At 37.0% G+C, this 144,179-nt stretch overlaps 1 protein-coding gene across 2 annotated transcripts; it reads left to right on the top strand.

Moving 5' to 3' along the window:
• Positions 1 to 26,375: 26,375 nt before the first annotated feature.
• Positions 26,376 to 93,368, top strand: LOC131070972 (SWI/SNF complex subunit SWI3A). 2 transcript variants are annotated; one of them, XM_058006680.2, is made up of 8 exons: positions 26,376 to 26,719; positions 26,819 to 27,384; positions 33,220 to 33,660; positions 75,063 to 75,554; positions 75,672 to 75,838; positions 75,931 to 75,980; positions 92,360 to 92,523; positions 92,611 to 93,368. In XM_058006680.2, the coding sequence occupies exons 1-8, from the start codon at positions 26,500 to 26,502 to the stop codon at positions 92,788 to 92,790; spliced, it is 2,280 nt and encodes a 759-aa protein (XP_057862663.1). In that variant the 5' UTR covers positions 26,376 to 26,499; the 3' UTR covers positions 92,791 to 93,368. The 2 variants fall into 2 exon arrangements, with proteins under 2 accessions (XP_057862663.1, XP_057862662.1); XM_058006679.2 differs by having other exon boundaries at positions 26,377 to 26,719; positions 92,342 to 92,523.
• The last annotated feature ends 50,811 nt before the right edge of the window (positions 93,369 to 144,179 follow it).

A 144,179-nucleotide genomic window follows, 5' to 3' on the forward strand; every position in this document is an offset into this window, starting at 1 on the left:
GATTGTTTAGGAGGTACTGAATACTTCACCAAGATAGACCTCAAGAGTTGTTACCACCAAATCAGAATCAAGGAGGGAGATGAATGAAAGATAGCATTTAAAACCACAAAAGGACTTTATGAATGGCTTGTTATGCCATTTGGACTCACAAATGTTCCTAGCACATTCATGAGACTCATGAATGAAGTACTCAAAGACTATATTGGTAAATTTGTTGTTGTTTATTTAGACGACATCTTGATTTTTAGCAAGTTTAAAGATGAACATCTTAATCATATAGAGATTGTATTGAGGAAACTATGTGATGAGCAACTAACCATCAATTTGGAGAAATGTGAGTTTATGAAACAAGAGTTGATATATCTTGGGTTTGTAATCTCAAGAGGTGATTTGAACATGGATACCTCTAAAGTGGAAGTCATGAACAGTTGGCCTACACCTAAGATAACAAGTGAAGTGAGGAGTTTTCATGGCTTAGCACAATTCTATAGGAAGTTCATGAAAGGATTTAGTGAGATATGTGCACCCAGGCTTGACACAATCAAAGGGGGTGTGAAGACCAAGTTTCAATGGACAAAAGAAGAATAAAGAGGGTTTAATCTCTTGAAGAAAAAGGTGGCTACTCAACCAGTACTAGTTCTTCCAAGCTTTGACAAGCTCTTCACCATCAAATGTGATGCAAGCAACGTAGCAGTTGGAGCAGTCTTAAGTCAAGACAATACACCGGTTGCATTTTTCAGTGAGAAGCTCAATGATGCCAAGAAAAGGTATTCCTCTTATGACTTGGAGTTGTATGCACTTGTTCAATCCCTTAGGAAGTGGAGGCATTATTTGCTACCTAAAGAATTTGTGGTTTATACTGATAATCAAGCTCTTAGCTTTCTCAATTCACAAGAAAAGTTGAATCACAGGCATATTAAATGGGTAGAGTATCTACAGTCATATACCTTTACCATTAAACACAAGAAGGGCCAATGCAATAAAGTTGATGATGCATTAAGTAGAAGGTTGCTAACAGTTCAAGAAGTGCAGCTCAAGAGCATTGGAGTGGATAGTTTCAAGGGGTTATATCAAGATGATGAAGACTTTGTTGCTGTCTACAAGGTTTGTCAAGAGTTTAGAAACCATTTTCATAGTGAGTATGCAGATTTCACCTTACAAGATGGTCTTTTGTTTAAAGGGGGACAACTTTGTGTACCTAAAGGGTCTATGAGAGAAAAATTTGATGCAAGAGAAGCACAATGGTTGCCTAAGTGGACATTTTGGCTTGAACAAGACCTTGGAACTTGTCCAAAGATTCTACTATTGGCCTAAGATGCAAAGGGATATTAGGAAATATGTGGAACAATGTGTGGTTTGCCAAAGAGCTAAGGGCACCTCTTCTAATTTTGGTCTTTATCAACCTTTACCTATTCCAAACCGGCCATGGGAGTGTGTAAGTATGGATTTTGTTTTTGGTTTGCCTAAGACCAAATCAAGTTTTGATAGTATCTATGTTGTGGTAGATAGATTTAGCAAGATGGCCCATTTTATTCCATGTAAGGTGACTCATGATGCTAGTCATATTGCTCATTTATTTTTCAAGGAAGTCATTAGAATTCATGGCTTACCTATCATCATAGTATCAGATAGAGATGCAAAGTTTCTTGGTCATTTTTGGAAGACTTTATGGTAGAGATTGGGTACTAACTTGTCTTTCAGTTCAGCCTATCATCCCAAAATGGATGGCCAAATAGAGGTGGTCAATAGAACACTTGGAAACCTTCTTAGATGTTTGACAAAGGAGTATGGACAAGCTTGGGATCAGATCATCCATCAAGCTGAGTTTTCCTATAATGATAGTGTGAATAGATCAACCGGTAAGAGCCCTTTTGAGATTGTGTATGGCCTTCATTCTAGAGGTGTTTTGGAGCTCAGAGATGTTGGAAAGATGGGACAACAGAGTGGACATGCTATGGACATGTCTCAATCAATGCAAGAGATTCATGAGCAGGTTAGGACAGCCTTACTAGACACCTCTCAAAGGATCAAAGAAAAGGTAGATGAGAAAAGAAAGGATATACAATTTATTGTTGGGGACTTGGTCATGGTTCATTTAAACAAAGTAAGGCTTCAGAAAGGTGTCCCAGTAAACTTCAGATGAGGAGGATTGGACCTTGTAAGGTCTTGGCAAAGTATGGAAATAATGCTTACAAACTAGACCTACTCGAAGATATGGATTTATCTCCCATCTTCAATGTTGCAGATTTGGTGCAGTATAAGGGTACAATTCTATAGGAATGTAGAAGAGTCTTAGAGGTCTCTCAAGCACTTTCAGACCTACCCTTACCACCTGCAACCATGCCACAAGCCGAGAAAGTGTTAGATTCTAGACTTCTGAAGAAGACAAGGCACATCGCCTATATGAAGCATTTGATCAAATGGAAGAACCTTCCAGCATTTGAGGCTACTTGGGTACCTAAGGTAGACTTTTATAAGCTTGGAATTCCCCTTTCTTTGTTGCCTAAAGGAGTCACTTGACTTCTTTCTCCTTGGGGGAGTATGGTACAAGAGCACCTAGTTTTTAGTGCATTTTCTAGATTTTGGTGTGATAGTCCTTATTTTGGATTAGGTTTGTGAATAATGGACTACTCAATGGTGCACATGTGTGTTGGATATTCATTTGAAGTATTATTGTCAACTAGGTTATTTGTTTGCTCAAATTTGACTTATGAGCCCTTGTAAGCCTAAAATGGCATAAATTTGCATTTTGATGTGAAATGTCTCAGAAAGCCTCATTAGGAATTTAGGCATGTCATTTTAATGTTATGTCATCATCATAGGATGTTTAGGATGAGTGGTAATGCATAAAATGTAAAAATGCACATTTTAGCAAAAGTTGTCATTGTTGCTCGACAACATTTTGCAACTTTTGAGCAACTTTTGCATTTTTGAGCACATCAGTGGTTAGGAAACCGATGAAGAGTTGGTTAGGATCCATATCTCATATAAAATTCTCTGATAATTATTATAAATGGGTTGACAAAATCATTAAGCAAGTTTGAATAGATTGTGAAGACATTTTCCATATTTTACCTTGCATTTTCTCAATTTTTGAGCAGCAGTCCATACATAATGGATTGATTCTACTACTGTTCTTTCATGGTTGTTTAGTGTATGACATTGTAGTGCTTAGAAGGTGTTTTATATTGTTTTTAGTGCAGGTTTGAAGTGTATTATTGAATTTGCATTGCTCTCGACCTGAGCAAGGGTTTAAGAGCCCAATTATGGTTCCAGCTTGAAATCCCTTGATTTTTGCTCAATAACCCTTGGGAATCGAGCCATAGAACCGTTGTATAGTTTAAATGTGTTTTTTATTGGCATGGAAGTTGTTGAAAAGCAATTTTCCATCATTTCCTAGGCGAGCTTAGTCATAGCCCGGTTAGGAAGATGATTGAAAGGTTGCATATGCTTGCAGGGATGACCAGTTGTGAAGATGCCAAGTGTTTGGCATGAGAAAGTAATGTGTGGCAGAGCCTATGTGAAAGGTTTGAGGTGTGATATAGTAGAGAAGACAACAAACCCATTGGAGAAGACTACAAAGTCCCAAAAACCTCTATAAATGCCATTTTGGGGTTTCGTACTAGTACAGACAAACTTGACTATCTCACGTGATGGATTCAAAAGTTCATCCAAAAGGGTACTCAGATCACAAAATAGGTTGGAAGGTTCTTTGAGTTATTTTTGAATAATTCCTCAAAAACTGGTAAGGTAGGGCTAATTGGGGCTCTAGGGCTACTAGGCCTAGAAAATAGGAGAAAGAGGGAATGATGAAGAAATGATGGAAATCCAATTGAAGAACTAGTTGAATGACATGGAAAAACCTTTATAACACCTTTCAAAACCCTTGCAAGTACATGTTAGAGTATTTCATAACTTAAAGGTTGGATTTACCCTTGTGAATCTCAACCATGCTTGAAGCAACTATTGAGCACAACTTGATAGGGAGCACTCCTAGAGAGTTTGAGTGTTTTGGTTTGTTAAATGACTAGTGAAGAGTGAAAGGATCTCACTAAGATATCACCCAATTACCTATTGAGAAAGGTGAAACTCCCTTTGAGAACTCCTCCTGATTAGGGAGTAAAGTATGCAACTATGGTGAGGTGGTCAAGGTTAATGGTATTGAAAAATGGTGTTGGAAATCCTTGGATGCCATTGATGCTCCCCAAAATAAAAAAGACACTTTAACCAACGTTCTCAAAGATAGAACCATACATGTTTCTCAGGAAGCATACATAATCAGATGGTATGCCTCCAAAGATGGGGAATACAGGGTAAAGCTTAGATATAGGCTGAAAAAACTAGCTCTAGAGGAAAGTCATTGGCCAATTAAACTTTTTTGAGGCAAATATGTTCTTCCTAAATCTAGGGTTTTCTCCTGGCTATCCATTCAAGGTAGGATTTTGACTCAGGATAGACTTGCCAAAATTGGGATTTGTGGACCTAGCAGATGTTTGTTATGTAAGACCAATGCAGAAGATGTTGAACACCTCCTCTAGGCTTGTCCATATGCTCAATTCTACTGGAAATAAATTTTGGGAAAGCTAGGCTTTCAGCATGTGAAACCTCAGAGCATCAAGGAATGGTTTATATCTTGGCCAACAAAGATGCCTAAAGGTATATTTTGCAACATATGGTTTGTTCTCCCATCCACAGTCGTATGGGAACTTTGGAAAGAAAGGCATAGGCGGGTTTTCAAGGATCGTGTAATACCGAGGGAGGTTCTTGAATTGGTAAATGAAGTGCAGCCAAAAGGATTTTCAATAAATCCAATATTTTTACAAATCGAGACAATGAATTGAAGAAGCGATTCTCGGGTCTGATGGTTCCCAAGGGTTACGAGTTGGAGCAATCGGTTGTGGATGAGAAACGCAAGGATACAAGTTGGCAAGCTCCAGAGAAGGTTTGGATCAAAATAAACTTTGATGGAGCTTCCTTGGGTAATCCTGGACATGCAGGTGTTGCTTGTATAGCCAGAGACAACCAGGGTCATACTATTGGGATGTTAGCTGAATATATAAGGAAGACCAGGTCAACAATATAGCAGAATTTTGAGAAGCCTTGAAAGGAGTTGAGCTTCTTAGGAGGTTGGGGGTCAAAAAATTATATCTTGAAGGGGATTTTTTGCTAACAATTAATGCAATCAAGAATCAATGGATGGTGAACTAGCAACTTGAGATATGGCTTACACCAATCACAAATGCTTTGAAGAGTTTTGAAGAATAAAAAATTTGCCATATCTATCGAGAAGGCAATGGGTTGGCAGATGACTTGGCCAAACAAGTGGTGGAGCACAAAAGAAACTTTGAAACTATTAATTTTACAGGATGATTTGGAATTGACAAGCAATTAGTGTGGCAATAATAACAAGGATTGGGTGGCTGGTGGCGGTACAATTTCCAAGGAAGTTGGCAAGTGTGGATATGACATGCAAGTACTCAATAACCAAGTGACATGCTCGAGGCTATAAACAAGTGCCAAAATATCTATTACCCGAGATTAACCAAATATGTGGTTTGTACTCGAATCGGTACGAGGCTTAGGTGGCGATGACCTAAGCCTTCATGTCGTAAGAAATAATAATAAATAAAAGTTGCATTCAAGATATATTTTAAGTATGGGTCGAGATATGTTTTAATCGTGATGGGAAATCAATACAACTCACAACCTTTTTTCAGTGAAAGGGATTATATATTTGGCAAGCATGGTAGTAACTGCATCGCATATTTCATTCTCTCTGAGTAATTTGGAAGCTTTAGGTATGGACACCCCTATTCTGTTGGAATCAACCAAGAAACAAATGGCATTTCTTGGGGAGATAATGGAGAAATGACCCCTGAAGGTATTGGAATCAAAGCACTCATTAATTTTGCATGTGGTTAGGAATATTCTAGGTTTGGAGTTTCTGCGGGCTGCGCATGAATACAGAGTGAACTCGAGTATCCTAACCATGTTCTTGGCTATTTGCATTCAGATGGGTGTTTGTTCAGATAGGTGGTTGAAAACCTAGAATGAAGAAGGTCTGTCAGATGGTTTTCAGGCAATCCTTTTTGGGGGAAATTGATGCGGTCTTGGACAACATAGATGACCAAAACTGAATTTTGTTGGCCCATCAATACTACATGTCCTGTGATGCAGGGGGAGACGAGAAAATTTTGTATTTTGCAGACCATGGAGCTGGAGAAATATAATCAAGGTCATGTTGAGATAAAGAAAAATTTGATATTTATTCTATTTGTGACTGGTAGCCTAGGAAGGCTAGAAGGGTTCGACCTGAGAAATTATGTGAGGGAGGAAGGTCTATAGGGTAGGCAGGATATTGGGGTGGATGAGAATGGAGTGGTGGTGGAAGGTAATGATTGGGGTCTGGGGTGAGGGGAGTTGTGGATTCCTAATGACATGAGGCTAGTAGAGGAAATTGTGGTTGGAGAGGCTCATGTGGACTACAACAAAGATGGCCCAATTGTAGCATAGGCCCTTGTTGCTCATAGGTTCTACGAAAGCATCCCAAGCCCCTCATATAGTGAATGATGGTGCCCCTTTTTCATAAGGTTTTTTCTCTTTTCAAATACTTCTATGGTGTTTTTACTACTATTTGTTTAGCCGCCGATAGATAATACAGTGTCGATAGGGTGTAGGACTCTGAGCCCAAATTTTCTAGCCATGGCCAAAGCTGGTATATAGATAGTTGGTTTTTTGTTGTTTGTACCTGAAACTGGAAATATTTTAGTTTTTTGGAGAAACGGTATATAGACACCTCTTGGATGTTAAAACTATATTATTAATATAGGTGTTGGTCTATCCAGCTATTTACTTACTAAAAAAAAAAAAAAAATCTACATGGAATCTCATGGATTTAGACAATAAGTCTCCCAACAAGGATTACAAGCGTTTTGCTTTAGTTATAGAATTTAAAAGAAAATGTTCTTGCAAAAATCCCAAAAAGAAATCTTAGTTTTCTCTCAATTCCTATTATACTAGTGAAATGAAGTCTTTTACCCGACACTAGAGAAATCTCCAAAAGTATAAAGTCTCTCCCATTGAAAGAAATTAATTTTAAAGGAAAGCTTTTACACCTCCACCATATATGCTTGTGCATGCTAATTTGAGACCTATTTGTAAATCCTAACTAAGCCAACTACCAACCCTAGATCTACAAATGCATTCAACAAATAATTAATAAAGAAACTACAAATGCTATGCAAATAACATGAAATCAACACAAATATACCTTCACATGCATAAGAGGCTTGTTTAAATTGTTCTCCTATCTTCCATGATCTTGTATTTGAGAGTCTTACTCTCCCATTTGTGTTGCACTTACACAAGATCTCAAGTAGGAATAAATGTGGTTGTGATGATGTATGCTCTAGTTAGATTTTGGCTAAGTGTAGGTATGCTCAAGCTATGTGTGATGGGGTATGAGAGAGGAAGCCTCTTTTGTAGAGATCATCCTAAGAATCGAGGGTTTAGATTAAGAGGTTCATTTGTGAATGACCAGGATCATATAGTTAAAAGAGAATTAATAAGATTTGAGGATAGGTAAAGATAAAGTGAGGAGATTAAGAGGTGAGTTGATTTTGGCGAAAACACAAATTGAGTGAAGAGATGATTGACACTTGTTAGATGCCTACAAATTTAGATTATGATCCATGTGAACAAGTTAGAGGGCTATGATTAAAAGAGGAAAAAGGTAAGTGAATAAATAAATTAATTAAAAGCATTTATCTAATTAATAGAGGAAAGGGCTAGATAAATTACATAAATAATGATATTTATTTAATTTAGGAAAGAGGTGGGATTAAATAATTAAATATTTATTTAAATTTGGAAGAAAAGGCTCAGTGAACTAATTGAATAAATAGAAATGTTTGTTTAATTAATAGTGGAAGAGGTTAATGAATTTATTTAAATAAATATAAATATTTAATTAATTAATAGAATATATCATTATAAAATAATTAAATAAATAATAAATATTTATTTAATCAAAAGACAATTTCAGGTGCCTACATTTTGGCCCTCTTTGAGACAATGTAGTTTATTTCATTGTTTCAAAGATTAAAATTTAACTGACATGTGCCCTAGTTTGCCCCAGTAGGGGAGGTCAAATGCCCCCTCAATAGATTGGGTGACAAGTCAAATTTTTTTTTGGACAATCTTTGAACATGAAGGAAAGAACATGTTAGGTGGAATTGACAAAAATGGGTTAAATTGGCGAATAATGGGACCAAAATAGGTCACTAGGGTTACACAAGAGTGCGGCGGGTTAACACGATTGGTTAGGGTTACAACACTTATATATAGGATCTTAGAGGGTCACTTTCCTTATTTTCATCCATCACTTTTAGAGATTTTGCCCAAAGCAGAGCAAAACAAAGGAGGACATAATAGTAACATAGATGACTAGAACCTACGTGCAAGATCACCGATTTGAGAGTGTGGAGGTATAAACGGTCAGATGAATACGATGAGCCTATATCTATCTAACCTAGTAGTTGAGTTTGTACATTTATGGCATCATTAATAGGGTTAAAAAGTAGATTTGTCAAAATGCATTAGGATAGTTTTTTGTGTATTGATAGCCTAGAATGATGCATTTTTTTATGTAAAACTGTGTATATGGCAATCTGATGTTGCATTCTTTATTGTTTGTGCATATTTGTTGTATGAAACCTCATTGTTGCAAAGATGATGCATTTTTTAAATGGAGAGACATTTTTGGCAGCTTGATGCTACATTTTTTGCTTGAAGTTGCATATATGCAAGCTAATGATGCATTTGTGAAAAGAAATTATGTTTTTGCTAGGTTAAATTGAATTTTTCATTTAAAAGGCATTGTTAATAGGATGACTACTCAATTAATGAGATTGGGTAGTTGACTAGTTGATTAGGGTTTTGCTAATGCAGTGATTGATGTGATTGTAGGTTGATATAGTGTTGGTGATATCATAGGAGAAATTCTCTCCCACTTAGTAGATGCGGCCAAATCTAACCGAGAGATATCATGAGGTTATAGGTGTAGTAGGCCTATGGCATGCAATATTTATACCCAATCTTAGGGAAAATTTAGATATATTGTCCACAATAGTAGAGAGGTGGCATAGTGAGCAAAACTCATTTCATCTCCCGATTGGGGAGATGCTGGTGACCTTAGAGGATCTATGGAAGATTTTACAAATTTTGATAGTAGGAGAGCTAGTTGTGCGCGATAGAGATGGTGATGCAGATGCTATGTGTTGGGTCTTTGGAGATGAGGCTCTAGATATCAGAGGAGTGATAGTCAGTTAGAGGGAGATGGTAGCATCCTGCAATCCACTTCCATCGGTTCTAGCAGGGATCATCAAGGGATACATTTGCCTCGATAAGCAATCACATGGATTCTTAGTTGGATGGGGGCACATATTAGAGCAGATTATCATGGATGGGACTTGATTAGCCTAGGGTCCATGCATGCTAGTGCAGATCTATCATGACTAAAACAAACCTAAAGTAAAAAAAACTTGGAAAATAAATCTCTTTTTCAATTTTTTAAGATGTACTAAAGCTGTAAAAACAAGAAACATGATTGGTGCCTATCCTAGGGCTAATGGAGTTGTTAATAAAATTTAATTACTTGGAGAAACTACAATATGTTAACCAAAGACATGCATACTCAGCCTAATTAATACCTTGTATTGGTCAAACTATGAAAATGAATTACAAGCCCTACTAAATATCCAATAAAAAACCTCTGTACAAAATCTCTAAATTTTATTCGAGCATTTAATATTCTACTTTAGAAGAAGCAAAATCAAATAACGTAAGCAACATAGTGCAAAGATAAAATTAAAGGATCCTTGATCATTTGTTTCATAAGATTTTTGAATACACTTATTGGAGACGACTTGGAAATTACTGAAATTTGATTTCAAGATGCTCTAATATTGCAAGTGCTTCACAATGTTAATCTGTATTCTTGGACAAAACAAAAGGAGTGATCTATAAGTACTTTTCATTTTTCTTGCTTCATGGGCTTACAAACATATATCTTGACTAAAACTCTAAAAGTACTCAAAAGAGAAAAATCCTAAGAATCTAGAGCTCTCGAATAAGGCCTTGAATTCCTTTTTATATGATAAGGGAGCAATAAGCTTTGGGCCTTTTACAAAACATAAGTTGTAGTAGGTAACCGCCTCACACACTAGAAGACGCGTTTTTTTAATGCGTCTGACAAGATTAAGCATTCCTCTTCATTTTCTATAGGTGGTAGTTGTTGTCGATAGCTTGAAGCCTCCTTTTCTCCTCAAAAGTTTTGTTATAATTTTGAAAAGGATTTGACAACCATGTAGACACATTAAGGCCATCATGACAAAGAGAAACTTGTTGTAGATTTTAACCAAATATGAAATAAATGCTCAAATATTTACAACTATCACACAAAATCCTTCTAGCATAATTACAATCGAGCTAAAAATAAGATCTAATCTTACTTTTACACCCAAGAAATTAAAAAAAACAAAAGATGTTCAAAAATTCAAAATTTGGTGGGAAATAGGGGCTACTCCCTGTTTCAAAAATTACAAAATTTTGTCTCAATGAGAAACAATGGATCATAGGGATTGGGTTCCTTCTTATTTGAAATTTTGGATCTTCTAAAGATGTTCTTGATAATCTTAGTCATCAATTTTGCTTCTTTCTATCTCTATTTTTGTTAACCCTTATTCAAATTTAAATAGAGCATCCAAGTATGAATCTAATTTCTTTGTTATCTAATTCTCATATGTATGTACATCCACAATCATGGGATCCAAGATTGTTCTAATCTCTTCTTTAAATTCTACCTTTGACCTCAATTGTTTCCTCCCCTCACTATCCTTCTTATCCTTGTCAAATAGTGGAAGCATGTTGCATGTGATAAGGCTTCTTATCCTCCCCTCACTATCCTTCTTAAACTTGGAGAGCTTTGCTTTGATCATCTTAGTGTATAACCTATGAAAAAAAAAATCTAAATCAAAGCATCTAGCTTTGTCCTCATGTAACCAATTAACTCATGTTTATACTTAGGTACATGCTTCTCAAGACAAACCTCTAAATCATCTATAAAACTTTTTAAATGGGAGATGGAGTAGGCAATATAATTTTGCCACCCTATATGAGACTAATGGAAATTCATGAGATCCCGATGCTCATCCTATTACAACTTCAACATGGTCAAGGATAGAACTAAATCTAGACTCTTGAAGAGTCTCAACAAGTTTTGTTATAGCCTTGATCTCTGCTCTCTTGACATCCTTGTAGAGTTGGTCAGATTATTGTTTCATCCTTGAATTTTCCACTCTTGCAACTACTAGGTCATTTCTTAGACCTAATGCCTCCTCACAAGTCTAATGTCCTAGAGTAGGTAAGTATTAAGAGGGTCCTAAATATAATTGCCCTTTAAGTTTCTTAACCATATCTTTAAGGATCATGTTTTCTTCTTCAACTCTTACAGACACATTATGTGCAAATTTTGCAACATTGACTGTCATATCTGTGGCATTTGTGGCCAATGTGTTTGATACTCTCTTCAAGAGAAATTATCCATATAATTCATCTTGGTGTTAGACAATAGAGGGTTTTGAGTAGCTGGATATAAACACCAAATAACTAGTATGTCTAGCTTATCATCAAAAGAGGAGCTAAATAATAAACTTCTGGCCTGCTCAGGATCTAGATTTTCTATATCAATATCCTACCTCCTTAAGAAATCAAATGAAATGGCTAAGGAATTATCCCAACCCTCTAAGATTAATTTCCCACTCCTCTTAACAATCTACCTTCCCATTTATGGAGTCATCTTCTCCAATTGTTCATTAGCATACTTCAGGATTTCATCTTTCAATCTCAACTTTTCCCCCTCATTAAGGGCATCAAGCTATATACCCCTTTCTTTCTAAATATGATCTACAATAGACTTTAGTAAAAACTACTTGAAATCTCTGGTTTGGATGAAATTTTCATTGCTCATGAATTCCTCATAAGTAGTGAGCCTTACATCCTCTATAATATCTCCTCCAAACCTAAAATCACTAAGGGCCCTTTCAGAATAAGGGTCTTCAATTTTCACTATTGACCCTACGTCAAATCTATCAAGTGGCAATGGTTCCTCAACTTAAATATTAAATCCCTCATAGGATTCAAATGGGATGTCTTGGTTTGGAGACAAGGCGTGTAGAGGTGTAACGACCCTTAGGCTCTCAAGGACAATGAATGGTTGTGGCCTTGAAAATGAAGGAGTTGGCATGGGTCTCTTAGAGGATGAAGTAATTAATTACCTTGGAAGGGGAAGAGAAACCTCAGAGGGAGGTTGTGGAGTTGAGGGAGAAATTAAAGGAGATTCCTCAAAACCTAGTGGGAGTGGTGTTGTGCCAATAGGAGAGCTAATGGAGGAGGGTGACTCAAACCCTACATCAATGATAGGTGAGATAGGTCATGAAGATTGCAATGGCGCTCTTGGTTGCTCATCAGGTAAGGGAATCTTATCCACATACCTATAAGAATTGAAGATAGACCTCATTTTTACCTTGGGTATCAAAATTTGTTCCTAATGAGGAACATATGAACTGTCACCTCTCTTTTTTAGGTCCTCATTATATATTTTTTTATACCATCTTTCCTTTTTCTTAAGAACCTCTTGATAGTCTAAGTCATTTCTAATTAAATCCATTTCCTCATTCCATTCATGATTAAGGAATTTACCCTTTTTAAGCCCTCTTATGAACCATTCAGAATAATTAAACCTATATTTTTCTAGAGGGAGACCATACTTACCAAGCACAAAGTTCAGGATGTCAAATGCTTTTCTGTTGGTAAAGTGGAAACCTCCTACTTGAAATTGAAAGGGTAGAAAAGACCCCTTATAAGCTCCTCCAATGACAAACTTCTCAGCTTCATAAAACTGATGCATAATCTCTAAAAAGGTAACCCTATCTGGCACAGTGACTGGAAGGTGCCTAGGTGTAACAAAGATACCAAAAACCCTAAAAAATGTATGCTCCTTGAAGTAGAACCAAGACCCCCAATTATGGTCTATTCCTTTTTCCTGGTCTAGGTCCTTTGGCCTAGGGAATTTCTATGCCCTTTTCACTTAATCCCCATGACACACCCCCTTATAATAATGCCATCATGTTTCTAACAAAATGGTTTTCAAATACAATATAATTGGATTGCCTACAATGCATGTCCCATAAGTATGTCCATTCTTGGACAAGAAGGTATTCACCTTCTACCATAGGCTTATCCATAAGGTCCTTGTACTAGACCTTAAGACCATTAAACAACAAAATTTGCATCGGGATTCAATAGTTTCCAAAGTGCAGAGAGGGACCTTCCCTGAATTGACAAATTGCATTATATAATTTGTTTGCAAGCAGGATTGCATAATCAAAAGTCTTATGATGATCTTGGCTTTGAATATCCATACATAAGACCAACATCTAGTCAGGGATGAATGGCTCTACATATAAACCAAAAACTTGGCACAAGGCGTAATATATGTCCTTGAAGTAGCCAACAAAGAAGTCCACGGAGTAAGGGAAAGGTCCCTTGGAGTCAAAGCCTTCTCATCCCTTGTTAAATGCTTTGGCCTAAAGGCCAAAATTTTGCTCCTATAGATCCTGTCATGAGATTTGAATTCCCTAGCCAATCCATCAATATCCTATGGCCAATTATTTCTCTCATCTAGCATAAAAGCATATTCAATTGTCTTCTTGTTCACTATATGTAGCCTTCCACCATCATGGGCTATTATCTCTCTCATTCCTTCCTTATATCTCCCGACTATAGCTCTAATAAGCTTAATGTTGACAAAGACATTGGGAAAGAACCAATATTCCCAAATTTATCCCAAATATTCCTAATTGGGATAATTTCTTTCTTCTTGTTATAACGCCCTCTCCACAAATTGAACCCCCATGGCTCAATAATAGGGTCTCTATGCCCTACATTATGATCAATTAGGAAATCCTCCAGCCTTGTGCCAACCTTTGCTCTCTTATGAATGTCTATAGACCCAGGGAGCTGAGCAATAACCTCATCACTAAACTTCCTCTTAGATTGGGAAGCAAAAGCTTTGACCATGTTAAAACCTTGAGGTTAGGGTTTTTGCAAAGAAAAACCTACTGCGCTAGGGTTCATGAGTTCTATATCAATTCCACCATATAGATGGTATAGCAATCTTAATTGCAACATAAAGAGTTAAGAAATAATAATTAAAAGCATCAAATGTGAGAATTGAAGTCTTGCAATTACTTTTTTTGGTTGATCGCAAAACAATGTGCAAATCTCAACCTACAATTCTTTATCAAGTGTGTGCAACTTAGGGCCCATTACTTCCTTGCTTGTGACCTTGCAGAGTTAGCTCTATCGAGTTACTTCATTTAGTTGTCACAAATGTGTGATGAATTTATACTATTGATCTATTTGGATAAATCTTCCTTTATGTGCTTAGATTGACAAGGCATTCATGGGGTCCATTGGTGCACTGCCCAAGTCACTTATATGTGGCTTGATATCATTTGTCCAACTAGGATGAGGTGGTGAAGATGTGGGTCACCTAACAACGTTTGCGTTGTGAGGCTTCAGAGTTAAGGTCGTCATGCCAAGGACTGCAAGCCCGTTGACAAGTTAACCACGAAGATCAAAGTTGGTTTGAGTGTACAAGTTCATCTAATCATGCAACAACCCAATGATTTAAGTCATAGATTAGAACAAAGATGCATGATCACCAAAACAACTTTGAACATCTAATCATGCAACAACCCAATGATCTAAGTCATAGATTAGAACAAAGATGCATGATCACCAAAACAACTTTGAACTTTTGACTGCATCCTTGCGGAAATAGGCAGACACACAAGTTCACACTGTTAGCACAATCACGCTAGATTACGAGTTGTCGATACTACAAGATCTACAATAAAAATATGTTAGTCCTTAAAAAGGAAGAGGGGAATAGGCTTGGATAAATCTGAAGAGCTAACATGCAAGGCCAGTTGACATGATGACATGAAATACTTAAATGATAAATTAAACAACTGGGAACTTGCAACAAGTGGTCAACTGAAAATTATAAAAAAAGGATGACCATTCGTCGGGTTTAGGGTTTAAGGTTTTAACCATTGCTTGGGATAGTAAACCCTAAGAGACCTCATGATAGTAAACAATGGGAGACAAAAATGAAAACTCTTGATAGGAGGTGTGACTTTATCAACCGAGGTTACATTACTCCATGTATGAGCCTATAAGCATATTGTAGTTTTGAGGCTGGTATGCATGAGGTTCCAAGGGGCAATACAACCCTATGTGCATATGTATAGTATGATAATTGCCTAACCTAGGTTGGGTAATGTAGTGTCCTAAATTGTACTCACTCATAATTTTGACTGCATTTGGGTCCTCACCTTAGCGTTTGTGCTCCTAGGCCTAATGAGGACATGATTCTACTCATATCATGAAATTTAACTTCATATTGACCCCATGCATCATTTAAATCCTTTGTCCTGGCCCCAAAATTGGGTAGGACCAGGGCGTGGTGCCTTTGTCCTCCTAATTAGGATTGGAATTTGGGCCCCTTAACCATTTCAAAAATTGGGTGGGAAATCTAGCCCCATGTCAGCTCATGTCTAAAAATTAATATGTTTTTCGACTCACAAGTATAAAAGGAGGCTTCCCCTCCCATTTGATAATCTGACAATCATATTGGTCAATCAGTTCAAGCAATTGAACATTTAGAATTAAGTGAATAAGCAATCAATATTCCTTCTAGCATCAGAGCATCAATGAGGCTAAGATTCAAGCATTGGAGTTGACATTCATTTTCCATGTTATTGAAGACTTCATGAAACCCTAATTTCGTATGGAGATAAACAAAACTTCACAAAGAGGTATATCGTTTGTGTTTTCAGTCACTATTCAACATCTCCCTCAAAAGGAGAACATTTCCATTACTACAATTCAATTATATTTCATTTCTATTTTGTGGTTAATTCCAAAACTAGGGTTTGACTTAGGCAAATCCTTATTCCCAACCTATTTCCTTTGTTTTTTTGTACAAAAAATAGGTACGAAGCTACGATCTACATAATAAGCATTATTTACAGTGACGAATCGAGCCCCCATTGGAGTGAGAAAAGTTCAAAGGACTAGGGTGAGCACCACCACGGTCCTGACATTTTAAGATCTCTTTCGAGGAGCAGGTTTGAATCTGCTTACTTTGCTCAGATCCAGGTTTTGTGGCTCAATCCCACAACTGTAGCTTACTATTCCACTTTAATTTCCAACACTTTTACCCTAATTTTAGCAATTCAACTTACAAAAGAGGGTTTATCAATTCATATCATCAAAACCCCTAATCCAATCAGAATTCTCAATCCTAATCCTTGTTGGTTTATGAGTAGATCTATGGATTGGAACCCTCTTTTGAATGTGATGGTCTTTAGTCATAAATTAGTGGTTTCTTCCTTCTATGGTGGAAACCCTAATTTTTCACCATCACAGGTAAGATGGAGTATTGTTGGCACGTTATGGATGATATTGATATCATTATTTGGAGACCATACTTAGGCTATAAGGATTGGGAGGATGATGTTGTAGAGCTCCCATTTTTCTTTTAAACATGATACTTGATGGGTTGCCTTTAGTATATTATAGAGAGGCACCTGTTGGATTGTGTGTTTAGATAGTTGGAAAGCATATGGGGTTAACCATGAGGATCAACAAATTTTACTGACTTTCTGGGAGATGCCATCATGGGGATCCACATTGTCATATGACGTTACTTTAGTAGAGCTCTAAGATCTTTGCCTTGTACCATGGGACATGTGGCAAGAAATTGCAAATGCGGGTATGACACCCAATTTTAAGGCATAGTTTGTAGCTCATCCTTTTCCTCAACTTATTGGTTAGGAGAGCTACATGCATTCATAGGGGATGATGATGATGAGTCACAACCTAGGAGGTGGCGGAGGAGGAGAGACCAAGAAGAGGGAGGGGGACAAGATGCAAGAGGGGATGGATAAATAATGGCTCCTTAGGTGGGATTGCCGCATAGGCCACCACAAGGATGAGGGGGAGTGCCTCAGGCTAGAGAACAAGGGGTTTAGATTTGCAACTAGTCAGTGCATAGGTATAGGGATAAGATCAACCTATGTCATAGGCAAAGGGAGGAGGATATGGATAGGGAGATGGTAAGGTGGTGCAGTTTTAGGCCAAAGATGCTTAGATATGAGATTTGTAGGTGGTCATAGCATCGAAGGATGTAGAGTTAGCCTTGAGCGACACAAAGATAGCCTCCCCATAGATACAAATCTAGGATGTGGCGGTTGAGAGGGACACTGTCATTGAGCGGTATGGAAGAGTTTAGGCCATTATAACATAGGCCAAGGCATCACAACAAAGAGATACAACCGAGACTATGGATTTTATCTTTAGGGTAGGTCATGAGACTCTTTACTAGAGGTAGCTATATGAGGTAGTGGTCCTACCTAGTTAGAGATTAGGGAGCTACCATCAAAGCTTGCATGGGAGACCATGAAGAGCTAGGGAAGAGAGGGGAGGGATCATGGGACCACCACCATCACCATGGACAGGAGGGGCGAGACCATCAAAATCTCAATAAACTTTGAGACCATTTGGTTCAAAGGGAGGGAATACATCGTAGATCGTTCCACTCCCTATGTATTAGTTTTTGTATGATATATATATATATACTTTGGGTGATTTTAGGGCTCCCAGTAGCCACTACGAGATTATGACATCATTGTATTATGACACATTATTTTTTTATTATATATGAGATGACCTAATTCCTAGTCGACGACTATATGCATGCATCTTTTTATGCAATGTTTCTATGTATATGATCATATGTGATGGTTATGATATGCAATTATTCTTATGATTATGATCCTAGATGAAATGTACGGATGCACGTTATGGTTATGATCTATACGATGTTTCTATATGATGGTTATGATGCATAATTCCTAAATTTATGCATGTTCTATCATTGATTTTTTTATGATCTATGGATGTATGTATGCATGGATCTATGATGATTTCTTATGATGTACTATGCTATGCATTGGATATTATGCATATAATAGATTATTATGAGCTAACCTTTTGTGGATGCAAGATGGGATATTACATGATATTCTTATATGATATGCAATCCTAACATGTGGTGATGCAAGATGGATTGCTAATATGATTGATTGGCCATAAAAGAAGTGGGATGGATAGATAGAAAGTATAAGATGATGGGCTCTTGTGCAAATCTAAGTGTTATATCATCATTGTCCTTATTATAAAAAATGGACGCAACCATCTAGATATGAGTTAGACCTAGATAGTCCACATGCCATTTGTGAGGAGAGAAAAAACTTATAGACAAGGAATATCTTTTTTCACACTAGACTCATGCATCCTCGATGATCTTAGACAATCATGTCTTTGGACAAGTCATAATGTTACTAAAGAAAATTCTACAAGAAGCAATCATGTGATCATGCCCCATCCTACCTATTCTAGTCGATAGGCATCCTTCGGTAACATAGCAAACATGTCACAAAAGATCAAATCAAAAGAGAAACAAAGACCTAAACAAAACAACCACTTAATTCCTCTTGCCATATTTCTTTCTTGTCATAGTTTGATTGAATCCTTTTAAAGGGTAGATAATATTTTAGATTTGGTCACATAATAGGATTGTCATTGCAACTAAGTCCTAGTTTTGATTGAAATGATAATTTGGTTTACGCCCAATGCTGCATAGATTATCTAATCATGTCTCAATCCACAAAAATGGATGCTTTATTGTAGAGAAGGATGGAAATTTTATTGTGGAAGGGTGATACAAGTGAAATTTTATTACCAATTGTGGGTGTGTAGGAGAGTAGATAGAGAAACTCCTCATAACATGTGGAGCCAAGGACCCAATTCCAACAATAGGTTAAGGAGATACCCCCATTTAGGTATAGGACTTATTTATTGTGGGTGAATCAAGGCGACAAAAGTTTTATTATGGATGACTAGGATGGACCTCAAATGATAAACCAATAACAAGCCATGATAAACCAGATATAAAACACATACATAATACTAACCAACCACTTTTATTTGCTACAAATAATTCAATCCATTATCAATTTAAGACATATAACTTTCCCAATATCCCATAAAAAGTACCCCCACTTCTTCTATTAGTTGAAGTTTTGAAAAATTACTTCAAAAAAATCATTATTATAATGATAACAAATTTTCTCTTTGAACAATAAACCTTTTTGACTTGGAATAACAAAAATATTTAATATAATAAAAATGTGAAGTTTAGAAATTTGTTTCAAAAATTGTAAGAAATATCAATATAAAGATTTCATACATAGCACTTTTTGTCTTTTTATTGCCACCACCACTATTATTATATAAATATTGTTCCAAGATATTCCAACACTTGCATAATAAAGCTACAATGTAATACCATAGATTTAAATAATAAAATATAATTAGAATTGATAAAAAAAAATTATATTAAAATAGTTCAAAAACATATACATCATATCCATTCCAAGGATGTATTCAGTCTAGTGTCATGCAGTCACTATCTAGACTATCATTACGTGTAATTCCAAAATGGCCATAGCCCTGTGTCAGATTGCTTAGCTTTACATCATATACAATATAGAAGAAGTTTTATACAACAAAATTGCCTCCTGTTTCAGTATACATATAGCCCAAATTACTAGTTAGCAAGCACCAACAACATTCTCCCGATTCATAGGAGAAGGACCATCTGCATCTTCAATCTTGAGTCTCTGCATATACTGTACCAATGTATTAATTTCCTTTGGGTGTAACACATCCATGTGATTCTTGAAATATTGAACAGACTGGATATCCGCCTTGCAAATATGAAGAACACCCTCCTGGACTAGGATCATGAACCTATCTTTTGAGATCTCCAGAACAACAGAAACCTGAGACATAACGTAAAAGTTTGTGAGTTTAATATTAAACCCAATAAGCCTCGTCCTCTTGTTTTGAAATACTTCTCCATTTATTTCTTTCCAGAGAAACCAAAGGATTTCACAAGATAAGACAGACCAAAATCAGTTCAAACTAAGATCAAAGGATTCCACAAAGCCAGCAAGGATTTCACTCCAAGAAGAACCAAGCCGACAGTTCCAGACAATGGGAGAACCAAGGAAAATGGACCACACACCTCGAGCAAACTCACATTGAAAAAATAAGTGTTCAAAAGTCTCCTGAACATTGCACACTCCACACCTAATAGGTCCAGGACCCACAACAGATAGAAAAGAATCTACTACTGACTTTTTAAGAAGTAAAATCCATCTAAAACAAGACTTCTTAGGATCAATGGGGGAATGCCAAAAAAAAATAAAAATAAAATTACCACCTGGACTTAGGCCAGTCGAGACCCCAACACTGATTGACTCGGGTGAAGATAGAGTAATAATCTTTCAACATCATGTAGATCTGCTTAGTAGATATGTCCAAAAAAGGAGAGCCATCCAACCATTTTAGTTGTTTCAAAAAGGAAACAGTATCCAAAACCTTGCTAGGACAAAAACAACCAGTATCTTTAACAATAAGAGAATATGTTTTCTTCTCTGAAAGAGGAATCCCATATTTAGAACTAAGCTCGGCCCAAGACCCTAGCCGATTGTCAAATAGTCATTTGTAATTAGAGAAATACCTTTATCATTCCAAATTTTAGAAGAGCACCTTTGAGTCAAAGCAAGAGGTTTATTATTTAAACTCACCCCCCACCAGATAGATTTGTCCATAATAACATATGAAGGAGAATTACCTATAGCACCCTTAGAAGGAAGTAAACTCCTTACCTGTGACCATGCCTTCCATAGTGAAGCAAATACGCTAGAAACAAACACCTTCATATTAAAGTCCCCCAAAACAGTATCACATAAAGGGATAATCTTCCATTTTTTGCCTTTTTTAATAACACCTTTCAATATTATTTTTGATCAACACCTTCCATGGTTCATTACCATTCAGAGCTTTGACAATCCATTTATAAGCTAGAGCAATGCCATGGGCCTTGAGGTCTTTGATACCCAATCCACCCATGCTCCTTGGTCTACAACACCAATCCCAATTCACACAGTGTCTCTTGTTATGACCCATCCCATCAGACCATAAAAAGTCCCTCATGATCTTCTCAAGCTTGTTAGTTTGATAATTAGCAAACAACCATGCAGAGGCACAATAAATGTGATAAGAGGAAAGAACCTTTTGCACAATTTGCACTCTTCGAGCCAAGGAGAGAAGATGAGTCTGCCATTTTAAGTGCTTCCTCTCAATTTTAGAATATAACCAAAGCCACATATCTTGAATAGAAGGATTAATACCAAAAGGAATAGTAAGATATCTAACAATAGAATTCTGTCCGACCCACTACCAACCTTTGCAAGTAACCCAACTTGGAGGAACATTAGACCAACCAAGAATTGTAGATTTGTGAGGAGCTACCTTTGCACCATAAGCCAAACAAAAAAACTGCAACCTATTCATAGCATTATCAAAGTTTTCCTCATTCAAAACCAAAAATAAAGTAGTATCATCAACGAATTGGGCATTGATCAAATCCTTAGAATTAGGTAGGGTTAGACCTCTGATAGGAGGACTGAGGGCAAGAGCTCTCGGAATGTAGAAAAGTGCATCAAGAACAATGAAAAACAAGGCTGGGACAATGGGACAACCTTGCCTGATAGACCTCTTAAGGGGAATAGGTTCTGAAAGTTCACCATTAACCTCAATGACTACAGAAGAGTCCTTAAAGAGAATATCAATCCATCTGTAGAAATATGAGGGAAATCCAAAAGCTTGCAACATCCCTCTAATGAAGGGCCACTCAATTCTGTCATATGCTTTCTCACAGTCCAGAAGAATCATTGCAACATTCAACGTGTCATCTTTAGCCCAATGCATGGCCTCCCAACCAATAACCAAATTTTCCAGGATATATCTACCTTTAATGAATCCAAACTGAGTGACAGAAATGAAGTTGTTTAATAACCCAACAATCCTCCTTGCTAAGACTTTTGCAACAATCTTGTAAGAGATATTTAGTAAGGTAAAAGGCCTCCAATTTTTAACCAAAGTCTTATCCCCACCCCTAGGTAGCAGTTTAATGACGCCTCTATTGATGTTTTCTCCAAGTGATCCCTGTTTAAACACATCTTCATACAGGGCAAACAATTCCAAGCATATCCATTCTGAGTGTAGCTTATAGAATTCGACAGGTAACCCATCCATCCCTGGGGACTTACCATTGGCTAGTGAACTGATAGCAACTTTAATCTCCTCAAGTGAGATCTTTTGGCCTAGAACATTGACCTCCTCACAAGAAAATTTCTTAGGGATTAACAGTAAGCATTTCTCAAGAGCCTCTTGGTTCATAACACCATGTTCAGAAGAAAATAGGCCATTGTAGAAATTGAAGAAGGCCTCCTTAATGGACACCGAATCATTGGTGAGAGTGTTATTGACTTGAATATCTTCAATAAGTTCCCTTTTATTCTTGGCTCTAATAAGATTGAAGAAGTAATTGGTTCCCTTGTCACCACCTTTAAGCCAATTCATTTGAGCTTTGACCTTCTGCCCTTGGATCTTGAATTGTTGTAACTTCCGTAAGTACTTTTTGACCCAAGAAAGCTCCCCCTCTAAAACCAAGTCATGCCCCTTACTCTGAAGCTCCTTCTCAATACCATTGAGCCTATTCTGTAAGTAGGACTCCTCCCTAGACCTATCCATAACATACTTCTTACCAATGATCTGAAACATTTTCCTTCAAGTAACAATGAGAGCCTCCCATTTCTCCCTAGGTCTGAGATCGGGATTACAAAGCTTGGCCAAATGGGAAACCATCTTAATGGCATTCCCAAAATCCTCATCCTTAAGTAAAGAAACATTAATCTTGAAGCCATTCTCCCTCTTAGGCCGAATGGCAGAAGAGGGATCAAGATCCAGATTTATAGTGACATAGATGGGGGAATGATCTGAAATACTAGCAGGAGAAACACAATAGGGGCATGACCCCCCTGTGAGGAAAAGGAAAAAAGAGAAGCATCTGTATAGCATATATCCAATCTACAATAAAGTCTCTAGCTACCACTTTGATTATTACACCATGTGAACCAAATATCAGAAAAGGAGCCCTTTTTCCTCTCCAAAGGATCTGCCAGATTAAATCTCCTCTTGAACTTGGCCTAGAAGAAATATTCATTACCCTTCCAACAATTCTTATTGCCACCAATTTTATCTTCACCCTGCTCAATCATGTTAAAATCACCCGCAAAGATCCACTGAGCATTCGGGAGGCCGGTTGTCAACCAATCCCAAAAACTGGCTCTATCTCTATAGTCATTAGCAACATATATATTACAAATACCAAAAACATAGTCCTTCTCTTTGAAAGTGACACACAAAGCACTTTGGCAAGGGGAGACACCATTAGCAATAATCCTATCCACCCACTTAGGACCAACCGAAATGGTAGTACCACCTTTACGCCTATCATGATTAGAGTGAAACCCAATGGCTTGACCACATAAAAAATTCAACATAGTATATGCATGGAACCCTACCACTTTGATTTCTTGGAGGCAAATAATATCCTTCTCCTTGATACTGTTACACCATTTCCTAACCACATATTTTTTGTCAAGCATCTCCAAGCTCCTAACATTCCAACTATGAATGTGCATCATCATAAATCTATTTAGTGGAGGGTTTTTGGTTCTTGTACAACCTATTAAAAATTTTTGGCACTTCATTACCTTTTTTACTATTATAATTGGAGAGAGACTGTCTATCTGATGTTTTCCTTTTCTTCCTAACCTCTTTACTAACAACCTCTATAAACTGTTCAGAATTATTGTTAGCCATACCATTTGCTCCAAAAGACACAATTTGTTTATCAAAAGATGCATCCACCATGGAATCCATGATACCAGGTAAGGAGTTACTCATATTCAACTTAGAGGGGGTTTGGTAAGCATTCCTTATTAAATAAACTTTCTCCTTAATACTTACAAGAGCAAGCTATTGAGCATACAATCTGGGAAGGGGGGAGGGTAGATTATGAACCTTGTTTTGACGATAATTAGAAGGATTAGCCTGTACTGAGTGACACCTGACTAGGGTGTTGGGAGGGGCATCCATGGCAGAGGCATGAACAACATCACACTCATCCTCAAACAGAGGATTAGAGAGGCTAACAAATTTATTACCATTACTTACATTAGTCGGGCAATAAAGACCCGATTTGACCTTCTCAATGCCAATGTTAGAGGTGTCATCCACTGGTAGATTATTACCTTCTTTAGAATTATTAACAGAGTTTTGCACCTTACTAGGATCACTTCTCATATTGCCTTTCGAAGCAATGTTAAAGTTAGCACTGTGAGCATTTTTAAGAGATGGGCAATCTTTTCTCACATGCCCATTAATTTTGCAGTAAAAACAAGCCCCCAAATTGTCCAACATGGACAATTCCCATGAAAAGTTCTCATCTTCAAAGTCCAAAGAAATAATGTCAGGAAAAACAACCTCTAGAGCAAGCGCTACAAGAGCCTTGACATTTAGGTGAGGGAGAGTGGTTCACGATTCCTCAACTTGCAAAACCGAACCCAAAGGTTTCAAAATATGAGGAATGAATGGCCAAAATTTGGCTGGTAGGTTCTTAATTTCTACCCAGTTAAGGGAGGAACGGGCAATAACCTGCTCGACATTCCCTTTAGGGGACCATGGAAATGCCCTAAACAAAGACTGTCCCACATTCCAAATTTTTTTCTTCAAAACCCTATCTTGCATATTATGGGATTTCAAAAGAACCACAAATAATCCCTTTTGAATAATTCTGCAAAAGTTTACATGAATACCTAACTTCTTACCCCAGACATTAGCAATCCATTCATCAAAAAATTTCCGCGAGGGCAAAGACTCTCTATCCATACAAACAAAGAAAATTGCAATATTTCTTAAACACGACTGCTCTAATCTAATGGCTGTAATTATGTATCACTTTATTAATAATCTTGCATAATTTTAGGAACTTTAACTTTTCTGGCCGAGACGAGCGCTCTACAACTGGTACGATTCCAGGAAGGTTGTCTATTCACCTTCCTTGGTGTACGGACCTTGCTTGCTGGCGCTCGTGTGTTATCCTTGGTGTTCTGTGTCCTCTTTTTGTGTGGATTGATATTATGCCCGTGTCTTTTCTTGGTTTATGATTGATTTATGTGGTTGCTTTGCTTGTGTTTTTTCTTCCTTCTTTCTTCTTGCCTATGTGTTTATTCATGATACCCTAGTTTTTGCCAGGTTACTCTTGGGCTTAGCCGGTCGTGACCCATCTCTGAAGCCGCTCTTGTGAAGGTGAATGGGTAGTGTTAATGATGGTGAACCCAATTGCAAAAATGACAAGGTGCATATCATTGATAATGGTAGGAGTATGGAGAATGAGAATATTAATCCGCAAAAGGACAAACACGAAAAACCCTCCTACAAAACAATGGTTTCAGATCACTCGACCTCAGTTTGCCCACCTTCTGCTAGCTTTGATGGAAGATTTTGCAGGTAGAAGCACATGGATACAGAGAACGATCTGGGAGGGTCCTCAGCCGATGGAGATAGATTCGAAAATGGTGGTGGCAGTGCAGCTGATGATGCTAGAGGAGGAGGAAATGGTAAGTCTCTTCCTCTTGGGTTTAAGACCCTCTCCTTGTCTCCTAATGAAGATATGATTAAAGCCATTAGATCAGAGCAGTCACGTTTAAGAAATATTGCAAGTTTATTAAAATTGATAAATTTTGAAAATATAAAAGACAATTTATAAGATTGATTTTAGTTGAGAAGATTACCAAAAAAAGACTTCATTCCCAATTTGAAAAACTTACTACTACACCACTCCTATACCACCTATTTAATACTAAACAACTACTTTTATTTGCTACAAATAATTCAATCCATATTATTATTCCTTTATATAAAAAAAGTACACCACTTCTTCTATTAATTAAAGTTTTTGAAAAATTACTCAACAAATCATAATGATAATTTTCTCTTCAAACAATAAACCTTTTTCACAAACCTTTTTGACACGGAATATTGCCAGTAACAACAAAAATGTAAAGTTTAATGTTGTGACTAACCTCTTTAATATAAAATATAAAAGTTTCAAAAATTGGAAGAAATATGAAACGTATACTAACGGGGTCAGCGAAGGTCCCTTGACTTATTAATACAGTAGTAGTACACCCCTAAGGAAAAATATAAAGAAGATAAGAGTTGTAAGCTCTTAATGTGACCTACAGCTTATATCGGAGCCCAATTTACTCAAAAACATGGCTTCCCTCTCTCTACAGATCTAAATCTCACTTTTCAAGCAAAGCGGCAATGGCGAGCCCTTCCAACACAAATACCAGCGGTAATAATAACAACAATAATATTAATAACAATAATAGCGCCAAAAACCCAACGCCGGAAACCACTTCAAACTACGCAGGAAGTCCCTCCTCCAACAATGCTGGACTCGCTCCCAATGACGCCATTCCTCAACCAGAGTTTAATCACAGTAACTCGCCTGAAGAAATCTTCAGAATCCCGAGCTATTCGAGTAAGTATGTCGTCAAAGAGTATGTATTTTGAGAAATTGCTCACACTCCGGTTAATTCACCCCTCTTTGGTTTCTTCTGTTGGTTTTTTTGGTTTCCAGAGTGGTTTTCTTGGGATAAAATTCACAGCACAGAGAAGAGATTTCTGCCGGAGTTTTTTGACGGAAAATCGGCCGCGAAAATCCCTAGGGTTTATAAATATTACAGAGATTTTATTATTGATAAATATAGGGCAAATCCGCTGAGGAAAATTACTTATACCGAGGTGAGAAAAAATCTGGTTGGTGACGTGAATTCAGTGAGAAGGGTTTTTGAGTTCTTGGAGAATTGGGGTTTGATTAATTTCCACGTTGTTTCTTCAAAGCAACAACAACAACAGCATTTGAAAACAGAGGATAATAGTAAATTGATTGTTAGTAATAATAATGGCGGTGAAAATGCTAGTGGTGAGGGTAAAGGGGTTTTGCCCGCCAAGGGTCTGGTGCCGCCAGGTGACCGTAGGCCGAGTTTGACGGCGGCTGCAAGCACAGTAACTGACCGAAAGGGGAGTACGGCAGTTGACGGAAAGGATGTTTATCTGAAAGACAAGAAATTGGAATGGCCGAGGGCGGTGTTGTGTAATTTATGCAGAGCCGAGTGCGCCAAGCTTCGGTTTGATTGCCTCAAGGTCAGCATATATTTTATCTCTCAGTTGAGCTAGATTTTCACTTTTAACGGTTTGATTGCCTCAAGGTCAGCATTCATTTTATTTCTCGGTTGAGCTAGATTTTCACTTTTTAAAGTTCCAAACTTTTTGATATAAATTCTAGTTAGCTTTTACTTGGGTTATCGTTAAAAGCATTTAATTAAGCTATTTTTAGTGGAATAGGTAGATTGGCTTCGTTTTAATGTAGTGGAAGGAAATTGCTTTTTTAGCTTAACTCTACAAGTTATAATTTATGGGGAATGCTCTTAATCTTGTGAGAGAATAATACTAGAACTTATTCTTGTTTCATCTAAATTTAAAAATAAACAAAATAATTATATTCTAAATATTAGTTAATTAATAAATACGGCCAAAGGTGCATCCTGTATGCTGTATAGACAAAAGTCTTCTTCCTTGCTCTTTGCATGTATGGACTTTGCTATATTTGGGTCTTCTCTAGATTCGGGAATTAAGTGAGAGCACTAGAAATAGTAATAGGGGATTATGGATTTAGCATGCCATCCGAGGAAGGCGTTTTTGTGTAAGAGGCCCATCCATAAACCAAAACTACACGGGGGACACTTAATTCTTTGTCAGAGGATTTTGAACTCTGCTGTACTTTTTTTACCATACGGCAGGCTCTATGCTGTGAGTAATGGTTTTAGTTGCCAATAAATATTAATAGGTTAGTTTTGCAATCATGATTTCGAATATATGAGCAATTTGAAAAATTAATACTTGAACCTGTTTAATAAAACAAAACTTTTTCTTTGATTTTTCAGCAACTTCGAATGCAAAACAAATACAACCTTTAAGGAGATTGGAGAACAGGTTTAGAATCTAGATTAGCTCTCCATTTAAGAAAACCATTATTGCAAAAGTTTGTAAAGATTTCTGAATTTCAGAAAAAGTGGTGACTTTATGGTAAGATATTTTCTTTATCGATAGTTTTAGTTAGACTTTCAAGGAAAAAGGAATGCTTGCAGGAATTGCCACCATTTATGTAACCATTTTTTTGCAACTTTGAAATTTTCCTACTAATACCAGCTGAGAAAATTATGAATCCTCTTCCATGGGACCATTTCCTTTATATATTGTGGGTGATATGTGGGTTCTCTTTTTTTATAAAATAAAAGCAGGGATAATGGCTCCTAGCTGTCCTTTTAACTTCTGAAAAAAACAATTTACATATTTTTTAGAGACTAGATTCCGAAAAGATGACACTCCAGTGAAGGACGATACGTCCAAAGATGTAACAGACTTTCTTAACCCTTTTTTGTATGTGAACGATGAAGTGCCTTTTTTTTTGTGGAAGAGGGCTTCTTCTTCTTCTTCCTTCTCATTTTTTTCCACTTTAAATCCAATCTTCAGAATTTCTAAAGGAGGAACTTCAACAGGGTGTTTAGAAACCTGCACCATATCCCCCATTTTGAGGAGACTCTTCTACCTTGTGGTGAGAAGGAGATGATTCTGGACCAAATTAGAACAGAGGAGAAACGACCTTAGCTTCCATTTGTGAGGAAGTGCTTTCCTGGGGAGGCAGGTCTACTGGAGAGACTTTAGTTTCAGAAGGAGCACAATCCAATGAAGTTTTCAGAAGAATTGTCTTCAAGGAAGGTCAGATAGAAGAATCAGATGCCACAGTAGGTCTACTGGAGAGTCTTTAGTTTCAGAAGGAGCACAATCCAATGAAGTTTTCAGAAGAATTGTCTTGAAGGAAGGTCAGATAGAAGAATCAGATGCCACAGGTCAGCCCCATTACATCAGGTTGTCTGTCTACATGGAGAGAGCTTTTACCCAGCAGAGGAAGATTTGGGGCAATTCACAGCCAAATGACCCATAGTAAAACAAGCCCTGCATCTGAAGATGACTCTTTCAAAATCTAACCGTTGTCCCAAATTCTGTTCTCAACCTTTAAACAGATTTCCTTGGGTAACCTTTTTGATAATTCCACCACCACTGGAATTCTTTCAAAATCAGATTGACACAATATCTGATTCAAATCTGGGATTATGGTAAGATTAATAATTGAGTCTCTGATGGAACAAAGACACTCATAGCTCCAAATTTGAAGAGGACGGTTTGGGAGTCTGATCCATAGAAGAGCAACAAAGAAAGGTGAAGGTAGTGGTATTAAGTTCAGGATATCGGGGTTTCACCTCCAGTAAAGCTTTATCCTAAAACCTAGGGATTAACAAGTCATCAGAAACTAGCCTTTTGCACCAGGTGACATAAATTGATGCAGCCTGGCTAAACGTGGCCAAAATTTCTGAAACCTACAGATTAGAGTTACTCGCCTAAACCATTTTAATATTTTTTGGTGTTAACCACTTTCTTCTTGAATTGCGTAGTCTTAACCTTGACCTAGGAATTAGGGTTTGCTGTAGTAAATATAGGAGATGGTCTTGCATCACCAAATGAAGAGGAGACAGGTGAATTTGCTTGGGGCTGGTTGTTGGATCTGTCATCTGTACTAGTATTGTCTTTAGTGTGTGGTATTAGGCAATTAAGGGAGAGAGTGGTGCCCTTGAGGCATAGGAGAAGCCCAATTGCAGAGACACTCGAAACCCCTGTGCCCAACAAGTCACCCTCACCAAATTGCCCATTTGAGCATCTAATGCCATTCTCAGGTCTGATCTGGGGTAAGAGTTTGGCTGCATCCACTGAGAGTACTGAGAATAAATAAATTGTTTTTGCGTCCTTTTCTTTCTTCTCTGGTGTCTTGTCATCAATATTGTGTTTTTTGGTTTTTGCAAAAGGAATTTGATGTTGGAGATATTAGGTATTTAGTTGATCAATGGATTAGCCAAATAAACAAGATCAAGAAATGGATTTGAATAAATTGAAATCCAAGTAAAAATAAGCAAGATTTGGAATCTATGATGATGAAGAAGATATTTTGTAAATATTTGATGCTGCATTGTGTTCAATGGACCTTCTGAAAAGCATGATAAGTTTGATGATGTAATAATCATTGATTTCAGCAATTGGCTTTTCTGAGAAGCTCACAAGGAGGTTATGAAATGGAAACAAGGGAAGGAAATCTTAGGTTTGCCTCCAAATATTGGGTAACATTACTGTATCAAAGGAGGTTATGCCTAGGCATGTTTTGGAACTTGGCCAAGTTAAGGATTTATGCTTTTTATAGCAACAAAGTAAAACTAAATAGCATATCTATTATAGGAAGATTGAGGGATTTCTATGAATGCTGGAGAAGGGAGCATTTGTGATTCCAAATCAGTTTACTGTTGGTTGTCTTCATCAAAGTCTCAATATAAGATGACTCTTGAAAATACATATGAGACCTTGAGATCATGCACCTTTTTTGCATGGGATGTTTTCTTACTGTAATCATTAAAAACTCATACATTGTTTAGGATATGATTCCTTATGAGAGTTTTTGTGTATGACAGAATAAATGAGGCTATTTGTTTCATTGTTAGAACCTAATAGTTTCTAGAGAATTCTTTCTAATATAAGGGACAATGAAATGTCCCCTTCTCGCACCTTGTCAGCTTTGTTTCTTGTTAACCTATTCTTGGGTTCCGGTAGGCTATTCAGTGACGGTTACTCATGTTTCCTTGGTTCAGTTTCATCAGGTTTCAACAACACTGCTATTTTTTATAAGTCCTATTTCTAGCATCTGGGCATCTGCTTCAGCTTCAGTTTTTGCTTAAATGCGGTTTGGTTTCATTTTTGGTGCCTTGGCCACTTTACAGTAAGGTGATTGGAATTATCTAATATTTTAACTTAAATGTTAAAATAACGTTTTAATATTTAACTTTAGTGTTTAATATTTCATAAAGTTATGTCTGCGAGTTGGATGGTTAGGCTGTGGGGAACAAAAGACGTTTTAAAAGGGTGTTATGGGGGCATTTTTGAAGGGAAATAAAATATTTAAAAATTTGAATGCTCTTATTTGCCTCCAAACTCTATAAATTGGAGTTTGGGCTCTCATTTATTCATTCAGAGTTTGCACACGTATAGATATGTTGTTGGAATGAGCATTTGGGTTCTTTTGGATATCGTTGAGAAAGAAAACTCTCTTCAAACTTGTTGGTTTCGGTGGCAAGAGACCCACCCTAGCTGCTCTAGTGCTTCTTCACAGGAAATGCAAATGTTTATTGAAGTTTTTGGGGTTCCGGTTTGAGTCATTTTGATTTGCAAGATTGGTAATCCTGGTTTTTGATGTGTTTTGGTGAGATTTTTGGAGAGTTCAGTGGGTTTTAATTGATTTGCAGATTTCCTGGATGCTGGTCATACTTCCTTTATACTAGCCGTACCTCACATTTTGAGATGCCTTGAAAGATGAGACGATTTGTTGGTTATGGTTATTGCTCCAATGAATATCCCAATTCTCTCGGTGACCACTTTTCATATGATATTTGACAGGTTTCAGGTGTATTTGATTTTCTAAGTGAAATAGCCCCCCTTAGGTAGGCCGTCCATCTTATTGAAGTGCGCCTGTGGGATTTTAGAGGCTAAAGTTGTGTTGTGGGAAGGCTAAAATTTATTCATTTCAGGTCAAAAAGGAGACTTCAAACTGCTGTAGACCTCATAAGAATATTCTGATGATATTTGGAAGTGATTTAAATGAGACTTCAAAATGCGTAGACAGATTATCTTGTATTACTGGAAGTGTTGCTGTTGAAATTTCAGACCCACATAAGCTAATCTCAGATCTTTCTGAGGGTGATAAACAGTTGGAAAGGTAACTTCAGTGCTGGTGACTACATGGACAATGCCTTGGAATGTTTGGGAGTTTATTGCTGGTGTCTTTAAGCTGTAGTGGAGGTGATTCCTGCTAGTTTCAGATCTGTAGCTTTCAACTCTGTGGCTCAGACTTTAATGGACAGCCTATGAAGCCATTATGATTTATGAGGTATTTTCTGTCTATTAATGTCTATATCAGTAGTATGAAATGACTATATGTCTAAAAATTACTTTTCAATCAAAAGATAATGTATCAAGCATTTTAATATGGTTCAAATGAACTATCATTCATTACAGCAGTGATCCTTCTATTAGATGTTTGTTCTGGTTATGTTGTTTGGCAAACTTTTTCAAAAAAATAAAAAAAGCAGTGTATACTATTACAGGCAGATGAACTTTGGTATTGTGCAAGGCTTGGGTTGTTTATGAGAATAAAAAAAATTCAATCCTTTTGTCTCTTTTTTCTTTTTCTTTCTTCTCTTGTTACTATTAGATTTTCTGAGGCTTTCAGCATTGTTCCTATGTATTCTATCCCTAAGGGACTCTATCTGGTTTATTTCTCTAGAGTTCCATGTTGTAGTTATGTGGCTTTATGAGATGGTGAGTTGATTCTACTCAATGCATGGCCTTTTTCAGATGTTATTAGTAAAGTTTGAATAGCAAGCGTGAACTCTATCTCCATTTATACCTGGGGTTTTCAATTGATGAGGTTGAACATTTTTTTAAATTGACCACACATTCAGAAGTGCCTTTTCTCCTTTGTGGTTTGCAAATAGAGCTTATAGGCCACAATTTTAGCTAATGTCCCATGTCACATGTTAATTTCATTAATGATTAGTTTGTTCCTCTGTAGTAACTCACATTTGTATTTCTTCCTCTGTGTATTGAGTTCCTCTGTGTGGATAAGGGGCTTGAGGGTTTGTAATATGTACGGGGCTTGGAGGATTGAACTTTTGTATCATCACTGCAAAAAGGTCCAGACAAATTCAGTATAGGACTCCGGCAGCTTCTTGTTTTTAAATAATATACTACTTCCAATTAATCAGTGCCTGTTCTAGCTGATTTTCATCCTCTGAAATATACTATTTTGATCTTGTCTTGCAGGAGATCAAGCCCAAGATAGAAGATGAGGGTTTGCATGAAGAACCAGGAAGTAATTCTGGTATCAATGATATTAGTGCAGAAGGCACAAAGACATCTAAGCAGGAGCCAGAAGAAGGGATGTCACAAAAAGCGACAGAAGAGGACCCAAAAGATGAAAAGAATGGGGGAGAAGTTGAGCCAAATGGGGATAAGGACAAGATTCTGAAGAAGCCAGACAAACTTTTACGCTGTCCTCGCTGTGATAGTTTAGGTACCAAGTTCTGCTACTACAACAATTACAATGTTAATCAACCCAGGTATTTTTGCAGAAACTGTCAGAGATACTGGACTGCTGGAGGAACGATGAGGAATGTTCCAATAGGTGCTGGACGACGAAAGAATAAGCATTCAGGCTCTTTTGATTGGTCTGGGATGAAGTTGGACGATGCTGCCTATTGCCAGGTTATTCCCTGTCCTCTTCTTACCTGAGCAAGATTGAACTGTGAGAATTCCATTTCTATTATGACTGCACTGGTCATAGACTTAAAATAGCAATGTTCATAGAATTAAAAAGGATTTCTTCTTTTAGATAGGGCTTGAATAAATAAATTGCTATTATTTGCTTGTGTTTTTTTTAGTAGTTCAAATTGTTTGTTTTTTTCTTTGATAGAATTTTTTTCTTGGAATTTGTTAATCATCTTATGGGAATTTTTTCCACCTTTATTTGGATTTGTGTTGAGCTTTTGCCCTTAGTAATTAAGCGCCTCTGAGCTTGCCAGTACTGGACATTTTGCCTGTTGTCACCCTCTATCAACCAGTCAACTCTGAAGGCAGACTGCGGTTGCCCACCTGGTTTATCTCAATGTTACCTGTGTTTACATCCACAAAAATAGCTTATGACTCCTGAGACTAGAGACTGCATCCAGAATTTGTAGCATTTTTGGTTGAGAGTGGATTAAAAGGTGACTTGCCTAAATTTTTGCCAATGACAAAATACTTACTCCTCCATGTTTTTCATTTCTCTTACAAGCATGTGCAGTAACCCTTACTTTATAGTACTTATTGGTGTGATGCATACCATATGGAACTTTAGTGGTTCTTTGCTTTAATCAACCCTCTCACAACCTACTTTGAGTGATTGCAGAAGGCATATTACCTTTCTGCTCATTGGTTGTTTTACAGCAGACTTATTCATCTTTCGTATGTCCTGTTAGAGTTATCTGTCTCAGAGAGTGACATATTTAGCTTAAATGACTAGCAAAGGGGTTTTTGGATTTGTTAGAATCACACTTTTATAGATTGGACCTAACAAGTTCAGTTTAGTTGTACACCTATTTAGCAAGATGGATGATGCAGATAGCAATTCTATTACTATATCAAGATGAGGCAATTTTGGTTTATTCTGGTTTATTGTCAGATTTTGGGATAATGCAAGGAATAGCTGAATTTCAAGTTAGAAATTAATTTTTTTATAAATTACTATCTAAGATTCTCATCGTTTCCATGCAGTTATTTTTGAACTTGGCTTGAGTTTACATTCATCTTTTCGATATTAGCTATCTAATTAATCAGCTGTCAATTATTGATTATTGATTATTTATGAGTTAATGTAAACAATATTTAATGTTAACACTGATAATTATCTCATGCAATTGGTTTCTTTCTTCTGAGTGAGGACAAATGATTACAGAGCTCTATATAACATTTTGATTTCTTTGATTCATGGGCTTTTTGTAGTGACTAAATTCTTGCAGGAATCCATGGTCTATTATTTCTGCCATTACTTTGCTCGTTAAGGAAATACTGGCAAACTATTTTTGGGCTAAGCCAACGGTGCTTTTAGTATTGAACAAAAATTAGTATAATATTCTCTGTTTTTTTTGTGAAATATTTATCTGTGCAGATTTCTTAATTGTCTTCTTAGCAGAGTTCATATTGGAAAGGGTTTATTGTACTTTGCGGTTTGTTGCATTGATTGTGCGATGGTAATCAAAGGAGTAATGTGTTTCTGGGACTCTCTCATTGGTGGCATAGTTTTTAATGCTAGTGAGTAGTTTAGATGTTCTAGGTTGTTGTTAGTGGGACTGCTCAAGTCACATAGGGTGTTCTTGATGCTTGGCTTGGTGAAAGGCTCTCTGAGGCTTTGGGATTGAAGGGCCAAACTTGAAAGCTTTTGAAAAGGTTTTAATGGTCCATGATCATCCTTGTTATGTGCAGCATTTTAGCTAGGTTTTTCTATTTTTTGATGAAACAATGGACAGTTTCATGCTCATTGTTTAGTGTTGGCAAAGTGTATGCTTGAGAAAGGTACTAGCTGGAAACTCTTCGAGGAAGATTCTAATCAATTATTTAAATCTTAGGATTGAATTTTAAGGGAGCTGGTTATAGTTATACTACTCGAGCATCTCTAATTAGGATTATGTGTAAATGGCTTAGTGGCTAAAAAGCTGTTGCTTTTGATCCTATCCTAATAAGGGTTGCCGAAGACCTTGTGGTAAAGCGTAGGATCCTTGGAACCATTGTTAGTGATGGTGGGATTGATGAAGCTAATATCCATGATTGCATTATAGAGAGATAAAGGTTTGTGAGAACTTGAGAATTTTGTTATTGATGGGTGGTTGAAATGGAGGTCCACTGACCGCATGTATTTGTAAGTGTGTGTGGGAGGGTAAAGGGTGCTAGGATTGATATGGGCTACCTCAAAGGACTTGTTGGGTCCTATTGGAAAGTTGGATTATTTGTTGTTGCCTTTGAAGCACTTGGGTGTTAGTGGGAGCTTGGAGTTGGTGAATTGTTTTATGTGTTCTATAAAGATTGTTTGTATTGGGTGAGGAAAGTCTATTGATAGAAGGGGGGGTGAGTATGATGGTTGTGGTATTAGAGCCTAATCGTGTTTTAGTTGGATGAATAATGGGGTTAGAGCCCAAAAGAATAGATGTAGTCAAGTAAGTAGATTGGTGTGGATCAATGTGGGATTGGGAAGGGGTATTGTTGAGGAAAGTGGCATGATCGAGTTCAAGGAGGATTTAGTTTGGTGCTGTAACCAAGCTTTATGTTGGTAATTTTGGTGATCCTATTAGCATTGAGCATGTTGGAATTGACTTCTCTAGGAGATCTAGTGTCATGTTTTGGGGAATTGGAGGGTGCTCTAGTTTTCTTGGCATAGGCAATTATTATGATGTGGTGTTCTTAGGAGGAACTCTCATCGATAGAGTGACACTTTAGTGGATATTTTGGCAATCAACTTTGACAAGGTTTTGATGATGAATTCAAGAGAAAAAGGTCAACTAATGAGGTAGATTGTGGAAGTCCGAGAGAAATAGTATCTATAAAAATAGCCTACATAAATTTGAACTTTTTACTAGATATCCTTGGTATTCTATCTGCAAGGTATGCTGAGAGACTAAAAGATAAATGGTTGAGTGATTTGAAAATGTGAGAAACCAACTGGAGTATGTAGTAGTTGAGAGGAGAGTGCTATGTTGAACAACTGGAATACTGATAGGGCAGGGGGAATGAATCGGTATTCCCTGAATATCTTTAAAAACAATCTTATTATTACTACTTTGTAGATTTACTTCAATTAGATAAGGAGGAGTGATTAACTAAAAATCAAAACAAAGATATCATCCACATCCACATACACGAGAACACCAGATTTTTGCGTGGAAACCCGTCAGGGAAAAACCATGGAGAGGGTTAACTCTCAATATAATATAACTAATTATAGAATATTACAAGTGCTCATTGCAATGCTCAGTGCCAAAAATGAAAAGGCTCACTGCCCAAAAGAAAACAAACAAAATGAACTGCTAAGATTGCATCTTACATATGCATGAATTATAGTTCTAATTAAGCTCAATAGACATACTTCTCACACTTCATTCGTTCCTTAGCTATTCACTTCAATCACATTTGATCACTATGTTGCACTTCTGTCTTTGTATCTCGATTTCCTTCTAATCTCTCAATTTCTCTTCTTACTTGCATACATATATCATCAAAGGAATACATCTCATATATATACCGATTCACATCTCAAGTCGGCCATACATGCCTTACACGCTATTACAATATGCTTCATATGTTTCACTTACATAGGTTGACCAAAGATGTAACAAAAATTAATGCTAACTAGGATGTTATCCACAAAGTTTAACCATGTCCCAAAACCGCAAGGTTCGAGACAATCACTTAGAGATGTGCGGATGTCAAAACACACTGTTCTGTTTCGGCGGAATAGAGCAATTGACAGACTAAATGCCAAACCAAGTATCTCACCTTTTGGCAATCTAAAACACATGCAAATTGGAATATAGGCGCATCTGATATAGATGAGTGTAGTATCCAAACTGCAAAACCATATTTGCAATTGCGGAGCAACGCGAAGCAAAACATGATGGATAGGATCACTAGAATATCGGAGCAACAACAGATTAAGTCAACAAAAGTATGTTGACATCAATGACAACTGGTAGCCAACACAACATTCTCCTTTATTAATGACAAAACTCCAACAATTTCCCCCTTTGTCATTGATGGCAACATGTATAAAAAAAGAAACTGCGAAACAAGACACTAATTTTATAAAATTCAAAACTTCACATTTCTACATATTCTTTCTTCTCTTCATATTCTCTACATTCTCTCCCCTTTAGCTAACCATCTCATCTTCTCATTCTCTCCCCCTTTGCCATCAAGGACAAAGGGTATCAAAAAGATACCTATACACATCTTCAGTAAAATTAAATGAAAGTCTTAGTTACCTCTCTGTGGAAAAATCTCCTTGTATTTTTCTTTGAGTTCTAGGAGAAAAGAGTTTCAAAAATTGATAGCTGATGTCAATATTGTGCACTTACAATTACATTGCACAAGCAAGTCAATGGCACTAGTCAAGTAATCCGGGACAAGCAAACTCAACTTTGCCTTCTCTGCATCTTCTAGTAGATGATTATAATGAGATCCATTCTGGTTTCAACAATCTCCTTAACAATCCTGAAATTCTTGCAAAACTCATCTCTCTGTCCTTGCATCGAGGATAATTCCAACTGTAAGGAGTTATTCCTCTTTCTCAATGCACCATCCTTATCATTGAAAATATTGAAAGACTCAACTAAACTGTTCATCTCAGTCTCAAGGGAGTCAATCTTTGCCTTGTGATTTGCTGTGGCAGCAGGCCACCTGATATAGTTCTTGTAAACATTGGCAACTACACCCATGCACTTCCTTTATGCTCATGGCTCTTTGCACTTCATCTTCAAGATATGGTTTTCCTTTTTCAGAGGTTCTAAGGGCTAATTACTCACTTAGTTGTTCAAAAGTTCTTTCGGGAGCAAATTCTCAATTGAACCAAGAACTATATCATATTGGAGCAAATGGGTAGTCAAAGCTTCTTCAATCCTATCCCAATCATATGATGGTTGTGATAACATTACATCTCTAATTTTCTTAATTCCATCAGGTTCCTCAAGCACCTTCAATACTAAACCACTTCAAAAGGATCTTCATCAAGAGAACCGAAGGGTTCCTTCAATCCTTCTGCACTGCTTCTTCAACTACAACTGTTTCCTTCTGCTAAACATCAACTTCTATAGTCTCAACACCATCAATACTAATAACTTCAGCCTTATCTTTTCTGTTTGACTTACTCTTCTTAACGACCAGAGAAGGGGTCTCAATCTCTTCCCACTAGAGGAGGATCCTTTTGAAGCCACTTGTTCAGTAACACCTGAATGAACAAGTTCTTCAAAAGCCCCAAACTTTTTTTTTAGTTAAATCTACCTAAAGCCTAAGAAGTTCATCTGCATACATCACACATTCTTCATCACTGATTTCATATCCAAATTTTGATAATCGGACCTTCTGGGGCAACACAGCTTACATAAAGCAATGATTAGTATCAACCAAGAAAGTAATAGTATCTCTGTACTTCTCAACACATCTTTTTCAGGATCCTACATCTCAAAATTAAGCTCTTTTGGAGTTCATAAAAGTATTCTTTGCACGTACTGTCATTGTCATTCAAATTGTCTAAATATCTTTTAATTTGCTTTCCAACCGGTAAGTTCTCATCCCAAGCAACATTCTCCTTTAGTGGTAATGAATTTAAAAAGTAGAAAGCTAGGCATTCAATCAATGATCCAAAGCAAAAAGGATAATCATCATTCTTAGTCAATTCGATATTGCTCAACACTTGTTGTGTCAATAATTCACACAAATCATAGTTCATTCTTGTCTTAGCCATTTGACAAGCAACATGTATAGCTATAGCCGATGTAGAACCTTCTTTGTTTTGAAAGTAAATCTAATAGGTAATGCCCATAGCAACATATCTTACCAGAGGCTCTTAAATGGTATCAATTTGTAAAGCTCATTGATCTCCATTTACACCTGTCAAAGCTTCAACCTCTTTGTTCCTTACTGATTTCTTCGCAAGTATTGTAACATCTGAACAAAGACCAACAACAGCCTCTAAAGCTTCCTCTGTAATCTGATACGGTCTGTCTAGCCAAATGCAGTCATCATGAATTCTGCTTAGTACAATCTTGACCACTTCATCAATTAGCATCGGAAATTCACTCCAAATGTCCAAACCCTTGTGCCCTAGCTTGATGATTGATAGTAAATATTCCCTAGAAAGAGAATCTTCAAATTTTTTTAATTTTCATATTGTCATATTCCTCAATTTGTACATCAATAAACTTGTAAATATCTTCAAGACATACCACCCTAGTTGGTAGTGACGAAAATGCACCAACTTAAATGTCTCTTATCAGTTCTTTCCTGAATTTCTTGAATTCAGGTCGGGATTCATCTCCATGACTAACAAACTTGCTGGAATCCATGAGATAAAAATTATAAATACCTTTGCAAAGCTGATAGCAACTTGAATACCTCTTTCCACTCCTCAAATTATCGATTCATCGGTAGCAAAATGATTGAAAAATCATAAGTACCTTGGCAAATGACCTAGGGTTTTATTGCGAAAATCGTCATTTCACCAAAAAGCTGCTAAACCATAATACCCATGTGAACAGTAACTTTCCAAACCTTCGCAATCTACCACACAGCAATATTTTTTGCCGCATTCTACATCTGGTTTTCAAGTACATCATCATATTCAATATATCAACTAGTTGTGACAACAACATCAACTTCTTTGGCAGGGGAAAAGGATCTTCATTGCTCCCCCTAAGCCAAAGCTTCCAGATTAGTTTTCGAAGGGAATTTTTGCACCGGAGCCAGACGCAGCAACATTCTTTGTCAAATCTACTTCCTTCTTTCTCCAAATCTTTTTCATTTCAGTCCTCACTTCTACATCAATCTTCTTTACTGCTTCATTCTTTCTTACCGAATTGTCTCTCTTCATATTCTTGCTTTTGCATACTTTAGCAATGTTTCCAACCTTATTGCAATTGAAACATTTGATATTCCTTTGTTCTAAGTTCCTTGTAGTTATTCTAGATCTGCATTGATTAGCCTTGTGCCCAAAACCATTGCATAATTGACAGTAACCATAAAATGATCTATCTCGTCCATCCACAATTTGACTTTTCCAATTACCAACTTTATGACCAAATTTCTTGCATGTAGAACACTGAATATTTTGATTCACTCTGTTTCTACATTCTAAAACCTTGTGTCCAAATTTTTTACAGGAGAAACAATAACCATTAATCAAAGAGTACCTTGAGCATTAGGATGTTTGATTGGAGATCTTTTTGTGTAGTTTCTTTGATTCCGAGGCTGCCTAACTTTGTTTGCTTCTTTAGTGCGCTGTCCTAGTTCAACCTTCTTCATCTTGCCTTTATCTTCAGTTTTTTGATTTGAATATTCACCGGCTTCAAAACCTAATCCACTTTTATCTTTCGGATTTCTGCATAGCCATCATTTCATCAAGCTTCTTAGTACTTTCCTTGAATTTGTCTTCAGATCTCAGGGTTACAACTTCTTGTTCCAGTCTTGCACATTCTTTAGTATTATGTTTGATTAAGTAATTAAGACATTCCTCAGTTTTCTTACTTTTCTCAACTTGCATCTTCAGAATGACAATTTCTTCATTTGCTTGCTTCAATTTCTTATTGCCCTCTTTATATCTTTCTTTGAATTTCTTGATTTGTTCTCTCAACTTTCTGATGCACTCATTTGCTTCCTTGATATTCTATTTCAAATCTTCGTTTTCACTTTCCATGTTCTCAAGATCTTCAAGAGCAGTCTGCAACTCCCCATCCATAAGAAGTTCTTCTGCACTTAGGAGACATTTGTTCAACCAACAAGATCTCCCTCAAGCGGTTAGGCTAAAAGCAAGGGACCAAAGCTCTGATACCAATTATTGAACAGCTAGAATACTGAGAGCGGGGGTGAATCAGTATTCCCTGAATATCTTTAAAAACAATCTATTATTACTACTTTGTAGATTTACTTCAATTAGATAAGATCATAAGAATGAGTGATTAACTGAACATCAAAATAGAGATATCATCCACATCCACATACACAAGAGAACACAAGATTTTTGTGTGGAAACCTGTTAGGGAAAAACCACAGAGAGGGTTAGCTCTCAATATAATATAAGTAGTTACAAAATATTACAAGTTCTCACTGCTTGAGGCTCATTGCCAAAAATGGAAAGGCTCACTGCCAAGAGGGCTTACTGCTCAAAGAAAACAAACACAATGAACTACTAAGATTGCGTTTTACATATGCATGAATTACAGTTCCAATTAAGCTCAGTAGACAGACTTCTCTCACTTAATTCGTTCTTCAGCTATACGCTTCAATCACATCTGATCACTATGTTATAAGCTGTCGCTATATTTCGATTTCCTTCTATATCTCTCAATATCTCTTCTTACTCACTTGCATACATACATCATCAAAGGAATACATTTCATATATATACCAATTCATATCTCAAGTCGGCCATACATGCCTTTCAAGGAAAAGTGCCTTACATGCTATTACAATATGCTTCATACGTTTCACTTACATAGGTCGGCCAAAGATATAACTTAAATTAATGCCAACTAGGATACACAAGTTATCCACAAAGTTTAACCATGTCCCAATACCACAAGGTCAGAGACAATCACTTAAAGAAATGCGGATGTCAAAACACACTGTCCTAGAACAGAGCAATTGACAAACTGAATGCTGAACTAAGTATCTCACCTTTTGGAGATCTAAAACACGTGCAAACTGGAATATAGGTACATCTGATATACATGAGCGTACTATCCAAACCGCAAAACAGTATTTGCAACTGCGGAGCAAAACATGATGGACATAATCACCAAAATACCCGGGAAGCAAAAGAACAAGTCAACAGAAGTATGTTGACATCAGTGACAACTGGTAGCCAACACAACATTCTCCTTCATTCACGACAAAATTCCAACATGGTAGAGGAACTCAGAAATTGAGTAATTTGTTTTGTTGAACTCACAAATTATCTTGCTTTTTAATGTTTTTGTGTTTAGGCTAAGTTCAATATCTTGTCATGGGTATGGATTCAATTTCACTGGTATGACATTTTATTCCTTGGGTACAAGTATGAGTTTTGGTTCATATATATATATATATATGTATGAATAATAATACTCAATATAACTATAATTTGGTGGGAGGCGGGGGGCGGGGAGCTTGGCTTGATTGGTTTAAGCATCTTGTTGCAAGCAAGAGGTCACGAGTTCTAGTATCCCCCCATCCTTGTGGTACTAGAGGGCATGTCGCGCCAACATCACCAATCATGTGAAAAAAAATTACCAGGTGGATTGCAATTTATGGAGGGGCTGCTCAATTCCTGCAGTCTAAAAAATATAACTATAATATAAAAAATATCAGTAATACTCATAATTGCCAACAAATAGAATATCTCATAATTTGAAAAAAGAAGAAAATATTCGTAAATTCACAGTTAATTGATTTATCAAATGTCAATACAAAATAAAAATTACAATCAATGATCTTCATATTGCTCTTTGTCGAGAGCATCAAAGTCAATAGTTGATTCAACTTCATTTGAGGTCAATCATGCCACTTTTTGAAGCGAGTTCCGACTTTTTGTGTTTTCTCCAAGATTCTTGGAGGGAGCATCTATTTATAGTAAGTCACCTAGTTGGTTCTAACTCTCATTATTCATCATCAGTATCACTCCAGTGTAGTTAGTTTTTGATTCTGATGCTTTCTGGCAGTTTCCTCAACTCGGGTGTATTATTGAGCTAGTAATTTAATTATTTACTAATGTTGCTTAATTTTATTGAAGTAATTTAAAAGCACCATAGTGTAATAGTTTGTTGGAATGAAACTTGGAAGTTTTAAAATGTCGGACACTGATAAAATGACTGTGTCAGGAATATTAAATAATGAAATAAATCACTTTTCAGAGATAAAGACTTATTTAAATTATAAAGTGATTTTATATTATATACTTTTCAGAAACTTCTGAGAAAATTTATAAAAGGGGTTTGTGAACTCATTTGGCATTATTCAGGTTATTTTAATTTTCTCTAATGAAATCTTTATGGCTTGGGAATTGAACTTGGTTCATTTCAGCCTTCTGGAGGATCGAAGCCCACTTGGAGAAGATTGGCCATGGTGGTGAAAATCCTCCCTGACTAATGTAGTGAGATTTATATAGAGTCTCAGCTTGAGCAGAATAGAATGGTAGATTCAATTGTGGATTTGCATTTTGTGAAGTCTTTGATTAATTTCAAAGTCTCATATTATGAAGAGTTTTGGTTAAGTTCTTGATGCCACATTGGAATTAAAAGGCAGAGTTTTTACAAGGCAATTGTATCCTCAAGTGTTGGGCGACTTCATACATATCTTTTGGCATGGAATGTGAGTATAGTGGCTTGAGAATATCCTTGAGTTTGGGATGCCATTGTTTGTTTAGTTTCATTCATTATTGCTGAAGTGATACATACCTGGATGCTATCGAAGGCAGAGTAAGGAATACTCCTGTGTGTTAGGCAATGATTTTGGCAATCTAGCAGGGTGATTTCACATACCTGTGGAGGCGTGAGGTTATGTTATTAATGCTAGGCAAAGGAAATGGACAGCAGTGGAGGTAGTTTAAAGTCTGAGTGCATATTTGCTGAAGTGAGTCAACTTCTTTTTGACTGAAAGAGCATTTCAAGTGGGCGCAAGATTTAAAAAAGACAAATTGGGAACTTGTGTATATGAGACTTCAGTTTGAGAGGGTTCACAAGAGAGTAATCTTGACGAATCAATCACTTTTGATAGTAGCTAATGAAGTCTATAACTGGGTAAACTCATATTTTGGAATTGGTGTGAAACTTAAAGCTTAAAATGCTGGTCGAACATGATATTTTGGAGGAGTTTGTAAGCTGAAGAGAAGCGTAGGAGTGTAATAGACATTTTGCACACCTTCAGGCAGGATTGACCATTCCAGCAGTTAGACGTGGTGGCTTTGATGGTTCAGTTTTGATTAAGACCAGATCACTGTGTAACTTTCATTGGTAAATTAATTTGTAGCGGCAACTGGTAAGTTAATCACTTTCTGTAATGTGTAATGTATTCCAGTTTTCTGTGTAGGGCAATTGTGTTTAATACTCCTTGAAAGAAAGTATTTTCTGCTGTGTATGATTGTCCACTACAAAATATAGTGTTTAACTGGAATCATGGTTATAATTTTATTCAACATCAAGCTCTATTAAACCCAGTAAATTGAAATCTCATCCAATCTATATGAGAAAATTGTTTGACAAAATTACTCAGTGGAGGAAAGATTCAAATAAATTGCTGAAAATTCAGGGTGGGACACTTCAAACGAGGACTGTCACCAGGTCTGACAGCAGCCCCTAGGCCAAAAATAGAACAAACTAAAAATAATACAGTCAATATTGACAGCCGCCGCTGATTGTACATATAGATTTGAATCTACCAAACAAATAAATAAGATACCGCCACAGAATAAGGATTAGATGTCTTGAAGCTGCTGCTAAAATAAGATAAGGGGCCAGATGCCTATAATTGAAGAAGATTAAATGTAATGTCACTTTTTCCTAAATTAAGCCAAGTTGAAATGCAAAATTCCCATCTTATATTTTGTGTGGCTTTTGGGAAATTTGCACTAAGGAAATGAGATTAAAATTATAATAATGAGGACTTCAAGTAAAAAATATAAAGTACAGTCTTTTATAATTAAAATTTAAAGTTTATTTTGAATAATTCCTTTCAAATATCAATCAAAGGTCATGAAGGAAATTTGAAGAGTCATATGTTGTGGAAGAAAACTCTATTTAAGAGAGGCCAAGCAAGGAGGAGGAAGCATATTGATAAAGCATTCTATTATCTGATTTCTACTCCTTGTTGGAGCATGAACTCTGATTCAATTAACCTGAGAATGAAACCCCCCTAGGTCTAGAATTGGAGGATGAAAACCCACAATTCTTTGGAGTGATTTCACACAAAAATCATTGCTGTTCATTTTTCAAAATTTTCAGCTGGTAAACAAAATATATCTTCCTAGATTTTAGTGCCACCATCTAGGACAGTTCACTGCTCAATAACCTAAGAGCTCATTCCATAATTTTTGAAGGTAGAATGAATTATTAAGCACATAATTATTGCCAAAACAATGCCATATTTCAGGGAGAACTCATTGTTTTATGTGGTAAGAAATGGCAACAACCCTTGGAGGTATTTGAAATCACCAATTGTTGCTGGGTTGGGTTCGATGAAATTGTGCAAAGTAAAGTTTTTTTTTAAAGGGCATATTAACAGTGGTAGTAGAGCTAGATTTTACAGCTTGTAAAAGAAGAGTCAACAATTGAATGCAGATTACATTTCACCTTTGGCGCACTTGTTACAGTCTGGGATTTAAGTGAAGATTTCAGAAGTTGTCTGACAGTCGAAGATTTTCTGGGTTTATTTATTTATTCTATAAAATAATTAAGAGGTTTGAATTTCTGGAAGAATCCAATATTTTGAGCTGTTTCAGCCATTGGTTTAGACTTGTTGGTGAATAATCGAAGACATCAAAGGTGACAATAACATTGGGAGACAATTTTTGACACAGCATGATGATTGGTCTTCCTTTGAATAATCACCATGCAATTAAAGGGTTGATAAAGCTAGGATGCCACTTTGTGAAGGTTAGACTATTGAAAAATTTCCGAAGCATGATCTAGGATACCAAACTTGACAACAAACTACCATTTTACTTTGTGGGTCCCAATTGCCATATTCTTATGTTACATGAATTTAATGTGAAGGAATCACAATTTGGTTTTGAAGGGAATAAACTGGCCACTTATCCCAAGTAATGATATGTGGCTCGTTGCCATTTGGGTTTATGGTTGGGCCGGTAGTCAAAGTTGAGTTTCATTAAAACTATAATAGATCAACTGTAACTACTCCAGCACAACTAAGGAGCTGATGTGGAATTGGAAGGCTAAGCAACACCTTGGAATCAATTCGGCTGTCCTGATTCATGCTGATTGATTAAATTTTAGAACTTGTTACATTATAAGTAGTTGATGTGTTTAAAATTTAAATAAGACGAGAATAAACTTAAGACAACATTTTATTTGGCATAGGGAGAAAATCTTTAGACATATCCAGGTTCTTGTCTCCTTGTAACCTGAATCTTGTATAAAGGACTCCAATTTGCATGGTAGTGTATGTATGCTAATCGCAACCTTCCATCTAGGATGTATGCTAATTGCAACCCTCCATCTAGGAGACCAAACCTGACGCCAAATGTGATGTCCACATCTTTGACCTAGAAAGAACAAACAATAAAGTACTCATGGTCAAGGAGTGGCAAACCTTGAGCACCTATAGCTAGTTAGTAGGAAGTCAAACTGAGGCAAACCTCTCACTGTCTTGGACTTACTCACTCTCAATGTACATAGCAAATAGATATCTAGAGTAATAAGATATCTGGAAAATTGTGAAGTGTTATAAATAAGACAATTTTCCTTAGTATGTGGATGAGTCGGGATCTAGGATGAAGGTATCTCAATCAACCATCATCAAGATTTGAACAATTAAGTGATCATGAGCATGGGAATAAGAACAGTGTCGATCATCATTATCAGTGATAGAATGGACAGATCAACTAAGTATGAGAAGAGAAGAGATAACATCAATAAAGTCTAAACGATAGTCAGCATGCAGGAAGATTCACTAATCAAATGATAATCATTACAATGACTGATATTGTTAATTGATCTAAGGAGAAGACAAGGGATTAGCCATTGGTAATAATAGCATTAAGAGATCGATGAAGAACAACAGCGACTGGTATATGTGTCAACCTTCCTAAGGGTATCGACAAATATAATCAATTATCTTTAATTGATGAATAAGACTAATTGGTATCATGCAATATTAAGTTAATAAAGATTATCAACTATAAACTAATTGATATTGTTATGAAGAGGCACAATAATAATCAGTTGTCAGCGATTAAAACAAGCAGATATCGATAATGTATAAGGCAGTGATTAGTAAAGAGACTAATTGGTGGTTATGAGATGACTAACCAGATTACATATGAAAGGATGCAGTTAGCATAAGGTCAGATCGATTACGAAGGCAAGTCTAATCAATAACCATAATTATCATGAAGTGGTGCGATTAGTAAAGGAGGTGATTATGGATAGGCACGAGTCATGTCTTTTGCAACATCACTTATCATTCCAATTACAAGATATTAGAAGGCATTCAAAATCATTCAACTTGGGCACCTGATTTTTGTTTTATTTATTTTTTGTATCCTTACGGATCTCCTCTCTATTGAGCATTGCCTTTGGCACCTAAGGTTGCATGCATTCATAACTCCATATCTGAGACATCACCATTGATTGCAAGGAAAAATCGTATATATCAGACACGGCATCAGATTATTGTTGCAAGGTTATACATCCATATTTGAAACAACAACTATATCATTATAGGTGATATTATATATCAGACATTGCATGAGTTAAGGGATCTTATCAGAGACAACAATCTGTATTGGTACAGGCAATATTGTCTTTAATCTCTTGCATATATTCAAAGGAATACATCAGACATAGCAATATAACAAGATCATCTTGCATATCTACATTGTCATATTTGATATAGCAGAGATCCTATTGATCATTGCACTAAGTGTAAATATATAATTAGATCAATTCACTTAGGATATATCTTATTGACCAATCAGAAATAGCAGTGATATTGATAAGAACAGTTATCCTATATATATGTACAGTTATCCTCTCTCTCTATATAGTTCTTGAAATAACATATCACTATCTATATTATATCAATTGCATAATTTGAGTGGTATCATATATCATTAATCATAATTGATAGTAATTATAGAGGCTTGAAAGAAAGAAGTCTCTTGCAATTGATTCTTATAAGTCAATTGCTCCTATATTAATAAGTCTTAAGATAAGGGGACATAACAAGTGGTATCAGAGCTAATGAACCTGCCAGCCTGTCAGAAGAACATTACAGATGGACAGAGATAAGGATCATTCAAGGTTTGGTACAAACTTATAATAAACTGAATCCATCAGCACAATATAGTAACACTAAGAAAGACTAACTCATTTATTGGGCATACTAAAACAAGTAAACGGTGATAGCAAGGAAGGGGGCAATGCAGGAAATGGAGATCAATCTATTAATAACCCATCTCCAAATAAGCACATGCCTTCAAGAAGTTCGAAATCACTTACATCAACATTCACATCTAGAGCCGAATGTCAAAACAATGAACCAACATTGGCAGATCTACATGAGAAATTTTGACAAGATTGGTTAAATGGAGGTCTTCAACGTGATATGTCACTAGAGGAGTACATTGATCTACGAATGAAGTACTTGCCTAAGGAACAAAGAAGTCATCACTTGGACCTAAGAAGGGAAAGTGGAAAGCATGAAATCCTAGGAAAGGACAAAGCAAGAGATGACCATCAAGTACCACAAGGAACTCATAATATAGTCACCCAATATTTCAAGGGGCCACAGATACAAGGAAAGAAAATAGAAGCTGTTTACTCTTCATACATCCCAAGTGAACTAAGTACATGGACTTATGAGGATCGCGAGTTTAACCTTAAACCATCTCAAGGATCGTGCATTGGGGATAATATAGTAGAGATTGAATCAAGGAATCATAATTCAGGTTATATGGAGTTGTGTAGTAATAAAGATGTCCACGAAATCTCTTTTTTACCTCCCGAAGAATACTTAGTATCCATGGTTATGGATAAGAAGAGAACAATTCTAATGCAAGTAAATCAGAGGTTACTTCATCTAATCACATTGAAGAAGATACACAAAGGAATGTGACATCGAAAGATAAAGACATAGAGGAGAAAACAGTTAATGAAAGTTTGGATATCGATAAGCTTAAGGATACAATCCAACTTATGAGCAATCCTTTGTTTAAGGTCCTATGGTTGTTCACCATGTTAATTTGTGGGTTGTGTTTGTGTACGTTTTATCATATGCCAAACATTAGAATAAAGTACTTGTTGTGACCTTTTTCACACATCGCCCCATTGCAAATGGGGACCCTCCCTTTTTTTCTGCTTTCTAGGGTTTTTGTTAGTGCTCGTGGCCTTCCGCTTTGGTTTTGCTCAGTTCTATCAAGTTGTGAATGGTTTGAGTTAAAAAGATTGAAAGTCACTTTTTGCAAGCCAAGTGATAACAGAGTCTGGATATCGTCAAAGTGCTTAGAAAGGCCAAAGGACGAAGAACACAATTGATTTGAACGAATTTGAACAACTTTCTATCTTTAGAAAGTTTGCTTTTTTGCTTTTTCCTATTTTTTAGGAAGCTTTGTTTTTGGCATTTTTAGCCCAATCCCTGGTATGGCTATTTTTAGAAAGTTTTCCCTATTTTTTAGGGATGTCTGCTTTTTGCTTTTTCGGAATGGGGGCCTAGGGTTTGCACTAGTGGCACTAGCATGCATCAAAAGCTATCGAAAATTTCCAAGTTTTGACCTAAAGAGCTAAGTTCCTATATTTTAGGGGGTCATGGCACATTCAAAGGATAATCAGCTTGAAAAATCATCTAAGTTTGGAATGTCATCTTGATCCTCAAATGTCCTGAAATTTGGCTAAGTCTGGAATGTCATCTTGATCCTGAAATTTGACTAAGTCTGGAAAATTGAAGAATCCTCCAAAAACTAGATTTTGCATTATAACTCCTGGAGGTCCGAAACCACTCTCAAACATCCTGACAATATATATGAAATATGACTTAAAGTATAAGTGGTATTTCTTATACTTAAATGCTAAGTTACCGGGTTCGCCCTTGGACCCCCCTGGTATCCGTCTTGGTTCGAATGGGTTCGTGGTTCGGGTCCGGTTTGGATTGGGTTCGACCAGGGTTCGAAAAACCCAGAGGTGGTTCGTCCTTGGTCGAACCCAGTCGAACCCTGGTCGAACCCAGTCAAACCCAGGCGGAGCCAGGTCGAACCTAGGCGGCTGGGTGGCCCAAAAAAGCAAATTATATGCAAAATTTAATTTTTTTTTGAATTCCACCTACTAAAAAGTGAAACTTATATCCTAAAAGTGACTTCTAAAACATTATATTCACTCATTTCACCCCATTTGTGTTGCAAACATATGTTTTATGAGAGCAGGTTGAAGAAAGGGTGAACAAAATTTGGCTTCCAAGATCAAAGAGGAGTTGAAGACTGATGTTTGTTTAGTTGTTTATATGATGCTATGTGACATGCAAATTTTTAATTCATGCTTATAGGCTTCACCAATATCAATATATATATAAAGAATTTACATGTTTTTGTACTAACGAACCCAAACGAACCCAAACCCCTTTTCAAAATTTTGCTGTACCGGCGTACCGGGTTCTTCGAACCCGAACCCGTGCCTGAACCCGAACCAGCAACCTAGCTTAAATGTTATATTTCATATATAGTCCACCCTCTTGAGGCCTTCCAAAAGTCCGCCCTTTTGATGAAGAGTCTCCAAACTCCGCCCAAGGTGATGATGCATGGTGATCTCCCAAAAGTCCGCCATGAAGTTGGAGGCTCAAAAGTCCCCCCTCATGAGAAGTGAAGAAAGTCCACCATGCTGGAGGGAACACCAAAGTCCGCCATGCATTAGGAAGTAGTCAAAAGTCTGCCTTGAAGAGGGAGCACAAAACTCCGCCCTCCTTGATGTCTCATGAAAGTCCGCCCTCCTTGATGCCTTCCAAAGTCCGCCCTTGGAGATGGTTTCAAAAGTCCGCCTAGCCAAGGTATGACGATGCCATGGAGAGATGCCTCCAAAGTCTGCCCTAGGAGTGATCTCTAAACTCCGCCATCCTTGTTGGAGGGATGTTAAAAGTCCGCCCATGATGGTGTGCAAGCCTCTTAAGGCCTCCCAAAGCTCCACCTTAGAGGTTGTCTCTCCAAACTCCACCCTATGGGATGATACCTTCAAACTCCGCCCTTGGTGAAGTCATTCAAAAGTCCGCCTTGGAGAGGTCATCCAAACTCCGCCTTGCCTAGAGCCTTTAAACTCCGCCCTTGGTGAAGTCATTCAAAAGTCCGCCTTGGTGAGAGCCTAACAAAGTAAGCATGAGAGCCTAACAATGGGGAGCCTTCAAAAGTCCGCCCTATGAATGGGATAAAAGAAGTTTAAGGCAAACAAACATGGTGATAGAGGCACCTCTAAACTCTGCCCAAGCATCAAGTTGGAAGATGGAAACTCCGCCCAAGCATAATAGTTGAAGTCTTAAAACTCTGCCCTACTCTTGGAAGTCAAATAAAGTCAACAACAAGTTCGAAAATAAGTCATTGCTAACTGATTTAGAAAGTTTTGGAAGAAGATATAGTGCAGATTGAGAAAGAATTCGAACTGTGGATGGAATTAGAAAGTTTTGAAAGAAGATATCTCAAGATCAAGTTCGAATTTATGGACTAAAAATTAATTTAGAAACTTGCAAGAGTAAAGAGGTTCGAACTGAAGGAGATGATTGTACAAATTCATTTAAAATTAGAAACTTCCTCCATAAGCAAGATCAAATTGAAGTCAAGAATGGAAGTGCATTTGCATGTTTCTAACTTTGAATTTCAGTTTGAATACAAATAAACAATCTCTCCTCTCATTATTGCACAATAAGAGTTCAAATTTTATGAAGAGAGAGCATTTTTGAGCAAGCTTCTTGCAGGTCTGAGGGTTTTTAAGAAGTTTTATTACAGATTGGAGGTGTTGCAGGGTGATCTCTTGCAGATTGAGCGAACTTTTGAAGAGTTTTAATTTTTCAACCTCATTCTTATCAAGTATCTGCAGATTTTGGAGTCCAATCAACTAATAAACAATCTCTCCTCTCATTATTGCACAATAAGAGTTCGAATTTTATGAAGAGAGAGCATTTTTGAGCAAGCTTCTTGCAGGTCTGAGGGTTTTTAAGAAGTTTTATTACAGATTGGAGGTGTTGCAGGGTGATCTCTTGCAGATTGAGCGAACTTTTGAAGGAGTTTTAATTTTTCAACCTCATTCTTATCAAGTATCTGCAGATTTTGGAGTCCAATCAACTAGTAGAAGGCAGAACTTTCAAGTTTTCTGATTTTTGTTCCCTCTATATTCTCATTTCTGTCAAAGGTGAAGTTGATTGGTGGGTAGACTTATCAATTTTCTCAAATTTTCTGAGTGTATTGGAGGTGTCTTTATAGGGTTTATCCGAAATTTTGATAAGAGGATCATTTTGGATTGAATGTTCTTTCTTTCAAGCATGAACTTCTAAGTGTTCGCAGCTTGTTTCAAAGCTAAAAGTATTGAGAAATCGGAAGATCAAAGCATTCTGCCATCTAACCTTCAAAACTTTGCACTAAAAGATAGATTTCTAACTTAATTTCCTTTGGTTTTGCAGGTCGTAGATGGTAATAGAAGCGGGATCATCAAAATTTGGCTAAGTATGGGAAATGTTTCACAAAGAAAATTCCAATTTCCTCAATTATGATGAAGGCATGGAGAAACTCTTCTCCAAATTTCAGGGTATCAAGAAGGAGGGCATGATCACAGCGAATGTTTGAACAACTTGATCCTATCGTTTCATATTTGCAAGCGGTTATCTAGAGCTTTTACCCTCCTCCCACCAACATAAATTGGCAGCTGAAGGCGGGATCGTCATGGAAAACACAAATGGAGTTTCAAGCCAAATTCATAATTGAAGACAGGACCACGAGCAAGGTTCGTCCGAGCATAGAGAGGGCCAAAATTTGGCTAAGTATGAGAAATACTTCACCAAGGGATTTCTTCTCCAAATTCGAGGCACTTGAAAGAATCTCGAGGCATCAAGAAAGAAAAGTTCTCAGACTTGGTGAAAATATGGGATTTCATCTCCTGAAGAAATTAAAAAAGACAAGCTCCCAAGCAGAATCAAATGGCGACAAGAAGGAATCAAATTTCCATACTTAGACAATTTCTTGACGCAAATTGGAGAATTCAAGGAAGACATCCAACGCGTTGAGGTGGTGCCTCGTCATCTTTCAACCAATCAGATTGCTCCAAGTCAGCATGTCCAGGTTCAATGAACCTGACTTATCCAGAAGCTTCTAGAAGGGCACACTTCACAATGCAACAACCTTCTATTTTCATTGATGGTTCATATTTAACAAGAAGGACAAGTGTCCCAAATGTAATTTTCTCATTGGTCGAGGGTAGTTAGTTTTGGGAAACCCTAATTAGGGTTTGTAGCTTTCAATCTGGGCCCTTGATCATTGTTTGATCTCATTCGTTCATTTATTTTATGAAAAACTATATAAGGCTACCTCCTCTCATTTGGAGAGTGTGAGGTTTTTGACATATTGTCGCGTGAAGGTCATTTTCGAATAATATATTGCATGTGTGCTTTCTCTTAAGGCTTTGTAATCTCTATTGTTTGAATGATTAGCATGGTTTCAATTTCCTCAACACTTTAGTTAAAATTAATCTAGATTTGCTTTCATGTTATTAGAATTGAATGAAGGATTTGATAAGTGTTAATTGACGGTGTATCTCGGCTCATACTTTTGGTGAATAGATGATTTCCATCTCACTGTGCAAAATTAGTTTGAGCCTATCCTCTATGCATGCCAATATTTCAATCATAAGCACAACCCATTGAAGATTGCACCCACTTTGTGTAGTTGTCCTCAGTGTGGCAAAGCAAAGTGTGGTTTCCCGAGAGCACCCAATTGATATCGTCTCTGGAGTTCGTAGGATTAGATCAGCCTTCTCAAACCCTATCTCTTTTCTTCTTTTTTGAAAGTCTAAATTCTGGAAAATCCCCCAAAAAAAGAGCCTAAAATTGCGAAATCCGTTTGAGTCCAACAGTTCAAAGACATTTGTTAATGTAAGTCCCCCTTGAGATTTTCTGCATGCATTACCCAAGAAGCTACTTCACTGAAGTCGCTTGTTTGCACATATAGACCTTGGAATCAGTAGTGATTTTTCAGGAGAGGATAGAATACCTTCGGGTATCTTATTCTAATGTTTGGTAGATGATAAAACAAACACCAACAGTACCCAAAGATAATTTATCCTCTCTTGAAAAATGACCGCTTATGCTAAGATTGCTAGAAGATCATATGGCGATTCCAAGGTTTCTTTTGTCAGGTCTTGATGTGTGGATAAGCTCAATGGGCGTTGTGATTTGCTGGTAATACACAAAGGGACTTACGTTTGGATTGTTCAATTCACAATGAAGGTTTACGCAATGAAGCTCTATCATTTAGGACTTGGATCATGGAAAAAACTGAAAAGGAGACAAGGGTTTAGAAATTCTAATCAATTCCTAGGAATTCAAGAGACGGTATTGATTTGGTGAACTCAATAACCACATTTTGCTTCGCCTCACTTAAGACAACTGCACAAAGTGGATGCAATCTTCAAGGGATGTGCTTATGATCGAAAGTTAAGCATACACAAAGGAAAGCTCAGACTAACATTGCACAATGAATGAAAATCATCCATTCACCAAAAGTATGAGCAGAGATACATCATAAACCAATACTTATCAAATCTTGCATTCATCTAACAACATAAAATAAAATCTTAACTAAGATGTTGAGGAAATTGAAAACCTTGCTAATCATTTAGATAAAAGAGATTACAAGGCCTTAAGAGAAAGCACACAAGTAATGTATTATCTGAAAACACGACCTTCATGCAACAATATTTCAAAAACCTCACACTCTCCAAATGAGAGGAGGCAGCCTTATATAGTAGTCTAGAAATTATGAACGGCGGAGATCGAACAATGATCAAGGGCCCAGATTGAAAGATTCCAAAACTAACTACCCCTCGACCAATGAGAAAATTACATTTGGGGACACTTGTCCTTCTTGCTAAATATGAACCAACAATGAAAATAGAAGGTTGTTGCATTGTGAAGTGTGCCCTTTAGAAGCTTCTGTGGATAAGTTAGGTTCATTGAACCTGGATACACTGACTTGGAACAATCTGACTGGTTGGAAGATGACGAGGCGTCACCTTAGCGTGTTGGATGTCCTCCTTGAATTCTCCAATTTGTGCGAAGAAATCGTCTAAGTATGGAAATTTGTTTCTTCTTGTCATCATCTGATTCTGATTGGGAGCTTGTCTTTGACTCTTCAGGAGATGAAATACTTCAAGAAGTTGGAAATCCTTAAGTCTGAGGACTTTTCATTCTTGATGCTTTGAGATTCTTTCAAGTGCCTTGAATTTAGGAAAAATCCCTTCGTGAAGTATTTCTCATACTTAGCCAAATTTTGGCCATCTTCATGCTCGGACGAACCTTGCTTGTGGACTTGTCTTCAATTTTGGATTTGGCCTAAAGCTCCATTCGTGTTTTCTGTGATGATCTTGTCTCAACCGTCATCTATGATCTGCAAAACCAAAAGAAATTAAGTAAGAATCCTCATTTTGAGTTTGAATTTTGAAGGTTTGATGGCGAAGTGTGCTCTGATTCTCCACTTCCTCAACACTTTTAGCTTTCAACAAGCTGCGAACACTTAGAAATTTTAGAAACCCTTGAAAACTCAATCTAATTTGAAGGTTTGGGAGTGAAATTTGTCTTTGATTACTCTGAAAATGAATAACTTAGTCACAAAATTCGTGAAATGAATGTCAAAATCAGATTTGGATATAGGGAAATGTCTGAAAAATAAACTAAGTTGTGAAAACCAACTCCATTTTCCATGAAAATTTCATCAAAATTTGAAAATTAGATTGAAAAACTTAACCAATCTGCCTTGAATACCTGTCACCTTCAAAATTTTGGATAGGAAACAGGTTGAAGGAATGCTTGATCGGAAGATCTTCACTACTTCCTCTTGCAAATGCCTCAGAAAATTTCTTTGAATTGTTCTTGAAGTCTCAGAAACTATGTGAATTTGATCTTCAAAACAGTCAAGAATCTTCCTCAAAATGTATGAACTTGTGAAAAATGTTGGAAATCTCAGACTTAAACTTAAAATCTCCTTCGAAATTACTTTAATCTGTAGAAAATTCTTCAAAATACTCTCAACCTGCACAAAACTTCTCTCAAAATGCCTTTCAACTTGTTCTTGAAATTCGAACTTCATATGATGAAATGAGAGAATGAAAGGCATTTGTATGAAGTTTGAATTTCATAATTAGAAACACAAAAGATCTTCAAAATTTGTTTCTAATTCGCTCTTCATTCATTGAACTTGGGCATTCAGTCTTTAATCTTTCAAAGGAAGTTTCTAAATTTAGACTCAGTGAACTGTCATACCTTTGGCAAGTTCGAACTCCCAATTTTAGTTCAAAATGAAAGTTTCTAAATTGGTTTTCAGTTGAGTTTAGTCCTTCAAGAAATTTCTCATTTCGAATTGAGTCTGAGTTTAGTTCAATAAGAAAGTTTCTATTTTCAGTTTTAGTTCATGAATTGAACTCCATCTTTCTTTCTTTTTCCAAATTTTGAAACTTTATAAAACTATCTTCCTTCCCTTAGTTCGAACTTAGGCAGATTTTCTTGACAGTAAGGCAGATTTTGTCAATCTTTTCCATGTAAGGGCGAACTTTATGATTTTCTTTCCTGTCTTTGCTGATCAGATTTATCAATGTAGGGCGGACTTTGGGGAATTCTTTTCCCTCTTATTGGAGTTAGCAGATTTTTTTTCTAGCCAAGGGCGGAGTTGAAGGAAAGCCTTCCTTTCTAACTTTTGAGTTCATTACTTTCTTTCCCTTGCACAGATTAGACCTCAGATCTTCATCATCAGCCAAGGCGGACTTTGAGAATTCTTTTCCTAGCAGCAGATCAAAGTGTTTACAAGGTAGGACGGACTTCACCAAAACATTTCCTCATTATTCCAGAGCTTGGGTGGACTTCAGCCTTCTCTTTCCTTGAACAAATGTCTTCCTTGGGTGGACTTTCTTAAGTTCATCCACCTTATACAAAGGTAGAGTTGAAGACACGTGCACCTTCTACCTCAATCAAGGGTGGAGTTTAAGACATTTTGGCACCATCCAAGCAAGGGCGGACTTTGTGATTATTTGCTAAGTTACCGGTTCGGGTTCGGATTCGCGGATTCGGCCAAAAAAAAAAGTCGTGGGTACGGGTACGGGTTCGTCCGTACACACACACACATATATATTTTAATTATATATATATATATATTTTAATTATATATATATATATATATATATATATATATATATATATATATATATATATATATATATATATATATATATATATATATGTTCAATATATACAATCCATACAAAAATAAAATATACAATGTGACTTTCCATACATAAATGATAAATGATAAATTATAAATCCATAATTATTAATTGCCAATTCCAATAAATATTCATATATCGCAAAGAAGATAATATCATATTCATAATTTGCAAAAAAGACAATATTCAAGTTTCAAGTCTTTTTTAAAAAGTCATAAAGGGGCGAATTAGAGTTTTATTATTAAAAAACTATTTTAAAAAGTCTTTTTTTATTGTTTTTTTGACCCGTGGCCCTGTCTTTTGGAAACCACGGGCCTGGGTTCACGCGGGTCCTCCTGGGTTCGACATGGGTTCCACCTGGGAAGGACCCGGGTGGAACCCAGGTTGAACCCGGGAGAACCCGGGTGAACTAGAATCCAAACCGAGGCCAAAACGGGAAGAACCGGTAACTTAGATTATTTGTGACCAAGGAGGGAGGGCTTCCTTGTGTTTGTGTACTCAACCTCTTGATAGGGCAGACTTCATCATCTTTGGGAACCATCTCACAAGCTAGGGCGAAGTTTATCATCTTCATGACCCAAAACCTTAACCAAGGGCGGACTTTATCATTTCCTTGAACCATGGTGGGGGCGGAGTTGGATCCTCTTCAGGAACCCTCATGCTACTTCCATACCCTTGGGCGGACTTGAAAAACTTCATGGCTCAACTCCAAGGCGAATCACCAACTTTGTGACCCACTTTCATGACTTCCAAGGCAAACTTTGTGAAGATTGTGCACCAACTCATTGCGGACTTCGCCAACTTCAAGAACCAAGACAAGGGCGGACTTCATGAACTTCATAACCCATTGCTTCATTTTCAAGGCTGATTTTACCAAAATTAAGAATCAAGGAGGGCGGACTTCATGAATTTCAAGTACTGCATGATCAAAACTTGAAATTTCCATAACTTGTGCAATTTTTTGTCGGATCATCTTGAAATTTGAAAACCACCTCCCATTTATCCATCAAATTCCTTAAGATCCCTAAAATTTAGGAACTTAGCTTTTTTGAACAAAACTTGGATTTTTGGAGGAATTTGTTGATTATTTTAGTGCATCTCAGTGTCAATAGTGCAAACCCTAGATCCACTTTCTAAAAATAGAAAAAACAAGTTTCCCTAAAAAATAGGAAAAAGCAAAAAGCAAAACTTTCTAAAAATAGAAAGTTGTCCAAATTCACTCAAATCAAGTGCAATCTTCGTCCTTCAGCCTTTCTAGGCACTTTGAGGGTGTCTAGACCTCAGATCTTCATCATCAGCCAAGGCGGACTTTGAGAATTCTTTTCCTAGCTGCAGATCAAAGTGTTTACAAGGTAGGACGGACTTCACCAAAACATTTCCTCATTATTTCTGAGCTTGGGTGGACTTTAGCCTTCTCCTTCCTTGAACAAATGTCTTCCTTGGGTGGACTTCCTTAACTTCATGCACCTTATACAAAGGCAGACTTGAAGGCACGTGCACCTTCTACCTCAATCAACGGCGGAGTTTAAGACATTTTGGCAACATCCAAGCAAGGGCGAACTTTGTGATTATTTGTGACCAAGGAGGGAGGGCTTCCTTGTGTTTGTGTACTCAACCTCTTGATAGGGCAGACTTCATCATCTTTGGGAACCATCTCACGAGCTAGGGCGAACTTTATCATCTTCATGACACAAAACCTTAACCAAGGGCGGACTTTATCATTTCCTTGAACCATGGTGGGGGTGGAGTTGGATCCTCTTCAGGAACCCTCATGCTACTTCCATACCCTTGGGCGGACTTGAGAAACTTCATGGCTCAACTCCAAGGCAAACTTCACCAACTTTGTGACCCACTTTCATGACTTCCAAGGCAGACTTTGTGAAGATTGTGCACCAACTCATGGCCGACTTTGCCAACTTCAGGAACCAAGAAAAGGGGGGACTTCATGAACTTCATAACCCATTGCTTCATTTTCAAGGCTGATTTTACCAAAATCAAGAACCAAGGAGGGCAGACTTCATGAATTTCAAGTACTACATGATCAAAACTTGAAATTTCCATAACTTGTGCAATTTTTTGCCGGATCATCTTGAAATTTGAAAACCACCTCCCATTTATCCATCAAATTCCTCAAGATCCCTAAAATTTAGGAACTTAGCTTTTTTGAACAAAACTTGGACTTTTGGAGGAATTTGTCGATTATTTTAGTGCATCTTAGTGTCAATAGTGCAAACCCTAGATCCACTTTCTAAAAATAGAAAAAACAAGTTTCCCTAAAAAATAGGAAAAACTTTCTAAAAATAGAAAAAGCAAGTTTCCCTAAAAATAGGAAAAACTTTCTAAAAAATAGCCATTTCGGGGATCGTGCTCAAAATGCCAAAAACAAAACTTCCTAAAAAATAGGAAAAAGCAAAAAGCAAAACGTTTTAAAAATAGAAAGTTGTCCAAATTCACTCAAATCAAGTGCAATCTTCGTCCTACAACCTTTCTAGGCACTTTGACGGTGTCTAGACTCTATTTTGACCATGGCTTGCACATACTGACTTTTGACTTCCAAAACCCAGACTATTCAAAACTGACAAACTTTGGCAACACTAATGCCGGAAGGTCACAAGGCTCTAACAAAAACCCTAGAAAGCAAGAAAAAGGAACAAGAAGTTGCAACCACGATTTAATGTGAAGGAACCACGATTTGGCTTTGAAGGGAATAAAATGGTCACTTATTTCAAGTAATGATACGTGCCTTCTTTGCTGTTTGGGTTTATGATGGGTTCACTAGGCAAAGTTGAGTTTCATTAAAACTAAAATGGATAAAATTGCAACTATCCTAGCATAAGTAAGAAGCATTGTGGAATTGGAAGGCTATTCAACACCTTGGAAATCAGTTTGGTTGTCATGATTTGTGTCGATTGATTAAATTCAGAACTTGTCACATTATAAGGAGTCAATGTATTTAAACAAGACAAGTGAATAAAGTCAAGACACAACACTTGATTTGGCACTTGGGGAACATATCTCGACATATCCAAGTTTTTGTTTCCTTGTACTTGAATATTGAATAAAGGATTCCAACACAAAAGGTAGTTTATCTATGCTAATCACAACCCTTTTCTGCCACATGGATGCGAGTCATGATCTTCAAGAAACAATATTGTTATAGTTGTTGCTGACTTGTGTATAAGATAAAGTAACTTTGGGAAAGCTATGACTACAAGCAACTATATTTTAATTGCTTCCGATAGTATTGAGCAGATTTTGTTGAAGGAGAATTTGAAGGTTTCATGAATTGTTTGAGAAGAGTTTTCGGCAAAAACTAAGGATTGTTCTCATTAGGAATTATTAATAATAGGCGTTGGATGTTACTAAAGAAAAAAAGATTGATACAATGATAGACATGTTGGGTTAGTCTCTACATGATGTTGAATGATATCAATGCTTCCAGAAGGTAGAATAGTGAGGCAAGCACTTGAAGAGCCAATAACAATAATTAGAAACAATCACACACAAAGAACAATGGTTGTGTTTGTCGATAGACCTCTATGTCCCACTTTCATTTGTAGAGAATGTGTTCTTGTCGAAACAATGGTTGTCTTTGCCGATAGACTTCTACGTCCCACTTTCATTTGTAGGGGAGACGTTCTTGCCGAGCCTAAACAAGGAGAAAGCAGCAAACCTAGAAAGAGGTCACCTCCCACTACACCACGAAGAGATCCGGTTGAAAGAGAAGCTTTAGAGGCTCTTTGCAAATGAGTATGGAGAAGAAACAAATACAAAGAAAATAAAAAGTGCAACGACATGTCTCTCCATAAGCAGTTGATATAGAGGAAGCCCAACACAAACACAAATTCTCGAATTGATTGATACACTAACCATATACTCGGAGCTAACTACAACTAACAAGGTGCTCAAAAAAAATGAAATAATAAGGTATATAATGGCTTCTAATAAAACCTGAGAAGATCTTATGGCGAACTTTCTAGATTTCTTGACTGAGGCATTTAAGGCAAGAAGAGAGAAAACAACAAAAGATGAAGAGAAACTCAAAACTAGAACAATTGGGTAGTGGCCCGTACAATTACACCAGCACAAAAGAAAAGAGTACAGGAAATACAAACCAAATAACTTCAAACCAAACAAAGATTGGACAAATTGATGCTAGAGAAACCGAAGGTCACAAAGACAATTCGGGAAGATATAAGGGAAGCCACTGCAAAGGCTTATCAGAAATTGCGTAAGGAAGAAGAAACATATAAGGCTACATCTTTAGAACATAGAACAATCTTCTCAGCCTCCACAGTCCTCTGACACACCATCATCCTCCACAACATCTCTAATATAGTCCATTAAGGACTTTTTGGCTAAGCAAAAACAAATACAGACGGTGGCCTCTCCACAACTCTTTGAGTTGCCTTTGGTTGGATCATAAGTAGATTGTGAAAGCATTTCACCGTTGCACAAGTTCTTGTTAAGGGGCATCTTGCTTCAAACATTTCCTCATTGCACAAGTTCTAGTTGGGGGATATCTTACATAAAATAGCCCAGGAAGAAACCCTTAAATAGCATGTGGACAACATAGGTGAAATAGAAGAGTTGGTTAGGGAGATATAGAGTAAGTTCCCTCAAATTCAAGGGGACTTATCACAAATACTGCCAATTTCAGTTAAGGATCTTGATGGATGAAGCGATAAAAGACACAACACTGTAGAAGGATACCTTAAGACAACAAGTGGCCGTAGAATTCCACAAAGCCAAAATGGATGAAGAAAGGAAAAAGTGTGTTGCTGGCTGCTTTACCTTAGAAACCCATATTAGTACAATGAAGAACACAGAGGAGGATGTGAATAGTCTTTATCAATTTTGCTTGTAATGGTCGAATGTGGTGGCACCACTCAAAGCATAGATGGAAAATTTGGAGCTGTACTTGATCAAAAGATCAACTAACCATGATGCATTGAAGTATCTTGGTGGTCAAGACCGGGTAGGCATTGAAACCTTGCATGAACAATACCAACAATTACAAGATTTGAAGGATAAGACCGAACATTGATTCCATCAATTGAGAGAGGTTGTTAAATTAAGGCTGGCTCATATTACTGGAACGTCCTCTAGGAGGCACCACACTTATCCCAAAACATCCAAATACCCACCACATGTTCGAAAACGAAAAAAAAAGTTATTGCAGTTGTAGTTGGCAAAAAACCAATGGGACAACAATGTTGGGAGCCTCCAAGACAGATATAAGGATATCTTTCCAACTTGGCAAAGATGACTTGAAGACAAGTCAAGGTTTAGAAGGGTAGATGATGTTGGCAGGGAAAGAGCAGCCAAATAGACTTTCAGAGAACATGCCACATCTCAATCTATCTAGCCTGTGAAGCTTAGGAATTGAAACATAGCATGTAGACTAGGGTACTGTTGTGACATTTTCACACATTGCCTCATTGCAAATAGGGACCCCCACTTTTTCGCTTTCTGGGTTAGTCGTCTTAGCTTAGTTGTTAGTTGTTGTCGAGTCTTTGCTATTAACCTTTTGCATGTAGTTGCTCAAAAGCTGGTCAAATCATCTCTCTTTGAGATGAAGTGAGGTTCAACATTTCCTCAGCCCTCCAAAACCTTCTTCCTGCTTCTCCCAACACTATCTGTGGGTGCCCAAACCCAATCACACTTATTTCCATCCTTTATTGTTGCCATCCCCATTTCACCTTTCCATTTCCTTCCATTTCCACCTTCTCTCTCTCCATCCAATAGCCCTTTCATCTTCTCTACTTTCCACTTCCTTCTACTTCCTCTACCTCCCTACCCTTCACGTACATTTACTCTTACCTCTACCTCACACCCAGTAACCTACCCATTCACTACCCACACTACCTACCCCTACCCCTATCCTATCCTAACCCATCTTCCTTCCCCTAGACTAAATCCCATCCTGTTATAGTTTACACCCCTTTGACCTCCCACTCCACTTTATCTCCCAACATCTCCTAACTCCTCCCACATCCTAAACCTCTTTACCCTACGTATCTCCTACCTTCATCATCCATACTCCTTATGTCTCCCTTTCCCCAAACATCCTCTCCTTCCCTTCCTCATGTGGCATTTCCCCTACCACTCATCACTTCCCCACAACACTTCACATTTCTTCATCCATCCTTTCCATATCACATTTTGGGCCCCACTTTAAACTCAAAATAGAGAATTAAATAAGTTTTTTAAGGACTCTTTGCTGGAACCCACTAACTTTTGGCTTGGGAATTTGTAATTTTTTTTTTTTTTTGCATTGTATGGGCCCCACCAAATTTTTGAAATGAAAGAAAAGTTTTCTTAAGGAATCTTAAATAAAAGGGAGAGCATCCACCTCACTCTACCCCTTCATGCCTTCCACCTTATCCCCTCCGTGGCACCTCTTTACCACATCACCCCATCTTCTTTGTCACAATATCCTCTTTTCTATTACACCTTTCCACTCCCTTTTCAGACCCGTGGCGTATTTGGGCTCCATTAAAAATTTAGAATGGAGAATATAAAGCACATTTCACTGCAAATTTAATCCAAATCTCCAAGTTCACAATGGAAGATACGCTTCAAAGGTGGTGAAATCATTTTTTGAGGACATTCAATGAGGATCGCCCAGCTAGTGCATACAGAAGCAACTGTGATATTGATCAAATTCTGATCATTTTGAGGCAGCAATCTTGATCTTTTACTTCAATGGATTCACCTTGGCATTATAATCATCAGAGATCACCCCAAAGGCAATTTGATTCACTCACCGATATACGATCAAGGAGATTTTGTTTTGAACTCAGGCTTGAAGGACCACAATATTGAGTTTTGATACCTCAACAGTGATTGAAAGGGCAGTGAATTTGTCATTCTTCAGAAAGTTTGACCTCCAAGGTGGCAATATAAAGTTCAGATCTGAGACGTCAATCGTTTCAGTGATTATCCAAGTCCAATCAAGGTGTCTTCATCTGTAATGATTTTGTGCCTTTGAAAGTGTGACGTACCAGGCCAGCTAGTTGACAAAGCTTTGCAATGCAAAGTTCTTCAATTTCACCGATCATGTTTTGGTTTGCAACGGTCTCCTGAAATGTCACCCCAATCATGAAGTAGCAAAGCTATCTCAAATTTCCGCCATAGAGCAAAGATGGCAAAGCCCTTCCAAATTTTCTGCCTTGATGTTATGTTGCAAAGCCTCTTAGAAAGCCGATTACATCAAGAGATACAAACAAAAGGCAATCTGACCGATCACACCATCAACTGCAAAGGAGGGCAATAAAGTTGCTCATATCATCAACTACAAAGCAACATCAAATGGTCGCCCAAGTCAGAGAATGCAAAGAGACTCCAAAAGACTGCTTAGCATCCCTGAAATGCAAATGAAGTTCAAAAATCTGCCCAATGTAGTCAAAAGTCTGACAAAGTGGAGAAGTGCAAAAGGAGTTAGTTTGGCCCTCAATCTATGTTGCAAAGGTCCCCTAATCTAGCCTATCATGTTTGCAAAGCTTCCTAAGTTAGCTGATCCGATGGGGAGATGCAAAGACATTCAAATTAGCTGATAAAAGTGTCAAGTTGCAAAGGTGGCTTAGAAACCCGATCAAGAAATGACATGGTAAAGCTTCCCTCAAAAATTCGACTAAGTGTTGAAGGCCAAGATAGTGAATTTTACTTCATGTTCGGGCCTATGAGAGCGAACTTCACCTTCGAGCATACAAGAGCGAACTTCATGTGCTGGGCAAATGGAGTGAATGTACAAGATTGCTTATAAGACCACTACCTTGAGCCGATTTAATGCTCGGAAAGAATGATTTTGAGTCAAAGTGAAGATGAAAGATGAAATTTAAAAGTAACTTCATGCACTTACCTGGGAGAGCGTACTTCATGAATCCAAGGAGGAGAGCGTACTTCATGTCCAAACCAAGGAGAGCGAATTTATTCCCAAACTGCACATTGAGTATAATTTGAAGCACTTGAATGGATGGAATGAAAAAGAGTGAACAAGGAAGTGTTAAGTGTCAGTTTGAAATCAACTTCATATTCAAGCACACATGAGCAAATTTCATGATTTAAGATGGAAGAGCAAACTTCATGTGTTTGCCTAATGGAGTGAAATTTACTTCATGAATTCCTAAGTGAGAGCAAATTTCTTTCATGAGAGAGGATGTGAGAGTATTTACCTTGAGCTGATCTGATTTTGAGTTGAAAGCAAACTTCAAGAATCAAAGCACATGAGCGAACTTCAAGAATCAAAGCATATGAGTGAACTTCGTGTTTTGAAGGAGATGAGCGAACTTCACAAGTTGAAGGAGGGGAGTGAACTTCACAAATTGAGAGAGGGGAGCGAATTTCCTTGATATTTCAATGCACTTTAAGATTAACCAAACGCTACTTTGGCACCAAAAACAAAATTCAAATTTGAATCAAAAGTTGTTTAATTGTATCAAGTTGGCAACCTTTCCTTAATCGCCTATAAGAGGGTATTCAAGCATTCATTTCAAACATCATCTCAAAGCAATTCATTCCTCTTGCCAGGGAATCTGATTAGCAGAGCAGCGATTTCAATCGAGCATTGGGAGTGAAATTCATCAAATTCAATTAAGAGGGCAACAAAATTCATCAAGAAGAGGGCGAATTAACTCAACAAGGAAGCATATTGAGCAAATTTCATCATAAAGATAGCAGATTCAGTCATCAAAAGGAGTGATCTCCTCTAAATACACCTATCAGACCCGCAACACGTAAAATCAAAGAATATATCAAGTTAGAAGAACTATCAAGGTTATATATTATGTGTATTTGATATCATTTTTGTTTTGTTTTGCAGATGAGAGAGGATGGTGATTACAAAGCAAAAGGAGAAAGACTGTAAGATCTACACCACCATGCAAATGGGAAAACTTCATTAGAAAGCACAAGGGTATCATGGGAAGAAGAATCTCAAGAACTTTCACCACATCAAGATGACATGAAAAGGTCATGACCTTGGAGTATAAAGAAATATCACACAACTATCTCAAGGCAAGATAAGCAAGCAAGGATGGATGAATGATGCTTCCCATCATCACACCAAGCATCGACCAAGCTTGTAACATTGAGTATCAAGAGATTTCTCTCAACACCCCTTCATGATGACGAATCAAGCCCATAAGTGCAAAGTATAGGTGGCATCCCAATCACCACTCACCAAATCAAGGAGTTCCACATCAGCATGTCCGGATTCAATGAACCCGACTCGTCCGTGATGGCACAAACTTCGAGGCACCTACCTTATTTGTCTGTTGGTTATGCCAAAGCGTTGTAATTATTTCATTGGCCAGAATTGGAACGATCAAGGTACCAATAAAGGTGAAAATTCCGCCCTTCAAGTTGGAGATTTCAAGAAATTAAAGTGGTATGAATGGAATGGGGAACGAATGAGGTATGAATGAAGGTGAAAATTCCGCCCTTCAAGTTGGAGATTTCAAGAAATGTAAGTGGTACGAATGGAATGTGGAAGGAACAAGGTACGAATGAACCTTGAAATGTTGCCACTTCAAGTTTGAGTTTGATGAATTGAAAGTGGTACGAATGGAATGCAAAATGAGCTTGGTACAAATGAAGGTGAAAATTCCGCCCTTCAAGTTTGAGATTTCATGAATTGAAAGTGGTACGAATAGAATGCGAAATGAACTTGGTACAAATGAAGGTGAAAATTCTGCCCTTCAAGTTTGAGATTTCAAGAAATGAAAGTGGTACGAATGTAATGCGAAATGAAATTGGTATGAATGATGGTGAAAATTCCGCCCTTCAAGTTTGAGATTTCATGAAATGAAACTGGTACGAATGGAATGCGAAATGAACTTGGTACAAATGAAGGTGAAAATTCCGCCATTCAAGTTTAAGATTTCATGAAATGAAAATGGCACGAATGGAATGCGAAATGAACTTGGTACGAATGAAGGTGAAAATTCCGCCCTTCAAGTTTGAGATTTCATGAAATGAAAGTGGTACGAATCAAAGGCAAAATACTGATTTGTTTAAGTGATTAATATTTGGTCAAATCAAAATCAAATTGTGCAAATAAAGATGCAAATACTGACTAGGCTATGCAAATAAGGGATTCCAAAGCCAACCCCCTAAATCAAGCAACAACATCAAGTTACGAATGAACCTTGAAATGTTGCCACTTCAAGTTTGAGTTTGATGAATTGAAAGTGGTACGAATGGAATGCAAAATGAACCTGGTACAAATGAAGGTGAAAATTCTGCCCTTCAAGTTTGAGATTTCATGAATTGAAAGTGGTACGAATAGAATGCGAAATGAACTTGGTACAAATGAAGGTGAAAATTCTGCCCTTCAAGTTTGAGATTTCAAGAAATGAAAGTGGTACGAATGTAATGCGAAATGAAATTGGTATGAATGATGGTGAAAATTCCGCCCTTCAAGTTTGAGATTTCATGAAATGAAACTGGTACGAATGGAATGCGAAATGAACTTGGTACAAATGAAGGTGAAAATTCTGCCATTCAAGTTTAAGATTTCATGAAATGAAAATGGCACGAATGGAATGCGAAATGAACTTGGTACGAATGAAGGTGAAAATTCCGCCCTTCAAGTTTGAGATTTCATGAAATGAAAGTGGTACGAATCAAAGGCAAAATACTGATTTGCTTAAGTGATTAATATTTGATCAAATCAAAATCAAATTGTGCAAATAAAGATGCAAATACCGACTAGGCTATGCAAATAAGGGATTCCAAAGTCAACCCCCTAAATCAAGCAACAACATCAAGTTAGCTGTAATGAGGAAAGCGCCCAGCCAATAGCAAATTAAATTTTTTATTAGCAATGATGCAAGTCGGCCTATATAGGAGAAAAGACACCTCTTTTCATCAAGCGCCTCTATAAAGAGGGTGTTTTGATTTCATTTTCATCATCCTCCATCAAACAAATCAGCAAATTCTGATCTGCACAGCAAATTTCATCTAGGGCAGTGATTTGACAATTATTTTGATTGTTGCATTTGATCAAAATACTCTTAAGAAGGCGATGTTGATTAAGAGAAGGTTTGAAGAACAAGTTGAAGGCAGATAAGGGACATCATTCTTTGAAAATTCACGTAGCATCAGACCTCAAAATAACTTGGAAATTAGAGATGCAAGCTTAATTCACAAATCTGACTTAAAATAGTCAGTTCCAAGAGTAGCGAGGGCTGTTATATATACATTCTTTAAAAGTTTTCAAGTGTTGCTCCTCATTGTTAGTTATTCTTTAAGGAATTTTTCTTGTTCTTGCAGGTCTGATACAATGTAAAGGATTCAAGGTTTCAAAAGCATGAAAGAAGATTCAAGACATTGCAAAGATGAAGGACTTCAAGCATCTCAATCACCACAACATGAAGAAGTCAAGGCATTGGAGCATGAAGGAGAGATAACCTACATGATGAGAGAATGTTTCACAATCTTGAATTCCCTTCGGGAATCCAAGAATCAAAGTTAGTACATTTAAGAGTTAATTCAAACCAGGTTTATCATTCATTAAGTAGATCATGAATAAGGGAAGATCAACCATCATCATCACATTGAAAAAACTGAATAATGTTGAGTATCAAGAGATATTACCCAAGGCATCAACATTCATTCATGATGATCTATCAAGTCTACAAGTGTGAACTAAGGTGGCGTCCTTGTCATCATTCCACCAATCAAGAGGTTCCACATCAACATGTCTAGATGCAATGCACTTGACTCATCTTATGGAGGCACAAAATTTGAGCTACCTACCCTCATATTTCATTGGTTCACATTCAATATTGAACCTAGTGTAATTTTCTCGTTAGTTAGGAGTTTGTTGTAACAAACCCTAATTAGGGTTTTCATCTTGTAATCATGGCCATTGATTGTGAATCAATCTGAGCCATTAATTGTAAAGAGCTATCTATATAAGGCTTAGTTTTCTCATTTGTAAAGAGGTTAATAATAGCAAGACAAGAAGAGTAGAGTAATAGATAATATTCATAGATAGCAATCAATAGTTAGCAATTAGAATAGAAGTTAGATTAGGAGAAGGCAAAGATTGTTGCCAAGACTTTGTTGTAAAGAGTATATGATTTCATTGAAGCTATGGTGAATTTAATGTGTTATTGCAACAAGTTGCATGGTCTCTACTTCTCAATTCATTTTCATATTGTTTAGATGAATCAAAGAATTTTGTGCATGATCAATGGTGAAAGTCATATATCCATACCACTAGCAATTTGTTGATTGTAAGTTTGCCTTGTGTGGTCAACTGGAATCCTTAAATGGGCTTAACTTTAATTGCTATTCACACTTTGATATGCATCACCTTGATGGTATCCTTGTTGTTGATAGTGATTTGAACATCATTTTTCTTTCCTCAGAAGATCACACTAAGCTTTGTGGAGTTGTTGCTTTGCATGTCAAAGCAAGGCTTAGTCGAGTTTCACCAAAGATTGTAAGATATGATCACCAATAGTAAGAGAATACAGTAGAAAAGCATAATAGATGTATTAAGGAAGATAGAGTATATATGGTATGAATGTATGAAGGTATATAAGGAGATATAAGGATGTATATGATATTTTGAATAAATACAAATGATACAAATACTTTTAAGTTTCTATATAATATGTTGTGTGTTCTTAATATTTAGTTAGATGGATAATCAATTGGCTAGATCTGATTCCCCGTTCGCTTGATAGCACTTAGTTCGGGGTATAATACCACAATGCTAGAAGCTCATAGGGGTTCAGAATTCCGGTCTGTGTCCCTAGATTTCTTGCTAACATAGGCCACATGTTGTTCTTCAGGTTGAGATACTGGTTCTTGATTCTTGTCCGGTCCTGGTCTGAGCTTGGTTCTCCTTGGGTTCCATCCGGATCCTGCCCAGGTGGTCGAGTTCTCTATGGGTCCTGCCAAGGATCCGAGAAGAACCCAGGGAGAACCCAGGCAGACCCGGGAGAACCAAGGCCCGTGGGTTCCCAAAAACAGGACCCATGGGTCATAAAAGTCAAAAAAACAATTAAAAAATAACTATGTATCATTTTTCTGTTATCATTTATGTATCATTGTATGGGAAAGTTACATTGTATGTTTCATATTTGTATGTTTGAATATATATAATTTTGATGTTTGAACATACATATATATATAATTAAAAAATGTGTACGGACGTACCGATACCCATACCCAAGAATTTTTTTTTTTGCCGAATCCACGAATCTGTATCCATACCCGTACCTGAATTTGTAACTTAGTCTTCAGGTGTGGACAAAAATGGACGACCCTTTGTAGGTTGAAAAAATGAGAAGGCAATGGAGGGGGCTTCATCCCTCGAGATCCATTCTTTACCAAAGAACGATTTGTTTTGTGTCCCGTTCTTTGATATGCTTTTTCTTGCCCTTCAATATATGGCAAATTTTGTGCTTCTGGAATGCCATTATCATCTTTGCTTGGACAAAATTTGATGCCTTGTGTAGGGATCTTGCCTAAATGGTGTTTTCACTTGAATGTATGAGCTCGGATATCTATCTTTACATTGACTACAAATCCAAACATAACCTTCACAACCTAGAAGAAGTTGTACCATTTCAACATATTTCCAAAGGGGAGAGCTTGGGTCTATTTTGAAGCACGGTTGGCTCATGGAGCTAGAATTGGTTCCCATTGTAATACCTAAGACAACAAGTTCAATAACCAACAGATTCAAAGAAATGAAACAAATGAAAACAAAGATATATACATATAACCTTATAGTTAATTCATTTTAAAAAAAAAGAGCATGTTTTATAGGTAGCTAGAAGAATGAAAACAAACCAAAAACTTCAAAACAAAATAAAGAGTTCATTTATAAAAAACTGTAGGAAGAAAAACCAAAAACTTAAAAAGCCTACCCCTTGTGAAGAAATCTTCCTCTACAATCTCCTTGAGAATTAGTGAACTTTTGCAAATGTGTAGGAATAGCACAACAACCAACTTGGAATGTTCAATGATCAATCTTGAACTCTACTTGTGCAATGGCAAGCAAGAACACAAGTTCAAAGGATAATATTTTTGTTTTTCACTGACAGTAAGAAAAATGAGTTTATTTTTGCCTCATTTTAGGGTGTTAGGGGTTTATTGCACTTTTTAGGGGGAAAGAGTAAAAAAAATGCAAAATTTCCCTTGGATTTGCTTAGACAGAACTTGATGTAGAGCCCAAACCCAACTTGGATTGGACTGGAACCTGGGTTATACAGGTAGAGAACCGGTAATGTAGCCTTTGGTGACCCCTATTGCAAAATTAATAAAACACAATATTTTAATATTCTATTAATTAGCAGGATTTCTTACAAAGAGGTTCATCTCCTTATATAGAGATTGGAGAATGAAACCACCTAAATGGATTACATGACGATTCATCCAATACTAAAGATAATGAACTAAAAAAATAGGAAAAAAAACACTTGCCACTAAGGTAGCATTACTACAATTGTAAGCCTTGTTTTAATTATTTTTATATTATTTTAAGAACTCCATCAAAATTCATTATAAAAATTCTAGCCTTAGGTTGAGGCCATTATCTTGCTAGCCGATTATTTTTATGTTTTGAGGAAAAACCCATGAATGGGGGATTTTATATTAAATTGATTGTTTAAATATTTATATTATTTTTATGTATTTATAATGCTATATAGATTATATAGCTAAACCCAGTTTTAATGAACTTGTTTAGAAAAATATAGTTGAATTTGAACTTGAACTGGGAACATAGATTATCAGGTTTGGCCAGTTCTTTTAGAGAGAGAGAAAGAGAGAGGGGGGCGGGGGTTGCAATTTTAAATTTTAATAGCTTATTTGGGGAGTTTGCAGCAGCTTGTTTTTGAATCTAAATTATTCTTTTGAAAGTAAGAATACTTTAAAATATCTTGGAGATCTTTTAATTCTGTTTTAAACAATATTTGCCTTGACAGTTTTTTCTTAGATTCTATCACAACCTGAGAGTAATTTAGATTCTAATTGATGGTGACAGATTTATAGGATATATGTTAGATTGCATTTTTTTCCCTTTATGTCCGTAGTTATAGTTATGAAAACAACAATGAAAGTTACTTTTGTAATTTTTCAACATGCTTATCTAGATTGTCATGTATGCAAAGTTCTCATATTGGTAAGATAAGATATTAACCTCTTCTCAAATGCATGGTAGACAAATAAGCACAAAATATGAAATACAAATGAAGAAATATTAATATCTATGAAATAATTGACAAGGTTGTTAAGTATAGCCAACCAAAGAAGGAATAATCTTAAAAAAATGTGATTATATGCTATTAATGGTGGATCAGGAAGGTGGACGTTTTTTTCCCTAAATTAATTGCAATTTGTGCAAAAATCATTGACCAGATTGTTAATTATTTCTCACATTGAAATTGCCTAAAAAGTAGGAAAAAATGTGAAAGTGTTGCTGGAAAAAACCCTAAAAAAACCCATGAAACCCTAAAACAACCCTCAAAATTGCCTTATAGAAGCAAAAGGCGTGACAGGAGGAGAAGAATGCCCACATTAAATGGTTGAGATATATAAATCCTTATAAATTTGTGAGATGTAATCGAGTGGCGAGCCATATAAAAAGTGAGATGCAGTCGAGCGCCATATAAATCCACATTGGATAGTCCAGTTGCAGATGGGTTTAAATTTTTATTTTGATCTGTAATGTCTTTTTTATACTGGAGTTTCTAACCAGTGGGGGTCATAGTTAGGGGACCCCCTCCCAGTGGTTATAGTTTCATATATGAGGTATTAACCCTCCAATCTCGAGTTTTTTCCCTTACCACTTCAATTCTTTTTCTCTCCTTATCGCTCCATACATCTCCTTATAGCTCCCGCACCTTATCTCTCCACACCTTCTCTCACCATCCACCCTTATCACTCCTCGCTGCCGTCACCTCCTTTCCGCCCCTCTTTTCCACTTTCGTTCTCCCACCTCCAGCTGCCGCTACCTGCCGTCCTCCCTCTCTTTCCCTTCCTTTTGCCATCACTCCGCTGCCGGCTCTCCCCTATCTCCTCCTTCGCCACATCACCCACCTCTGCTCCGTGCAAACACCTCCCCCTGCACCGCCACGTCTCCTGCCTCCAATTGCACGGGCCACCAAGCACAACTGCCACACCCCATTGGTGTCTGCCCGCATGCGTGGACTTCTTGCCAATTGTTTCGCCAACACCTGCGTCCATACTTGGAGGTGTATTAACATCCCCAAATCAACACTGCCAGCTCGGGAACACCTGGGCACGAACAGCAAACAAGGTTCGAGAGTTTCGAACCTGGAATCTCCGTATTAACATGGAGTTGCAACTTCCGTTGCACTGCAGGGTCATCCCCCCAGATGGGTTTAAATTTCTATTATATATGAAATTAATAATTTAACAAATTCAAATATTTAAATTAAATTTATAAACTTATTACTCTGTATAAAATTTTTAAATCCGATTTTATCCCGAATTTTTTGAAAAATCTTTTACTTATTGGTTTACTGAAAATTCCCCCAATTTGTTTTTGCTGCTATGCCAACTAATGCCATAATTAGGAGACATCAAAATCTATTTTTGCCTTAAAGTTTACCTGGACAGATGATACTTCTCAGGAAGCAGTAGATAGTACGACATGTTAGGTTCCTTTAGGACAAATACACTACATTTATGAATAATCAAATTAGAAATTTGTTTCAACTTTGTTTATCCAAAAATGTGCAGATATTCACAAATTTCATTCTTGTATGATGTAATTTTGTTAGAAGGATTGTTCACGTGCATTTTCAGTGCTGTATCTGCTACCATAGAAAGATTATGGGTTTATTTCTGGATGATCTTTCACATGCATTTTTGTTATTGCATCCATTTTCACAGGAATATGGTTTAAAATACCTTTTAGTCTTTCTGAATCTGAACCTTCTAATGAATTGGTTTTAGACCACTCTACATAGCTTTAATTTGGTTTAACTAGTTCATATAGGTTCAATGTTATTCTTCATATGGTTCTCAATCTTATTAGCATACGTGCATGATTGTGTCTACTTTTCACATGGCACCAAATTCATGTCTACTGTGGAATGGAAATAAAAATGATCCATGGTTAAATTTTTCTGACGTGTCACAATTAAATAATTTATAACTGTTACTAGATCTTGAAAATCCTATTTTTCTGCTGACTTGACTCTTCTGTGGCAGGCAGATTTTGTCCTTTGCCCAAAATGCTATGCAAATGGAAACTATGGACCTGGATTGTCTGCTGGTGATTTCAAACGAGTTGAGATAAAAGAAGAAGCAAATCAATATAAAAGTGTTCAATGGACAGATCAAGAGACATTACTTCTTCTAGAAGGTATAATGCATTATAATGATGACTGGAAGCATGTTGCACAACATGTTGGTACGAAAAGTGAGGCAGATTGTGTCACTAGATTCATACAGCTTCCATTTGGAGAAGAATATATGGGCAATTATGGCAAGGAATCCAGTGACCGGAGATCAAGTAATGCTAGTGGAGAAAGTATCACAATCAAACATTTTTCAAGTCCCAAAGACAGTAGCATGCAAGAACATAAGGACGACACTATTTATGATGACATGCAATCCACCGATGATGATGTATCATGCCCCCCTCTTAAACGGAGGCATCTCACTCCATTTGCTGATGCCAGCAATCCAATAATGGCTCAGGTTAGGAAGACATTTCATTTAGCTTGTTTACCCAGGTTTGAGTACACAATTTTTTAAGTTTCTTATCATAATGATGTGTGAATTTCACTGAGCTAGACATTTTTCCAAACATATTAGGTGGCCTTCTTGTCTACAATGGCTGGCTCCCATGTTGCAGAAGCTGCAGCAAGTGCAGCAGTTGCAACTTTATGTGAAGATGATCATTTTGTGAGCCAGATTACAAATTCCCAACTGTCAAAATCTTTGAATCAGAAAAATGGCATTGCAGCAAGCATGCAAGGAGGGTAAGTATTACCTTTGCATCTTTGATGGTATAGTAGAAAATATAAACTGTATTGGTTTCTTGGTTGGCCCTGAGAAATGTACAATTTTCCAGGTTGGAGAGGGATATTCAAGTGGAGGATGGCAAAAAGGAACTCCATGAAGGTTGTGCTTGCAATTTATTTGTCTTTAGTGTCTAATTCATAACCATCTTGTGTCTTGATTTGCTATTGAATGTGTCAAATGATGATCTAGTCATCTAATATTGTGTTCTGGGAATATTATTGATGCAACAAACTTAATTATTTTATGCAGAAAGAAATTGTTGTAACACCAAGGTTGTTTGCCCCAGCATAGTATCTATTACTACCTCGATACCTTAAAAAATCCCTGAGGCATGTACACACCCATCATCAAATTTTATTAATGTTATGACAATATTGGAAAGAAATAAGCAAGCTATATTAATACTACTTAACATGCTGTTTCTTTCATATATCCTCACTTTAAGACCCTATCTTAATTGGCCATGGGAAATTAACTTTATGTTATCGAACGAGATGCTTTACATTAAAATTTAAAGAATAATTCAGTCAATATGAAAGAAAGTCATCTTGCAGGTAGTGCAAACTTACTTTTCAAATGAAATCCACACACCATATGGCTGTCATTTATTTGAGTTATCTTTTTCTAATAAAACAATTCTCCCTTTAAGGGCAATTCTGATTCAGGTACACAGGTACTGCAATTTTTTTTTCCCTTGGGTACGGGTATGGGGTACGTCCGAACACACACACACACACATAAATATATTATGTATATGTCCAAACATCAAAACTATAAAATATAACTAGAACTGTATAACTATAAGAAGAGCGATACTCACAAATCCATAATTGCCAATAAAAAAATTAAAGAAATATCCAAGTCAGTTCAGTTTGGTACATCCCATACTTTTTTGCGCCCTTGTGCTCATCATCTTTGTGAGTAATAAGGCGCAAGTTGGAATGCACATAAACTAGCTTCTCTACTTTACTTGATGCCAACTGGTTGTGCTTCATTGAGTGGGAGGAGTATGTACTCCAATTTTGTTTAGATGATAAAAAACTAGCAACCTTTTGAAGCAAATTTAGTTCTCATTAGAGTTGTTAAATTAATAAAATGTAAACCAAACTTTAAATTTGCAAATAGTAAATATTCAAATGAAAGAAAAAAAATTCAAAGAGTGGGTTAAAGTTAATAAACTTGCGATGAAATTTTGATTGCAAGAATTTGGAGGTGTCGCAATTTATGGCCATTGAGGTACCATTGAGAGTGAGCAGCATTCCTATACTTGTCATAAAGAGTCGAAACACTTTAACCTTTGGAGGCTATAAAATCAACAAACCTACTTGCAACCACATCCTCAATATCAAGATCAGGGAAAGTAAGTGCTTTCTTGAACCCTTCATTGACTTGTGCATCATGGCTTGGTGGCATCACAAGGATCTCTTTGTATTAACATTTTGGAGTCAATGCGAAGGCAAGATGGAGTGGGCTGGTCATCTTTTTCCACCACTCAACACAAATTGATTGCACCTCTTCGAAGAAAGTTTCTTGAAGATCTTTCTTTTTTGCATCTATGATGGATTTCATCTTCTCATTGAGTTGATGCCATTATAAGGCTCTCCTAAACATGCCTTATCCATATTAGTAGAGTGGATCATACTTATGATGAGCTTGGCAAAACTTAGATGTTATATTCAACCCCACCAAGTGTCATCTAGGATCATTTGCTTTACATTTACTGCCCTCTCACTAATGGATTGCTTCTGTATGGACCAAGATTGATTGATGGCCATGCGAAAAAGTGCTTCTTACAATTTCACAAGTTGTCTCAAGACAATTGTGCTGGATGTGAATGTGATCTTAGCAACCTATTTGAAAATAAAAAGTTGAAAAAAACAAGGATGCATGCTTAAATGTTTAAAAATAAATTATTCAAGTGAAACAAAATTTAAACATTGCATCGTTTTAATTAACACCTTAATTGCAAAAATGATCTAAAATGGTCTTAAGACATGGTAGTTTGTGATGAACATTTGGATCTTGTCGGTTTTAGCATTAACATGTTTGATCCAATCTATATTCCTACTCGACTTTTGTAGCATGAGGTTGAGCAAGTGGTCAACACAAGGTGTCTAAAATATATGTGAGATTCTATGTCTCAACCAACAGATTGGTTGCTTTGCAATTCTTTGTGTTGCCCATTATGACTTGGACAACATTTTGAGGGCATGCTTTTTGAATGCATTGTATAACGTCATTAGCAATAAATTGTGCATCTTTCACCTACCTCTCACAATACACAACTTTCGAAAACACCATCCTTTTAGGGTACATTGTAATCATGTTGATTAATGGCCAATTTCTTGTGTCCTTCCATCCATTGGAAATTATGGAAACCCTTGTGTATTTGTATGAGGCCTTAATAGGAGCCAATCAAGATTCTTTGTGTTTGACCTCCTTTGACTTTAAGGTTCAAAACATTGTCCCTTTAGGGTACATTGTAATTTTGTTGACTAATGGTCTATTTCTTGCATCCTTCTATCCATTGGAAATTATGGAAACCCTTGTTTCTTTCTATGAGGCTTTAATAGGAACCAATGAAGATTCTTTGTGTTTGACCTCCTTTGACTTTAAGGTGTAGTGCACCTTCTCATAACTTGGGCTTGTTTACTTTTCCCATCATATCTTGCCGATATGATGACCAAATAACATTGAAGGACAAGCCATTTGCATATAGGCCTTGCAACAGTCTGATCAACAATTTCTCTAGCATCATTTTTAAATGCCTTCTCTAATGGTCCATTTGGTCTCTTCAAATTACCAAACTCTCCTCAAAGGATACCCTAGTCTATTGACAACTCTTGCATTTGCTTCCTCCTACTCTTTTATATATTCCACAAATTTATGAGGCAGCAAAGGTACACCATTTGTTCCTTGACAAGCTTTAATAACCAAAATTAGAATGATACACAAATGGGTTTTATTCAATTGTATGAACTTGTATACCGGTGACCCCACCTATTGTGTATCCGCACATATGTCCTACCATTTAAAATTTGTTGTATCATTTCTAAATGCTTTCACAATTTTGAAGTTGATTTAATTTTGGAAGGAAGGTTAGTTGATTGAGCTAGAACTAGCTACCATTGGAACAATGTAATGATAATTGCTGCATGCAATGGGCTTGCAACTAGTTTGAAAAATAAACATTGATTTTGAACAATATGTTCTAAAATTGAAACAAATGAAACTCAAACCACATGTTCTAATCTATGACTTTAACTTTGTGATTCAAACTTCCAAGTTTCATTTTATAGTTTGATTTTAATTTTAATTTCATCCTATACTATTGATCTAATGTCACAAATTATAAAATTGAACTATTACGATGATATTTTAGAGCCATAGATCGTTATTTTTGTCTTCAAGTTCACGGTTCAGGTTCATGATTCGTTCTGTAGTTTGATTTGAAATTTCAACATTTACATTGATCTATATCATATGGTTTTATTATGAATTTTTGTGTTTTCATTTTAATATAATTGTTTTCTTTTGAAATATGCACATAAGGGATTCTTATCCTAAATCTTTAAGTTTTCATTTTGATAAATTTTTTTTGATCAGTATTCATTTTGATAAATTAATATACTTATTTTCTTTTGAAATTTGTACGCAAGGGATTCTTATATTAAATCTCAATAAGACAAAGCATTATTAATTTTAAATAATAAAATTTAAAAGTTTAGAATGGTTAAAAATTTAGAAGTAGTATCAATTATGGACGTTGGTTTGAAACTTTGAATTCAAAGCAAAACTCTAGGTTGACCTTGCCATGTTGCCCAAGCAGCACAGGGCATTTGTTGTTGGAGTCATAGTTTGCAAACTTAGATTCGAGAGATCAAAAATTTTGATTTGGCAAAACTCAACTTAAAAACACTTTTTAAAAAAATATAAATTTGTGCAAAATACAGCTACATGATGTATCAAATTAGTTTAGTGGCCTTGTGGGACACACCATTTTCATAATTTTTTGAAAGGCAGTTAACAATACTTAGAAAACTCAAAAATACTTTTGGAGTGCTTATTTCATGTTTTCCATGTGTAGTGTGAATCAAGGGCTTGAAATTGCCATGTATTTGATGAGTACTCACACAAATAGTCATTGAATATTGTCAAAAACTTGCTAGAAAACTTTGTGAATTAACTCCAGAAAAACTCATTGTGAAAATTGTCTGATAATTATGGTTTGAGCAACAAAAAGTCAGTTTAAATTTGTGCCTCTATTTAATCATGCTTTCTCCATCACAATGTCACCTAAAACAAATTAAATTAGCATATAAAAGCAACTAGATGAAGGATGCACCATTGTTTAGCGTATTGTGTGAGTGAAAAGTGAACAAAAAATTTGCTTGACCCTTCTAATCATGACGGAATTGCCACATGATAGGTGGAATTGTGGGGGTTTGGCAGAAATGTTTCAACCTCAAAATTACCAAGCCCTAGTTCCATGCACGAGATTTTGGCATGAATCTGATGTTTGGAATGGGGATATGATCTTGCAAACAACTTAGATGTCAAAGAATCAATCTTAGTGCTCTTTGAGATAAGTACAAGAAGCATACTCGTGCATGGTGGTACCTCTGTAATGTCCCCTATTAGGGTTTAACTCTATTTGACCTACAATACCTAAATGAGGTATGGGTTATATTTGGAAATGTGATTTGCTGACTTAACGTCTTGATTTAGAACCTACGATTAGATTAGTTATCAAAAGATAAACATATAATCCAACAAGTTACAAATAGAACTATATTCATCATCCTAATAATCATAAGTACCCAATGACTCATTCACGCTATGAAGCCCATGGGAGATCATACAAGGTGACTTGAGCCTATCCATCAAGTGCACGGGCACCCAAGTACATCTGTCATTCGGCATCCTAAGGGGGCACATAAGTGCATCTGTCATTCGGGCTCCTAACTTAACTCAAATGGAACCTGGCTCCTTGCTTTCCTTATATGTCCATCTCCCCTCCATAGCGGAACGACAGATTAGATGAATCTTTAAAGGAATCATTATGAATTATGCATACATTCTTATTTTATTATTAATCATACATTAGAAGCAATAGAATATCTGCATGCATTCCTACTTCCTTTCAAATGATAGTCTAATAACAAATCAACCAATTCATATTGCTATGCAATATATACCACAGTATTTGATAAGTTTGCAAACTGCAGTTAATATAGCAATTCTGAGTCTGCAACTCTTGTTTGATTGAATGCTCAATGATACCACTCCTTCATGCCCTTTCAAGTGAATTCTTCCCCCTTATATATCTTTCAATATGAGGGAGGAGTCATGCCTCTTCATTATCTCTGTCCTATTTAAAGAGTCACAACTCTTGACCCTTAATTATAATTTGCTTATCTTTTATTCTAGGAAATTGTTATTGTGAAGTGTTTTCTTTATTTATTTTAATGATCATCATTTCCCCTAATCAATATTAAATAACTCTCTTATTTAAACTACTGTTATCTTCAAGCCAGCCATTCTGAAATTTAGTTTAAAGGCTGCAATTTGATTTATTCAGGAAGGCTGCAATCATTGTTTTATAAATATTGTGATCTGGTACATTCTTTAATGGGGGTATGACTACCTCCATGGGCAAGGTTGTATGTACCTACGAACTCTTGCAATCAAAGTCTTATTGTAGGCAAGAATTTTAATTTTTCAATTCTCTCCCTGTCCTTTCACAACCATATGTTATCTTTTATAATTACAAATGTTACATTGACTTTGTCTCCAATTTCAATAGGTTGTGAGTTACTTTGTTGAGTGTAACTAGGTGACATGCCTCTATCCACTTAGTTACATGCAATCAATTGGTTGCAAAAAAGTAGAAGAGTTGGTCTATGTGCATTCCAACTTGCATCCCTTATCATGTTTGCAAGTTGATTCGATGCATCTGTTGCATGGCTTGCCAAGGTTCAGTTGAACCAAGTGATGATTTTGATGCCTTATTTTGTATTGAGTTGATCAATTATCTTTATCACTATCAACTGTGTTTTCAATTTTGTTTTCTTTTTTGCAAATTATGGGTACATACCCAGCTTTACCAAACCAGGAAAATAAAATTTCTTTACAGATTTTGAGAGATTCATTATCTTTTGAAGAGGGCAAATGAGTGCATATTTTAAACTCAAGGAAGACTACCATGTCCACGAAGTTTTGCTTTTCATGTTGGGAAACTTTGTCCTCCCAAGAATAGAAGAGTACAAATTAGGGAGGTTGACTCTTCAAAAAGTTTAGGACACTTTAGTGTGGTAAAAATAAAAAATTAGCACATTTGCAAGGCATGTGTTTTGGTTGAAATTGCAAGATGATCTTGCAAAATTCAAAAGGGGATGTTTATTGAATATAAAAATTAATTCAAGCAATAAAAGCTTGGGCTTATATGTGCTATTGCCAACTTCTTGTCAACCAGGGAAAGCCATTTCCATGCCAAAGAAAGAGCATGATAATATGTTTATGCTCATTTTATGTAAGAAGATTCTTAAGGCAATGATGTGGCTGTTTTGTTTTTCCCTAATGAATTGTTTTTGGATGCTTCATTGAAACTATTGGATTGTAATTCTTGTTTGATGATGGTGGGGACGAGGAGGCAAGATCCACACTGCTTACTCTTTTTCTTGTTGGATTTTTCCTAGATAAAGCCTTATGTTGATTTCCTCTCTTCTAATGTGTTTTCAGTTCTTTACTTGCTTGTTCATGTTGTGCTTACTTTATCATTTTCAGCATACCAAACATCACAACTTTAAGTGTAATTTCACTTTTTAAGCAAATATCATAAGGAACAATAATCTAAGCTATTACAAATTTCTAATTCTAAAATATTCAGATTTCTACATGATAAGATTTGTATTGATGAATTAATTAAAGATTATATATTTATTATGGAACAAAGACAGTCCTAGCGAGTTTGATTTTGGACTTGTTACATTGCAACCAACAAATTTTCCATTTGATGACATGACATGGAAAAGTTTGATGGAATAGGGAAAATGATTTGATCTTTGAGCAAATATTTTGTCAATAAAGTTAGGGGTACTTTTGGAACCCATGAGGATAAGCTCCCATGCTTGGTAATGTTCATAATGATTTTAAGTGTCTAGGATTTTCTCATCCTGACCATACACTAAAACCATGCTTCCTTCAACTTTGTTGTTTGGGTGTTGGCTTCCTTAGTCCCTTGAAATTTTATCTTCAAGTCCTTAAACACCATTGAATTAGGTAGAGCATCATAATCCTTTTGCCTTTATCTCATCTATTTTCTCGAGAGAGATCATAATGAGTAGGATAAATATTTTATTTAATGGAACACTGTCTCCTATGAAATTGATGTTGATATTTCTAATATTATTAACATGCCTAGTCAGGTCCAGGGCTTCTTAAATGTTTTTTAGGTTCCAAAAATTTCTACATAATGGCAGTCATTACTCAGTCTGGTAACATATACACCTTCATTCTTTAATTTTCCAAATCATTGACTTGAATGACTCATTCATAATTTCTTCGATTTTGCTAATGTCCTTTATTGGTCAAATCATTGTAAGCTGGCTGAAATGTCTTTCTAAGTGTTATCACATCGATCAGTGGGTTCATCTTTAAGTGAATTTAGCCATATTTGTAGTTATTCCTCTTATTTTTTGTTCTGTTTTGCTATTGAAAGGGCATTTTTTTCCATTTCAGAAAATATTTCTTGGCTGACTACAATTGAGCTTATTTGTTCAAGGCTTTGGAGCCTACCGATTTCATCATACTCTATCCTCAAGAAATGGAGGACAAGGTTGCTGGTATTGGAAGTATTAAATAATAAAAAATGATTTTCACACCTTCACACATGGAGTGGATGCACAAATGAGTAGAATTTTCATTTCTTGGGGTAGCAGCTTAAGCAACTTCAAAACAAATTCCTTTACTAATATTGTATCCCATAGGTTTGAGTGATGAATAAATAGTCTCCAAGCTGTGTTATCGGTTCATTGTTGGGCGAGCCCGGGTCATGGTCCAGTTTGAACCAGGTTGAGGGTTTGGATCTGGTCCCTTGTGTGTTCGGCTAGGGTCCTGCACACAGCCTGTGCGTTTGGCCCTGACGAACCAGGGTGAACGCTGAATCTCACCTCCAGATGTGTCCAGCTGGTAAATTGGCTGTTTTTTAATTTTTTTTTGACTTTTATTGTAAGGTATCCATCTATAGATTGTCAAAACCATGGCATCAGGGAAGAATCACTGGGTGGGTATGCTAGAAAGAAAATGGAAGGTTTAATATAAAGCATAAACCCTCGCATATTCAATTGTCAATTTCTAGTGGTATCAAATTTATAACATTGCATGAATCATGTTTATCATTGTTAAGGACAGTGGATTGTGTTTTCAACAGTATGAAAAGACTACCTTCAGCAATGTATCAAGTGTTTAGGGACAGTGATCCGTAGATAATAGTGAGCAAGAGATAGAACCATGTTAAAAATTAAAACCATAGGGCCAATTCATTACTATTAAGGATACCTTAAGCCTAATCCAAACTCTTGATGCACGTCAAGGTCCAATAAACTCAAAAAGAAGCAGTCTTAATATGTGTGAAGACCTTGTGATACAGCACCAAACAAAGATAGTGTATAGGGAGAGTGATGGTAAACAACAAATGACAGTGGTATCAAAAGAGAGATCATAGTGTTTAATGGAGAGTATCCTTTGTATCACAGTGTTCTATGAAGAGCCATGGATATGATAGTCATCAAGTTGTTATCTATGAAATGTCATTCATAATCTATTGAGACTACAGTCTATAGAGGTTATAATCACAAATGATTGTATGTCAAGTAAGTCATCTAATATGGATGGTGATCTTAGTTCGATTTGCGCCTTAAAATAGTAGGGATGCCCATAGAGTAGTAGGGCCATAGAATTGTAGGGGGGCAACTATAGTCCGTTCCCGGGTATGCATGCAGAGTGGGAAGTTATAGTTGGGAAACTATAGTTCTTGGGAGATATAATATGATAGTTTTGATGACCCATATGATATTTGATTAATGATGGCTGAATGTTAACACTTGACATTATAACTTTTTAATTTTAAAGTTTAATGCATATAATGACATTCAAGTTTAACTAATATTTGACTATTAATATGGTGGTGTATTTTGAACTTAATTACTGCTGCAAATATGTATATTGTTGTGATTTTTATATGTTTTTGTATCGATGAACCCAAAATGAACCTAACAACCCCAATTTTTTTTTCCTAGAACCCGCAAACTGAACCATCGAATGTGATCCTGAACCCAAACCCAAACCGGTAACTTAGTCTCCAAGTATTACTTATTTTTAGTTTGTCTTCTTTGTTAAAGTTGATTGGGCTTTTCTTGATTGTAGAGCCTCTTATACATCTATTAAGTATCACTCAATTTTGACAATTACCCTTGTGTACTCTAGTCTGGACATGATGATTAGACATAGATTTTTTTTTACAAAATGGACTTTTCTATGTGATGATGGATGACATCAGCTCTTTCCTCCATTCTGACTTGTGTAGGGCAGACTGTTCCATCTATGTAATGTCTGCTGCAAGAGCAAGGTATCAAGTAAACAATCTTTTTGTGGCTGAGGATCAAGGGAGGATACTTTGCTCCTTGGGTATGACTTGCATGGAGCAGCCTGTTTCACTTTTGTAAGCATGGTTTAAAAACTTGGCAAACCTAATGTTTTGATGCCAGTTGCTAATCTCCACACAAAATGGCACTAAAAAAAAATCCAGATCTGCAAAACATAGTGTTTTTGATTAAGGTAAAAACAGGTTTTGAGGGGACCCGAAACCCCTTACAACAGGTTTTGAAGGTTCCTGAAACCCTCAGATTTTACCAGGATCTAGAACTTACAATACAACGCTGCCAAAGGATACAAAAGCAGGGAAAATCAGCAGCCCAAATACAACTAAACAAGCTAAAGCCAGCCGAACACCAGCGCAGCCACAAACAGAAAGAGCCAGCCAAACAACTTAAGATAATCAATACAAATCAGGCCTGCAGCACTAACAAGGCTATAGCAACAAACTATAGCTCAAAAAAGAAAAGAACGAGGGTTTAGCAGGCACCTTCAGCCAACCAACACGGAATTTCCGAGCTCCCTTAACCTGAGACAAAAACTCCAAGCAGCTAGAAGCTAGCCCAGACCTTAACCAAAAACAACCACAGTCTATATTGGGCCCTTGAAAACTATCAGCATCCAGCCAGACAAAAAACCATAAAATAAACATTAAAAACTGGACAGAAGCAAGGGGGTTTTGAAAGGCTCCCCTAACCTTCGATTTGGGTTTTATAATGGCACCCAAAACCACCAGGAAGAAGCTAGCAACCTCCAAGCATTTGATAGTCACACCTCCAACAACAAAGCACCTGTCCACCTCAATAGGATAGGGACCCACCCCAATAGGGGCTGAAAAGGAGGAAGCCATCAACAGAGAGAGCAAAGCTTCTATCCATGAACCAAGGTCCAGCAGTCGAAAGATGGAACCACAAAGCTTTGTTGGACAGCTGGGTTTTGAAAAGGCTCCCAAAACCTTGCACTTAAGAAGAGGCCTTCTCCAAACAGATTCCCAATAGACAAACTCCTCCAAAGTCTCCACCTCTATAGGAGAAAAGGGGAAGAAGCCTGACAACAAGGAAGGAGCGATAGAAATACCACCAGCCTTAGAAAGCAGGTCATCCAAAATCCCAAATAGGAGCCATCCCAACAAACTCAGCCCACAACTCTTCTGTTGAGACATGGACCAGCTAGGACTCAAACCTAGGACCTTCCATATGTTGTTGGAGTGCTCTACCACTGAGCTACTGGCCCCTCTTGGACCAGTCCATCATCGGTTCGGGTGTGGCTTATTTCCAACACCAACACCCCCCTTAAGCCGCACCTCTTGTGTGCTTGGGGCTCCTAGCCTGGACCTGGCTCTGATACCATGTTGAGACATGGACGAGCTAGGACTGGAACCTAGGACCTTCCATACGCTGTTGGAGTGCTCTACCACTGAGCTACTGGCCCCTCTTGGACTAGTTCATCGTCGGTCTGGGTGTGGCTTATTTCCAACACCAACATCTTCCACATAACAGAAGAATGGTCCACCTCAATAGGACTATTTGAGAAAAGTTGAAAGATGGCAGCCTGAAAAACGCAACTAGGTTTTAAGAAGGCTGCCATAACCAAATGATGAAGAAGAGGCTTTAACCAGTCCAACTCCGAGCAGATGACCAAAATTAGAATCTCCACCTCTAGGAGAAAATGAGTAGAAACTCAACAACAGGGAGAGAGCAACATTCACACAACCGGCCCCCCAGAAGTTCCATCTATTAGCAACTTGCCAACCACTCTTCCCCTCTATAGAAGGATGAACCACCTTAATAGGGTAGGCCGAGAAGAACAAAAAGATGAAACCCAGATAGGAAAACACCAGCACCATGGGAGTGAACCTCTTGAGAAGCATAGAAAAAATGAGGCACCCACTACCTTCAAGAGGACCCCCAACCGACCTAGATACCAGGGTCAAGTGGCCCTCCCAAGAAAAGATCCCCAACAACAACAAATCCCACATCAAGGCTTGAAGATAAGCATCCAGAGCACAGCCTATGGGGAAAGAAAAACCTCCAAAAATCCTTTGCAAAGGCAAAGAAGGAACATGGGAGTACAAAAAAGCACTCAAATATAACACCAAGGAAAGCTCCCAATCTGGGCTTAAGAAGCTTTCAACAAACCCTCTGAAAAAAGAGGGACTAGTGAAAACCCAAAACTAGCAAACCCCAAGGGCAAACTAAGGCCCAAGGGGAGAGGAGATACCAAAAACCCCAAGAGAAGCCATCCTCCGAAGACTCCACCCGGGTCCCATACCTCCTCCTTGTTCCAAGACAAATCCCCACCGCCGTCCAGAGAAACAGCAACGAGGGCCCCTTCTTCACCCCCGCACTCCCACCGAACAGCAGCATTGACCGCACAAGCCTCGGACAGAAAGGAGCCAACAGCAACGACAAACTCCTTACGGCACCATACAACCAACTGCGCAGGGATCCAGGTCTTCCCGTCTCTTGCAGTGTAGAACAACCTCCCCTCTTCAGTAGGAAGAGAACCGCAATCGTTGTCCACAAAATGGCTATCAGTCCTGCCAACATCAAGCCCATCAACGCTATCCGCTCCACCGCACCAAAGAGGAGCCAGCCGCAGGGAAGACATCATGCCAAACCCTCCCTTGGCAAAGTTGGCCCACACAACAACACCAACACAAACAGCTCTGCCCACCCCACCATCGCGGACCCACACCACACCATCATCCACACGGAGCATCCCAGGATAAAAAACAATGCCCAAATCAATGCGAAAAACAAAGGCTCCACCCCCATCTTCCCCGCGCAGCACAAGGTAAGCGAACACAACATCTGCTGGAGAAAATAGGGGAACACGAACCACCGCCGGTCCAGCACAAAGAGGGGGCTTCCAGACAGACCCCAACTGGGCACCAGCAATGCATGACAAAGCATTCAAGAAAACTAACTCTGCCGCAAACCAGATCTCCCCATCTCCGTCATCCTCTGAGTCAGCGTCCTCCTCCCCAGGAGAAACCCTAGGACCTGCACTTCTACCTCTCCCACCACTCCCGCTCATCGTTTCTCCCTGCAAAACAGTGTTTTTTTGTCCGATATTTTGTGTTTTTACAGCAATGGGGATGCAGATAATGAAAGATTTAACTGCTGAAAATTTCCCGGAAATCCGTTGTGTTTTGCAGATTTTAGTGCCGTTTTGTGTGGAGATTAGCCACGCCCATGTTTGACTTGGATATTGGATGCTGCAAAAATCTTGGCATAGGAAAAAAATTACATAAATTTAGAATTTGTAAAATAAACTTAAATGATGTGTGAGAAGCATTAAAAATGAATTTAGAGAACAGTGTTTATTTTGATCAGAGGAGTATTACTTGGAATCAGGCTTAACTTGGTAAACCAAAAGTTCAAATGGAATTCAATTATTTGGTATTTAACCAAGAAAAAATTGGGAAATTTTAGAATGCTGAAAAATCCATAAAAATAAGAAAAAATACTGTTTTTGTTATTTCAGGCAAAATGAAGGGAAAAAATGTTGGTTTTCCATCCAGCACAGCCCAAAACATTTCTAATATTTTGCTTTCTAAAACCAAAGCAGGGTCTAGTGGTGGCAGCTCTTGATGGGGTCAAGGGGTGAAGCATCTGCCACCAAGCCCGTCTTAAGGCCTTCGAGGTGACAGGATTTTCATTGTGCATGCTATTTATAAAAGAATTATTGCTTTTCACCAACAGTTGATAAATCCTTACAATCAGCTAACAATCAATTAATGCCACTTATGTTTAATTTGCTGAAGGCAAAATATTAAATGACAAAATTGAAAAAAAATATTAGTTTTATTATGGGTTTTCTGCAGCAGCCAAGTTTCTTTTACGTATTTGCTGAGTTTAAGTGAGTCTTGGCAGAAACTCATTGATTAACTTGCAAGTTTTTTGGCAGACTTAGGTCACAAGTTATAGACAAGTAACTCATCCTATGAAAACCTTGAGGGAACCTACAAATTTGGCAAGTTTTTGCCGAGTTTTAGAATTATGGTCACCAGATCCGCTGTTAGTGCATGGTGTCAAGTGAGAACCTTTTTGTTGCTTAGGATCACTAAACTAGTTAGCAGATTTTAGCAAATGCTTCTGGGTGAGGAGTGGCAAAGGAGGTTCTTATGTTTCTTTTTCTTAGTGTTCCCACTACTCTGACTATCCTGCCTTGATTGTGTGAAAGTTATTTTCAGGCGTGCCTTCCACTATATCATTCTACTGAGATGGACTGAGTTCCTACCCTAACTAATGATGCTATTTTTCCTTGAGGGCCTTAGTGGGGTGTCGTTTCCTGATCTAAGTGTTCATCATCCAAAATCTTGAGTGCTTTTATAGCAAGAGTCAATTACTAATGTTATCAGGAAGGGTGATGGTGAGAACTTTCTTGTACATGTTGGTCCATGTGGATCATCTTCTTGCAAAATCAATGTGTAAAAGAGCCATATGGTTTCTTGGAAATCATCTTAAAAAGAAAGACAATGCTTACTCCATTGGAACTTTATATGCTTGGAACTTTAATCAAAAACTTTATATGCTTGTATCATTGAGATGATAAAGAGACGACAAACCTGTTTTGTGGAATTCCATGTTAGTTGAATTTGAAATTTAAGGGTTCTTTAGAAGGCAGCACAATACTTTCTGGTTTCTTGTTTGATCGGTGTTGCTACATTTATCTTTTGTATCTTCTTTCCATGCCATTGTTCCATTCTTCGATGTTCTCATATAGTTTCAAATATTGTAATATTGAATCCAATTGGCTTCCTTGCCTGGATAACTATGTGTGTATTTCCGTTGTACTATATCTCCAATTTTTGTTCTTTTTTTTGTTCCATATCTTTGTAAGGCATGGATTGCATATGCAATCTTTGCACCATACCTTTATGCTCACTATATTTCTCCAAAATCTTTTTGACTCTTTTGCAAAGTTGGTTTCACTTTTAAGAATACAAGCTTCAATATCGTTTAGTTCAGTGCTTCTGAAAAGTTCTTTGATATTTGCTTCTGTGATGTCCATCATTTAAATCTTCACTGTTTTTGGGTGAAAATGTAAGCACATACTCTAAGCAGGCTTTGAATGAAAAAAATTCTATTTTTGGTGTTTGGATATTCTTGTACCATTGTTGTTATAGGTCCAATCCTGCTACCACAAGATGCCTGCTTCGGTCATCCTTTATCCAAAATATCCCAATCCATAGAGCCAAAAACTGGCTAAAATAAATAATTGTTCTCAAATTCGGTTTCAAGAATCTATAGTTGTTTATGCTATAGGAATAATTGATTTTTGTTTGAAATTCTGTAACTAAAAACTTTTTCTACACTTGATTTTTCCAATGCCAATTTAATTAGTGCTCAAAATCTGTAATATGTTTCAAACTATGCGTCTTGTCATTGTGTAGTTACTCACTAAATGCATAATGTAAGACTTTTTAAGATAAATTAAACTTTATATTTCCTGTATAGTTTTGGCTAGTAAAGTTCTCATATCTTTTTTTCTTCGATCGGTAATTGTTTCATTGTATTAATTTTTCAAAATAGTTACATTCTTCAGAGTTTTGCACGTATACAACTGTTTTAAACCAAAAAAACCATCCTCCTAACCATCCGCATATACAAGCCATATCATCCTAAGACTGACAAAACATGCAAAGTCTGTCAAAACATACAGTATCAACAAAACAACAAGAAACTATTGTGGTTCACTGACCACCACAATTTCCTTGCCTTTGGCACTTCCCGCCGTGTCGCATTCGCGCTTGTGGAAATCTGATAGCATTAATCCTTGGCAATGTCTTGCAGCTCCCTCACAGTAGAGGGATAACAAACCAGTCTATTTCGTTGTGGTTTGTGGCTGATGACTGTCGTCTAAAAACTTTGGCACAAAACCTTTTTAACAGCTTAAAATGCCTTTCAGATACAGCAAATTTTTCCTTTAGTTTAATGGAATTCCAAAGAAATTTTATTACATGGTGTAGGGATCAGACTAATTTAATAGATCTTTGCTTCATGGAAGCAATTTTTATATCCAGGAATTGTTAATAAAATGCAATCGTCTTGCAGCTACTTCACAGTAGGGGGATGCAAACCAGATTTATTTGTTGTGGTTTGTGTCTGATGAATATCTTATAAAAACTTTGGCACAATCCCTTTTGAACAGCTTAAAATATCTTTCAGATGCATGGTATAGGATCAGAATAATATGATAGATGTTTGCCTCAGCTGCATTTTTTATATCTGGGAATTTTTGATAGAATGCAAGGGTTTTAAATTTTAATGATTAAGCTTATCGATTCTGCACTCTCACTTTCACTTTCAGTTTTGTTATACAGTATTAATGTAAGCTTCCCTCCTGTAACAATTCATGAAGATGAATCTTCTCTCGTAAATGATAGTTAACAACTTCAATTAAATATAATTCAAGACTGTAATTGGATAGTGTAGAATTTGTGTTTTTTCTCAAACTTGTTTTAAAAGCAACTTTTTGTTTGTCTAACATTGGCAAAAACTTAATCACTGGGATGACCACAAGCTCTGATGCCAATACTGCAGAGAACTGTTTATTTTTTACCAAAGAAATCCTCAAAACACCGAAGTTTGAGCCCAATTTGTTATGTGATAAATCAGTCCACACAATAATATATTGGTAATGCCCCATTAATCTACAGAGTACTTCCTAGTTTTTAACTGGTTGAGTCAGCTATATATTTTGTCTATTCGTTTACTGTTCTGGCTGAATTTACATTCGTAAATATTGCATGAATTCATAATAAAATGTTTCAAGGAGGTTTGACACTTCTATTGCAGGGTCTGTTGAAATTATAGAAGACGGTGAAGCTCTTTGTGTTGGCAAAGATTTAACTCCAACAATGGAAGGGAAATCTGTGACTGCAACAGCATTGAAATCAGCAGCTGAGCGAGCGAAGCTTTTGGTAGATCAAGAAGAACAAGATATTGAACATATAGTCTCCACTATTATTGAAAATCAGGTATTTTAATATTCATAGATAGCCATTAGACATTCGATGCTACATTCTGCAGGAAACTCAAGCAAAATGTTTGTTCTATCACTACAGATGAAGCAGCTTGAGGAGAAAATTAAGCATTTTGATGAACGGGAGATCATCACAGAGAAAAGCTGCTCACAAATGGAACAAATAAATGACCATTTATTCACCGATCGATTACGTTTTCTTCAGAAGACCTCAAGATCAAGGTTTTCAGTAAGTCAAGGAAAGAAATTGGATGGAACGTAACATGTCGGTTATGTTTGATAAAAGATGGTACTTATCATCATGGTCATTCCTTCATACCCAACTTCTGTTGTACACTAATGCCTGAACTGCAACACAAGGTGCAGAATAGGGCCAAGCTATTGGTTGAACATTCTTACCTGCTAGAATGACCAATCTTGTTATGGTAGAGGAGATTCCTCCTTGTATGCTGCACGTGTTCATTGCCATTGCCAGTTATACAATAATCAGAGGCACTGGATAAAATACAATTCACACCATTTGTAAATTATAACCTGCTGTCATTCTTCAGATAAAGAAGACTTGACAATATTTATGAAAGGGGCTACACTTGTTGGCAATTATCAAGCATAAGGCATTCATTCCATACAGGACCACCTTCTTTGATCACTTTATGTGTGGATAATACCATTGTGACTGGTGTTGAATCAGTTGCAGTATTCAATTTGGCTGTATGTCTTTTCTGACGCAAATGCTTCAAACCATTATTTCAGGGCATCGTTGAGAAGCACACACTCTCTCTGAGGCAAACCTTGTATCACATTTCTGGTATAATTTTAACAACCCTTGTTTTCACATTATCAGTGGAGGTTTGCATCTTGATGGAAGTCTTGACTAAAACTTTTAGATCTGGGATCTAAGGATCGAAAATTATTTCTTATATAGAAGAAAGGTACAAATGAATGTATGTGAACTAGTGTGGAAGCATTGGGTAGTTAAAACAAAGAACACTTATGAGATTTTAAGAATCAGAAAATTGAGGGCCGTCTTGTCCAAAATTGGAAGATAGTATACCTTGTACTAACGAAAATTTGTAGTTGTATGTTAAAGCTGTTTATTGTATTCCCATATTTTTAACGTCTTAGGGATGCGCATATATAGATTAAGCCAATGCGCTTATTTTGGGTAAGAATACAATGACCGTAAAAGTTCTATTTCAATGATATACGTGCTATTAATTGATCTTTTTGGGTGTTTAAAAATAAGCATTTAACATTGTAAAGGTGTACCGATATGCATGTCATATGTTCAGATAATTGCACTTGCCCAAGCATTTTATTTGTAATGTACATCTTATCATACCGTTTTAAATTAGTCGAGATATTTATAGATAATTTTTGCATGTTAAATTTTAATGCAATACAGTGATAGAGCCATCAAATATTATTTAAGATAAATCAAGAAGCAAAGTTAGTATATAGAAAATCTGGAGGAAAATTCTCCTTTAGAATCTGTTGCGAAGCATAAAATGTGTCAGAAGGGGAAAGGAGAAAGGATATGGATGATAGTCCCATCGTCAGGTTGAAAAGAAATTTGGTTTGATGTTTGATATGATGGCATGACTGTTTCACAAGATAAACATATGAATGGACCTAGACAGCATATTGGTGAAGAGAGTACTTTTGGGGCAATAATCTTGATACCACAGAGCAACCACCAAAAAATTGCCTTCGTTCTAGTTGCAAAACCTATTCGAGCTACCTTTTTTTAATGAGGTAGAGTTTATAGGAAACACCTACTCATCCTACCCTCTTTAATGAGGAAGTAGAGTTCATAGAAAATGAAACTCGAAACCTACTAATTGATGACGTTAGGGCTTGTCATAGAGTATAGAGCCCTCATAGAGATCTTAAGTTACTTGTCACCAATTTAATGAACACGAAGAAAGCCCAAAAATGGCCTTAAACTTGAGCTTATAATACAAGCTTTTCAAAGAGATGTCCAAGCAGCTTTGGGAAAGATCTCCCATCTCTTTATGATGGATCTAATAGGTGCATGACTTGTGTAGGGGTGCAAAATTTAGACACATTTGCCTCTTAGACCTATGATTGAAGTTAAAACATTCAAGTTTACTACCTTGTAATTGGAGAGTATTGCATTTGTGGTAGTACCATAGATTGAACATCCAAGGTCATTGATCCATTACCTCATATGATAAATTTAGCAAATTATTAATTTAGAGGTTTGATTAGAAGGATCTCAAAGTATACTTAAAGATTTAACTCAGCTCAAGTAGTGTGGTTTAGTGGATAATTATATAAGAGTTTTTAAAGTTTTTGGGGTGCTAGGCATCATGGAGAGAAGATTGACAATGTGTTTCTAAAGGGTTAATTGAATCCCTTAAGGGATTGATTAAGCTTTTGAACAGGCTACCCTACAAGATGGAATCAAGCGGGCTTTGGTGTTGGAAACTTCATTGTCGAAGAATGAGTTTTAGACCAGGACTTCCATTCCGAATAAGCCTTTTCATGAAAATGTACAATAGACCAAGAGTTTTCCATTAAGACTAGACATTGTGGTGAGGAAAATCAACAAAATCACAAAGATTATACATCATATGTCCAATAGGGTTTGAATCTCCATTCTTCCTATCTCTTGCATCTTGTCCAATTTCCTCAAAAAACATTGTAACCAAATCATCTCCTTGCCAGCTTTAGTAGCAACCACACACTCAATTTCAGTGGTTGAAAGTGCAACAACCTTTTGGTGTCTAAAAATCCAACTAACTACAATTCCCCCTACAGTAAAGACATACCCTATAGTACTCCTCCTATCAATATCACTTGCTAGATCATAGTCAACATATCCTCGTAGAGCAGAGTTTGATCCTTTGAAACATAATGCCTTGGTAGTAGCACCTCTCAAAATACTTGAGAATTCATTTGACAACATTTCAATGCTCCATTCTTGGATTGCTCATATACCTACTCACAACTCCCACTGCATGTGCAATATCTGGCCGTGTGCACACCATCGCATACATCGTACTACCAACAACTAATGAATATAAAAGGTTAGACATTTTATTTACCTCTTCCCGTGTTTTTGGACACATTTCCTTAGTCAATTTGAAATGACTAGCCAAAGGTGTACTAATTGCTTTTGCATTTTGCATGTTAAATCTTTTCAACACCTTCTTTATATACTCACTTTGAGACAAAGTTAATGTTCCATTTTTCCTGTGCCATGAAATCCTCATACTAAGGATTTGCTTAGTTGCAACCAAATCTTTCATAAAAAATGACCTTGCTAATTTCTATTTAAGTTCATTTATATGCTGCATGTTAGACCCAACAACATGTATGCCATCAACATAAAGTAATAGGATAATATAACTACCATTATCCAATCTCTTAAAGTAAACACAATAATCAGAATGACATATGTGGTAACCTTGTTCAGCCATGAAACTATCAAATTTTAAATACCATTGTCGGGGTGCTTGCTTTCGGCCATACAAACTCTTCTTCAGCCTGCACACTAACTCCTCCTTACCTTTGACCTCATATCCCTTTGGTTGTTGCATGTAGATTTCCTTCTCCAAATCACCATGGAGAAAATCTATTTTAACATCTAACTGTTCAAGATGCAAGTTTTCTATAGCCACAAGACTCATAACAGTTCTAATTAAAGTCATTTTTACAGCTGGAGAAAATATTTCATCAAAATTTATACCCTTTTTCAGTGCAAAACCTTTTACCACAAGTCTTGCCTTATATCTTTTCTGTCCTCCATCTTCCTCCTTCAGCCTATAAACCCATTTATTTGACAAGGCTCTTTTTCCTGTAGGTAATGAGACTAAGTCCCAAGTCTAATCTTGTATCAAGGAATCCATTTCCTCTTTCATGCCTAGCTCCCACTGTTGTTAGGCATCCACTTGAATTGCTTCTTCATATCGTTCTGGTTCACTAGAATCAGTTAATAAAATAGAATACAAAGAAGGAGAAAATATTTGAGGAGGTCTACTTAACCTCGTAGAGCGTCTAACACTTGCAGGAGTTTGTAGGATATTTTGTTGTTGCCGAGCATCAGGTACCAATGACATTTTATTTTCAGGATCTCATCCAGCACCAAATATTCCTTTTTGTCCTGTTCATGCTTCTTTTCTTGCATTTGTTCTTTATACATGACTTTCTCATTGAATATAGCATCTCTACTTCTAATTATTTTTGGATTTTAAAAATCCCATAATCGATAACCAAAGTCATCTATTCCATATCCAACGAAGGTACATTTTTGATATTTAGCATCAAACTTGGTTCTATTTTCTTTTTCAACATGGAAAAAATATTCACAACCAAAAGTTTTCCGAGAGGAATAATTTACCTTTTTACCAGTCCATGCGTCCTCTAAAATGCCACCATCCAAAGGGTTTGAAGGTCCTCTATTTATTAAATAAACAACAATATGTACAACATCTGCCCAGAAATGTAGGGGTAGACCAACATGCAATTTCATGCTCCTAGCACGCTCCATGATGGTCCTATTCATTCTCTTAGACACACCATTTTCTTGTGGAGTTCTTGGAACCATATGCTACCTTCAGATTACATTGAAAGAATAGTAATCTTCAATTGTTTTGTTGCAATACTCACCTTCATTATCAGATCTGAGACACTTCAACCATTTTTCTCGTCTCATTAGCAACCACACCTTTCCATTTCTTATAAGTTTCAAAAACATCCAATTTTTGTTTTAGGAAATACACCCATGTTTTCCTGGTTGCATCATCTATAAAAATAACATAATAACAAGAGCCACCAAGAGATGAAACCGGAGTCGGTCCCCATACATCTCAATGCACAAGCTCTAACTCCTCATTCTTCTTCTCTTTCCCAACCTTGAGAAATCTAACTCTTTTCTGTTTACCATAAACACAATTTTCACAGAACTCTAAATCAATCTGCTTCAGTCCTGGCAACAAATTTTTAGAGTGAAGGATTTTCATCCCTTTCTTACTCATACTTATCCAATTGTTGAAGGTGATTCCTGTAAGCAAATTTACAGAGATATGGAATCAATGAACACTATATAACGTTATATGAGGGTTGAGAATGAGATAATACAAATTGCCTCTGAAATGCTTATCTCCTTCATACAAGGTCTCAAGCTTCTCCCAGATCTCGTATACCATTTCTCTGTCAGTAATTTAGAGAACTTCCATATATGATTGGTGTTTCCTAAACACTATATAACGTTATATGAGGGTTGACAAAGAATTTGTGAGATTCCGGTGATTCCAACGAAGGTACATTTTAAAGATTCCGACAACTTCAATTGCAGAGATTGGTAACATCAAATTCTTATGTTATTACTATCAGCAGTACCTTTATTCCACGTCAAAATCTCAATGTTGTGTTTTGTGCTATCAATTTGCTTATCCTTGTTGTTGCTGCAGTTAATCAAATTTGCATTTGAGGTTAAGTTTGCTAATCCAATGAAAATTAATTCACCCCACCCTCTCAGTTTTCCTTCATTGATTGTTGCCAAGATATCAATGGAGTTATTCAGTCGACTTCCAATAAATCTTACTTGCAGTGGCACTCGAAGATCTCGGTTCATCCTGTTGTGCCATTGCAAGTAGTCTGTGCAAACCAGAGTTCAATCAGTGAAGTTAGAGTATGTGTCTACAAAGGAACAAGCAACCTTACTAATTGCCCTCATATAACGTTGTATAAAGATACCGATGTTTGCAATGTAGACCAATCAAAAGCATGTGCATTCCCCATTGTAATCATTTTCACATACTACTGTAGAGTATCATCTTATTGTGGGCAGGTTCCCACCGTGGTTTTTCCCTTAACTGGGTTTTCCACGTCAAAATCTTGGTGTTGTGCTATCAATTTGCTTATCTTTGTTGTTGCTGCAGTTAATCAGATTTGCATTTGAGGTTAAGTTTGTTAATCCGGTGAAAACTGATTCACCCCCCCTTTCAATTTTCCTTCATTGATTGTTGCCAACAATTGGCATCAGAGAAAAATTACAAATTAGATTAACTGAAACACTGATGGCATTTTGGCATCTTGATTATAGGAATCAATGAAAATGAGAGGAGGGGGTGAATCAATGTTCTGCAAATTTTAAATTGGTTATTCTGATTCTTTAACCACCAGATGCATAATAAGGAAAGTAAAGTGCAACAACACAAAAAAATAAACCATGCAACCATAACACCAATATTTTTATGTGGAAACCCAAAAGAGAAAAATCATGGCGGGATTTGAACCCATAATATTATTCCACTATGGCTAGTAGCAAAACAATATTATAAATGGGGAATGCACTTGCATTCAGACACACTACCTATAACTCACTGCTCAATTACAAAAATAGGGCTACAACCCCGGAGGAAGGCTCACTACCTTACAAATGTTTACAAAAGTATTACACTGAGTGATGAACTGGTAAATAACATCTAACTATGCCAAAAATCAATTTCGGTCAGGCTCAAGGTGATCCGCTGTGACAGATGTAATGATCTTCTTTGTTCTGGTCTACAACTGCTCACCAGATCATCAAAAATCAGGATGTGCACGTGAAAATGTGCTCAATCACTCCTAAAACACTTACATACACCATTACTACTTACAAAGATACTAACCAAGTCGATTTTATATATCTGCACCAACAAAAATGATCTTCCACAAGTTGACTTCACCAAATATAAAAAATGAAACGTGTAGCTGCAAGTCGACTTAGATCTTTTACCGAACCATATTCCAGACCCAAGATACATGATCACATGCTTCCTATAGGTCTCATCAACCATCTCTAACAGATCACCAACCAGTGGAATCAACTCTAAGAATCCAGTCACACGCTATATCACCAAATATTATAAATACTCTATTTTGCTGCTACCGAATACTGGATCTTCAATCAAGCATAGGAATAAACATCGGAGGGTGGATTGTTGTGATAATCTACTCCATATACCCAACCAACTAATCACTGATCACCGAAACCAAAAACCGCTTCACCAAAAATGAGAATGACCATAAAACTGTATACTGAACTGCACCAACAGTCTCAATCCATAAATACTTTATCCACGACATCTGGTTAGCCAAAACTCCATACTGGATCAGATCAGTAGGCTGACTTTCCATCAATGACAACTCCTAAGAATCAATAAGCATTAGGAAACACCAATCTTCACCAGAGCATCACTGGAACATCAAATGCCAACAATCTCCCCCTTTGGCATTGATGGTAACACTGGTGAAAAATTATAAGTGCTCCAATCACTGCAGGCAATCCGACAATCTGAAAATCTGTACACTCACAACTGGCTCCCCCTAAAGATGTGCATCAATCTATACTTTATTTTTCACTGCTCACTCTCTCCCCCTTTGACATCAATGGCAAAGGGTGGGAATCTACCAAAACTTATGTACAAAAGAATAAATGAATGCAATTGATTACATGAACTTAAAGATGTTTGAGTAGGTTGTCTTCAAGGATTCCAAGTATTGGTTCCATCCTCTTAGGAAACACTCCAAAACACTTATTAGGCCACTGTACATGAATACATAAACCTAAAGACTCTGAAGATCATATGGCACTAGTTTACCTAAGGCGTTGATTGCATCCTGTTGTGCTCCAAGTAAGGTGTCCATCTGGGGAGTTATTAGACTTCTCAGATTTCCCACTCTACTCAAAATTTTCTCCTTTTCATTATTGAAACTATTTATTTTATTAGTATAATCCAAAATTTGTGCTCCATGGGTACTCGGGAAAAAATGATTGGGGTGCAAAAGAATGACCGATACCAACTAACTTACCCTTGAGATCTCTTATTTGCCGATCAATGTCTGTAGTAAATTTGGGAAAAAATAGACATGATTTGAAAATTTTACTGCTTTCATTCAATGCCTCTTCTACACTCTTCATAGTAGACTTTAGGCTCGCTCCGTCTCTCTCAACTTCTTTCAACTTATTTTGCAATCTTTTCTCATTAAATATTTTCTGTACAGATTCATCTGCAACCTTCTGTAATGATACAAAATGAGTGTTAACAACATTCAACATGTTCTTAAGCTTTCTAGAGGGAGAAGCTTGACTGAAACTAGGTAAAAGCTTTTCCAAAACCTCAGTTGCAAGAGAAATGACTTCTTAATCTTAAGACTGAGATTTCAACAAGTCTTCACTTGCTTTGATCTGAGCTTGAGTGGTAAGTTTCAAAGCCTAAAGAGGGGATAAGGTGCTCAAATCCACCAGACCATGAGAAAAATCATCCTCTACATCAATCTTCTTACCTTTGTCAGTGACATTGGCTGCAGTCATGGTTACCAGAGGTTTCTCTGTTGGCTCATCACCCTTCCCCTTTTCAACCTCTGCACTCACACCCTTTTCAACTTTTTCTATCTCCTCAGCTATCATCTCCACAATTACTTCTATCTCAGGAGGGTCCTGAGTAACTTCACCAGAGATATCTGTAGCTAGATTCTCAGTAGGTGCATCTTGTGCAACATCTTGCTCAACCGAATCAACAAATGGCTAATTCTTCAGACCACCAGAGACTTCACTTCGGAGAGAGGTGTAGATCTGTTAGGTTTTGTCTTGGATTGCTTAGGAGGGTTTGCCGGTTTGGGTTGTGGCTTAATTACATCCTCTTCTCTCAATATATTCCGAGCTCTTGCCCTCTTTATAGCCGCCTTTGTCAATCCCATCTGTTTTGCAACAGCCTCCGCTTCCTTTCTGATCTTTCTCTTTCTTGTCGGCTTAGAGAATTTCTCGTGCAAGGTGAGGTCCTTTTCCTTGAATGTACCAAACCTTTCTTCTTTTGGGTCTACCGACTGACTCAATAGGTTTTGAGCATATGCTTCAAGCATAATAGCGTCAACTTCATACCCCATGGGCATGATCCAAACTATCCTTGGCTCAACCCCTTCCATATGGCATTGATCCTTATCTACCATGAAACAAATGGTTTGCTCATACTTCTCTACAATCTCCTTAGGGATTCTTTCTCGAGCTTTCATAGAAGCCTGAAAGTTCTTGAAATAGCCCCATAATGTGGATATCCTCATTGTAGCGTCACCTATTCCCCACAATCCTTCCTTAACTTGCACGGCCACCAGTTTATCATAGGCCCATTGGACCTTTCCTTTTATACCAGGGATCTCATTTAGGAAGTATAATGCCAAACAAATGATAAGGGAACCAAACTTGAAGGCGTGCTTTTTATCTTTCTTGATCTTCTTTAAGTTACTCAACAATTCGCTCAGAAGAACTTCACATAAATCATACCTTTTATCTGTTTTCAAGATCTGATAGGCTGAGAATATTGCTGTACTAGAAACTGAGTTATGCCTACTTTATTGATAGACCTTGTAACCAACTACCATTGAGGCAAATCTGACATCATGCTCCAAAATGTCATTGATAATGATTTCTTTGTTTTCAAATTTTGAAGCGATAGTGGCTATCATAGTGTTATTTGATACGTTCCTCAGACCAGGCACTTCATTGGTTGCACTCAAGCATGTTACGGCCTGAATTGCCTGCTTGTGATCTTATAGGGCCTATCTAGCCACATGAACTCATCATGGACCCTTCTCAGGATGTACTGGATCCATTCCACTTCATCAAATAACGAGAAATGGATGAACTTCACGAAACCCTTGTCTTGAAGAATCTTGTATTCTGGTTTTGGATTTCCTAAGTTGTTTGCCAAATGCATGTTATACAAGGATAGCATGTCAGCACTGCCTAGCTCCTCAAGATCACAGTGGATGTATGCCCTAATATCTTCATTATGAAGAACACCGTAGGGTACCAAAGAAAATGCTCCTTTCGGATCATCTTCGACAGACTTGAAAGGATGTTTCTTAAAAACTGGTCTTGCTCTATCCTTAATCTCAACAACCAATGAAGTAGCAATTCTGGGCGCAGACATCATTTCAAACTTAGGGTTTGAAAACAAATAGCTTCACGAAACAGATAAATACCTTATGATTTAACCAGGTGCAAGAAATCACTTTTAGATCGCTATGAGCCCAATTTAGGCTGCCAAATCTCTTCTCTTCGCTGCTCTGCACTTTTCTCATGATTGCATTGTAAAGAAGGAACCTTTGAAATGCCTTTTTAACCTCTGAAAACCTAATTTTAGGTTTTAATAAATGCTTCAACCTTTTGGCTTTCGGTTGCCTTGTATTTAATGAAATCTCTCACCGGAACCTTAAATCTTCTGACAATCTTCCGAATATTATTTGCATACATGATCTAAACCTTCTACAACCTTCCAGAATCGGTTACAAAACTCCGAAGAGGGGGTTTTAGAATCAACATACAAAACTTCCCCTAAGGCCAAAAAACCCTAGTTACCAAATGAGGTTCCATCACCAGACTCAAGTGTGGAGCCATTCTGCACATTAGAATAATCTTTCTTAACCCACATCTTCTTATGTTGATCTTTGATTTCCTCTACCTTTTCTTTTCCTTTCTCATCTGATTTGTTCTTGTTTTCCAGACCACTATTCCTACTTTTGCAATATTTTGCAATGTGACCTGGTTTGTTGCATGCATGGAAAACAATATTTATGTGCATAGGCCTAAAATTCATTTGATTTGGTCTCATCCTGCATTGGTTAGAGATATGTCCAAACATCCCACATGCAAAACATCTCTTATTCTAAAAATTGTTCATCATTTTGCACATGTTTGACTTGTGACCAAAATTGTTGCATTTGAAACATTGACCGGTAAAGGTAGGAACATTATTCATCATCGCATTATTCTTCCTACTTCTGAATTGATTTGCCATATGACTGAATCTATTGCAAGTAGAACATCTACCAATGAATTTATAAACATTGGGCTATCTTACCGAAGGATTCTTGCTCTTCTGATGATTATATTGTATATTGCTCTATCCAGAACCAGAGGATTCTCCTTTCTCATAGCCAAGTCCTCTTATGTCTTTTCTGTTGGAATCAAGGAACATTGAGAGGAGGGGGGGGCGAGGAGGGGGGGTGAATCCGTGTTCTACGGGTAAACAAATCTTCAAACTTATTCTTAGACCATCAAAAGAAAATGCAAGAAAGTAAAATGCAGAAACACAAGGTAATCAACCACACAATCATCACACCAAGATTTTTACATGGAAACCTGGAAAGAGAAAAACCATGGTGGGATTGGAATCCACAATATTCATACACTGTGACCAGGAGTACATAAATATTACAAAGGGGGAATGCACATGCATTCAAGCTCACTACCTAGAGCTCATTGCTCAGATTACAATATGGGAGTCTCACTGACTTACAAATCATTTACAACGAGAACTACAATGATTGAACTCCAAAATAGCATCAAAAAATGCCCGGATGAGTTCCGGTTAAGTGCAAAAAGTCTTACTGTAACACCTCTGCAACTTTGCTCTGTTTTGCTTCTCAGTCAGCTACCAGATCAAGAATGCGCACATGAAACTATGCCAAATAGGTTTCTCGATCACTACTCACTCAAACCATGCCCCAAAATGATCTTCTACGTTGGTCATATATATATGCAATCAAAAAATAAACCATTCATCAAGTCGACCAACCATAATATGCAATGTAATGTGTAATCGGGTGTTGGCTTAGACCAGATCTCCAAAACATATGTGGATCAACCAAATAAAGTTTAAATGATTTCTACATGTCAGGCCTATCATCCCATACATGAATCTCACCACCACAATCAACGAAAAGATTCCAGACCAAAAGTGCTATGCTTATCCTAAGATATCAGTGACTGATTACTAGACCACTTCCTCTATCGGATATCAAAATCCATAACTATCAGATAGGATTTTCGAGGAGAGTTGCCATCAATGACAACCCTAATCCATTATCCATGCACTAGAATCCATCAGATGAGTGTCAATTGCCAACAATCTCCCCCTTTGGCATTGATGGCAACACTCGGGAAAAATGACTAAGTGTTAACCTGTATGTCGAATCAAAAACTTCTAAGGCTCCCCCTTAGACCAAAAACTCAATTTTTTTCTCATTTCTATTCATTTTTCACTCTACTCTCCCCCTTTGACAACAATTCCAAAGATAGGGTGTTGCACAAAAACTTATATATAAGGGTATACCGGATATTCTATACATACTTGAAGATATCTTCAAAAATGGTCTTAAAAACTCCTAAGTGTGTATCCCACCCATTCTTCAAGTTTTCCAAAACTGTGATGAAAACACAGTGAAAACATAGGCATATATCTCTACATCTTTCAACTCAATCGGAACTAGTTGTGCCATTGTCTTCATGCAATCAACTTTATTACTCAGCATGGTGTCCATCTAGGGAGGAATAAGGCTCCAGAGCTCACCAACCCGCCTCAGTATTCTCTTTGTTTATGATCTTAGGCTCGAGATTTTATCAATTAGAGCCATCACTTGTCCTTCTATGTTGTTGGTAAGGGCTACTTTGGAGTCAAATGACTGAGATATATTATCAAGCTTTCCCTAGCAAACACTGATCTGCTTGTCTATGTCTAATGTGAATTTGGGCAGTATAAGGCATGACTTGTATATCTTTCCTACTTCACTCAATGCCTCAGAGATAGTCTGCAGTCCTTTATTCAATTTGACATTGTCATCTTCAATCATCTTCAGGAAGGTCTGCATATCCACCTCCTTGAATTTGTCCAATACTTTCTTGGTGGTTGCCTTCTCCAATGACTGAAAATTAGTACTGATATTGTTGATTAACTGTAAGAGCTTACCAGAGGGGTTATAATTTGGATCTAATTGCAATTCTGGTACCAAATTTTGTAAAACACTTATAGACATCTCAATCAGTTTCTTGTCCCCAGTCTCTGATTTAACCAAGTCTTGACTAGCTTGAGCCTGGACTGTTGCAACAACCATCATCCTTTTAGCTGGAGACATTTGTCCAATGTCAAGAGGTCTATCAAAATTGATGGAGATCTATGAGAGAATTGTTTTCCCTTTGTCCTTAGGAGTGTCAATTGCCATGATTATCAGGACATCATCAGATTTCTGCTTTCCCTTATTGACCTCTTCTTCCTTGTCCTGTACCTTGTCCTTCTCTATTTCACCTTTACCTGCATCCTTTTCTTGTTCTTCAACCTGTGAACCGGTGTCACCACCTTGTGCAATATCAACTTTAGGTGTCTCTTGGGCCTTGACAACTTTCCTTTCCATTATCTTTGGGTGGTCAATCAGAGGATTTTGACTGTCTATTGCATCTCGGACTACCAAATTAGTCTCTGTCTAAATTTCATCCTTTTGAGAACCTGTCTGTACTTCCGGATGGGAAGTATCTTCATTCTGAGATTCATCATCATACTTAGGGTTGACTAGAACCCGATTGTTCTTTAGAAAGCTTTTCCATATCGCTTTAGTTTCTTTTCTTACTTCCTCAACACTGCCAACCATAAGCCTGTTTACTCTGTTTTTGCTTTAGAATTCTTTCTTGTTTGCTATCTCCATGAGTCTATCAACTTCTTGTTGTGTGATACAAGCACTGATATTGATCAATTTGTTCTCTTTCCTTTCCTTGTCTAATCGGCTTGCAGTTAGCCTTCTAGCATCAATAATGTTAGATAAATCTTCTAGAATACTTCCTTCTAACTCAATTAATGATTTGCTGAAGTTATGCAAATGCAACACAACCACTTCCTCAATTTCCCTCAGTTCATTCTCATCAAGATATTCATAGTGTGCACTAATGTTCTTGAGATTACCATCAATAACTATTTCATCATTTAGTTATTTTGCAGTCAATGGGGGAATGATGGTATATTTATCTCCCACCTTGTCGGGTTCAAGGTCTTCATCAAGCTCTATCCTTAGCCTTCTTTCTCTTTTAGGCCTTTCAGCTAGAGAAGGTTTTGATTTTGTCTTTTTGCTTGGCTGTGCACCACCAGACTGTGGTTTCCTAATTACTCTGGCAAATTCTCCTTTCTTCTTGGCTTTCTTTTCTTCCTCATCTGACTTAGGTTCAAGTGCAACAGGACATACAACTACATGAGTTCTTTTTGCTTTCTGCTTTTGCTTCAACATTCCTTTTCATGATGATCTTTGAGCTGTTGATGACTTCATCAGAGTAGGGGAAGACTTAGTTTCCTTAGGCTTTGAATTGGAGGGAACCAATTCAGTCTTAGGTTTCTTTGATTTCATCTCTACCTCCACCCGAGCCTTCTTCTTCTTAGCTTTCTTGATAGCTTCTTTGGTAAAGCCCATCTGTTCACCTACAACCTCAACCATTTTTGTTACTTTCTTCTTCCTTTCATGCTGAGTGAACTTCTTATGCAGTTCCATATATTTTCTTTGAACGTGCCAAATTTTTCTTATTGAGGGTCAACCAGTTTGCTCAAGAGATGTTGAGCATAGATTTCAAGAGTTTGAGCATCAACCTCATAACCCATTGGCATTATCCATACTGTTATTGGTTCTACAACCTCCATATGGCACTGGTCCTTATCAACCATGAAATAGATAGTATCCACATATTTGTCCACCACTTCTTTAGGGATCCTTACTCTAGTCTTCATTCTACCTTGGAATGTTTTGAAGAAACTCCATAGGGAAATTCTCTGATTCTCTCTATTTCCCAATCTTTGCAAACCTTGTTTGATCTGAGTGGCTACCGGTAAGTCATATTCCCATTAGACTCTACCTGTGCTGGGAATCTCATTCATGAAGTACAGTGTTAGACAAACAATCAGTGAATCGAATGTGAAGACATTCTTCTTGTCTGTTTTGATTTTCTTCAAATTGCTCAAAAGCTCTTCCAAAAGGACAATGCACAAATCATACTGCATATCCTCTTTCACCATCTGATAGGTTGTATATATCACAGTACCAGAGATCGAATTTAATCTGCTAGTCTGATAAACTTTGTATCCAATAATCATTGATGCAAATCTGACATCATGCTCTAAGATATCATCAATTGTCATTGACTTGCTGTCAAATTGAGCACTGGTTAGCTTTGTGACGGTTGGGTTTGTCACCTTTCTCAAATTAGGTTTTCCATCGGTTTGATTCAGACATGTGATTGCATGATTTGCCTGCTTGGTTATCTTGTAGGGTCTGTCCAGCCATATGAATTCATCGTGGACACGACTCAAAATATACCTTACCCATTCATCCTCATTGAATGTTAGAAAATGAACGAACTTCGTGAATCCCTTCCTTTGTAACTATGCATATTCCGGTTTGGGGTTTCCAACTTTATCCATTATCCACTCAGTATACAAGGTTAGGATATCCTTACTTTCGGTTTCCTCAATTGTACATTGAATGTATGTCCTAACATCATCAATGTGCAAAACTCTGTATGGAAGGGTCGAAAATGTACCATTGGGATCGTCCTCGACATACTTAAATGGATGTGTTTTAAATTGAGGCCTTTCTCACTCAAAAATTTCTACTACCAGAGGATTATCAACAGAAGAAGACGCCATTTCCAGAAATTTAGGGTTTAAAGGCTGAACATGCTTTTATAAATACCTTTATCTTCTGTCGGATGCACAAGAACTTCTTGTCAAATCACCTCAAGCCTTTTGATCGCCTTGAAATCTGTTTCGCCTCACTCTGCAACTTCAACTCTTTGCTCGCAATGTGAGAAATGATTCACATTTTGCCCCTTTTAGCTTTGAAAAACCCTAACTTTAAGTTGAAATACCCTAATTGTAAGTTGAAATAAATGCAACTGTAAAGCTCAACCGGATGTCTTGTTTAGCATAATCTAATCAACCGGATTCTAAGATCGGTATGATGAATTCTGGGTAATCATCTCCAAGCATCTACAATCAACCTTGATCGATCATAGATCTCTTTAAGCGGGTTTTGGAAGATTTTGCAAGAAGATGCCAACCCCTAAGGCCAAATGCCTTAGTTATCAGATGAAGATCCTGCATTGGATTCAGGCGCAAATCCACTATCTATTTTGGATTCATCTTTCCTGACCCACATCTTGTCATGCTTGTTCTTGATCTCTTCTACCTTTGACTTGCCCTTTTCATCAGCTTTGTTCTTGTCTACTAGAGCATTCTTGCTTCTACAAATTTTTTCAATTTGACCGGTTTTGTTGCATGCACAACAAACAACATTTCTTTGCATAGGTATGAAATTCATCTGATTTGGTCTCATCTTGCATTGGTTAGAGATATGTCCAAAAATCTCACAAGCATAACATCTCTTGTTCTTAAAATTATTCATTACTGCTCTGCACATGTTTGACTTGTGACCAAAGTTTTTGCTTATGAAACACTGACCGGTAAAGGTAGGACCATTGTTCATATTATTCATTCCATTGCTCATCCTACTTCTACATTGATTCGCTATATGACCAAATATATTACAAGTAAAACATCTACCATTGAATTTATGGGCATTAGGTTGTCTTACTTAAGGATTCTTGCTCTTCTTATGATTAGGCTTTGCATTGCTCTGTCCAGAACCGAAGGATTCTCCTTTCTCAAATCCAAGTCCTCTCATGTCTTTTCCATGTCTTTGACTATCCGGCATCTCATAAAGCCTTGCTGAGCGAGCATTGAATTTTTCTTTGTATTCATTCACAGTAGCAAGTTCATCTCTTAGGGCAATAACTTTGTCTTTCAACGTGTTGTCCATTATTCCTTGATTGTGTCAACTTAAGCTTCAATTGATCATTCTCATAGGTGAGTCTAAAGTATTCATCTGATTTGTCTTTCAATGATTGAGCCAAACTTTCTTCATTCTTCTTCCGGTCTTTAATCTCCTTAGTTAGCTTCATTAGCATGGATTGCATCTCATTCTTCAATACAACATTCTCTCTAGCAAGCTTATCACATTCATCAACTTTGTCCTGATTTTCCATGCTTTGTTCTTCTTTCTCCTTCAACTTGTCCATCAACTCTTTCCTCTTGTCTCTTGAAGTGTTCACTTGATCCTTTAAATCTTTAATGAAGTCTTTTGTTGCATTCAAGTTTCTCTTTAAGGAACTTATTTCATTTCTTGTTGCATCAAGATCCTCAAGTGCCACACAAAGCTCTCTCTACAAATTAGAATCCATTGATTTAATCTCTCGGATGTTCCTCAAGTGGTTAGGATTCCTCAGAGGAACTAGGCTTTGATACCAATTGTTGGAATCAAGTAACATTGAGAGGGGGGGTGAATCAATGTTCTACCAGTAAATAAATCTTCAAACTTATTCTTAGACCACTGGAAGAAAATGCAAGAAAGTAAAATGCAGAAACACAAGATAATCAACCACAAAATCATCACAACAAGATTTTTACGTAGAAACCTGGAAAGGGAAAAACCACAGTGGGATTGGAACCCACAATATTCGTAAATTGTGAACAGAAGTACATAACTATTACAAAGGGGGAATGCACATGCATTCAGGCTCATTGCTCAAATTATAATATGGAAGTCTCACTGACTTACAAATCATTTACAATGAGAACTACAATGATTTAACTTCAAAATATAATCAAACAATTCCTGGATGAGTTCCGGGTAAGTGCAAAAAGTCTGACTGTAACACCTCTGCAACTCTACTCTGTTATGCTTCTTAGTCAGCAACCAGATCAAGAATGTGCACATGAAACTACCCCAAATAGATTTCTTGATCATTACTCGCTCATACCATGCCTCAAAATGATCTTCTACATCAGTCATATATATCTGCAATCACAAAATAGAACATTCATCAAGTCGGCCAACCATAATATGGAATGTAACGTTTAACCAGGTGTCTAATTGGATTGGATCTCCAAAACATATGTGGATCAACCAAATAAAGTCTAAATAATTTCTACATGTTGGCCCTATCATCCCATGCATGAATATCAACATCGCAATCACCACAAAGATTCCAGACCAAAAGTGCTCTGCTTATCCTGATATACTGGTGACTGATTACCATACCACTTCCTCTACCGGATATCAAAATCAATAACTACTGGATAGGATTTTTGAGGAGAGTTGACATCAATGACAACCCTAATCCATTATCCATGCACTAGATTCCACTAGATGAGTGTCAATTGCCAACACTTTCCATGTCTCTGTCTTCCTAGCATCTCATCAAGCATTGCTGAGATTGACTTGAATTTATCCTTGTAATCATTAGCAGTAGCAAGATCATCTATCAGAATTGTGATTTGTCTTTCAAGTTCTTGACCATCATTTTTGGATTGTGCCAGCTCAAGCCTCAGTTGATCAATCTCATAATTCAGTCTGCAACATTCATCTGCTCTATCTTTTAGTGATTGAGTTAAGCTTTCTTCATTATTCTTCCGGTCTTCAATCTCCTTTGTCAGTTTCACAACAATGGATTGCATCTCATTCTTCAGAACAAGATTCTCTCTAGCAAGCTTTTCACATTCATCAGCCTTGCCCTGATTTTTTATACTTTGTTCTTCCTTCTCTTTGAGCTTGTCCATCAGCTCTTTTCTCTTTTCCCAAAAAGTGTTTATTTGATGTTTCAGGGTTTTGATGAAGTCTTCAGCTGCACTAAGATTTCTTTCCAAGCTACTCTTTTCCTTCATTGCCACATTAAGATCTTCAAGTGCCACTGCAACCTGTCTCTACAAACTAGAGTCCATTGATTCAATTTGCCGGATCTTCCTCAAGCTGTTAGGATTTATTGGAGGAACTAGGCTCTGACACCAATTGTTGGAATCAATGAACACTTAGAGGGGGGGCAGGGGGGAATCAATGTTTTGCAAATTTCAAACTTGTTATTATGATTCTGTAACCACTAGATGCATAATAAGGAAAGTACAGTGCATCAACACAAAACAAATAACCATGCAACCATAACACCAATATTTTTACATGGAAACCCAAAAGGGAAAAACCTTTGTGGGATTCGAACCCATAATATTATTCCACTATGGCCAGTAGAAAAACAATATTACAAAACGAGAATGCACTTGCACTTAGGCACACTACCTAGAGCTCATTGCTCAATTACAAAAATAGGGCTACAACCCCGAAGGAAGGCTCACTGCCTTACAGATATTTACAAAAGGATTACACTTAGTGATGAACTAGTAAATAGAATCTAACTATGCCATAAATAGGTTCCGGTTAGGATCAAGGTGATCCGTTGTGACTGATGTAATGATCTGCTCTGTTCTGCTCTGCAACTGCTCACCTGATCATAAAAAAATAGGATGCACAAGTGAAACTGCGCTCAATCACTCCTAAAACCAATACATACACCATTACTACTTACAAAGATACTATCCAAGTTGATCTTATATATTTGCACCATCAAAAATGATCTTCCACAAGTCGACTTCATCAAATATAAAAAATGAAAAATGTAGCTGCAAGTCGGCTTAGATCTTCTACCGAACCATATTTCGAACTCAAGATACATGATCACATGTTTCCTATAGGTCTTATCAACCATCTCAAAGACATCACCAACCACCTGAATTAACTCTAAGAATCCGATCACACGTTATATCACCAAATATGATAAATAATTTGTTTTGCTTCTCTACTGGATGCCAGATCTTCAATCAAGCATAGGAATCAACACCGAAGGGTGGACTGTCATGATAATTTGCTTCATGTACCCAACCAACTAATCACTGATCATTGATCACCAAAACCAAAACCCACTTCACTGGAAATGAAAATGACCATAAAACTGTATACTGAACAACACCGATAGTCTCGATCCATAAATACTTTATCCAAGACATCTGGTTAGCCAAAAATCCATATCGAATCAGATCAATAGGCTGAGTGGCCATCAATGACAACTCCTAAGATTCAATAAGCATCAAGAAACACCAATATTTACTGGACCATCACGGGATGATCAAATGCTCTCCAACACTATAAAGATGTGCATTCATAAAGAGTTATATGACATTTTGGATGCTTTTGATTGGTCTTTTTGGGTTGGGAAATATATGGATGTGAAAAACAATAAATGCAAAGAAAGAAAACATCTTTGCAATTGAAGTGTTGCTAAGCAGACAAATGTGCTTAACCAGAACTATTATCAGGCATTTGCAGATGCTATTATTTCAGTTCATTTGATTCCGAATCGTTGTCTGAATATTTTGTAAGTCAGCGAGACTTCCTTGTAAGGTAGTGAACCTTCCCTGAGGGTTGTAGTCTTTTGGGTTATTTTATTTTGAGCAGTGAGCCTAAATACATGTGAATTCCCCATTGTAATTATTTTCACATAATACTGTAGAGTATTATTTAATTGTGGGTAGGTTCCCATCGTGGTTTTTCCCTTAACCGGGTTTTCCACGTCAAAATATTGGTGTTGTGTGTTGTGCTATCAATTTGCTTATCCTTGTTGTTATTGCAGATAATCGGATTTAGATTTGAGGTGAAGTTTTCTAATACGGTGAAAACTAATTCACCTCCCCCCCTCTCAGTTTTTCTTAATTGATTGTTGCTAACAATTGGTATTAGAGCTATATCCATCAGAAGAAGCTTGACCACTTGAGGAGATCTGGGATGGCAACTGGAGCTATTTTCCTTAAGAAGGAGAGTCCGAGATTTGATGGAAGTAACTATGCTATATGGAAGAATTGGATGGAGGTGCACTTGAAATGTCTTGGAGAGGATCACTAGAAGTTTACAAAGGATGCCTATTCTGTTCCTCAGAATGTAACAGTTACTACTGTTGAGATCAAGAATGCTGAAAATAACATTAGAGCTAAGGAAGCATTGCTGAGTGCCCTGATTGATTCTTAGATGACTAATGTGATGGGACTTCAGACTGCACATGATATCTGAGAGAATATTGAGGCCTTGTATGAAGGAGATAAACAAGTCAAAGTTGCTAAGTTGCAGAGTTTGAGAGGGAAGTATGAGATGTTGAAGATGGGAGATGATGATAACATATCAACCTTCATAGCTAAGGTGAATGACCTTGTCCTAGGTAACAAATGTGCTGGTAGAATCCTTGAAGAAGATGAAATTGTTGCTAAGGTGCTGAGATCATTTCCTTCTACTTACAAACATAAGGTAACTGCTATTGATGAAATCCAAAGTTTGACTAATGTGACAAGAGATATGTTGGTTGGAAAGATTGCTACATTTGAACTAAGTGAATTTGTTGAGTCACATGGAAAGTCTGAGACAACATTTAGAGCATCTATATCCAAAAAGTAGAAGTGTGATCCAGAAGAATGCATAATATCCTGATATGAAAGAGAGAGGAGAGAGATGGAAGAGAAAGAAAGAGAATTGGATGAGTTGGAAGCATTGAGTGCCTGAAGATTGCCTAAAGGAGCTGGTAAGTATGATGGAAAATTTCATTTGGAATGTTTGTCTTGCAATAAGATAGGACATTTTTCCTCTAGGTGCCCGAAGATAATGTCTAAATATGATAGACATGATAAATTTGATAAGCATGATAGGAATGATAGATATGACAAGCATGAGAAGTATGATAAGCCTTGCAAGGCTACTCGGAAGTATAAACATCAAAAGAACTGTTATTATGTTGCTGATGAAGGTGTTACATATGTAGAATCAAAAGGAGATGTAATTGTGTTTATTGCTATTAAAGAAGATGGATCATTACCCGTTGATTCTACAAGCTGCACTATTGAGGAGAAAGATTTAGCTGCTAAAGCTGAATAGTAAGATGAATGGGTGATTCACAGTAGTTATTCACATCATATGACTGGTGATAAAAGAAAATTTGTGAATATGGAGAGGTATGATGGTGTAATAGTAAGATTTGGAGATGACAAAGCCTGTGATCCATGGTAGAGGTTCTATTTCCTTTGATGGTAAGCATAACACTAATGATATCTTGTATGTTGAAGGTTTGAAGCATAATCTTTTAAGTGTTGGACATATGGTTGAGAAAGGTTATGATTTTCAATTGAAGAATTGAAAATACAATATCCTAAATGCCTCTGGTATAGAGATTGCATTGGGAACTAAGACTGAAGGTAATATCTTTGATTTGAATGCCAGTAAGAAAAAATGCTTGATTTCTCAGATTGATGAAAGTTTGTTATGGAACAAGAGAATGTGTCATGTTAATTTTGACTCAATGATTAAGATCAGTTCTACTCAAAGCAAACAAGAATTTCTTTCAAGAGTAAGTAGTATTCATCTGACCTATGTGGACCTACAACAATAAGAAGTGTGCAAGGTGACAAGTATTTCATGTTATTGATTGATGATTATTCCATGATGACATGGGTTGCCTTTTTGAGGAAAAAATATGAAGCATTGGACAAATTAAAGATATTCAAAGAAAAGGTTGAGACTGAGACAAGACTAAAGCTGAAATGTCTAAGATCTGACAGAGGAGGAGAATTTTGTTCCGGTGAATTTGAGTCATTCTGTGAGAAGCATGAAATTAAAAGACAATTGTCTACTCATAGAACCCCACATCAAAAAGAAGTTGTTGAAGGGAAGAACATAACCATCTTGGAAGCTGCAAGGACTATGTTGATTGAAGGGAATGTTGTGAAGATCTATTGGAGAGAATCTATTAGCATTGTTGTTTACAATTCAACCGAGTGCATATAAAAAAGGTGATTCCGGTAAGACTCCTTATGAGCTATGGTTTGGTCATGTTCCTATTGTGAGATATCTCAAAATTTTTGGAAGAAAGTGTTATATGAAGAGAGATGAGGACATAGGAAAGTCTGATGCAAGAAGTGACGAAGGAATTTTCTAGGGATATTATACAAAGAGCAAAGCCTATCGGTGCTACAATAAGAGACTGAGAAAGATAGTGGAAAGTGAAAATGTGAAGGTTGGTGAGAACCATGGAAAATAAATTAGAGCATACAGATATGGTGATCAAGATGTTGTTTCAAAGCAAATTCAGATAGAAGAATTAAAGCAGAATGATCCGGTAGAAACTGTTAATTAGGATATTGCTACTGCCGATGAAGAGGTGCAGGAACCTGAAAATCAGAAGACTCCGAGGTATGTAAGATTGAATAATTCTAAAAATTAGATCATTGGTGATAAAAATAAAGGGATAATGACCAGAAGAAGGCTAGCTACTGAAGAGGTATGTTTGATTTACAAAACTAAACCTAAAGATGTTGTTGAAGCTTGTAAAGATGAAAATTGGATAGAGGCTATGGAAGAAGAATTGAATTAGATTGAAAAGAATAACACATGAGAGCTTGTGCCTAGACCTAAATACAAGAATGTGATTGGTATTAAATGGGTATTGAGGAATAAATTGAACAAAGCTGGTGAAGTTGTCATAAATAAAGCAAGATTGGTATGCAAAGGATATTCACAAAAGGAAGGAATTGATTATGAGGAGACTTTTGCTTAGGTAGCTAGACTTGAAGCTGTTAGACTATTGCTTGCATATGTTGCCTACAAGGATTTTAAGGTATACCAGATGGATGTCAAGTCAACCTTTTTGAATGGTGATCTTGAGGAAGAAGTATACATTGAGAAACCTAATGGATTTTCATTACCAAATTATGGAGACTTGGTATGTAAACTGAATAAAACTCTTTATGGATTGAAACAAGCCCCTAGAGCCTGGTATGCTAGGTTGGATAAGTATTTGTTGAAATTGGGATTTAATAAAGGTACTACTGATAGTAATCTATATTTCAAGATTGAAAATGATAACATTTTGATTGTTGAAGTTTTTGTTGGTGACATTATCTTTGGAGGAGATGATGACTTGAGTATGAATTTTGCCAGTGATATGCAGAAAGAATTTGAAATGTCTATGATAGGAGAAATGAAATTTTTCTTAGGTTTGCAGATTTCACAGTTTGGAAATGGTATTTTTATATCTCAAGCTAAATATGTGAAGGAACTATTGAAGAAGTTTGGGTTAGAAGATTCTAAACCAGTTGGAACTCCTATGGTGATTGGCTGCAAATTGTCTAAGAATGATGAATCTCTAAAAGCTTATCAAACCTTGTGCAGATCTATGGTTGGTGGACTGCAATACCCGACTTAGACTAGACCTAGTATTATGCACGATGTGTGCATGCCTGCTAGATATCAAGCTGATTTGAAAGAGAGTCATGTCACTTCTGTAAAGAGGATATTCAGATACTTGAAAGGGACTGTGGATTACAGTTTATGGTATCCGAGGAATAATGTTTTTATGTTATGTGCTTACACTGATGCTGATTGGACTGGTGATGTTGATGACCAGAAGAGTACCTCTAGTAGTGCATTCTTTTTGGGTAAGAAATTGGTTTCATGGGCAAGTAAGAAACAAGATTCAGTTTCCCTATCAGCTACTAAAGTTGAATACATTGGTGCTGCTAGTAATTGCACTCAGGTGGTTTGGATGAAACAAATGTTTAAGGATATCCAAGTTATCTATGATGAGTCTACTGTCATATATTATGATAATTCAAGTACTATTAATATGTCAAAGAACCCGGTGCGACATTCAAAGACTAAACATGTATCAGTCAAGTATCATTTCTTGAGAGAAAAAGTCAGTGAAGAGAAAGTGAAGTTAGAGTATGTGTCTAAAAAGGAACAAATTGCTAATATTTTCACCAAACCTTTGCCTGCAGATACATTTGTCTATTTGAGAGATAAGTTAGGGGTATCTACCCCTCCTGATGGGAATTAGATGCATTGAGTTGCATCAATCCGGTGGACTTCACGGTCTTATCTTTTTGTCCGGATTGATGAGTTTATGTTGCTCCTCTGATGGAGTAGTCTAATTGTGGTTCAATTGAGCTGATTGTAATCATGATTTTTTTATCCAAGGGGGAGAGTTTGGTTTTCTGTTTTGAGAACCTTTGTTATTGATTTCAAAGGGGGAGAGAAAGCACGTGAACAAATGTCTTATCTATTGTTGGTGAGCTTGATCTTAGGGGGAGTTTGTTGGAGATGTTTTATTTCTTTGCATTTATTTTTCACATCCATATGTTGCCATCAATGCCAAAGGGGGAGATTGTTGGACATTGTTGCTGCTAGGATATGTTGTTGTCATTGATGTCAACATATTAATGTGATTTATTTCTCTGGTGGTTGCATATTGGTTTATTGGGATCATGATTTGGTATATGGAGTATTTATAGTATCATTATATCTTTCTGTATTGGTTTTAGTGATCTAGGAGTTTAATTGGTCATATCATATGATCCAATTTATAGTTTGGTTCTTCTGATCAGTGCTTTGTAGAGTTTGGTATTTCCTCTAGTATATTCTAGTGTGATTAGATCTTGAGTTGATATTTTGGGAGATTATTTAGGATGTTCATGTGTATCTTTATTTTAGATAGTTTGTGATTTGGTGCTCCACAAGTTATCCATCCTCGTTATAGTTGCTGCTGTTTTAGTGTTCTTGAGTTTCAGATGTTGATCAATGAAGATTTGATAAGTTGTGTTGGTGCAACCGTTACAAATGATTCTAACATGCTTCCTATTGTTTCCTAATTGTGTCCTATTTGTTTTGATGATCTACATTGATCGTTGTGCATAGTTTTGGTGTTTTGTTTATCTGGTGGTGTTCTTCATGATATGAGACCTATTTGGTAGTGTAGCATGTTGCGGTTGATCTTGGAGTTGATTCTGGTGGTGTTGCATGTTTTAGCATTTGATTTAGGTTCATGTTATGTCATGTATATCATTATATTGGTATCAGATCTTGGTCACAAGTTCAAACCCCTCGCTTGCGCTGGGGGGATTGTTGCAAGGTGTGCGCCCTTGGTCTCCTTGTGTTGTCCAGCGCAGGGCTTGGGTTTGTGACATGGCTTAATTGCCTCCTGTGGATTCTATAAGTCTAGTCGTTGTATCAGACATTAATGGGTCAATATTTTGGTGCAATGGTAACCACACTTATAACAAGCGTGATAATCTACTTCATATACCCAACCAACTAATCACCAAAACCAACCAAAAACTGCTTCAATCGAAATGAGAATGACCATAAAACTGTATATTAAACTGCATTGACAGTTTCAATCCAGAAATACTTTATCCAAGACATCCGGTTACCCAAAACTCTATACCAGATCAGATTAGTAGGCTGAGTTGCCATAAATGACAACTCCTAAGAATCAGTAAGCATCAGGAAACACCAATCTTCACCGGAGCATCACCAGAACATCAAATGCCAACAATATCCCTCTTTAGCATTGATGGAAATGCTGGTGAAAAATGATAAGTGCTCCAATCACTGCAAGAAGTCCAATAATCTGAAAATCTGTACACTCACTAATTGGCTCCCCCTAAAGATGTGCATCAATCTATACTCCATTTTTCATTGCTCACTCTAGCTCTGATGCAAATTGTTGGAATCAATGAACATTGAGAGGGGGGTGAATTAGTGTTCTGTAAATTTCAATTCACAACACAAATATTTTGACGTGGAAAACTAGAAATGATGATCACACGCTTCTATAGGTCTCATCAACCATATTCTGGACCCAAAATACATGATCACACGCTTCCTATAAGTCTCATCAACCATCTCGAACACACCACCAACAACCAGAATCAACTCTAAGAATCCGATCACACGCTATACCACCAAATATGAAGAATACTCTATTTTACTGCTCTACCAGATACTGGATCTTCAATCAAGCATAGGAATCAACACCAAAGGGTGGATTGTTGTGATAATTTGCTCCATATACCCAACCAACTAATCATTGATCACCGAAACCAAAACCAAAACCAAAACCTGCTTCATCGGAAGTGAGAATGACCATAAAACTGTATACTGAACTGCACCTACAGTCTCAATCCAAAAATAGTTTATCCAAGACATCCAGTTAGCCAAAACTCCATACCGGATCAGATCAATAGGCTAAGTTGCCATCAATGACAACTCCTAAGAATCAATAAGCATCAGGAAACACCATTATTCATTGGAGCATCACTAGAACATCAAATGCCAACAATCTCCCCCATCGGCATTGATAGAAACACTGGTGAAAAATGATAAGTGCTCCAATCACTACAAGCAATCCAACAATCTAAAAATTTACTCACTAAATAGCTCCCCCTAAAGATGTGCATCAATCTATACTCCATTTTTCACTGCTCACTAACAATTGTTGCAAGGTTTGCGCCCTTGGTCTCCTTGTGTTGTGCAGTGCAACGCTCGGGTTTGTGACATGGATTAACTGTTGTATATTGTTGGTTATTGCTGCTGCTAGGATATGTTGTTGTCATTGATGTCAACATATTCTTGTGTATTGCTCCAGTGATTGCAGATTGAGGAGATCTTATGATCCAATTTTGCAGTGTTGTTTTGTTGATCATTGTTTTACAGAGTTTGGTATATCCTCCGGTATATTCCGACGTGATCAGATCTTGTGCTGATTTTTTAGGATATTGATTGGGATGGTCTTGTGTATCTTCATCTTAGATGGATTGTGATTTGGTGCTCCACAAGTTATCTTTCTTCGTGATAGTTGTTGATTGGTTGTGTTCTTGAGCCTACAGATGTTGATCGATGAAGATTTGATAAGTGGTGTTGGTGTAGTTGTTCCTGATGATTCTAGCGTGCTTGCTGGTGCTTCCTAGTCATTTCCTACTTGTTTTGGCGATCTACATTGATCGTTGTGTGAGTTTTTGGTCATTTATATAAACCGGTGATGATTTTTCGTGTTATGCGCTTTTCCTGGTGGTGTAGCGTGTTGCGGTTGATCTTGGCGTGATTTTCAGTGGACTTGTGCATTTGGAAATTTTATTTAAGTCCTATTTAAATCATTATATTGGTTCGATGGACGATCTTTGTATCGTGTGATGTAATTTTGTAATTGAGGGTTGAGGGTTTAGCCGACCTTGTTACCAAGGTTGATGAACTGCATATATAGGTGATATATTCATGTAATTTAGGTGTCGATGTTGTGTCTGCATTATCAGAGAGTGATATATGTGTGAACAAGTGATTCATCCTTTGGTATTGTGATTGTGGAGAAATTTGGTGTTGCAGAGCATATAGTTGTGCTTAACCAGAACTGTGATAAGGCATTTGGAGATGCTATTCTTTCAGTTAATTTCTTCCCGATTTGTAGTGTCATAAAATTGGGACCCTAGCAATTTTTGACCACATTAGGGTCCTCACGCATGTGAAATTGAATCCCCTAGCCTGATCGGAGACCAGAGATTGCTCAACCCTTGAAATTCGCTTCTCCCTCGGCCTCCACACCACCCTGTCTGGACTCTGCCTTGGAGAAAGGGGCAACACAGGGGCATGGCACCCCTATCCCCCTAGGATAGGAGCGTGGCATCCTTTTCCTCCCAGGATAGGGGTGTGGTACCCCTATCCCTGCCCTATTTTGGGGCAGGACCCTTTCCTGAGCTTGCATTGTAGGTTGTTCAGCGAGTGGGAAAACTTCCCCGATGTTGGCCTATGACAAAAATCAATTTCATTAACCCTAATTGACATGTATTTAAGTGGCATTTTCCCTCTCATTTGCATAAGTTCAATAAGGTGAAAATTTGCAATCAAGCATTCAAGAGCATTCTTTTCCAGCATTGAGCATTCTCAAGTCTCCCTTCAAGGATAGGTGTTGCATTCAAGTCAAGGATTCAACCATTTAAGAGGAGATTGATTGAAACATTCAATTCCACACAAGCATTTCTATCAACATAACCTCCCTTGAGGTGATTTACATTTTCAGTCTTCCATTTACATTTACTTGTAAGTACTTTCTTTCATTACTTGGTTAATTCCAAAACTGGGGTTTGACTTGAAGGCAAACCCCCTATCCCAACCCATTTTCCTCTCTTTTCTATGTGTAGGTTGCAGGTACACAACTGTACTTTCAGATTTGGATTCCATTTATAGAGACGGAAAAACCTTTTTCATTTCGTGGATTTTTCGGAGGACGGTGTCCACTTTTGGCACAATCTGGGCAACTTTTCCTCAAATTCATAGAGTGGCTTCGTCTCAACATATTACTGCCAGATCCAGGTGCACAACTTCATTCCATGCTTTGATATCAAGTTATAATCAGTTCTTTGTCACTTTTTCACTTAGTCTCTATACATAGTTCAATCAATTCCTTTCCATTCCAAATAGAAGAGGAGATTAACTTATCATTATAGGAGTTGAGAAAATACAACACCACAGGAGCCCAAATGATCTCTGCAAGCTAAAAAACCTATTACAAGGAGAAGCAAGGAAGCAAATCACAGAAGGAACAAAAACACAGGAAAAATATGCTCCAAAAGAGAGAGCTCACTAATCTCCAAAATGTATTGTCAATAATAATCCTTCTTCATACAATGAAAAGAAAGAACTCAACCTTTAATAGGTCAAGAAACCCTAAAAGGGAAAACCTAGGTTTGCACATAATAATTAATTAAAATAATTAATTATATGCACCTAAAGTTAGCTTAAGTGTAAAAGAGATAAAGGGAACTTAAATAATTAAACAAATATTGTTTAATTAATCAAGTAAATACCCAAATACCCTAACACCCCCCCTTAAGCTAGACTTAGGGAGAAACTTAAATCTAGAACAACTATTGAAAGCAATAAAGATGGGTCCTGACAATAAGGCCTGATCAGGTACCCAAATACAATGAAATCTCTATAAACTGGAGAAATAGAGAAAACCACGTGGGAACAAAACTCTACTTCAAAAAGAGATGGAAAAGAATATCATTAAAGCATGAAGAACCTGCAGACTTTGTTGAAGAATAACTGCTAATATGAAGAACCTCCATTGAAATAGAACATGACCAGGTAGAGAAGACTATAATCTGTATGAGTGCCCTCAAATGATACTACTTGAATCAAATGGCAAACAAGGCAAACACTGAACTCAAAGATACAGATGGCATTAGAAACCAAAGCCTGAAGAGCTGATCAATCGAACCACGGAAGCATTAGAACCAATAGGACAAACCTCCCCATAATGCGGAAGTGGGAGAGGGACAGGAAGACTGAAAAGAATAGCCAAGAAGAACTGCATGACGAAGAACCAGGAACATCAAAGGTGCTGAGAAAAGTACAGGGTGTCGTGGAAGGAACACTCACTTGACACACATCATAAGGTGAATGTCGTGAAAGGAACACTCACTTGACAAAGGTAGATGACAAACAATGCAAACATCAACCCCCTCATGGCACTTTCTAAGTAGTGCATGTACAATAAGGCACAAGATGTGCAAGATCCCAAGTAAACAATGCATGGTGGCACTTTATCTCAGTGCATTTGCATAAATGAAATGGTACAATGATAAGAAGACTGGAAATAGAAAAAGGAACCAAAACCGAGACATTCTAGTCAGAGAAGAGATCTCAGGACTTGGAACAACCACGACATCCACCAGAGTGCTGAAAAACAAAAAATTGAATAAAATATGCATGGAGCAGAATCTGGAAATAAAAATTAGATGGCTGGAAAGTACACATCACACGCTTTCCAAAAATATAAATTTTTTGAAAAATGGAGTCCGGATGCTCATTCTATGGCTCTCAGAGTGCAAAAACAAGACCTCACTTTGACTGGAAAAAAACATAGTCAAACAGAAAAATTGAAAAAATTACCAACACCATGAGGTTGGGCTCGAAACCAGATTTCCAACACCTATTTGTTTTCGAAAAAATGACTCTGTATGCCCAAGATAGAGCCAAAAAACCAAACCCCCCCTGAAAGAGGCAAAAAAGAGAGTCTGGTGGTTGGGCAGTGCTTCGATGGTTAGTGGGTGGCGCTCCGGTGGTGGCCAGAGTTCTCTGGTGGCGGGCTAGTGGTGGTTCGAAGGCCGGGAGGAGCTTCGGTGGCAGCGGGTGCAGAACTGACGGTGGGGACCAGGGAGGAGGCCGCATGGCGGAGGCACCCGACGGTGGTGACAGTGTAGCGGAGGCTGTCGATGATGTAGAGGGTTTCAGCAGGCAGCGGGAGCAGGGCCGACAGAGGTGGCTGGGCCGGCGGCGACGATGCAGAAGGCCGAGGGCAGAGCGGTGCTGCTGGGCCGTCAATGTTGCAGTGGCGGCGGGCTGGAGGGCAACGATAGGCGGCGAGTTGGGGGCTGGAGGCTGGTGCCGGCGGGGGCTGAAAAACTGCTGGCGGTGCTGTACGGGGTCTGCAACATGGCAAGGGCCCCATGGTACCCTGCGTACCGTGGGAACCCCCCCCAAAAACCTTTTCCAATAAAAAATATTTTTCTAAAAACCCCATTCGCCTTTTTCCTTTTGATTTTTTTTTTGAAGATTTTTGATAAAAAATCAAAATCCGGCCTACATGCCATAAAAAGGAAAAATATTTTTGTTTTGAATTTTTTTCGATTTGCGTGCCAGGGCCGTATGACCTGGATCTGAGAAAAAATACTCCCAGAGGCTCAGGAACCAAAATAGGTCAAATTTTATATGACCATAGGGGTTTTTGGCCCTTCTGAGTACAATGGTGAGGTCTGTTTCGGCCCAAAGTGCTCAGAAAAAGGTCAAACCCTAGGTACATAAAAAAAATCCTGAAACCCCGGATCTGCTTCCAAAGCAAAAAATTCTCAAAACAAGAACAAGTAGTTTCAGATCTGAAGCTCTGATACCATATAGGAGTTGAGAAAATACAACACCACAGGAGCCCAAATGATCTCTGCAAGCTGAAAAACCTGTTACAAGGAGAAGCAAGGAAGCAAATCACAGAAGGAACAAAAACACAGGAAAAATATGCTCCAAAAGAAAGAGCTCAATAATCTTGAAAATGTATTGTCAATAATAATCCTTCTTCATACAATGAAAAGAAAGAACTCAACCTTTAATAGGTCAAGAAACCCTAAAAGGGAAAACCTAGGTTTGCACATAATAATTAATTAAAATAGTTAATTATATGCACCTAAAGTTAGCTTAAGTGTAAAAGAGATAAAGGGAACTTAAATAATTAAACAAATATTGTTTAATTAATCAAGTAAATACCCGAATACTCTAACAATCATTCCCATTTCATTCAGAATTCTATCTTCTTCTTTGGAGGTTGAATCTAGGGAATTTTCTCCCCTCTCTTCTAATGTAATGCGTGAAAAGTGTTTGAAGGGAAATGCGTAGTGAAACTCTCATCTCTCCCTGGAGGGAAAGGGTAGTTTTCCTCTTGATCTCTAATTCACACATTTTTCATGCATCATTACATTTTGGTGAACCCGATGTCTTGCATGTTTTCCTTTGAACAAAATTGCATATTTTTCATTTACAAGTTTCAAATTTCTACAAACTCAGTGGTTAAATCATTAAAAACCCTACTTTTTAAAATTAAAATTGAACTTGTGATTTGTAAAAATTGCTTGTGGTTATCTTAGATCTGAAAATTGTTTTGTTTGCCAAATTCAATTTTCTCATTGTCTTGTTCAATTTGCAAATCAAATTTACAAAATTAAGCGATACTTGTTAAAACCCTAATTTTCAAAAATCATCTTGAACTTGTGCAAAAATTGGATTTCCATTTAATTTTCAAATTTCTGATTGTTCTCAGACTTGTTTTCATTCCTATAATTCAAATTTTCAATTTCCCTCATTTTTCCCAAAATTCAAATTTCAAAATTAAGTGGTTAGGTCATAAAAACCTAATTTTCAAATTTAATTGGATTTTATGCAAATTTCAATCAATTTCATTCCAATTCATATTTCTGAACATTTTCCAAGGTGTCCCTATCCATTAGGTTTGACCTTTTTCAAATTTGCAATTCAATTCCTCTTTTTCTTCAAAACCTTAATAGGGTCCTATTTTTACATTTGAACTTTAATTTTGCCCATTTAGAAATCATAAAATTCGCCATTTTTTTGGGGTTAGCTTTGAAATCTTCATAATATTCATCCCTGAAAATTTTGAAAAAAGTTGGTCGGACTATGTGCATTCCCGCCACAGTCCTCGACTTTTTTCCTGAAATTTCAGGAGACTGTTATGACTGTATTTAATAGCCTAAATCCAAAAGATTGGCTAATTTTGTCGATTTTTGATCCCTCTAGAATCGGAAATACCTCCGATTCTTTTTTTTAAAATTAAGAGGTTAATTATAGCTCGCCCTTATTGTAAAAATTCTAATTTTAAATTTCAAGATTTTTTTTTAAAATTAAGAGGTTAATTATAGCTCGCCCTTATTGTAAAAATTATGATTTTAAAATTAAGTGGTATCCCCTTGGCCCTAATTTAAAAAATTCCAATTTCCTTTCATTTTCGAAAATTGTGTCATCCTCTTCCTCCAACAAAGTTCAAATTGTGTAATCATTATTTTCTTAAATTTTTCAATACTCAATTTTGTAAGCTTTGTTCCTATACTTCAACATTTAAAATTCAAAATTCAAATTTTCCCTCTAGTACATAAGTTTTACCACTATTAGTCTTACGTACACTATCCCCATTAGATGAAGCCTTAGAATTAAGGCCTCCCAAGGTTTAATTACCAAGGAGATGGAGCCTAATTTGGGTAACTTCTTTAATGAGGATCATGCTAATTCTTCCCATCCTAATCATGTGCCTATTCACCCCATCAATGAATCCCATGATGAAGAAGAAGCTTTAACTAGGGTCTCTATAGATCAAATTTCCACATTGGACAATCAATTTGATAACTTTCAACAATGGATGTCCCAAGAATACCCTAATACTGAAGCTCTTCCATTAATTGAAGGCCTTAAATGCATGATTCAAAGTGATAAGAATGGAATTGATATATTGCGTGACATTGCACATATTGTTGATTCTAATGTTATGCCTATCAAGAGTTGTACCGAAACCCTAGGTTATTCACAACCTTCAACACAAGTCAATCCTTCAATTCCTTTGACTACTCTTTTGACTACTATTCCTACTTTTACCTCCAACATCATGGCTACATAAACTTTAAATGTCATTCCTACAACCATTGGTCATGGGGGTAATCTCTCTTCTTCATTTAATCCTCCATCTTTACCTATGTATTCCATAAGTATTCCTATTATTCCTCAACCACTCAATGTGACACAAGGGGGCAATTCCTTCAACAACTTTGTTCCTTCTTTGAGTGTCCCTTTTCCTACCCAATTATCACATATGCCTACATATCATCTTGTCCAACCACTTTATTCTCAATCCATGCCTTCCTTCAATAACATCACACCACCTTCTCAGTCAACTATGTCTAACATCAATTCTTCTACCGAAGCGACAATTAACAATCTTGCTCAAACTGTGTCTTCCTTACAACAACAAATTTCTTCTATGAGTAAATCCAAGTTTAGTGTGCCCACCTTTGATGTTGCGAGTTTACTTTCTCTTGAAATTGTTAAATTCGTACCACCTAAACATGTTGAGATCCCTCAATTAGAACTCTATAATGGAAAAGGTGATCCTCTTACACATGTCAAAACATTTCAAACCTTGTGTACTAATTTTGCTTATGATCAAAGATTGCTTGAAAAATTGTTTACAAGAACACTAAGAGATAAGGGTTTACAATGGTATTTCTCTTTGCCTTCTTATTCTATCACTTCTTTTCAACAATTGGCAAATGCTTTCATCCAACAATTTCAAAACAACATTGGTCCTAAAATCACTTTGACTAATTTAATGTATTGTAAACAAAGTGTTAAAGAAAAAGTGACTGATTTCATTGGTATATATAAGCATTTGTGTGCTCAAATTTCTTTTCATGTACCTGATAATGATATTTAAAGAATTTTCATCTCTAATTTACAAAAAGATATCAGGGAAAAACTTCTTTTGTTTGAGTTTACTTCCTTTCCATAGTTGTGTGCAACACTCCACAATTACCAACTGACTATGAGTCAAATGAAACAATCACTTCTATGGCTTCGAGTGATAAGGGGGAGAGTGTTCAACAACCGTTTGCGAAGTTCAAACCAACAAAAAGTTTCATCAAGTTCAATGATACAATCAACAACCACAATGTGAATGCTACAACTGGTGTGCCTTCTATTTCCAATTTTTTCCAAACAGAAAGACAGTTCACTTCTTTGAATGAATATTTACATAGTATTATGTCTTAGTTGTTGAAAATAAATGTTATCAAACTTCCTCCTATAAAAAATTTGATCCTTCTAAACTTGCATCCCCTTATTTTGATAACAATTCATTTTGCCAATTTGATCATCAGCCTGGTCATGATACTAAGAAATGTTTCACATTGAAAACTAAGATTCAAGATTTAATTGATAACAATACTATATCTCTGGCAGGTGTGAATAATAAAGGGAATAAATCAGTATCTCCTCCTAATCAAAATCTTAAGATTTTCATTGATCCCTTGCCTTCTCATACCTCTAAGATTATTGAGATTGTGCCTAATTCTTTCTCTTAAGAGGAATTCACCTCTATGGCTTCGAACTTGGTAAATATGGTAGAAAAACAAGATACTCCTAAGGATCCTTGTATTACATTTGACCTAGTGAGATCATTAGAGCACCTGATGGCCCTTTATACATAGTTGCAAAGGTTAAGGATATCCCTTGCCATGGTGCCCTTATTGATCCCTCTTGCATGGTTAATGTCATCACTGAGGAGCATCTTTTCACTTTACGATTGCATAAACCAATATATGATTCCTCTAATGTGGTTGTGAAGCTATTTTATGGATTTTCTTGTCCTACTATTGGCTCTATCACCCTTCATGTTGAAGTTCATACTAAATCCATGGATGTTGACTTTGTTATCATACCCTCTTCTGAGCAATTCCATGTGAAGTTGGGCTATCCTTGGCTATCTTCCATGAAGACTATTGCTTCTTCAATCCACAAGTGTCTAAAATTTCCTCACAATGAAAAAATCATAACCGTGAACCATAGCTTATTTCGTCCATCTGAAAGAAGCCTCAGTGTTCCTATTGATTTCTTTTGGCCTAAACAATTTCAATCTCTTCCATCAAGGAGCGATTCTCTTTTTCAATCTTATAAAAAATGGAAGAAATATATGATCTTATCCTTAAGTCAACCTAGATCCCAAACACTTGACATTCCTATTATTCTTCAAGATGAGGTTCTTCCCCTCACAGATATAGCTAATCTCCCTCCTAAGGAAGATCGTCAACTTATTCCTATGGATGTGACTATACCTTCTCCTAAGGAGAACAACAATATTCCTCCTAAGGTTAGACCTATACCTCCTCTTCATGATGGACCTGGTTTCCTTCCTACACCTAATATTCCTCCTTTGTATGATGCAGTTCTACCTTCCTCCTCTTATCGAGAGAAGAGGTCTACTTCTCTTGTTCTACCTAAAAGACCTCAACCTAAACCTTCAACTATCAAGCAGAGAAACATTCTTACTTTTTCAGGTGTTCCTCCTCCTTCTCAGCCTTCCACTAAGACTCAACGGAATCGTTGTATGAGAGAACACTGATGAAGATGCTGTGTTCAAGCTCATGAGGGCATCCCTCAAAATACTCAATCTCCCTAGACTCTGATAGTTGATATGATTCCCTTTTCTCCCAAGCAAGATGTTCAACCTACATCTCCAAATCATAAGTTGCATAAAACATGTGATGGTTTTACTCATATTTGTGTTCTTGCTCCTCTTTCTCTAAAATTTGATGAATAAATGGGTGAAAATTTTATTCATGATGGCAATACAACTCCTAATGCTTCTGATAGTGAGTATGCATATGTTGATGTGGACAAGCATTTATCAATTGAATTTTCACAAACCCTAATCCTAGCTCCTAGAATCGAACAAAGTGACTTACAACATGAGCATAGTCCTTTTTTGGATCTTGTGAGAGCTCCATCTGCTGTGCTTGATGTCACTCTTCTAGCACGTTGCTCGCCTTCCTGAAATAGTGATCAACAAGATCGGGAGGTGGATGTCATGCTAGATTAGCAATATTAGCATTGTAGATCTTCTCTCTCTCTCCTTTCTTGCATTTTTTGTGACCATTCTTCTATGTGTATCCCTATTCTTCTATTGTTCCCTTAATGTCTATTTGGGGATGATGCAAACCATTGAGATCTTTTCTTGGTCTCTTTCATGTTGACTGAAAAGATATCCTCTCTTCCCTTTCTTCTAAGTTAGTGTCCTTCTTTGGGGAATGACGATTATTATATGCACATATACATGCATGATATACATGAGTTATCATACAATATACTGACCTTGAGGAAAGTGAAACTACCTTGTACCTCCTGTTTTGTGTTCATTAGCCTTGAGTTTATTCCTAGATTGGGGGCTAAATCCTTGCAATAGCGTGCTTCCTATCTTCTCTATCTCTTGGGTGTATCCTACCTTAAAGCAATCGCTCCCGATAAGGCGCACACAATTGCTTTAACATGGGGGCATACACTCCGCTTATTTTTTCATTCTGGATACTTAGAATTACTTAGTGAACTTTGTTTTGCTTTGTAATCTTTGGTATCCTTGCTTTCATGACTCATAGTGAGGGAAAATTGGCTACTTGCAGTCATGGTTCTCCCCTTCTCGATCTTCCCTTTTACCATGTCAATCGAAGTCGTAAGATCCTAAGTCCACTGGGGGCTTGGCACATCTTGCCTCCTTGACGTGGTAAAAGTCTTTCAATGTTGTTTCCTTGTACTTTACCGATAGTATTGGCGTATGCTCATACTCCTGCTAAAGTGGGGGCTAAATCTAGTATCATAAAATTGCAACCCTAGAAATTTTTGACCGTATTAGGGTCCTCACGCATGTGAAATTGAATCCCCTAGCCTGATCAGAGACCAAAGACTGCTCAACCCTCAGAATCTGCTTCTCCCTTGGCTTCTGCACCACCCTGTTTGCACTCTACCCTGGAGAAAGGGGTAGGACTCTTTCCTGAGCTTGCATTGTAGGTTGTGCAGTGAGTGTGAAAACTTCCCTGATGTCGACCTGTGATGAATATCCATTTCTGTTAACCCTAATTGACATGTATTTAAGTGTCATTTTCCCTCTCATTTGCATAAATTCAATAAGGTAAAAATTTACGATCAAGCCGTCAAGAGCATTCAAGCATTCTTTTCCAGCATTGAACATTCTCAAGTCTCCCTTCAAGGCTAGGTGTTGCATTCAAGTCAAGGATTCAACCATTGAAGAGGAGATTGATTCCAACATTCAATTCCACACAAGAATTTCTATCAATATTTCTATCACAACGTCCCTTGAGGTGATTTACATTTTCTGTCTTCCATTTACATTTACTTGCAAGTACTTTCTTTCATTACTTGGTTAATTCCAAAACTGGGGTTTGATCTGAAGGCAATCCCCCAATCCCAACCCATTTTTCTCTCCTTTTTGTGTGTAGGTTGTAGGTACGCAGCTGTACTTTCGGATTTAGACTCGATTTATAGAGATGGAAAAACCCTTTTCATTTTGCGGATTTTTCGGAGGATTGTGTACACTTTCGCCACGGTCTGGGCAACTTTTCCTCAAATTCACAGGGCGGCTTCATCTCAACATATTACTACCAGATCCAGGTGCACAACTTCATCCCACACTTTGATCTCAAGTTATAATTAGTTCTTTGTCACTTTTGCACTTAGTCTCTATACATAATTCAATTAATTCCTTTCCATTCCAAATAGAAGAGGGGATTAACTTATCATTCCCATTTCATTCAGAATTCTATATTCTTCTTTGGATGTCGAATCTAGTGACTTTCCCCCCCCTCTTCTAATGTAATGCATGAAAAGTGTTTGAAAGGAAATCCGTAGTGAATCTCTCATCTCTCCCTAGAGGGAAAGGGTAGTTTTTCTCTTGATCTCTCATTCACACATTTTTCACCCACCATTACATTTTGGTGACATTATAGGATTGTAGTCCAAATCTTATTGTAAGTTAATGAGACTTACCTAAGGGTTGTAACTTTCCCGATCATTATATTTGAGCAGTGAGCTCTAGGTAGTATGCCTGAATGCACGTGTATTCCCCATTGTAATATTTTCACATACTACTGCAGAGTATCATCTTATTATGGGTAGGTTCCCACTGTGGTTTTTTCCTTAACCAAGTTTTCCACGTCAAAATCTTTGTGTTCTGTGTTGTGCTTTTAATTTTCTTATCTGTCTTATTATTGCAGTTTATCAGATTTGTTTTTGTGATTAAATTTGCTGATCCAATAAAGACTGATTCACCCCCCCTTCTTAGTCTTCCTTCATTATTGCTACTAACAATTGGTATCATAGCTAGATCCTCCGTTAGAAGCTTGACAGTTTGAGGAGATCCAGGATGGAAACTCAAGGTGTTATCTTTAAGAAGGATAGTCTGAGGTTTGATGGAAGTAACTATGCTATATGGAAGAATCGGATGGAAGTGCACTTCAAATGTCTTGGAGAAGATTACTAGAAGATTATAAAGAATGCCTATTTTGTTCTTTCGAATGGACCTTCTACTCTGTATGAGATCAAGAAAGATGAACATAATATTAGAGTGAAGGAAGCATTGCTTAGTGCCTTAATTGATTTTGAGATGACATATCTAATGGGACTTCAGACCATACATGAGATCTGGGAGAAGCTTGAGATACTATATGAAGGTGATAAACAGGTGAAAGTTGCTAAGTTGCAGAGCTTAAAAGGAAAATATGAGACATTGAAGATGGGAGATGATGAGAACATACACTCTTTCATGGCTAAGGTGAATGACCTTGTCCTAGGTATCAGATGTGCCGATGGAACCATTGAGGAAGATGAAATTGTTTATAAGGTGCTGAGATCTTTTCCTCCTGATTATAAGCATAAGGTTGTTTCTATTGATGAGATCCGAAGTGTGACTACAGTGACAAGAGATATGCTGGTTGGAAAAATTGCTGCATTTGAGATGAGTGAGTTTGGTGAACCACATGGAAAGGCTGAGATTGCATTTAGAGCATCAACATCTGTATCTGGTAAGTAGAAGTATGTGTTGGAAATTGAAACTCAATTGGTTGGTTTCACTATGTTGTCATTGATGGCAACATGGTATCTTATTCCAGCTTCATGTTTTGGTTCAGTTGTGTACCGATAAGCACTTCACAGACACTATATCGACACCAACACTGGCAAGATAGTTGGATTACTTTGGTTACCAACAATGCAGGCCGACATGGTTTAGAATATGGTTATCGGTATTGGAGGTCGACATCTCTTGGATCCGACATCGACAATTGTTTTTAATATTTATGCATTCATGTTATCTAGCTGATATGTAATTTGATATTATAATTATCTTTGTAAGCCGACATAAGGCATGATAAATTGTATAGGGTATATAGGCCAGTTGGATTAGACCATTTTGCGAAAATAAGAGTAATAGAGATGGTGATAAACATGCAAATGTGATATAATGTGAAATATATAAGAGAGATTATGTATGTGAGGATATTTATGTAAGGGTTATTCCAGTAAAGGGTTTAGGTTTTCAGACCAAAACAAACATAGCTTAAATTAGAACTGTATTCTGGCATAGAAGATTCTATCTTAGTAGCTCGACACTTCTTTGGATTGTAGTTTGGATTTATATGTAGTTAGTGAGGCTCCTTTTGTGATTGAGCAGTGTGTTCTATGCTGTAAGCCTTCCTAAAAGTGCAGGCCCCTTATATTTTGTAACATCTCTTCATATGGCTAGTGGATTGATATTGTGGGTCACAAATCCCATCGTGGTTTTTCCTCTTTGAGGTTTTCCACGTATAATTCTGTGTGTTATGATTCTCATTTATGTGATTGGCTTATTGGTTGCTTTACTTCTTTCAATTCTGTATGTACCGGTATATCGGTTGGTGTATGCATGTTTTAATAAGGCTAAAATTGATCATTCTGGTATGACACTGATTCACCCCCCCTCTCAGTGTTATTGGATTCCAACAATTGGTATCAGAGCCTTGTGCCTCAGAGGAAGTTTAACAGCTTGAGGAAGATCCTAAATCTGGAATCCATGGATATGGCTTTGGAGAAGCAACTTGAGATGACACTTGAAGAATATGATGCTGAAAGGTTGAGGAACTTAAAGCTACAAGATGAATTGAATTCTGTTAAGGAATTCATTCTTGTCCTACAAGAGAGGTTATCATCTGTTCAGACTAGGAGGAAGGAACTTTTGCAAAGTCAAGATGATGAAGAGAAAGATGCACTTAAGGAACAATGACAAAAATTGAGTCAGGAGAACATGGTTATGAGAAATGAAATGCAAGTTATAACTATGAGAATGTCTAAGGAGATTGAGAACCGAAAGAAAAAGGAAAAAAATCTTGATGTATCCCTGAAGAACAAATTTGAAGAATGTGGTAGGTTGGTTCATGAGAATGATATATTGAGAACTGAAGTAGTACAATCCCAGAGTAATGAACAAGATCTTGACAGATAAATGATAATTCTGAGAGAAGATTTAACTATTGCAAGTGAGTATAAAGAAATTTCAAGATTAGCTCAGCACAACTAGATGAGTTATTGAAGAGACAAAGGCAGATTGGAGATTCCAGTGGACCTGGATTTGAGCAAGGACAGAGTTCAGGTATTGCTAATGAAGATCAAAACCATAAGGCACCAGTAAGGCAATTTAATGCTTATAAATTTAATGGTAGATGTTTTATTTGTAATAGATTTGGTCACATGACTAGACAATGTAGAAACAGAGCAAATTAGAACCTTGATTCTGCTCCTGATATATGTTCTAAATGCAATAAGTATGGTCATAAGACAAAAGATTGCAAAATGAATTTTAAATTCTATTCATGTGGAAAGTTTGGACATATGGTTAATCAGTGCTAGATAAGCAATTTCACCGGTTTTAGCAAAGCAATTCAAAGGAACAATGTTACATGTTATGCATGCAATGGAGTTGGACATATTGCTAAATTCTGTAGAAGCAGAAGTCCACCAGTTGGTAATGGAGGATCAAATGAGAAAGGGAAAGAGAAGGTTAGTGAAATCAAGCAAGATCATACTCAGAGATGGGTTAGGAAGACTAAAGAACAATCATCAGATTGAAATGCATTGGGTAGGCAAAATTCATGAAGATGTTGCATATGCCCAGGGAAGAGGTTCTGGAAGATGTTCTAGACATTGGAGATGCTTATCTAGTATGGATATGTTCTATTCGAGATCCGATTTCACCAACAATCATTTATGTCAACGAAAGATTAGGGTTTTTCTCAGAGGTTAAAAGGTCGAATTCACTTCATTATTGATCACCTTGCATTCAAAGCAAATTCAGAGTGATTAAGAGTGACTAAGAGTAATCAAGGCATTTTAGAGAAATCAGATTTCTTCTTGAGTGTTTTCATCGACGACCGGAAGAATTTGTTAAGGGTTTTCACCGAAAGCGATCAACAAGTATTTATCTTTAAACATGGAAGTGGGATCATCGTCTATTCCTATCTTTGTTGCAAACCCGACTGTAGTAGAGGTCAAGGACCGCCCTCGACCGATTTTCAAGAGGTATCCATGTGTGGCTACCCTTGAATGATTCGATTGGAGAATTTTCTTGTGTTCCAGAGGGAGTTGTCTATGTTGAAGATGTTAGGGCATACATATACTGTCACAATGAGGACTTGGGAATATCTGAAATAAAGTGTATGTACATGAGCGAGCTGATGGGAGAATCTAGAAAGATCAAACCGACATACAAGCACATTGAAGACTTAGGGTTTACTAGTATTCTGGACATCCCAAAATTTGAAGATGAGATAATTAGGTATGTTTTGAGCAGAGTACATGGGGAGTTTATCTGGTTGGATAGACCTTACAAGATCACCAAGGAGGTAATCACGACAATCACTGGTTTACCATCAGTTGGGCAACATCTAGATAAGAAGGTTTCAAATGATTACATTAACAAAATCACCGACACGACATTTGACAGGAGATCTATGAGAATAAGCACTATTACTGACATGGACTTTAGATTTGGTAACATGATCATCGGGTATGGGTAACTCAGTCAAACCGACTGAATTTTGTTTCAAGTTCCTGCATTTTTGCTGCATACAAAATGATGAGAGAATGTGAAATTGGATCTATTCGGTTGGATGTTAGATGAGTTTTTAATAAACCTAGGAAAGATTAAGGGAGAAAAGAAGGGAACCTTCTGGTATGGCAACTTAATAGTCTGTTTATTGTTATTTTTTATGAATGATATGCTAGGTTTTGGTAAAAGGAAATGGGCATTTGACATACTGGTAGGGAGACAATTGAAACAGTCAATTGCTACTTTAGGAAGTCAAAGAGATGATAACATATGGGGATATTTTAAGGGGTTTCAGAAATCTATGAAGTCTAGGGAAATGGTTCCTAAGCATATTGTTGAAAAATATTCAACTGACATATGCTTCATGGTGAAGAAGGATGAAACACTTATGGAAGCGGTTAAGCCCTAGAAGATTTGGATTGAGGAAATGGGCTATGAAGTGGATGCATAGATTCTTAAGGCTTATGCAAAAATGTTGATTGATGCACCTATTGATGAGGCAAAGAAGCCCTGTGGTACTGCGAAACAAAAATCACAAGGGGTTGAAACAGAGTTCAACCGGAAGAGGAGAGAGAAGCGGGAAGGAAAAGCAAGAAAATTTGTTGAGAAGATCTCACAAGACATCAAAGAATTAATTGATGTGGTCTTGGAGAAAGGCATGAAGAGGAAGAATACAAAAGTGCACATTGAGCCTGTTACAACAAAGTCTAAATCTGAGGATGACACACCCTTGGCATTTAAGAGGGTTGTAAGGAAGAAAATAGAGGAAACAAAGGTAGAAGCTAAAAAGCAATGGGTTAGAAAGGTTACATTCAAAATACTGGCACAAATGAAAGCACCAAAGGCAACACCTTCAACTGCATCCGGTACTGTATCCACCTAAAACTTGTGCAAAGTTAGTATATGAAATCACTAAGGATGGCATGTTAAAGAATGTATAGTTTTACTATGAACATTTAGATGATGATGAACAAAGAGAGGTAGAGGAAACAATCTTATTATACTTGGATATTTATAAGAAATCCTTAATAGAAATTGAAAATCAAATCCTGAGAGAATTATATAATATGTTAGATGCTAGAAGACTGTCAGCAATGCAAGAAAACAAGCATATTAAAATTCAAGAGTTACTATCTGTTTGTGTTACTATTTCTCTAGAGAAAATGGAAAGGACACTTGAGGTGGCAGATAGAAAAGTCTTTAATAGCAAACATAGAATAACCAGTCCGATGCTAGGAAGGGTAAATGAGATAATAAATGAGACTCAAGACATGGGTTAAGTTCTTTGGAGAGAACAAAGGTTTCTTTACTTCATCGGAATCAAAGACAGACATTGTAGACACCCCAGTTGAAGGAAAAGGAAAGGGGATCATTGGTACTTCACCCTCAATTATGAAAAACATTAAGATAGTGGAAATCAAGTCCCTGGTAAATACAAATGTATAGACAAATGTTGAGATACCGACTAATACAGAGAGAAAAAGTTAATGATGTACATGATACTAATTTTGAGGATAATAGTACTCTAGATACAAATGTATAAGTTGAGGTTACAGTTCCTTCAGAGGAACTGGTAATTACAGAGACTGCACCAAGTGGTGAAGCCATCGGTGCAAGTGAGAAAGCCATAAAGGATAAATCATCAGAGGAGAAGAAAGGGGAAACTGGCAGAGAACCGGTAGTTGGTCCATCATTGTTGTCAATGGACACCTCATAGGTTGAAAATAAAAATATAACATAGATGATTCCTACTGAACTCATGATGATGGCAACACAAAAACTAATGAAGGAGGGATCTACAGATAAAGGGATTATTGATAAGTCAATCACTGTTTTACATAGACTAGTCCCAGAGTGCAAGATTGACAATGAAGCGAGCCAATCCAGAAAGCTTAAGATAATTACTGAGCATATTTCAAAGGATTTTCAATCCTTAAAACAGATTTCAAATTGACAAGCACTGGAGAGGTTCACTCAAGCTAAGAGAGCTGCATTTGATCAGGTGATTGAATCTGAGAAGAAGATTGATGAAAAGATGAAACTGATAGAAAATTATTTGAAGCAATGTACAAATATTTATAGGGTATGTTGTAACACTGATATACTTACAATTAATGTGGATAAGACGATAAAATAATTTCAGGGGAAAATTGCAAATATAGCTAATTCTTTTGATGGATTGACTTCATTGAATACATCCATTGATGATCAAATTTTGATTTCGGAACCCCAAATTTTTGTTCTTGAGAAGGAAAGAGACAAAATTATAAGAAGAGCCAGAAGTCTGAGAGGCTTGGTGAGTCCCCGGTTGGATTCACTCAGTGTACATAAAACAAAATGTATGGATATGGTGGGAAAACCCACACTGACAGAGGTAAATGAGAAAGAGTCATTTGCACATATGTTAAGTGGACATGTATCTATTTTCGACACTTTCAAAACTGGCTGGGATACCCATCTTGAGCTATTGGAGAAGGCTTATCCAGAAATTTTGAAATTTGTTAAGCTCCAGTAAGATATTTTTGGGATATTCATCGTACAATTTCTTTTGGATATTTGACATTATTTTTAGAATTTTTGATGGCATTGATGTCAAAGGTGGGGTGATATAGATGTGAAAAATAATAGAAGGAGTTGTATACATTAGGGGGATATATGGAGATATGGAGATGTGGAGTATTTTGCATTAATGAATATTCAGCTCAGGGGGAGCAGGCAGGATGGAATTGACGGATGAAACCTTGACCATTTTTCACATGAGTGTTGCCATCAATTCCAAAGGGGGAGATTGTTGGCAATTGGCACTCAATTGGTTGGTTTCACCATGTTGTCATTGATGGCAACATGGTATCTTATTTCGGATTCATGTTTTGGTTCAATTGTATACCGATAGACACTTGACAAACACGACACCGACATCGACACCGACATGACAGTTGGATCACTTTGGTTACCAACAATGCAAGCCGACATGGTTTAGAATATGGTTATCAGTATTGGATGCTGACATCTCTTGGACCCGACATCAACAATTATTTTTAATATTTATGCATTCATGTTATCTAGCCGACATGTAATTTGATATTGTAATTATCTTTGTAAGCCGACATAAGGCATGATAAATTGTATAGGGTATATAGGTCAGTTGGATTAGATCATTTTGCAAAAATAAGAGTAATAGATGGTGATAAATATGCAAATGTGATATAATGCAAAATATATCAGAGAGATTATGTATGTGAGGATATTTATGTAAGGGTTATTCCAGTAAAGGGTTTAGGGTTTCAGACCAGAACAAATAGAGCTTAATTCAGAACTGTGTTCTGGCATAGAAGATGTTATCTTAGCAGTTCAACACTTCTCTGGAATGTAGTATGGATTTATATGTAGTCAGTGAGGCTCCTTTTGTGTTTGAGCAGTGTGCTCTAGGTTGTATGCCTTCCTGCAAGTGCAAGCCCCTTATATTTTGTAATATCTCTTCATATGGCCAGTGGATTGATATTGTGGGTCACAAATCCCACCGTGGTTTTTCCTCTTTGAGGTTTTCTACGTATAATTTTGTGTGTTATGATTCTCATTTATGTGATTGGCTTATTGGTTGCTTTACTTCTTTCAATTTCATATGTACCAATATACTGGTTGGTGTATGCATGTTTTAATAAGGCTAAAATTGATCATTCCGATATAACACTGATTCACCCCCGCTCTCAGTGTTATTGGATTCCAACAGTATTATCCCGATGAGTACAAAATATCTAGATATGAAAGAGAGAGAAGAGAGATGGAAGAGCAAGAAAGAGAGATGGATGAGCTTGAAGCACTGATTGCCTAGATATTGCTTAAAGGAGCCGGTAAGTATGATGAAAATTTGCCTTTGAAATGTTTCTCTTGCAATAAGATAGGAAATTTTGCTTCTAGATGCTCGAAAGGATGGCTAAGTATGACATGCATGACAAGTTTGATAAGCATGATATGAATGATAGATATGAAAAGCGTGAGAGGTATGATAAGCCTTACAAGCCTAACTAGAAGTTTATGAATCAAAAGAACCGTTATTATGTTGCTGATGAAGGTATTATAGATGAAAAATCAGAAGGAGATGAATTTGTGTTTATTGCCATTAAGGAAGATATGCATGTACCTGTTGATTCCACTAGCTGTGCTATTGAGGAGAAAGCTTTAGTTGCTAAGGTTGAAGAGAAAGATGAATGAGTAATTGACAATGGTTGTTCACATCATATGACCAACGATAAAAGAAAATTTGCGAGCATGGAAAGGTATGATGGTGGAATAGTTAGATTTGGAGATGACAAAGCCTATGTGATCCATTGGAGAGGTTCTATTTATTTTGATGGTAAAAATAACACCGGCGATGTCTTGTATGTTGAAGGTTTGAAGCATAATCTTTTGAGTGTTGGACAAATAGTTGATAAAGGCTATGATCTTCAATTCAAGGGTGGAAAATGCAAGATCTTAAATGCCTCTGGTATAGAGATTGCATCTGGAACTAAGACTAAAGGTAACATTTTTCACTTGAATGCCGGTGAGAAAAGTTGTTTGATTTCTCATATTGATGAGAGTTGGTTGTGGCATAGGAGAATGTGTGATGTTAATTTTGATCAATGATTAAGATCTATTCTACACATATTGTTAAAGATCTACCTAAGATTGTCAAGCCTGCTAATCCGATATGTAAGGGGAATGTTAGTTGGGTAAACAAACAAGGATTTCTTTCAAGAGAAAATAGTATACATCAGATGGACTGCTGGATATTGTGCATAGTGACCTATGTGGACCTACAAATGTTAGACCTGTGTAGGGTGACAAATATTTTATGTTGCTAATTGATGATTATTCTAGGATGATGTGGGTTGTTGTTTTGAAGGAGAAATCAGAAGCATTGGACAAATTTAAGATATTCAAAGAAAAGGTTGAGACTGAGTCTGGATTGAAGGTGAAGTGTTTGATATCTGATAGAGGTTTAGAATTTTGTTCCGGTGAGTTCAATTCATTCTATGAGAAGCATGGGATTAGAAGCCAATTATCTTCTCTTAGAACCCCTCAACAGAATGGAGTTGTTGAAAGGAACAACATAACTGTTTTGGATGCTGCAAGGATTAAGGTGATTGAAGGAAATGTTCCAAAGATCTACTGGAGAGAAGATATTAGCACTGCTATTTACACATTCAATAGAGTTCATATTAAAGGTGATACTAGTAAGACTCCTTATGAGCTATGGTTTGGCCATGTTCCTATTGTGAGATATTTCAAAGTATTTGGTAGAAAATGTTATATCAAGAGAGATGAGGATATAGGAAAGTTTGATGCTAGAAGTGATGAAGGAATTTTCTTGGGATATTCTACAAAGAGAAAAGCCTACTGGTGCTACAATAAAAGACTGTGAAAGATAGTGGAAAGTACAAATGTGAAGGTGGATAAGAACCTTGGGAAATAAATCAAAGCATGTGGTTATGATGATGGTCAGCATGTTATTTTAGCCCCTGTTCACACTGAAGTGTCTAAGTAGAATGATCCGGTAGAGATTGTTAATCTGGATATTGCTGCTGCTAGTGAAGAGGTGTAGGAACCTGATAATTAGAAGACTCTGAGGTATGTAAGATTGAATCATTTTGAAAATCAGATTATTGGTGGTAAGAATAAAGGTGTAATGACTAGAAAAAGGTTAGCTGCTGAAGAAGTATGTTTGATTTCTAAAGTTGAACCTAAAGATGTTGCTGAAGCTTGTAAAGATGAAAATTGGATGAGAGCCATGGAAGAAGAATCAGATCAGGTTGAAAAGAATAATACATGGGAACTTGTGCCTAGACCTAAGGATAAGAATGTTATTGGTACTAAATGGGTATTCAGAAACAAGTTGAATGAAGCCGACGAAGTTGTCAAAAATAAAGCTAGACTTGTTTGCAAAAGATATTCTCAGAAAGAAGGAATTGATTATGAGGAAACTTTTTCTCCGGTGGCCAGACTGGAAGCAGTTAGGTTGTTGCTTGCATATGCCGCTTATAAAGATTTCAAGGTATATCAGATGGATGTCAAATTTGTGTTTTTGAATGGTTATCTAGATGAAGAAGTCTACATTGAAAAACTTGATATATTTTCATTATCTGATGATGGGGACATGGTATGTAAGTTGAAGAAAGCTCTTTATGATTGAAGCAAGCCCCTAGAGCCTGGTATGCTAGACTAGATAAGTATTTTTTGAAATTGGGATTTACTAAAGGTGCTGCTGATAGTAATCTGTATTTTAAGATAGAGAATGATAGCATCCTGATTGTTGAAGTCTTTGTTGATGATATTATCTTTGGAGGTGATGATGACTTGAGTATGAAGTTTGTCAGTGATATGCAGAAAGAATTTGAGATGTCTATGATTGGTGAGATGAAATTTTTCTTAGGTTTGGAAAAGGTATATTCATATGTCAAACTAGATATGTGAAGGAATTGTTAAAGAAGTTTGGTTAATATGACTCGAAACTGGTTGGGACTCCTATGGTGATTGGTTGTAAATTGCCTAAGAATGATGAATCTCATAAAGCTAATAAGAGCTTGTACAAATCTATGGTTGGTGGATTGCTATATCTTACTCAGATTAGGTCAGACATTATGCATGCTATGTGCATGGTTGCTGGATATCAAGCTGATCCGAAAGAGAGTCATATCACTGTTGTTAAGACAATATTAAGACACCTGAAGGGAACTGTAGATTATGGTTTGTGGTATTCGATGAATGATGATTTCATGCTATGTGCCTACACTGATGCAGATTGGGCTGGTGATGTAGATGACCGGAAGAGCACTACTGGTGGAGCATTCTTTTTGGGTAAGAAATTGGTTTCATGAAATAGTAAGAAACAAGATTTAATGTCCTTGTCTACTGCTGAAGCTGAGTACACTGCTGTTGCTAGTAATTGCACTCAGGTTGTTTGGATGAAGCAAATGGTGAAAGATATTAGAGTTATTTATGATGAGCCTTCTGTTATATACTATGATAATTCCAATGCTATTAACATGTCAAAGAATCTGGTGCAACATTCAAAGACTAAGCATGTGTCAATCAATATCATTACGTAAGAGAGCAAGTCAGTGAAGAGAAGGTGAAGCTGGAGTATGTATCTACAAAGGAAAAAATAGCTGATATTTTCACTAAGCCTTTGCATGCAGATACATTTGTCTATTTTAGAGACAAGTTAGGGGTATCCCCCCCTCCTATTAAGAACTAGATGCATTGAGTTGCATCAATCCAGTGGATTTCACAGTCTTATCCTTTTATCTGGATTGATGAGTTGGTTTTGCTCCTCTAATGGACTAGTTTGTGTTTAAGGGGGGGAGATTCATATGTTTCATGTTTGGTTTTCTGTTTTGAGATATTTGGCATTGTTGTCAAAGGGGGAGAGAGATCATGTGAAAAACTAATTTATCTATCCTGATCTTAGGAGGAGATTGTTGGTGATATCTTCTTCCTTTGCCTTGACTATTTTTCACATTCATATGTTGCCATCAATGCCAAAGGCGGAGATTGTTGGTTATTGTTGGTTGTTGTTGCTGCTAGGATATGTTGTTGTCATTGATGTCAACATATTCCCGTGTATTTCTCCAAGGATTGTATATTGGAAGATCTTATGATCCAGTTTTGCAGTGTTGTTTTGTTGATCATTGTTTTGCAGAGTTTGGTAAATCCTCCAGTATATTCCGATGTGATTAGATCTTGTGCTGAGTTTATGGGATATTGCTTGGGATGGTCTTGTGTATCTCTATTTCAGATCAATCATGATTTCCGATGGAGTTGTGCATTTGGGAATTTGATTTAGGTCCATGCTATGCTATGTAAATCATTACATTGGTTCGGTGGCTGATCTTTGTATTGTGTGATGCAATTTTGTAATTGAGGGTTGAGGGTTTAGCTGACCATGTTACCAAGATTGATGAACTATATATATAGGTGATATATTCATGTAATCTAGGTGTCAATGTTGTGTCTGCATTATCAGAGAGTGGTATATGTGCAAACAAGTGACTCATCCTTTAGTATTGTGATTGTGGAGAGATTTGGTGTTGCAGAGAAGATAATTGTGCTTAACCGAAACTATGATCAGGCATTGGGAGATGTTATTCTTTCAGTTCATTTCTTTTAGATTGTAGTCTGAATCTTATTGTAAGTCAGTGAGACTTCCTTGATGGTTGTAGCCTTTCAGGCCATTATATTTAACCAGCGAGATCTAGGAAGTGTGTCTGAATGCCTGCGTATTCCCCATTATAATATTTTCACATACTACTACAGAGTATCATCTTACTGTGGGTAGGTTCCCACTGTGGTTTTTCCCTTAACTGAGTTTTCCACATCAAAATCTTGGTGTTGTGTGTTGTGCTTTTAATATTCTTATCTGTCTTATTATTGGAGTTTATCAGATCTATTTTTGTGATTAAATTTGCTGATCTGGTGAAGACTGATTCACCCCCCTCTTAGTCTTTCTTCTTTGTTGTTGCTAACATTAAGCACCTCCTATGGATTCTATAAGTCTAGTGGTTGCATCGGACATTAATAGGTTGATCTTTTGGTGCAACGACAACCAGACTTGTAACAAGTGGTATCAGAGCTTGGTCACAACTTCAAACCCCTCACTTGCGCTGGGGGGATTGTTGCAAGGTGTGCGCCTTTGGTCTCTTTATGTTGTGCAACACAACGCTCAGGTTTGTGACATGGCTTAACTGCCTCTGGTGGATTCTATAAGTATAGTGGTTGTATCAGGCATTAATAGGTTGATCTTTTGGTGCAACAATAACCACACTTGTAACAAGCATGATAATCTACTTCATATAGCCAACCAACTAATCACTGATCACCGAAACCAAAACCTGCTTCATCGG

The sequence above is a fragment of the Cryptomeria japonica genome, chromosome 4, assembly GCF_030272615.1.
Source record: "Cryptomeria japonica chromosome 4, Sugi_1.0, whole genome shotgun sequence".
Classification (NCBI taxonomy): domain Eukaryota; kingdom Viridiplantae; phylum Streptophyta; class Pinopsida; order Cupressales; family Cupressaceae; genus Cryptomeria; species Cryptomeria japonica.

What these genes read in the sequence shown, in the direction of transcription:
- LOC131070972 (XM_058006679.2), top strand. Translation starts at nt 26,500, where the DNA reads ATGGCGAGCCCTTCCAACACAAATACCAGCGGTAATAATAACAACAAT. An exon ending in ACGATGCTGCCTATTGCCAG is followed by an intron (nt 33,661 to 75,062) that starts GTTATTCCCTGT and finishes CTTCTGTGGCAG; the next exon opens with GCAGATTTTGTCCTTTGCCC. An exon ending in GCAATCCAATAATGGCTCAG is followed by an intron (nt 75,555 to 75,671) that starts GTTAGGAAGACA and finishes CAAACATATTAG; the next exon opens with GTGGCCTTCTTGTCTACAAT.